This window comes from Citrus sinensis, chromosome 2 (genome assembly GCF_022201045.2).
Source record: "Citrus sinensis cultivar Valencia sweet orange chromosome 2, DVS_A1.0, whole genome shotgun sequence".
In the NCBI taxonomy this organism is placed as follows: Eukaryota; Viridiplantae; Streptophyta; class Magnoliopsida; order Sapindales; family Rutaceae; genus Citrus; species Citrus sinensis.
The window spans coordinates 6,591,517-6,714,251 of record NC_068557.1 but is presented as its reverse complement, the minus strand read 5'-3'; the positions used below and the strand labels follow the sequence as shown (position 1 = coordinate 6,714,251).

Sequence of the window (122,735 nt, the reverse complement as noted above, 5' to 3'; positions counted from 1 at the left end):
AGCCTATACTCAAATTTGTGGTTACTCCACTATAGTCCTTGTTGTAATGTTATTGGTCCTCTCTGTTTTATTAGTTTTATATTTTGTCCTACTAAGTTTATAATTTCTATATGATGGTCGAACAAAAATCCATGTTCCTTTAAAGCTCGTAAAAACATCCCTCAAGTGTCCAATTAAAATGTGGTATAAAGGCACGTCTTTCTGTCACTTTTAGGCCAAAAGTTTAATCTTCATTCTTTCAATCCATTCGGAAAATAATGATACGAGCTCAATTGTTTTTATAGGATTTCAGATAATTTTTAGAGCTCTAAGATATAGCTTATGAAGCATATATATCACCCGCCAATGTTAATATAATTAGTATATGCATTATGTTTTTATATTTTTTAAAAGTGAGGGTGTGGGGTGGGCAAAGTTCAAATCAATTTTTTTATGTTTCTACCTACTTCAAAATTTAAATTCAAGTGGCTAACTAAATAAAATTACTTGAAAACCACTCGATCAACCATGACAACATAATATATATACAAAAGTTTTTCAATCTGATATTAAGGTCTAGAATAAGTTTAACAATGTTGTAAAATAGTGAAAAAAACTGTTTATAATGTTGTAAACTCATCTCAAATTTAGGACAATTTCAGACCATTATCGTCCATCTTGATCCTAATTTTTCTTTACAATTAACTTAACCTAGGAGTAAATTTAAACATTAAATTTGAGCGGTAACAAACCAGTTAACCTAGGGGTAAATTTAAACATTAAATTCGAGCGGTAACAGAACAATATAAAAATTGATCCCTAATTCGATACTGGCCTCCTATTTATTCGAAATTCTCCTATTCTTTTTATATTCCAAAATTTACTAAAACCATTACCAAATCACAGTGAAAAGCAGTTGTGCATATTGTGTAATATGCAAGAGGGCCCCCCAAAAAAATGACAAAAACAATTAATTGACTTTTAAAATTTTGGGAACAGAATGGTATTTTATATCATATGTCATTTAAGATGATAATACGAAGGCCAATTGGGACTTACCCACAGGCAATATGCACACTTTCGATCTATTTTTTTCACTGTACACCAGATATACATGATTGCTGAATTGCTGCTGATACATGTCACCATTCCAATTAATGCAAGCCATATTATGCTACTCATCGTCGACATTCTCTCTCCTTCTTGCGTTAAAACCTCTTGGAAATTCAATAAATATATCAGAAGCTCAGAGGCACTTTTCAGATTTTCAAAACTTCAAAAAATAGCCATCCACAAACATAAAAAACAAAAAAAAAAAAAAAAGAGAGAAAAAGCCATGCCCTAACAAACAAAAACATGGAAACAAACAAAACCCCAGAGATTTCAACACAAGTTGTGGTTCAGATCCAGTTTCTTCCACACTCCACTTTCAATTAAATTTGCATACAAACAAAAGCACAGCCAAGCCATTAACACCGACTGTCCCCTCTCTCTTCATCTCCGTTCAATATCATCACCGGAAACCAAAAAAAAAAAAGAGTAACCCCACTTCGCGCTATTATCGTTTGATCAGTATTTAGCCTATTTTTTCATGCATAGGTATTAGTATTGCACCACGTAACTAAACCCTATAGAATATTTGTATAGCAGGTGCGTCTATACAGCGTGCAGGTTTTAAGTTTTACGTTTCAAGGTAATTAATTTGTAGGTGAAACAACTTTAAATTAATGCTAGCTGTGTCACCTTTGCCGAACACAAGCAAAGATGAGAACCAAGGAGAGATGGCGAGTACTTTTGCCATCGACACACACGAGTTTCCTGATTTTTCAGATACAAATCTGCTTGATAGTATCGATTTCGATGATCTTTTTGCGGGAATCAATGATAGTGATGTGTTGCCGGATTTGGAGATGGACCCTGAAATCCTTGCGGAGTTCTCCGCAGGAGGTGGCGATCAGGAATCGGAGATGAAAGCATCGGCTTCCGTTGAAAAAGTTGAAGAAAATAATTTTAAGAAAGAGGAAGAAGACAAGGTGTCTAGCTGTGGCTCTGGCGCAGCTTCAGGTTCAGCTTCAGGTTCAAACTTTAGTAAAGAAGAAGAGATTGTGAGTAAGAGAGAAGAGCCTGTAAGTGCAAGCTTGAAAACGTTGGCTAAAGATGGAGATAAGGGAAGATCAAAATCTTCAACTCAAACGAAGAATAATAACAACAATAATAATCAAGGAAAGCGAAAGATGAAGGTAATTAACCTTTCTTTCTCCCTCTCAACCATGGAGAGATCAGATAATCAACAAGAGAGTCCTGGGGAGTTTTGGTTTTATTGTTAAATTATTGTTTTTATAGGACGAGCTAACGAAGAAGAGATAAGTTTTAATTTCTTGAAGTGTGTGTTTGTGTTTGTATAAAGGTGGATTGGACGCCAGAACTGCACAGGAGATTCGTGCAAGCAGTGGAGCAGCTGGGAGTGGATAAGGCAGTGCCTTCGAGGATTTTAGAGCTCATGGGAATTGATTGTCTCACTCGCCATAATATCGCTAGCCATCTTCAAGTACTAATTCTCTCTTTAATTTCCTGCTTAATTACTATTAATTAATTAATTTCCTCTACTTCTCCGTTTCTCAACTGCGTACGTTCAATACCTAGCTAATTAGGTATTAGTTCTACCTTCTTGATTATTATTTATCATTCATGAGTAAGCATTTTAATCCTTGCTTTCTTATTCATGAAAATTATTAAACTTCTTTCACTTAATTGGATGATAATGCAGTAATAAAAATTCAAAATCTTCACATTACAACTAGGAATAGAGAATAAAATGTAATGTTCCAACCTTTAAGAAGTATTATTTCTGCTCACATTTTTGTCTAATGCGCCTATCCAAGTTCTTAGTAGGTACACATATGTGAAATCTCTTTGTTCAGACAAAATTGCCAAATAATTTTGATTTTCTAAGTTCAGTGTGATATATACATGAGACACACAAGTACTAAAGAAGGAGAATTATTGCGTGCAGAAATATCGATCACATCGGAAGCATCTGCTTGCTAGAGAAGCGGAAGCGGCAAGCTGGAGTCACAGACGGCAAATGTACGGAGGTGCCACTGTACCCAGTGGCGGAAAGAGAGACATGAACCCTTGGATAGCACCCACCATGGGTTTCCCTCCAATGACACCGCCCATGCATCCTCCTCACTTTAGACCTCTACATGTATGGGGTCACCCTTCCATGGACCAGTCTCTAATGCACATGTGGCCTAAACCCGTAGCCCACTCGCCACCGCCGCTGCCGCAGACAGCCACAGTACAGCCTTCGTGGGCTCAACCACGGCCTCCTCACTGGCACCACCAACAGGTGAACCCTCTTTAATTATTTTCTCTTGCATTCACGTGTACAGCCCTAGAGATATGTTATATCTGTCTTTTAGTTGCATTTGGTGAATAATTAAAGTGTCTTATGGCTTATTCCTTTGTTGGTGTAGGTTCCAAATGGGCTGACTCCAGGGACTCCATGCCTCCTACAGCCACTAGCAACGACGGTAACTTGTCAATCCTTACATTTTTGGAGGCTTTTATGGTGTCTGTATCTTAGTGTTTTTGGAGCCATCTGCTCTTCACTCCTGACTCCTCCTCCGTATATGTATTGTATTATTTATTATGTGACTTAAAAGATGCTTTTGTGAAAAGAGGCTTTTACGAAACGTATTTTTTATGCTTAATGATTGAATGAATGCATGCATGCAGAGATTTCCTGCACCGCCAGTCCCGGGAATCCCATCCCATCATCATGCTATGTACAAAGTAGAACCACCCGGCATTGGTGTTCCGACAGGACAGTCTGGTCCACATCCTCTCATTGACTTTCATCCGGTAAGCACCTCTCTCACTCCCTTTTCTCTTTATTCCTTTCAATAATTTCATGCTTTTATATAGCAAGTTCAATTGTATGCTGATGTGGCATGTGAGATGTATGGCATGATTATTATAGGATTAAGGTCCTTCCTTCATTTGAATTTCTTTTGACTGAAAATTTACGTGTTAATTAAAATATAAAGAAGTTAAATTCTATCTCTAAACTATTATTACATGACACATGATATAAAATTGTTAAAAATTGAGAAGTAGTTAGATCGAGAGAGGATCCTAATTCAATTATTAAAATTGATGTGTGGCAAATAGAACAACATTATGGTAAATTTAATGTATTACTAGGCTATTTATTTGAATTTTGGAAGAGATGGGAGTTAAAAAATTAATTCAGATTTATCTATCCCTTTATCTTTTTCAAATAAATAAAACAAAAATATAATACTCTCTTTTTTGTTGTCCCTTCAATTAGAAAGAAGAAAAGTGATTATTACCAACTTTAAGCTTCTGAAATATGTTGAAATTTTTTGAATTAGGGTTAAAGTTCTCCATTGATAGCGCAAAACACTAATAACTACCTAAAATAAAAGATACTCTCGGTGCATAGATCCTCATCCACTGAATTTGTCACATGTACCTCTTAAACAATCATCTAAGATTAATATGAATAAATTATAATAGAGATTTGCATTGCTTGTTAATCTAATGAAGCAGTACAGATAAAATATTTTGATTATATATCTTAGTCATTTAGTTTCTTATATCAGACGGTTTAAGTACTACTTTCACGTAGATGTAATCAACTATTGATCATGGGAAAGTATTAATGGTATATGTATGTGCTGTAAACATATGTATGTAACAGTCAATAGAGAGCATAGACGCAGCTATCGGAGATGTTTTATCAAAGCCATGGCAGCCGCTCCCTCTAGGCCTGAAACCTCCATCTCTTGATAGTGTGATGGGGGAGTTGCAAAGACAAGGTGTCCCAAACATACCGCCGTCTTGTGCTTGATGAGCTACATAGCCCAATCGGATCATCCTCATAAGAAAGAAGATTGTTCTTCAATATCGGCGATTTTGATCGACACCCCCCCCCCCTCAAAAAGAAAAAATTCGACGACATGTCCTGCAGCTGATGTACATTACACATCTAATCTGCTAGTTCTAATTTTAATTTCTTCTGTTTATTTAGCTCTTTGATCATTGCTAAATGCTAGTGCTGCTTCGATTAATTGGTGATCTTGCTTTCTGTAGCAAAGCTTACCCGATGTGCCATAAGAATGTATGATGCTAGCTAACAGTTTAATTTTATAACGGTATGTTATGAATCCATAACTAACAACAACCTGAGGACTTAATTTCATGCATATTTTTCCTTCTATTTTCTTGTCAACGTGATCGTTGCCATTGAGAATTTCTTATTCATAATTATGATCACTCTCTTTTCAAGTGCACAAAGAAACACATCTTTTATTACTTAATGTGAAAACTGTATGTCGTCCACTTTGAGCGAGTCTACAATTGTTTATTGCTTGCGGATGTTATATGTGATGTGGTCTTTTTGTCGATTTAAATTAAAAAAACAAAAAACTAAAAACTAATTGCTTTATATACAAGTAATCAATCGTAAGAGCTAACCAAAAATTAAAGGAATATCTTAAATGGAGCACTAGGTGTATACTGTTGATCGAGATATTCTCTCTAAGTCTTTTTTTTCTTATACATCAATCGAGTTTTTTCTCTAATTATCAATAAGATTATTTATTAAATGGACCATTTGAATGTGGATCTTGATAAGCATACTATAGGCGCTCTAATTTGTTGAATTCATAGTTTCCACTGTTTCTTATGTTGATAAGATATAAAAAGATTTAAACTCAATAAGGAAAAAATGAATTTTCATGTGTTTATGAGATTTTATATCACGAGTAAAACTAACAAGAACCATTGGGACATCTTTTACATAATGAATGTCCCACGGTTTCATAAAAATGAAAAACAGATGGGACATTCATTGGAATTTCTCCATTTGGAAGAGTGACGACGGTCCCCTCGGAGTATCCCGTATGGCGACAAAGAGAGTCTACGACACGAATCTGAAGCATCCACGTGTGGACCAGATACACGTTATGTGTCAGCACTTAGATGTCCGATTTGGATTGGGTGCGTGCAGGCCAACGTTATTAAAATAGAAGGTCAATAATATCACGAGTCATGAGGATTTTTTCTTCTCTATTCGGAAAGATTTTCGGAAACTCAAAACCACAGCTAAAAAAGGGAAAATTTTAGAATAAATTGAAGGCACTATATAAACCATGCAATAAGTGATTGGGGTTATGATATATGTGTATTTATTTTAATGAGTTGGAATGTAATTATAGATTATATAAAATTTAATATATGTCATACAGGTATTAATTAATTACATTATCTCTAATATATTATATTAATTATCGTATGGGTGGTGAAGGGTTTAGTGGTGCATGGATGCAGAATAAAATCTAATGATTGAGGTCATTGTAGTCATAGATGATTTGGTTGACCCATTCATTTGATTTATGGGGAAAGTTCTACCAACTCAGCATCCAACGGCGCTCTGCCATGTGGTCAAACAATGAATCCTGTTAGGGAATCTACTGATGTTTTAATGTTCAATTTAGTGGGTCTCATTACTAATCACACAACGAAACCCACTACTCTACCATATGGTAGAACAACATTGGATTGTCCTACCAGCTCGGCACAAATCCTTATCGAGAAGTTGGAAAAAGTCTCGAGTACTCACACTGTAAATATATATACATAGTAGTAAGATCTAAATAAACCATCACAAAATTCTGCTCCTAAATTAGCATCAAAAGTCCATAATTCATGCCCCGCTGCAAATCTGCTTAATTTTCGGGAAAATTTTATATGCCAGGATTATTATTGACTTTTCGGTGAATTGTGTTTTAAAGTTCCAATGAGTCATCCACTCTGAAGTATATGGCAGATCAATATGCAAAAGCATCAGTTCCTAAAGATTCAGATTTGTTGATAGACACTCAAAATTTAAAGGGTCAATAAAAAGCAAGCTCAGCACATTACTGAATTTAAAAATTCTTGCTTTTGTGTGAGTGGTGGTTGATTTTATTATCTGCATTATTAATTTGTTAATTTTATAGTATAAAGAATCACTCGTTAACTTGGCCTTCTAGGCTCTATTTCAATTTAACTCATAAAAAAAAGGGACAGAATTTCTTAGACGAGCTAAAATTAGGAGAGTCCTCATTTTCGGGGAAAAAGAAAATTCGATATTAGTTAGGTTGCCATAAATTAAGATTCTCTTACTATCTACTAAGCTTTTCAAAAATTTTAAATATTTCATGTTACGTGCCCATTAAAAATATTATATAATTATTTATTTTTATATTTTTATTTAATAACAACAAAAACCAATCACATGAAACATTATTATACTTTGGAGCTTAGGCCACAGTCCACACTGACGAGGAGAAATCCGTGCCCCCTAGTCCTGCTAGATGACACGATGGTCCATAACCTAACCTTCAAAATTTTTATAAAACCACCTTTTAATTAAAATTTCACTTAAAAATAACTATAGACAAATCATTTATTATATTTTGAATTTGAAATTAATCAAATAATTAAAAAATTATTTTTAAAAAACTTTTTACTCCAATCCCTTTTCATCTTTTATATTTATATTTATATTTTAATTTTAACAAGAAATTGTTTTTTCAAAGAATTATAAGAGTTTAGATTTATGGGGTTAGAAACTAAACATAAGAAAATAATTTAAGAGTTTAGGATTTTTATGTATTTTATAAATAAAATTTTTAAGGTGAAATCTCATGGAAAGGTGTTTAATTTAAGAAAATTTACAAAATTGACCACAAAACATTTGTATTTTTCACAATTAGCTTCTGGAGTTTATTTCTATTAACAATAGCCAAAAAACACATCAAGTGACGAAAATATTCCTCTCATTCTCACCAAGCTTCCTCTCTCTAACCGAACAACCTCTCTTAGCCTCTCACCCAAAACAACCAATCACCGTTGGCGGCTTCCCACAATACGTCGGAGTCCATTCTCGGCAGCCAACATCACCAAAATCACGGCCAAAATATAAAATCAATGGTTAGTTAAAAAAGCATAGGTTTTATTGCATGTTCTATTGTGTGTTCTTGTTTTATGTTGTTTTTATTGTGTTTGTGCTGGTGATGGTGATGGAGGATTGAAGTGTTTGTGATGTTGGTGATGTGCGGGAGAGGTTGTTGGTGTGGGTGACAAGATGCCCATCTCACGAATTTGGTGTGATCTTCACGAAATTTGTGCGATGGGCTGCCGACCATGGCACTCATCGCATGCAAATCAGGTGCGACGAGCACCATGTCGCACCAGCCTATCGCTCCAAAAAATGATTGCACTAAAACTGTCTCTTGGTGCGACAAGCACCATGTCACAAAAAATTGGTACGATAGGCACCAGGTCGCACAATTTTGTCTGTCGCACCAAGACATTGTGGTACCGAAACTATCTCATCAGACTAAATCGACCATAAACACACCCCCTTACCAACTCAACAAACGCCTCTTAACACTTGGTTATACAAAAGCAAAAGATAAATAATCTAAGAAACATTTCATCAAACACCTAATGTGCAATAGTTCTACAAAATCAAGTTCCTTTCAATTAGATTACAAAGGTTTTGGGCACTAATTCAATTTGTTAGAATCGTGTTGGATTGGTACTGGATACGGGTTCGAGTGTATTTGGTTGGAATTCACTTTTTCCGTTACTATCGCCGTTTGCCGTCCCTGCCGATGATGATTCAAGAGAGAAAAACTGCTTACAATTTGATGAAGAGGGAAAGGGGTTTGGATTGAAATAAGGAGAGTAATTTGGGAAAAAAACTTATATTTAGCTACTTATGATAGAAAAATTAAATTTAAAAAATCAAAACGTTTTTAGGTCAGTTTTGTAAAATTTCCTTTAATTTAATACATGAATTTGTATTTTATAAATTTAACTGAAATAAAATTCAAAGTGGTGTTTCACTGTTTTGAGGATTTTAAAGGGGGTGTTAAGAGCTCCACACCTTCTCTAATGGTCTGTAGCCCAAAGTCTTGAGCCCGTTTCCGCTTACGCTTTGAGTTCATACTCAGATTTAGGCCAGCCCAATGGTTTTTAGTGAATTGAGAACCCAGCCCATAACGATGATTCAAAACGTGAAAAATGGTCCCACGGGCCACATTCTTTCACGCTTGGTTGCTTTCACCGTTTTCTTCGTATGCGTTATTTTTTACAGTACTGCTAAATGTACAAACTACTAAAATTAACATATTTTATTAAAATTAATTTATAATGGGTGATGGATTATCACCCTTTAAAGGTTGTTTTTTTTTTTTTGTTTGAGTTTTGAATTTTAATTATTTTCAGACATTTAAAGTTTTAAAATAAATAAAATATCAGAATAGCAAAACATTTTATTATAATTTTAATATTTTTTTCCATTAATACCTGTTAAATACATTTGTTTTCTATTATATAAATTATCCTTTTATTATTATTTTTATTTATCCATTTTGTTTGTTCTAAACCCATGTTTGGTTGGAAGAAATGATGGGCGGAGAGGAATGGAAAAGAAAGATGGGGAGATAAAATGAATAAAAAAGAGGGTTAATATCATTTTCATTGTTTGGTTAGACAAAGAGGTGGCAAAATTCAGATTTGGATTCAAATTCGGATGTAGGTGCATCCGGATATGGATTCAAATTGATCTGTAAAAAAATATACAAATTCATATGTGGGTAATATTTGCATGGATTGCGGGCTAATATTCGGACCTGTATGGTTGTATCAATTAAAATTTAATAATTTAAAATATAATTTCAAAATTAACAATTTACCTAATAATTTTAAATAAAATCCAATAATAGTTTAACAATTGACAATTCAATACCTAGAATAACATACAACATCATAAAGTTACAAATAAAAATACCACAACATAAATCAAACATTAAGAGTAATATAAATCAAAGTCTAGTACCATCACAAATCCACATAAACTAATGCGGATCCCGATATATTTCTTAATTTAATTTAATTTTTATATGTTTTAATTAATCATATTATGTTTTTCATTTAACTATATTTTTTAATTTAATTAAAAAATAATGTGAATTAAGATGTAGTTTTTCGGATGCATTTGCATCCAGATCCAGATTCGAATCTCTACGGATTTTAAGTTTTAGGATTTGGATTAAAATTTCTTCGAATCCAAATCTTCCGAATCTTTGCGGATCCAACCTAGATTCAGATATTTTTGCCATCTCTAGTTAGACAAGGAATTCATTTTTCTCCCCTTATTTTTTTTCCCCTCCTCCTTTCTTCTCCTCTCCTCTCTTTATATTTCTTCAAACAAAACATGCAGATATGGTTTAGACATAATAGGACTATAGGAGAGTGTGTTTTATAATAGGTCTATCTCTTTGTAGCTATTTTTTTAATAGATTTTGAATTTTATTTAATAAATTATTTTCAATTCAAATGATTTAATAATTCTTGGTTGGTTGATAGACTTTTTGCTAGTAAAACTTTTATAAAAAAATTTTTAGTTGTTTGATTGTCAATGAGAGTTTTTGTTAAAAATTATAAAATTATTTTAATAGGAAATTTTTTTAAGCCATGTTATGAAAAGAATAGAATAAGAATATTAAATAAGTAGAGGATACTTCAAATATTTTAACATTAAAAAAATCTTAATTTCTAATCCCAAAAGATCAAAATTTGAGGTTTTGTAGTAGAGGCAAAATAACTTATTTAATTTTTAAAGGCTCTACTAAAAAAACCTAATAATTAAAAAAAATTGATAAGAGCTTATGAGATTAAATAAACATTTATGACTATTTGATAAGATATACCGAATAGGCACTTATGTTGTTAACAAGAAATATCAATATGATATACTACAAATAATATTATGAGTATCAGAGTATCATAGATTAATGTAAAAATAATAATATTTTAAATATATATCTTATTTTTCATGATTTATTAAGGTACACATTGTCATATTTTGTTTAATAATCAAATAATTTATTATAACTTGTCACTTGTTTAATAAATAAAGAAAAAATTAATATTTATGAGGTTATATAAGCCAAAATATCATATTTCAGATATTTTCTTTTTAGAAATTAAATAACTTAACACTTATATTCATATATTAAAAAAAATGTCACTAAAATATATGCATTTAAATTTATTCATAATTCAGTCAAATTCAAATTCTTAAATTTCAAACAAAAAAATAAAATAAAATAAACGCTATCTAAATTTACAACTTGTCCCCTGATTGTAATCAGTGCGGGCGACAATCTATCATTTTTTTTAATTAAAAGAAGTAAAAGATTAAAAAAAAAGGGTTATAATTGATATTTTCAGAAAGGACGTTTTGTTATGATTTTCCGGAGAAGAGGGGATTAGCAATCCGAAGTCAAATGAGTTTACCCACCCTAACAAAAGTTATGTTCATATCTTCTATTAACATAATGCTTGCCGATCATCACGCTCACTGACACCAAAAATTCCTTCAACATTACTTAAAGAAATCCAAGATTGCATCAATCAATAGCCATGCCTGCTGCCTGCTGCCTGCTGGTTTAATTATTCATCATGGTACCTGATTCCTCATTATGTCCGTTAAATCACTATCTAAACTAAAAGCTTCTGTACGTTTGTTTGATGGAAGATGATTCAGTGGGTCACTGGGTATTGGTGTCGACTATATGCTGTGGTATATAACAGAATTTTGTGACTTAAAAACCGTAGATTATCAGTATAAGATGAGCACTATCGCTATTTGATTATTACTTTATTTAATAATAAAAAAATTTAATTTTAACCATCTTTTTTTCTTAGAGAAAATTCGAACCTCTTAATCTGGAGTTTGACAGCTCTGTATTGTCCTATTAAACCATTAATAATCTAAAGAAAGAGAAAGGGAACGTGACTGTGATCCAAGAAACTAAAACGACTAACATGTGGGTTGTCTTTTTTGTTCAAATAAATAAAAATTTAAGCGACTATTTATCTTTTCATCTTAAATGGGTGGGGTGGTGAAGATTGAGGCATTGTTCATTTTTTCACAGTAAATTCCAGGCATTGTTCATTCCTGATGAAGTTTCCTTGTGTATTGATGAATTTAAAGAGACATGCTTCTTGTTAAATCCTCTCTTCACTTAAGGATTCTTTCAGTGCTTCGAGGAAAGTAAAATTGGATTCTGCAAAAAAGCCATAATTAACTGGTACTGGTAAAGATCATTTGGTGAAGTGAAGGCAGCAAAGCAAAGCGATAATGGAGGGTGGCCAGTGGGCCGGCCTCCTGCTTTTCTCTATTTCACCTTTTGCATAACTAACTCAACTGCTAAGGAGTCTCAATTTAATTGCACATTGCCCTTTCTGAAAGCAAAAGTCTAAAAGAGATGCATGTCTCCCCCTCCTGTTTTCAATTGCTATAAAATAAAATGGAACCTTTTTGACCGAGAGACTGACTATCTAGGCTTGTTCTAAATTTAGACTAAAAGAAATAAAGATTATTAGGTGCCTCCTTATTAGACATTCTCAAAGATAGCACATGGAGCATGCAACACATTTTCATTATTTGCTACCCCACATCACTCTCCCTTTCCTTAATCTGCGGCACAATTTGCCCTGCCATCAAAAGAATGCGAGTGATAGTAGTGCTCTCTTTATAAGAACAACTTGAGAACAATAACATTTCAGCGCACACTGACACACAGCACCACTTCACACAAATTTTAATTCGTAATGGCTTTCTCGGCAAAAACCCTCTCTTTTTTCTTCCTCACTGCGCTCATTTCTTCTCTCCAAGTCCAAATTCAAGCTAGAGAGAGCAAGTTCTTTTACAAGTTCACCCACATTAGCACCAAGAATAAGGTCATTCCTGAGTCCACAATTTCTCTAGCACCGACACCTGCCCTAGCACCCGCGCCAACGCCAGAGGCAGTGCCAACAATAGCAGCAGAGCCAGCACCTGCACCTGCACCAGCAGAGGCGCCGGCGTCATTTTATGCCGAGAGTGGAAGTGGATATGGTCTTTATGGTCGTGGCTCTGACCAATTTCCTCCTACAAAGGAGTCTGTGACCGCTGCGGCTGTTGAAAATGTTCTCTTTAATGAAGAACTCAGCTCAGAAAATTATGAGACAGGCTACCAAAACAACAACCACAACAACTATGGCTACACTAGCAAGTACAATAACAATGGCTACACCAGCGGTTACAAAAGCAATGGCTACGTGACCGAGAAGCAAGGGATGAGTGACACAAGATTTATGCAGAACTATCAAAATACCAACAACAACAACAACAACAACAACTACAACAACTACAACAACGCTTATGCCAGCAATTACAAGAACAATGCCTATACAAGCAGCAGAGGCTACACAGGCAACAGCTACTACAATACCAATGGCTATGAGAATGAGAAGCAAGGGATGAGTGACACAAGATTTTTGGAGAATGGTAAGTACTACTATGATGTCCAGAATGAGAACAATAATTTTCCTGCCGGGTTTGAATCTGAGAAGGGAACTACTACAAGTAGAGGTTACTATGGAAATACACAGAATGTAAATGAGTTCAGCACCATGGAACAATTTGAGAACCAGCAGGAGTACCAAGGGAGCCCTGAGGAGTACGTGCCTTGAACATTAGTCATGATTGTAAAACAGAGAAAAAAGAATGAAAGTGGAAAAATTTGGGAGTGTCACTAGAAAGAAGATTAAATTATGTGAATGTTTATTCACATCATAGTTTTTTTTTTTCCTTTTCTTGTATTTGCACCTCTTCTTTATCCTCTGCAAATCAGAAGGGATTTTACTTTTGCATTTTGGCCGAAAACTCATTTGTTGCCTAGCACTTGATCACCAAATTGCTTGTAATTTTCAGAGCCATAGTCATGGAAGTCTTGAATCAGAGGTACTGATTATATAATTAAAGTAATGTCAATTGGGAATATATAAAATCATTGGTCAAGTTAAATAATCAGTATTCTAGCTTGGTTCGCTCGGCTCTCTTCAGCTTGTCAAACGCCATTTGACAATCAGGAGACCAAAACCTTTTCTGTTTCTGGTCTTTCTTCATTCAAAAAGTCTGTTAACACTACTACTTTCTTCGAATAACCAATAAAAAGCCGATAATAGTTTGCCAAACCCAAGAAAGATCTCAATTCAGTGACCTTAGTGGGCGTAGGCCACTCAAGAATAGCCTTTACTTTTTTTTCTGGCAACCCCCAATACGATAAAAACTTAATCTCTGTCTGAGCGAAGCTGCATTTTTCCTGCTTTGCTTCAAATACAATTCATGCTCACGGCCAGGACTAATCTTAAATGTGGAACATGCTCTTCAAGGGTCCGGCTGTATACCACGATATCATCGAGGTAAACAACAAGAAAAGGGAAGGGGTCAATGTAGAGCGCAAGTGAAATTTAAAATTCAAACAAGTTTAATTGAAGAATGTAATTGATCATTTGATTTCAAGCTCTCAATCCTTCAGTGAGGAATGCAATACTAATTTCCATTGTGACGACTGGATAATCTTTCAAATGCTAGGGATCACTGTAAGAGTATAATTGGATTTCAGTTTATATCCCATTTATATATGTTTCTTATCTACATAATTTCATAACTAATAAAATTACTATTAATCATCTAATAGATAAATATTACATCAATCGGAATCCAAATGACGCAATCATAGAATTATTTGAAATCTTTTGAATGACAATTAATTAATCAAGGGTATTATGTTTTATAACAGGGGATAAGATTTGATTGTAAAAACTTTTTTTTTCCCAATAACCATCAGTCCCAAACAACACATAATTCAAATAATTTTTTACGATATTTTAAATGTAATAACAAGAAAAACACCAAAGAAAAAATTAATTAATATCACAAACATCAAATAACTTAATAATTTTGCTGTTAAGATGGATCGTTTATATATATAAATAATGCAATTAATTTTGATTGGATTTAGATTTTTACTAAAAGCAATGTACATATTGCTAACGGAAGCCCAAAAAGATGTCAAAAAGAATAAATAATTTGGGCCAATTTTACATTCCCAACTGGGCCTCAGGCCCATATCAATTTTCGGGTTTTCTTGACGGAGGGGTCAACACTTGTATTCTGAAAAAACCGACCACAACACAACCTTTTCACTGCTATCAGCAGCTCAATTAGAACCTTGCTTCTTCTGGAGGAAATTGGAAAATCGGAAATCGAGCTTACTTATTGTTCATTATTTCAAAACAAATTCCTCGGCCGTTAATCCAATCTCTCTACCTCCAATTCCGCTATTCGACAATCCTATCCCTGCCTCCAAGCTAGGGTTTTTGTCACTTGAGATTTTTGTTCCGCCCTAGGGTTTTCTCTTATTCACTGCTAAGCATGGCTCCGGATCCAAACAGCGCCAGTGGCAGCGGAACCAAAGATGAGGCCTCCGTCAAGGTTCCGGCCAAGGATCCCAAGAAGAAGGACGATAAGAAGGATGAGGATCTGGTGGGCTTCTTCTTGTTTTGCTCCTTGTTTGGTCACGTAGAATGTAGAAGAAAGTCATTTTTTCGTGTTATGTTAATGTTATGTTTGGTTGCTGAGAAAATAGATGGACAGTATTTAAGAAAAGGATGAATTCCATAATCTAGTTGAAACACTTTATTTGTATAGATATTTTTTATTTCTACTTTTTAATATCAGAGTTTGGGTTGGTTCTAAATTTAATATTGGATTGTTTTAGTGTTGATTTATCGTAGGAGAAATATTTTGCTAATGATATTGGACAAAATTTTACTTGCAGTCAGAGGAGGATTTGGCGTTGAAGCAGCAATTGGAGCTGTATGTGGAAAGGGTGCAGGATCCTGATCCCGGATTGCAGAAGGTTGCTCTTGAGAGTATGAGGTAATTTAGTAACTTCTGAGTTCATTATTTGTTGTGGTGAATTAAGTAGGCCATGAACTCCAAATAAGATATAGATGTTTATAACTCGAAATTTACTTATATGTTTTCTTTTCTTCCTTTCACTCTCTTAAAATTTGACACTTTGTTTTAAAATTTTGCTAATTATGGTTCTTATAAGTAGCATCATTGCGTTGGTCAGAAGTTGAATTTGCTTCTAGTGTGGTCTGACATTACTCGAAATGTTTTCTAATAGGACGGAAATTCGAACCTCAACAAGCTCCATGACTTCAGTTCCAAAGCCATTAAAGTTTCTTCGACCTCATTATGGAACTTTAAAAGCATATTATGAAACAATGCTAGATTCAGATTTGAAGGTATTATCTGCCGGTTAATTGAGTGTCTTCTTTTATGATTCCCATCTGTCATGGTTAATGTGAGTTATTTCCTTTTAAATGCAGAAATACATGGCAGATATCCTTTCTGTTTTGGCACTGACCATGTCAGCTGAGGGAGAACGGGTAAGGCTCCTTAGGTTAATATTTAAGAAATATTTTTTCTTTTAAATCATTTGTATTTTGTTCGGGACGTTCATTAAAGTATCATCTTCACTATAATCCCACTGTTTGGTGGTTTTTAACGTATGTGGTGGGTGCTTATATACTCCACATGCATATTGTTGGAGTAGGATGTTCACTAGGCGTGCCATTGCATTTGTTTTGCTGTAACTCTTGCATGTGAATATTCTCTCTTCACACAGGAGTTAACAATATATCAATCTCATTTGATAACTTTTTCAGGAGAGCTTGAAGTACAGATTGTTGGGCTCGGAAGGTGATATTGGTTCATGGGGTCATGAATATGTCAGGTGAATATCATCCAATTAAGATGTATTCAGTGTCGACTGTTGTTCTAGAGTAGCATGCTGGTATCAGTTTTTCATGTTATGTCTGGTCAAGCTTAGTTGATGTTTTACAATCTGACCATTGTCATCATGATTAGGGACTTGCATTAATTGTGTATCCACCTGAGATTTTTTATCTTTTGGGAGTTTCAATATGGTGATTTTCGTATTGGAAACTAATAAGATATAGTTCTATAACAAGGATATCTAGTTTTACTCTTTGGACTGATAGTCGATGGATGACAGGACTTATTTTAGGGAAAAGTTGTGTTTTAGGGTACATTCATTGATTCTTGTCATATAGAATTTATCTTTGGTAAGCAATGTATGTTATTGAGACGTTATGTAATTATCTTTTGCAATACTTGTTTGTTTTACCCTTATGTGTTTGGACTTTGTCAGGCAGCGCACTGTACTCTTGTCATGGTTAAATGATCTAGTGTGATGCATAAAGAATGCTGGTTTTGCACGTGTCCTCATTCTTTATCCATCATCTTATGTGTCATTTCTTCTTCTTGTGTCTCTTACCAGTGTCTCTTAGGGTTAGGGCCTAGTTTGTTGTTAGTACATACCAAACAGCATTTAGAAGATACATATGAATCATTCCTACACTCACTTCTGTTTTATTTGTTTGAATTAGGAATTTGGCTGGAGAAATTGCACAAGAGTATGCAAAGCGACAGGTTGGAACTCTACTTCTCTTTTGGTATAATATTTAGTGTCTTCAGGTTCAGGCATCTGATACTTTGTTTCAAGTTTGTTATATTCTGAATGTCATTATGTTATCCAGTAAGTATGTTAACTTAATTTTGTTCATGTTTAATCAGTATGAAGTAATTGGCTGTTAATAGTTAATCAATTAATATATGCATTCTCTCTCTCTGATTTTAAATATTTTCATTGGGTGATGTGCTTACTATGATGGACTATTCGTTCAAGAGTTTGTTCGCTTAGATTGTAGTAACTTCTAATTATATGGTTCTTTCACTTGGAGTTGTAGTAACTTCTAATTATATTAAATTCTGATGTCTAATCGTGTCTATCTTTTTTCCCCATGTGCCATTGCAGACTGATGAGGCCTCAATTGACGACTTAATGGAACTTGTTCAAGAAATTGTTGCTTTCCACATGAAGGTTTGATTGAATTCAAGATTTTGTTAGGTCTAACATTGATATACCAAAAGTAGAAATTTTATTTTATTCTGTTACCTTGGTGAGAGCCACTGGAAACCATATTGCAAAAATAGAAAAACATGCTACAATATAGGAATTAGCGACATCTATGAAAGAAGCTGGTTGATCGATTGTAATTGTCTTGTATTGCACTGCAGCACAATGCTGAACCTGAAGCTGTTGATTTGTTGATGGAGGTACCGTGCTGTTTTTAGTTATCTTTATTCCCCCTTGCAGTGCATTTAATCATTTATGATGTATCAGAACATGTGATGTTTTGCTAATACCAGGTCGAAGACCTTGATCTGTTGGTTGAACATGTGGATGCTACAAATTTTAAGCGGACTTGTCTATACCTCACCAGTGCAGCAAAGTAAGATTTTGGGTGTATATATTCTCCGTGTATCATCACCTATAACAGACGTGAAATCAGTTTCAGAAAGTTATCCAAAATAGCTTCTCTTTTCGTGGATTTAATTCTTTTTTTATGTTAAATTTTTTTTCATGAATATTCTTATAATATTTTATCATCCCCATTAGAGACCTCAAATCTGTAAAATTGTGATCCAATCAAATTTTAAAAAAGAGTTTCAGAAGTGTCATGCTGACATTCACGTTTCAATCTATTGCAGATACCTGCCTGGACCAGACGACATGTTAGTTCTTGATATTGCATACATGATCTATCTCAAATTTGAAGAATTTCCAAATGCACTTCAGATTGCATTATTCCTTGATAACATGCAGGTTTGTACTTTACGAACTTGGAGAAACTTATTTTTTCTGAAATTATCTTTTTATATTTGAACTTTGAAAAATTCTTTTGACCTGGATGTGGTGATAGGTGTTTCAGCATTCATCTCTACTTGATGAAATAGGTTAAAGGTGTGGTCTTTCTAACTTTCTTTTGATTTTGTATGCAGTATGTGAAGCAAATCTTTACATCTTGCGATGATCTGTTGCGGAAGAAGCAATTCTGTTACATACTTGCTCGACATGTAAGTCTTATAATCATGCCTGTGCATCACAGGCACACACTCTATCTTCTATCGCACATTCCCCCCTGTCCCCCAACACTGTTGTTTCCCCTGGGAATGAGTGAAGTACTTGCAGTTGAATTACTTTCAGTATGGAAATAGATTGCTGAGCTTGAAAATTCATTCGCTTAAGGAAAATTGAGTGAGGCCCGTGGCAATTTAGACTAGGAAGTTGATGATCCTTTGTTCTAATTTGCTTTCTGCCACTTTTTCCATACAGGGTATCACGCTGGAGCTTGATGATGATATGGTTCCTGATGATGATGACAGATATGCGCTGCAGGATATCGTCAACAACGTGAAACTAAGTGAAGGTTACCTTACCCTTGCTCGTGATATAGAGGTCATGGAACCAAAATCTCCTGAAGATATTTACAAGGTTTGTCAGAGTTGGATGTGATATATATATATATATATTTTTTTCCTTTTGTTGCTAAAGTTATAACTTAAAAGCATCTGATATGTTTCTTACTGTGGGCGGATCTATGTCTTGATATTAAGTTTCCATTTATGATACTTTGGTTTCTAGCAATATGGTGGTTTTCCATAGCATGAGAGGGTCATTATTGCTGGTTCGTTTGGTACTTGTTGTCATCATTGTGTTTGTTGACAAAGTGTTCATGCTAACTTGTTGGCATTTTCTTCTAAAATGCTAAATAGTGGCGTAGTTCTGTGCATGCAGCAGAGTTATAAGCTAGCTCCTGCTATGTGCAATTTGTGATTAAATTAATGTGTTTCGTTTTGTCTGATTTTCCTGTCTGATTTCATCATTCGCTTGTTTGGATTTTGTTAGGCGCACTTGTTAGATGGGCGGGCTAGTGCTGGTGCAAGTGTTGATTCAGCCAGGCAGAACTTGGCTGCTACATTTGTGAATGCATTTGTAAATGCTGGTTTTGGTCAGGTAATATTTTTTCAAGTTTAATAATTGGGCATGCTGTGAGGATGTGGCTTATGTTGATAACTGTTGTTATTCCTTTGGCAGGATAAGTTAATGACTGTTCCATCAGATGCTTCAAGCGGTGGTTCTTCAGGGAACTGGCTTTTTAAGAATAAAGAACACGGGAAGATGAGTGCAGCAGCAAGCCTGGTATGCAGACCTTTTAATACTGTGTTTGTTTGTTATGATATCAACTACCATGTCAGATTCTCATTGACATTCATTGTGCCAGGGTATGATTTTACTATGGGATGTTGATTCTGGGCTTGCCCAAATTGACAAGTATTTCCATAGCACTGATAATCACGTGATTGCTGGAGCGCTATTAGGAGTTGGGATCGTCAACTGTGGGATTAGGAATGATTGTGATCCTGTGAGTGAACTTTTCTCTTCTTTTAGTTTACATTTTGTTGATGTGGTGCAGACGTGGGTTTTGAATTGTTTATCTTACTCAATTTCTTGCCTCAGGCATTGGCACTTCTAAGTGAGTATGTCGGCAGAGAAGATGCATGTATCCGAATTGGTGCTATAATGGGCCTGGGAATTTCATACGCCGGTACTCAGAATGACCAGGTGAGACATCTTGCATTCTGTTTCTAATAAATCTGAGAGTCTGCGGCTTCTATTTTCTTCATGAGAACATGGACTCCCCCTTTTACAATGCTTGACTGAACGATGATGGTTTAAATTTTAACATCAGTCCTCATTTTTCACTTGTCTCTGAAATTTGATTTACTTAAATCATTTGGGGTTTTGATGGCAGTGCAGTTTGATGCGTGATATATTTCCAGCTCCTACAATTATTTGACAAATACATTGTAAACTGTTTGCAGTTCTGAAGTGTGATATATGGTACTTCCCGAAAACTAACTTACCTACTATGATTTGACAGATACGACATAAATTGTCTACCATACTTAATGATGCAAAAAGCCCCCTTGACGTGATTGCTTTCAGTGCTATCTCATTGGGTTTGATATATGTGGGTTCCTGCAACGAAGAGGTCGCACAGGCGATCATATTTGCTTTGATGGACCGAAGTGAGTCAGAATTGGGGGAGCCGCTCACCCGACTTATACCTCTTGGTCTTGGTCTTCTTTACCTTGGAAAGCAGGTAAACCTAAACCACCGGTGCTGGTTTGCTTTTGAGGTATCCATTACAATGTTCTTGCTTTACCCCGAATCACACTCCCTACACTATTCTGTATGAAAATGTTTGTTATAGTCTGCTTGGCTTTTGGGTAAGGATATGGTCCACTGTATGAGTATGAGGCTCTTATATTTCTTTAATTGTGAATGTTTTGCAATCTTGTTTTTGGTGGCCAACAGGAAAGCGTGGAGGCCACAGCAGAAGTCTCGAAGACATTCAATGAAAAGATCAGGAAATATTGTGATATGACACTGCTTTCCTGTGCATATGCTGGAACTGGGAATGTCCTCAAGGTTCTAATTAAGGCAATTTAATTGATTTTTGATGTATCTGTTAGAAATTAGTAACTGACTCTTTGTCCTTGCAGGTTCAAAACCTTTTGGGTCATTGTGCACAACATCATGAGAAAGGTGAAGCCTACCAAGGACCTGCTGTGCTTGGAATTGCTATGGTAGCTATGGCTGAAGAATTGGGTCTTGAGATGGCAATTCGATCATTAGAGCACCTTTTGCAGTATGGAGAGCAGAACATTCGTCGTGCAGTTCCGTTGGCTCTTGGTCTCCTATGTATATCAAACCCAAAGGTAACAAAATTTCATTAGTAGTAAGGAGCTGCCTGGTTGAGTTGGTTGGTTGGTTGGTTGTATTATAATCCTCTAGTACATGCTTCTCTTTGCCAAGAGATGAAATTTGCAAATCTAAACGGACTTGATATAATAGTTGTGGAATGCATGCATTGGGGTTGGATTAGGAGCTCAGTTACTCATGCAATCGACTTATGTTTGAGAGAACTCTTCAAAACATAACAGAATTAAAGTGCCTCTTGAATTTTGATGTTAATTGCCGTCCCGCTTTAGTTACACCCCTGAAATGTCAGGAAACCATTTCAGAATTGACAGAGCACTTTGTGAAGATTTGAAGTGAGAGTTCTTTAGCCTATTGGATTTTCTTTTTCTAAGTTTCCTGTCTCACTGATTTGTTTGTTGGGTACCTTTTCCAGGTTAATGTTATGGACACATTAAGCCGGCTAAGCCATGATACTGATTCAGAAGTAGCTATGGTAGGATGTCAAAATCAATTTTATACATTAAAATTTGTAGTTATTTCATCTGCTAAAATATATGTGCTTAATTAATTGTTTAAATGTGCCAGGCTGCAGTTATATCATTGGGTTTGATAGGGTCGGGAACCAACAATGCTAGAATAGCTGGCATGCTTCGCAATCTCTCAAGCTACTACTACAAAGATGCCAATCTTCTGTTTTGTGTAATCTTCAGTTGATTTTTGTCTTAATCTTATTTTCCTTGGGTATTTGTTGGAGATTGATTAATGGCTATCTGGCGTTTTCCAGGTCCGAATTGCTCAAGGATTAGTGCACATGGGAAAGGGTCTCTTGACCCTTAACCCATACCATTCTGATCGCTTCTTGCTATCACCGTGAGTATATCTTCTTCCTGTTAAAATTTATACCATCCGAAATAGTTGCCATTTTAACTGAATGAGTGGTTAAGATGCCACTAATGCGTATTCCCTGTTTTTTGTTTTCTGTCAGTGAAAGTAATATGATTATTTTCTTTCCAATACAGGACTGCTCTTGCTGGTATAGTTACCACTCTCTTTGCATGTCTAGACATGAAGGCAGTCATCGTGGGGAAATATCATTATGTTCTATACTTCCTTGTCTTGGCAATGCAGGTTAGTTTGTCATAAGTCTCTATACCATGTTGCATGTTTAATTGTACTGGCTATCTATTCTTTTTGGGGTTCTCATTTTTATTTATTTTCCTCTATGGCAGCCAAGAATGTTACTGACTGTAGATGAGAATCTCAAACCCCTGTCTGTTCCTGTTCGGGTGGGTCAGGCAGTTGATGTTGTTGGCCAGGCAGGTCGGCCCAAGACCATCACTGGTTTCCAGACACACTCAACCCCAGTTCTTCTGGCTGCTGGTGATAGAGCAGAGTTGGCTACTGAGAAGTCAGATATTCTACTTTAAACTTTCTTAATATTTAACCAATGTTCTACTAGTCTCTAACTCTTTTTTGTTTCCTTGCAGATATATCCCTCTTTCGCCGATTCTTGAAGGCTTTGTCATCTTGAAAGAGAACCCAGACTATAGAGAGGATCACTAGTTTTGTCACCCCAGGGCAAAGGGAGTTCATTTATTGAAGTGTTTGTCATCATCATACCAGCTTTATTATGGGTTTCAAGTTTAATGAGAGCAACTTAGGACCCATAACAAATATTTAGTTTGTCTGCGAAGCTGGCAGGTTGAGATCAACTTAGCCGATCACAGTAAATTGAGAATGATTAAAGGCCACTTCTGGACTACACGAAGAGAGCAAATTTGCCAAGACTACTGTTCTACATGCTTTCTTGAGTTGTTTTTTGGGTATGCACTTGGAAATATTCATCTTAATTTCAATGTGTAAATTAGATATGCTCAACTTTATTCCTCTTTGGTTTTAATAGAAAATAGTGAGATCGTCAGATTACATTGAGTGTTCTTGTAGCTTCCCCCATCTTAAAAGCCATGCTTGACGAAGATTTTTCACTTACCGGTTGCCACCCTAATTTCAACTTGCATTGCTGTATAAATTTTCTTTTGGGATATGTCAATGTTCGCCCTGGGCGAACAGCATTATCAAATTTTTACACAGCCGGTAATGTTTTGTTTTATGGCGTGATAAGTTTTGATAAAAGTAGTGTTTAGTAAATTATTTAAAAATTAGTTATTTTATTTTTTTTTTCATTTCGATAGTCACTTTTACCCAAAAACATATTACTTTCAATATGTAGCTTATTAAATAAGTTATTGTATATATATATATATATATTTGTAATTACTATTATAGTCTTAAAATTTTTGTTAAAAGATAATTATTTTTTCATAAATTTTAATATTTAAGTGAGAGATTATTTAGGCTTATGTCTTTATTGGTCATTATAGAATGAAACGTCATTGGTTAGTGTTCTAATTGAATTTTTGCTAAGATGTGATTCGAACCAATAAGCGATGCTTTTTATCGGATCAAGGTCAAATCCAATCAAAACAAATAAATTTATTATTGTTAGGGGGAGATTAGGCTAGCAAAGATTAGGGTTTGTGTCTATTTTTGATGATTAGAGTGACAGGAATAGTTGAGGTGATCTGAGAGGTGAATTGAGGTGATTTGGGAGGTGAGCTGAAGTAATTTGAGAGGTGAACTGATGTGTCTTGGGAGGTGAATTGAGGTGTTCTAAGTTTAAAATAATATGGAGAGTTCTGTGGGATTAGTTTATGGAGTTGATATGGGGAGCTCAAAAGAGCTCCGGCCTCCGTGCATAGCTTTGGTGATCTTGAGGATGACTTCAGAGAGCTTATTTGAGGCTCGTGGATTAACTCAAGCAAACTCATAAAGGAAATGCAATTTTGGGCAACAAAACCATTATAGTAAGGAGAAAATAAGCTTAATCATAAAGAACACATAAGATTTTACGTGTTTCGGTCTTTTGACCTACATCTATGGATGGGAGCAATTCATCTTCACTCCATTATATAAATGAAATATTACATAATTTACTTTACAATATCAACAAAACCTTATTAAAGGTTGTTTATAGTGGATAATAACAAGAGAAATATGTAGTCTTATGGATATTTGAGAGTTTTCTAAGAGAATAATAATGGAAGAACTTATTTGAGAGATGAGGTAGTCAAGATCTTCTATAGAGGTGTAGAAATAAAGAAAGAAACCCTAAAAATGAAGGAAAAAGTAGATGAAGAAGCCTCTTAAAAAATCAAATCTAGAAAAGAAGGCCTGGACTTGGATAGAGCAAAGGAGAGAGTTATCCTCCTCTCAAGTAAGATTTTGAACAATAAAATAATAGTCTCAAGGTTAAACGAGCTTTGAAGGTTTAACAATGGCGTTTTTGCTTTAGGAAGAAGAAGATGAGGCTCCTTTTTTTGAGTGAGGAAGAAATTTTTATTTTTTGAAGGAAATCTTGAGATTTATCAGAGTGTGCTTGAACGTATTTTGGTAATATCGGACACGCGGCTATTGTTGATTGGCTGCCCTTCTTTATGTGGGGCATTTTGGAGATTATATTTGTGGTCCCAAGATTGGTGATATGTATATGCAAAGGAGGCAACAAAACCATCATTCCCCCTTTGCCCCTTGCCTCTTACACGTGGCATTTTCTCCAGCTAGTGGTTATGTTGAATTTAGACCACTGCAGGAATCTTTTCTTTTATTGGTCGCTTGTATTGAGCAAAAGTAAGATAATTTTTTTATTTCTCCTATGGTGGCATGCTCATTTCACGTGTGGCCTCAATCACAAGAAATGTGGGTTCCATTTTTGCCCCTACATTTCATACTTTTTGTACAAAACAACCCTTTCCTCCAGGAGTTCATCTCTCGACTTGTCCGAGCTATTCTGCCACTCTCCGTCAAGCAATCCTGGCTTCAAGTTTGACTCTTTTGCCACTTGTCATCATACCATTAGACCATATTTGCACTATAACTTCTCCCCAAATAGTCAATATAAAATAAAATACTACTTCTATAATAATATTTATTAGATTTATATACTCTGCTTTCAGACTTAGCGATTGTAAAAATAAAGTTTGTCAAACACTAAAATTATTATTTTTAATTATATCTATCCAGTAAAATTAAATTATTTGATCAACTATTACAATCCTAAATTCGCCCCAAGTCAAGTTGAAGAGCAAGAGCCATATATCAAATTTGTTTTCTCATTTTGTGCTTTATGAGATTGCATGCCTCAAAATCCATGTATTATTGGATTAAGATATTCAATATAAGGATGTAAAGGTTGCCCAAGAATTTTAATGCACATTACTCTTGACTCTCTATGATAAACAATCTAAAAATACTATAAAAGACTTAAAATAATACAGTAGAAATATTGTAAGAAACCTAAAATAATATTATATTCTCTTAATTTGAGCTCTCTTGTATTTTTAAAAATTTTGTACTATTAGTAAGTTATTATTAATGTGTGATTAAGATTTAACTTCTAAGAATAATATTAAAGTATCTCTAAAAAGTTCTGTTAATTTTACTCTTCTAATATCTATTTGCTTACTTATGTGATAAAAAAGAAAGTGAAAAAATATGTTATTCTCCAAAAAGCTATTCAAATAGAAATAAATTAATATTATTTTAATCAAATAAATATTTTTTTCAAAGGAAAAATAAATGGTAATTAAAACACTTATCTCTCTCTTCAATAAAAAGTAATAAAATATAAATTGAAGAGGGAGAAAGCAACTCTACAAATTTGAAAAGAGAGAATCATTTTTTATTTGAAAAATCTTAATTGAAGTGTATTTTAAAGTCTTAAATAATGACGTGGCTCTTCAAATAAGTAATAAAATATTCTTTAAAGAGCTTTTGGAGATGTTCTTAATGATCCCAATATTTGAGTTCCAACTAATGTGATATCATCTATTGGTTGATAGAATAACAATTTATAAAATATAAAAATTACTGACAAATAAATTAGTGACACTTTAAATTGAGACTCAAATGTTGGTAACTCAGCATTACTCTTATTCCAATGAGGATGTGATATTTTACATAGCTGTGCACAAATGGACACAGTTTCCCCTCTTCTTGTAAATCACAACTAAGAAACAATCTCACCGGCCAGCTTCGAGAGCTTTATCTCAACATGTCTAGTTGCACAAGGGAATAGAGATTCTGCCCGGTTTAATTTTTCTTAGTTTGTGATCCAATCATTTTGATAGAAGTGTGCCTATTCAACTTTGCATTATGGCAGATGTTCAACTTTCGGACTTCTCTCAGAAAAAAACATCCCAGGGGCTGTGCGCAATTGTTTCAACAAGTCCAATGCAATCATCACATATTATTTCGTTTTGCTATAATTAGTGAGTTTAGTGCCGGTACTGGATATTATCAAGACCGTGCATTGTTGGTTCGGAAAGGAATTGATTCTCAGTACGAAAGTACCTTGGGGCTTGTAAAGACCGATTATTTAGGAATATTTAGGTGAGTTTAGTAAGCCTACTTTTTTTTTTTTTTAATTTTATACTTTTATTTTAATAATAATGAAATAAATAGGGAAGAGGCCGATTCCTTCAGCACAAAGTGCAAAATGACATGCACTTATGGCGGGGTGGTTAACCAACTTGACTCTCTATCTCTCTCACAAGGGATGCAAAAAAATTGGGAGGACTTCTCCATGATGAAGATTAGTCATTCTTGAAATGAGGGGGAACTAAAAAAGAAAAAGAAAAAAACCTTTTCCTAATCCATATTCTGATCACGGGCACAAAAGGGGAAAAATTTCATCCTCTGTAAAAATCTCAAGGGGAATTAATAAAGAGGGAGGTTCAAATCTCTCCTTCTCAATTTTTCTTTTTTTATTACCTCTTCCTGAGATTATTTCTTCAAAAGAAACTAAAAGTTATTTATTTTATTTTTCCTGTAAACCCATAAACTAACTTGAGCATTAGAGGGTTAACGTCGGAAAAACTTTCGACGTCTCTTACTATCTTTTATGATTTCAGGTATTTGCATGTTATCTACTAGTGGTTGTCCTTAATGATTGGTAAGCCATTTTCCCTACAAATAAATTTAATGTTGACACAAAAGTCTAATATTTAGCCACTAACCAATTTGACCAAATTTCAACATCAACGTTTCGCACCTGTTTGGTGCAAGAAGCCAACTCGTTGTCTCTATCAATCTTTCATCTGGCCGAAGCAATTAAAGACGAAATATTACCATGTATCAATGCATAAACTCGCTCAAACAAAGAGGCCAGTCAAGACCAGATGGAATGCCGCCCGTGAAGGTTTTGAATTATTTATCTCTCTAGTCTTTTAAGTAAATTTTCATTAAAACTTAAGTTGCTATTGCCATGATGATTAGTTTATTGAAAGTGAGATGCTTGGAAATTCTTCAGTAACATGCATGATATCCTTGATGAAAGAATTGAATGTTATCTTTTGGAATTCGTTGAAAATATTTTCTTATGAAATCAGCTTGCCAGAATGGGCTTCATTCATAATTGTTTGAGTAAGATAGCATTCTATTGCACTTACAAATGAATTTATTTTATATTTGCCCACAACATGCTTCGCATAATGTCTTAAACAAGTAACAGTAAGCTTTGTTTTGGCTACTTAGATTTGTAATGCTGTTACCATCATTTTTTTTTGTTGGTGACATATTTACGTTCCTTGATTGTTTATTCTCGTTTCATTGGACTCTAGACCTAAAGTCTGTTCAAAAGAATAATTGATTTGCGGCATTATCAATGTTCAAGTTCTTAAATACAGGTTACTCATACATCTAAACCTATTTGGGGATAAGAATAAAAAATCCATAAATCTTTGGTTTCTTCAAGATATTTTTTGCTGGTCTTACACCTTATAACTCAACCATGTAGCTCGTTTTCGTGTATAGAATATGCAGGGAAAGCATTCAGAAAAATTCTAGTATGAAATTCAGTTCACTACAGAATTCTTAAAATTCAGATTAGGTGCACTTCTTCTTTAACCTCAATTTTATATTTACCCTTTATATCTGTTTATTGACTTAAGATATCTACTAGATCGGGTTTTGACTCGTCATCGTTAGCCATTTTCTAGTACAACAATTATATGTTATAGCATATATAGTTTAGCTCTATATTATCACAGCACCATATACCTTTGATATAATGATATGATTTTGTTTAATGGTTTAAACTACCATCTCTTTTCTGATTTCGTATTCTAAAATGCTATGCTTTATTTTATAGTTAAATTTCGATATTCATAGCAACAATAAATGATACTATGGATCTTTAGCAGAGGACCTTTATCATACTGATAAATCAATATATTATTGATAATAATGGAGTACAAGCAATATGCTTATCCATCAAATGGCCCATGGATATATATAAATGGCTAACACACCAGATATAAATGCTGAGCTATTTTTTGGACAATTTATAAGTTACAGGTCAAAAAACAAATTTTTGATGATCAATTACAGCTAGTTAGTTGCAGGACAAATCCATATTTAAGATTTAAAGCAAAACCCTCAAATGAGAACATACTGAAAGCACACATTTGCAGGAATCAGAATATGTCAAAAATTATATTTTAATTTACATATATGTAATTTTCCATGAAAATTTAAAATATTTCTCTAATTCCTACCACGCAAAATGAGGATAACTTATTAAATGATTGAACTCTTATAAGGGCTAATGATATAACTTAATCAACTTGATTATTTAAAACTTGCCCAATGTGAGAACGGTTTATGAAAGGAGAGCTAGGGTAACATTGAGATGCCAAGTAAAATTTTCAAATGAAATTTATTAATATTTTATAAGACACGGGAAAAAGCAAAGAAGTCAGTAAAAAAGTTAAAAGTCTTAAAACCTGTTCCTGGGAAGGCATAAAACCTAAAATTGATAAGAGTTGTTTAAGATTGCTTAAGTCAATAAGAGGTTAAAAGCCTTAGGCCATGTTTGGATGTTAGGATTACGTATGGGAGTAGGCTAATTTTGTAATTAAATATTTATCCCATGTTTGACGAGCTTAGTTGGGTTGGATTAAAGGGGACTAAATTTGAATTTAATCCTAAAATCATGGGATTAATAATTCTAATTTACACATGGGTTTAGTTAGGATAAAAAAGTTTTTCATTTTTGAGATTTTTATTTATACCTAGTATTAATTAATTAATTAATTAATTATTGTGATTTACTTAAAACTTAATTTTATGTATTATCTATGTTCTAATTTAATTGATACTTTTACTTTTGCTAACTTTTGAGATTAAATTTTCGTTACTTGTATATTTAATAATTTATTGATAAAATTAAATGTTTAATTATTTATTGCATTAATTTAATAATCACTAATATAATATTGAAAATAATCATCAAAATTAATAATACCGTTAATTAATTGATTTTATATAATATTTTTAAGTATTTGATAAAAATTAGTTAAACATTTAATTTGTTTTATCTATTTTTATTTGTTTATTATATTATGACTACCCAATAATTATTTACAATATATGTAATTTTCCTAGTAATTTTTATATAAAATTTTTAAGTATTTGATAAAAATTATAAATATTTAATTTTTATTTGTTTATTATATTATGACTACCCAATAATTATTTACAATATATTTAATTTTCCTAGTAATCGCTTTTTAAATTTATTTTAATCATGATTATAAAATTTCATAAATAATTGATATTTATATTAAAATATCAACTTAAATGCTATTTAATATTATTTAAATATAATTTAACATAGTCTCATCTAGTATTGTACCAAACATAAGACTATATAATATAATCCAACTTAATCCAATCCAATATAATTCAGTCCAATCCTAATAATTAGTCCAATCCAATCATGTGTGTCAAACGTAACCTTAAAGCCTATTCGAGATAAGGTATAAAATCTTAAACTGACAAGAGTTGCTTAAATTTGCTTAAGTCAGTAAAAGATTAAAAGTCTTAAAACTTGCTCTAGGCAAGACATAAAAATCTTAAATTAACAAAAGTTGCTTAAAATTGCTCAAGTTAGCAAAATGTTATAAGCTTAAAAACTTTGGAAGGTAAGGTATAAACTTGAAACTTGCTCAAATTTCTCGCCCATAGTGAGGTTAATTTCAACAACCCTCAACCAACTCATGAAAGTCACCTCGATATTTCTTTAAACTTTATAGTTTCCAGTATTAATTCGTTCACTCTTAAAACTAGAAATTAGGAGAGTGGTCTTTGGGTGAGCTTAGTAAGCCCACTTTCTTTTTATTTAGTCCTTTGGTGTTTGGGTGAGTTTAGTAAGCCCACTTTCTTTTTGTTTTATCCTTTTATTTTAATAATAATAAAATAAATTGGAAAGAGACAAAAGAAGTGGAACGGGTCAGCCTAGGCCGATTTGTTTGGTACAAAGTGGAGAAGACATGCACTTATGGCGGGGTGGTCAACCAACCTAGCTCTCTATCTCTGTCTTAGGGATGGAAAAAAAGAGGACTTTTCCATGATGAAGATCAGTCTTTCTTTGGATAAAAAAAGAAAAAAGAAAAACCCTTCCAATAATTCCATCTTTTGATCACAAACACATTGGGGGCAAAATTTCACCATTTGTAAAAATTCCTAGGGGAATTAATAAAGACAGAGGTTCAACTCTATTACATCTTTTTGAGATTATTTCTTCATAAAAAACCAAAAGTTATTTATATTATTTTTCTTATAAATTGTTGTAAACTCATAAACTTACTTGAGCATCAGAGGGTTAATGCTAGAAAAACTTCCGTGCCTCTAATCGTTCTCTGCGATTTCAAGTGTTTACGAGTTATCCGCTAGTGGTCGCAGGGCATCCTTGATGATTGGTAAGCTGCTTTCCCAACAAATATATTTAATACCGACTCAGAAGTCCGATATTTAACTGCTAACCGACTTAATCGGATTTCAACGTCAATAAGGAAGATCTTAATCTCCTTGAACTTATTCAAAAACGGTTTAATTGGACTAATCCCTCCAAGATTTTATCAATTAACTTTGTTGAACTCACTTGACTTGTCATAGAACATACCTACATGTGAAATTTTTAAAAAGTTTTTCTTAGTTGCACCTCCTTGGGGTTTTGAACTTAATCCAGTAATAACTTGTTTGGAAAAGTTCCCTTTGTCATTCAACTACAGAGTTTCGATGCCTCATCATTTATGAGAAATCTGAGGCTTTGCAGTTCACCTCTTTCAAACAAATGCCCAAAGAAGGCACACTTAAAGATCCAGGCATTCTTGCACCTGATAATAGTGAAGATGGATTCATAACTCAAGACTTTTACATCAGTGTAGTACTTGGATTCGTCATAGCCTTCTGGGGAGTTTATGGTATCTTACTATTGAAGAGGTCATAGAGATTCACATATTTTCGGTATTTAAACAATATGAAAGATAAGCTCTACGTCTTCATAGCGGTAAATATGACCAAGTTGAATCGGCAACGCAGAAGCTAATGGTAAGATAACTCTCTTAATTTTTCAATTTGCTGTCATGTTAGGAAATTGATGGGTGAAGTAGGGTCACAAATAAAATGAAATTGAAAGAAAAATAAAGAACAAGCACAAAGAGGGCACCAAGAAATTACATGGTTTGACTTTTAGCCTACTTCTACGGGCGAAAATAGAAGGAAAATATTTTACTAGTGAAAAAGAATTACAAGTATTGTGGTATTTTAGCTCACTACCTAAAATCCTAATACACCCAAACTCTCAAATCACTAATCACTCAAGAGTTTGTTAAAACTCTTAAAATACTCTCACTTTCTCTTTAAAGAAGAAGAAATAAAACTGAAAAATTAGATGCACTAAGCTGACGGGGAACTCCCCTTTTTATAGCCAAAATTAGCTATTAAAATAATAATTTTTTTCCTTGGGCGGCACCCTTTCTTCTTCTTCTATCTTCTTCTTTTTTCTTTTTCTTCATTCCAAATTTACTATTTCCAAATTCTTCTTTTTTTCTTCAATAATTTCGGCATTCAAAATGGGCTGCATCTAGAACGGTTGGCTTCTAGATTTGCAATATCCATTTTTGACATTCTCCCACTTGGAGATTTGATTGAGAATCGATCAATCTCCACACTATCATTTTTGCTTCGCCATTGTTATACTGCTTACGTCTCTGCTAGGCCACAATAGGACCTACTCCATACAAACTTGTCAGTATTAATTGACTTGATCATAATATCTGCTAGGTTCTCTTTGGTATGAATTTTCTGAAAATATACATTTCTATCTTCCACTACTTCTCGAACAAAGTGATACTCAACTCCTATGTGCTTTGTCCTAGAATGAAAGACTGGATTCCTTACAATGTGCAAGGCACTCTGACTGTCACAAAATACATGAATTTTCTCTTGTTTGTGTTTGAGCTCCTCTAATAACCTTTGTATCCAAATAACTTCCTTGCAAGCTTGTGTAACCTTCTGTTGTAGATAAAGCCACAACAGTTTGCAGTTTCGAAACCCAACTTACAACTCCTCCCGCAAATGTAAATACATAGCCATTAGTGGATTTCTTTTTATTAAGGTCTCTTGCAAAATCTGAATCCACATAGCCCCTGATAGTAAATTCTGATTCTCCATAACATAATGCAACATCAGAGGTTCCTCTAATGTATCTCAGAATCCTCTTCACAACTTTCCAATGCTCTCCACTAGGATTCATCATGTATCGATTGACTACTCTCTCTGCTTGTGCAATGTTTGGTCTTGTACAAATCATAGCGAATATCAAATTTCTCATTGCTGATGCATACGGTACTCGAGACATCTCCTTCCTCTCTGCTTCGTTGGTAGGACACATACTTGAGGATAACTTGAAATTAACAGGAAGTGGGGTAGAAATTGGCTTACAATCTTGCATATTGAAGCGCCGCAAGATTTTCTTCAAGTAGTTCTTCTGAGAAAGCCAAATCCTCTTATTATTTCTGTCTCGGTGAATTTGCATCCCTAGAATCTTATTTGTTGGTCCCAAGTCCTTCATTTCAAACTCCCTATCCAACCGTGCCTTTAATTCTTTGACTCGATCTTTGTTGGGGTCTGCAACCAACATGTCATCCACATACAATAGCAAAATGATAATCATTATTTTCAAACCTCTTATAATATGTACAATGGTCTGAACTGAGTCTGTTGTATCCAAAGCTCATGATGAAGGAATCAAATCTCTTATACCCACACCTCGGCGCCTATTTGAGACCGTATAAATATTTGTTCAACTTACAAACCAAGTTCTCCTTTTACTTTCAGCAAAACCTTCTGGTTGGAGTATATAAATTTCTTCTTTAAATTCTTCATGAAGAAATGCAGTTTTTATATATAACTGCTCTAGATGTAGGTCAAATATAGCACACATTGCCTAGACTATTTTGACTGTTGTAAGTCGAACCACTGGAGAAAATATCTCGTTAAAGTCAATACTTTCTTTCTGAGCATATATTTTCACCACCAATCTTGCACGATACCGCTCCACTTGGTCATTGCCATTACGTTTGATCTTGTAGACCCATTTATTTCCAATGGCTTTTTTTTTCCCGTGTAGTAGTGGTACAAGTTCCCATGTCTTATTCTTATGTAGAGCTTCAATTTATTCCAGCATTGCTATCTTTCACAAAACAACATCTAAGCTGTTTAAAGCTTCATGAAAAGTTGATGACTCTCTATCCTCTGTTATAAGACAGTATGCAATATTGATCTTTGTGACATACTCCGAGTGCCACGCTGGCGGTCGTCTTTTATGAGTTGACCGATGAACTTCTGGAGCCTCGAACTCGACTGGTTCTTTTTCCTCGTGATCTGTTGCTGCTTCAGAAGAATCTAAATATTTTTTTTCCAGATTATTTTTCAAATATACTGGTACAGTCTCTGACTTTTCTTTTACAATGCTATCATCCTCATCTCTCCTTTACAGTTGATCTTCTACAAAGATAACATCTTTGCTGATGATAATCTTGTGGGCAGTGGGGTCCCACAGACAATACCCCTTTACTCCATCAGTATACCCTAAAAAGATACACCTCATAGATTTTGGATCTAACTTTGTTCTTTCTTGGGCATTTTACCTCACGTATACATGACATCTAAATTCATGTAGGTATGAGTAATCAGCTGGCTTTCCATTCCATATCTCTATCGCTGTCTTCAACCCAATTACTGTGGATGGCGACCGATTTACTATATAACATGCAGTTTTGGCTGCTTCTGCCCAGAATGAATTGGGTAGACCAACAGTCCTCAATATAGCTCTTATTCATTCTGTAAGAGTCCTGTTCATCCGCTCTGCCACTCTATTTTGTTGAGGAGTATATGCCACTGTGAACTGACTCTGAATACCTTTTTGCTTATAGAAAGTAAGAAACTCGTCGTCTATATACTCTCTATTGTTATCTGTCCTCAAGCACTTGATCATTTTTTCGAATTCAAGTTCTACCAGCGCTTTGTATTCTTTAAACACTAGAAATATATCTGACTTTTTCTTAATTGGATACACCCAACATATCAAGGAATAATCATCAATGAAAGTCACCATGTACTTTGCACCTTTCATGGATATGTCTAATGATTCCCAAACATCAGAATGAACCAAATCTAGAATGCATTTAATTCTAGTAATAGATCTACTGAACTTTAATCTATACTGCTTACTTGTAACACAATACTCGCCAAATGGTAAGCTTACTTGTAACACAAGCTTATCGAAACTCGTCGTCTGTATACTCTCCACCGTTATCTGTCCTCAAGCACTTGATCATTTTGCTGGATTCAAGTTCTACCCGCGCTTTGTATTCTTTAAACACTAAAAATATATCTGACTTTTTCTTAATTGGATACACCCAACATATCATGGAATAATCATCAATGAAAGTCATCATGTACTTTGCACCTCCCATGGATATGTCTGGTGATTCCTAAATATCAGAATGAACCAAATCTAGAATGCATTTACTTCTAGTAATAGATCTACTGAATTTTAATCTATGCTGCTTACTTGTAACACAATGCTCGTAAAATGGTAAGCTTACCGATTTGAGCCCTGGAAGCAATTTTCGCTCAGACAGAATCTTCAAACTTTATTCCGACATGTGGCCGAGTTTGAGATGCCATATCATCGTTGACTCTTTTCTCTTTGATGCGACACACGCATCAGCCTCCTGTAGTGTTTCTCCTTTAAGTATGAATAGATTAGCACCGATCTTTTCTGCCTTCATCAATACAAGCGTACCTTTAACAATCTTAATAATTTCATTCTCCACATGAGTTTTGCATCTATGATTATCTATTTGTCCCAGAGACAATAAATTATTCTTCAAGCCTTTTACATGCCGTACTTCCTCAATTGTGCGAATTGTACAATCAAATATTTTAATTTTGATAGTACCAATGCTAGCGATTTCCAAGGCATGATCATCACCCATATATGCAGATCCTCCTGAGATAGGTTCATATGTGTGGAACCATTCTCTCCAAGAGGTCATGTGCCAGGTCGCTCCTGAATCTATAAGCCAGACGTCAGATAACTGTTTTCTGCCTTCTGAAACAGTTGTTGCTTCGCTGTAGATAATTTCGCCATCATCCAAGGTGCTTGCTATACACCCATGAGTATTTGATGACTCAGGTTCTTTACCCTCTTTTCTCTTCTGGTTACTCCAACACTCTTTCTTGACGTGCCCTTTCTTGCCACAATTGTAGCATTTGACATTCTTTTTACTTTTTGATTTTGACCTACAATGATTGAGACTCCCACTGGGGCCACGTTCCGTTGATCTCTCTCTCGTCACCAATAATGTTTCTGCTTGCTGTGAACTTGCTTGTCTATCTTCCTTATTTTTCCGCCTGCTCTCCTCATTTAATACGGAGGCCGCAACATCATCGAAAATTAGATTATCTGCTTGGTTGTTGTTCGTTAAATTGATGATGAGTTGATCATACGAATCTGGTAGACTTTGAAGTAGAAGCTCCGCACGTTCATTTTCCTCTATATTATGACCCAACGTTGTGAGTTGTGAGTTGTGAAAATAGAGTCTTCAAGGTGTTGATATGGTCAGTCACCGTTGTAGATTCCACCATTCAAAGAGTATAAAGTTTCCTCTTCAAGAAAATTTTGTTGTGTAATGACTTGGCCTCGTACAATTTTGTGAGAGTATCCCATATTTCCTTTGCTGTCTTTTTCTCTGCCACACTGGATAACACTCCATCCGTAAGTGCCAAGTGTAGATCAGAAATGGCGTTGCCGTCTATCTCATTCCACTTGTCATCAGTTATCTCCATGAGCCTTTCTCCAATTGTTGCCAAGCAATTATTTTTCCTCAATACAGCTTTCATCTTCATTTTTCACAATAAAAAATTATTTCCGTTGAACTTCTCAATTTTGTATTTTGCCGCCATCGCTTTTCACCACGAACTAACTTTGCTAGGATCGGCTTCCACCGTTTCACGTGAACAGTAACCGTATATGTGAATAGTACCATATATGTGAATAATACTTTTACGTGAATAGTACCCTCGACTCCAAAAAATACAACCATTAGCTCTGATACCACTGTTAGAAAATTGATGGGTGAAGCAGGGCCACAACTAAAATGAAATTGGAAGAAAAATAAAGAACAAGCACAAAGAGGACACCAAGAAATTACGTGGTTTGGCTTTTAGCCTACGTCCACGGGTGAAGACAGTAGGAAAATATTTTACTAGTGAAAAGGAATTACAAGTATTGTGGTATTTTAGCTCACTACCCAAAATCTCAATACACCCAAACTCTCAAATCACTAATCACTCAAGAGTTTGTTAAAAATCTTAAAATACTCTCACTTTCTCTGTAAAGAAGAAGAAATAAAACTGAAAAATTGGATGCACTAAGCCGATGGGGAACTTCCCTTTTTATAGCCAAAATTGGCTATTAAAATAATAATTTTTTTCCTTGGACGGCACCCTTTCTTCTTCTTCCATCTTCTTCTTTCTACTTTTTCTTCATTCCAAATTTACTATTGCCAAATTCTTCTTTTTTTCGTCAACAATTTCGGCATTTAAAATGGGCTACATCTAGAACGGTTGGCTTCTAGATTTGTAATAACCATTTTTGACATTCTCCCACTTGGAGATTTGATTGAGAATCGATCAATCTTCACACCATCATTTCTGCTTCGCCATTATTATACTGCTTACGTCTCTGCTAGGCCACAAGAGGATCTACTCCATATAAACTTGTCAGTATTAATTGACTTGATCATAACATCTGCTAGGTTCTCTTTGGTATGAATTTTCTGCAAATCTACATTTCCATCTTCCACTACTTCTCGAATGAAGTGGTACTGAACTCCTATGTGCTTTGTCCTAGAATGAAAGGCTGGATGTGTGTTGTTTTTAACTTATTGTACACAGTGGCATCTGTTTTTAACTTATTGTACACAGTGGCATCTGCAACGCATCCTATGTATCATCTGTCTTCAAATTATGGACACCGTTGGTAGCTTCGTAAAGAATGTGCCTGTGTGCCAGAAAGCATCCGGAGTTCTCTCCAGTGACAAATTTTGTAATAAAATTTGTTTCGAAAATGCACTGCTTGTAGCATAAGTTAGCCCTGTGAGCCAGAGTAGAACATTGCAATTTCAATTAAGTAGTTTCTATGCAATTTCTTCGATATTGACTTGTAAGTATAATAGTCACACCTGTATTGACACGCAAATATACAATGCTGTGTTTGATCCGTTGATTCTTTTTTAACATTCCTATCATCTCTTGATCGGTTTGGCACTCAAATGGTCTTAATAAATATATATTTCTCAGCTGGGAAATATGTCCGTATTTTATTCAGTTTAATGAACTTGAGTTCAAACGTAGTATGTAAATTTAGATATGTTCTCTTATCTGTCAATGTCATCTGTATCAAATTTTCAAAACAGGAAATATTTTTTTTACCTCCTCAGATGGGCGACTTCCAAGTGTCAAAATTCAAATACGTATAACGAAACCTAAAACTGATAAGCCTGTTGAAACTTGCATCTTTTTATTTATCAATTTTTTTTCGTAAAATAGATGAAGGTACCTAAATGCCATTATCTTTATCTATATAAATTAGTCCGTCAATAACCTTTTGGCCCTAAGGCCTGAATAAAGAAGATTATGCAATTTACACTCTTCACAATTTTTATTTTGATGGTCATTATGGTAATCGGTGGTGGCAGATGCAGGTCTCTTCAACTGCTCTTCGTCTTCATTTTGCTTTCGCTGTGCATGAAACCTGCGGTTGGATTAAGCACAGGAGAAGGAGATGCTGACATAAAGTGCATAGAAAGGGAAAGGCAAGCTCTTCTAATGTTCAAACAAGGCCTTATTGATGAATATGGTCATCTCTCTTCATGGGGAAACGAAGATGACAAAAAAGATTGCTGCAAATGGAGAGGTGTCAGCTGTAGCAATCAAACTGGGCACGTTACCATGCTCAATCTTCAGTTCAGATCTTACATGCCCTTGAGAGGTAACATCAGTTCTTCCTTGATTGGACTGCAGCACTTGAATTATTTGAACATGAAATACAATGATTTTGGAGGAAAGCAAATCCCAGCATTCATTGGCTCCCTTAAAAATATAAGGCATCTTGATCTCTCCAATGCCGGTTTCACTGGGAGAGTTCCGTATCAACTTGGGAATCTAACAAGCTTGCAGTATCTTGATCTCAGCTTTAACTTTGACATGCTTTCTAAGAAGCTTGAGTGGCTTTCTCAGCTCTCCTTCTTGGAACACGTTCGTCTAAATCAAGTTAATCTTGGAGAAGCAACAGATTGGCTGCAAGTAGTTAGCCAACTTCCTTCTTTAACGGAGTTGCAATTAAGAGGGTGCAATCTTCCATCAGTCATAGCTTCTTCTTCTGTTTCCTTCAGTAATTCTTCCAGATCTCTTGCTCATCTTGATCTCTCTCTGAATGATGTGTCTAATTCAGTGTACTACTGGCTGTTCAACTCTAGTAGCAGTCTTGTTTATCTTGATCTCTCTTCTAACAAGTTACAAGGCTCCATTCCTGATTCTGCTTTTCCGAACCCAACTTCTCTGTCATATCTTGATCTTAGTAATAACCAACTAGTCAGTGTTCCAAAATCCTTTAGGAACTTGTGCAGATTGAGGGCTTTATATCAAGATAGCAACAATCTCACTGATCTCTTACCCAATCTATTTCTCAAACTGTCCAATTGTAGCAGAGACACATTAGAGATTTTGCAATTAAACAGCAACATGCTACGTGGTTCATTACCTGATATTACTTTGTTTTCATCTTTGAAAGAATTGCATCTTTATGACAATATGCTTGATGGTTCTTTTCCAAGAAGTTTTGGACAACAATCAAATCTTAGCATACTGGAGCTCGATAGCAATCAACTTGGGGGCTCATTACCTGATTTCAGTGTCTTTTTGTCCATGAAAGTACTATATCTTAACAACAACAGGTTCACTGGAACCTTGACCAAGAGTATAGGACAGCTGTCCCAGCTCGAGCTCTTGGATGTTGCTTCAAATTCTTTGGAAGGTATGGTCACCGAAGCCCATCTATCAAATCTCTCGAGATTAACATATTTGGACTTATCTCATAATTCACTGATTTTAAACTTCGGCTCTGGTTGGGTTCCTTCCTTTGAGCTCAATATCATTAGATTGGGTGCTTGCAAACAGGGGCCTCAGTTTCCAAAATGGCTCCAAACTCAAAATAAGTTTTCAGAGCTTGATGTCTCTGCTGCTGAAATTTCAGACACTGTCCCCAATTGGTTCTGGGATCTCTCTCCAAATCTTTATTATTTAAATCTCTCACATAACCACTTCACAGGCATGTTACCAGATTTATCACAGAAGTTTACAGCATATCCTCCTGAAATCGATCTCAGTGCAAATAGTTTCGAGGGTAAAATACCACCAATTCCTCTTACTGTAACATCTTTAATTCTCTTCAAAAATATGTTTTCTGGATCACTTTCTTTCTTATGTCAGATTAGTGATTAGCATTTTAGGTATTTAGACCTCTCAGATAACCTATTATCTGGAGAGCTTCCTAATTGTTCAAAGAATTTTCAAAAACTAACAGTTTTGAATTTGGCAAACAATAAGTTTTCTGGCAAAATTCCAGACTCAATGGACTTCAATTGTATGATGCTATCATTGCATTTACGCAACAACAGTTTCATTGGAGAGTTACCTTCATCTGTGAAGAGTTTCACACAGTTGACAGTTCTTGATCTAGGACACAACAAAATTTCTGGAATAATACCAGCATGGATTGGTGATAGTCTACCCGATTTGGTTGTTCTCAGTTTGCGATCCAATAACTTCCATGGAAGAGTGCCTGTACAAGTTTGTCATTTGCAAAGGATTCAAGTTTTGGACTTATCTCAAAACAATATCTCAGGAACTGTACCACAATGCCTCAACAATTTAACAGCAATGACAGCAAACAAGAGTTCAAATGCAATGATTAGATATCCTCTTCGTACAGACTATTACAATGACCATGCATTTCTGGTGTGGAAATGAAAAGATTCGGAATATCGAAACACACTTGGACTAGTAAAAAGCATAGATCTTTCGAGCAACAGATTATACGGGGAAATTCCTGAAGTAACGAGCCTTGTGGGATTGATCTCCTTGAACCTATCCAAAAACAGTTTAACCGGACCAATTCCCTCAAAAATTGGTGGGCTGACTCTGTTGAATTCACTTGACTTGTCGAAGAACATGCTTATGCGTGCAACCTGAAGGCCTTTCTCAGTTGAGTCTTCTTGGTGTCTTGGATCTGTCGAATAACAACTTGACAGGAAAAATACCATCAAGTACTCAACTACAGAGTTTTGATGCCTCCACATATAGTGGAAATCCCGAGCTTTGTGGTCTCCCCCTTCCCAATAAATGTCCAGGAGAAGAACAAGCTCAAGATCCGGCCATTACCGACAGCGAGGACGGAATCATAACCACAGGATTTTATGTTAGCATAGTTCTTGGATTCATTGCAGGCTTCTGGGGAGTTTGTGGCACCATACTTCTGAACAGTTCATGGAGATATGAATATTTTCGGATATGAAGAACAAGTCTATTTCTTCACAGTAGTGAGTACGTTCAATTCGCTGCAGCAGATTGGAAGATAATTGGTAAGTAACTCTGTCAATGTTTAACTTGTTCTACGTCTAATTGATGTACCCTGTAGCTGCTAATGTGCTCTATCATATTCTTTTTCCTTAGTTGCTGCAATGCCAAAAGATGCCTAGCTATCTTCTGAAGACGAAGGCAGTGGGAAGCTTTGTGTATGAACATAATATAGGATTGTAAGCATAGCGTGTAATTGGTGCAGTGGAATTACAAGGACCCTGAATGCTCTGCAGCCACGGATTTGTATAGAGTTGTTTACACACAGCAGGGATTTTGCCTAAATAAACTGATAGTAGCATAAGTGGTTCTGTAGTCTGCTTGTAATGCCATTCAATTACTTTAGTATAGTTTTGTGGTTATCTGTCTCTGTACTGGCCATGCAAGCAATAATTTAAGGAAACAAAGGTAGCAAAATGCTTCTGATTTTCACGATACAGCTAAACATGGGTTAACCTTTTAGCAACGCTCCAAAGTTTCCAATTGTTAAAATTTAGATTCATCTGACTTGCAAAAATAAAAGAATGACAGTATTTTTTTTTTTTTTTAAATGGGATTTCTAACTCTCATTAGTCAGCGCACCGATGACATCTGCCTCTGTTGTGTCTTGGATTCGAAGTTTAGCAGTAGAAAGAAAAAAAATGAAATCGATCGAAACAATTACAAAGAGAGATTAGCAGGAGTTCTTATATTTCTGTAAGTGGCATCCAATTGGGAAAAAAGAAAAAGCAACGAAAAGCTATGTAAATTTTAAGGGCTCTTAGTCAGCCTTCAGAAAATCAACATTTCAAACACTTTGAGAACAAGAAGGCATGAAAAGATTAAAATTTACTACCTCAGGAAGGCCTTCAGTAATTAAGAACAAGTTACCATAACAAAGAGATACGGAGCGAGACAAAGAGTTACAATTCAGCCGTTGGCCTATTAGTTCATCTCTGTCGTTTAGCTGCATTGGGTACCGTGTTAGTGCAGAGCCTTTCCTTTGTATGGTCTAAAAACTGCCAGTAAGCACGTCTCCATGACCTGTTCAACAGTAGAGAGCTGACAAATCCCCAGAATCCTACAATGAAGCCTAGAGCCACACTGACATAAAAACCCGTACTTACGATCCCATCCTCACTGTGCTGCATAGTGATGGCCGGGGATTGAGCTGGTTCATCCTCCGGACACTTTACTGGAAGAGGAGAACCACAAAGTTCAAGATTTCCTGCATATGCAGAGGCATCAAATCCCTGTAGTTTGTTGCTTGAAGGAATTTTTCCTGACAAGTTGTTGTTTGATAAGTCCAATACACCGAGGTAGTTCAGCAGCGACAAGCTTTCAGGTATTTCACCAGTAAGCTGATTGTTTGACAAGTCAAGAGAATCTAGCAAATTTAACTGACCAATTTTTGATGCGATCGGTCCAGTTAAAGCATTTCTTGACAAGTTCAAGGATATTAATCCTCCAAGACTGGTGATTTCCTCAGGAATTTCTCCATGTAACTTGTTGCTTGAAAGATCAATGCTCTTTACAAGTCCCAGGGTCTTCTTGTACTGTTGATCAGTTCCTTTCCATACTATTACTGCTACGTCATCGTACTTGGATACAAAACCATCCAGGGTGGCACTGCGGTAATAAACATATATATGCGTAATGGTAGAATTGGAACTCGCTTTTTCAACCATTTCAGTTAGATTGTTGATGCACTTCGGTATGGCTCCTGAAATACTGTTCAAAGAGAAGTCCAGTAATTGGATCTTTGATAGCTGACAAAGGTTTCGAGGTATGCTTCCATGAAACTGATTCGACCGCAGGCTAAGAATTGCCAATTTTGGTAGGGTATCTCCTATCCACGCCGGTATTGTCCCAGAAAATTTGTTATCTCCAGCATCAATAATCTTCAGCTCGTTGCACTTCTTCAAGGAAGGAGGAATTTCTCCAACAAAGCTGTTATTGCGCACATTGAATGATTCCAATGGGCATGCAGAACCCACAAAGTTCAGAAAATTTCCAGAAAAATTATTGTTTGCCAAATTCAGAACAGCTAAAGCTTGCCACCGCAGCAAACAATCAGGGAGCTCTCCTGACAGCAGGTTATCCGAGACATCAAGATAGCTAAAATACTCTCCAGAAATTGAACACAAGGAAGAAATTGGCCCTGAAAACTTATTGTTAGAAAGATTTAATGATGTTACATTGCCAGGAACTGGTGGTACTGGACCTTCAAAATCATTGGAACTGAGATCAATACCGGGATACCCAGCATAATTCAATGATAAATCCAGCACTGTGCCTTCCAAGTGGTTATGAGAGAGATTTAAATAATATAGATTGGGAGAAAGGTCCCAAAACCAACTGGGAACAGCATCTGAGATTTCAGTATCTGAGATATCAAGAAAGTAGTAATTCTTTTGACTTTGGAGCCATTTTGGAAAATGAGGTCCCAATTTGCAATTCAGCAAACCGATGTACTCAAGCTGGAAAGGAGGAAACCAACCGAAACTGAAATTCAGAGCTAGAGAGTTGAAAGAAAAGTCCATATACTTCAATTTCGAGAGATTTGACACGTGAGATTCAGTGATCATACCTTCCAAGGAATTTCCAAAAAGATCCAAAAATTCCAGCTTGGAAAGCCGTCCAAGACCTTCACTTACTGTTCCATTTAATCGGCTGTCACTGACATCTAAACGTGTCAGGAACGGAAAGACTGAAAGATCAGGTAATGATCCCCAAAGCTGATTTCCATCCAAGTTCAATATGACGAGCGGTGAAGGTTTCATAAATTTCTCTGGAAAAGAACCATCCAATTTGTTGTCGAAAAGATGCAATTCTTGCAAGGACGAAAACTCCGTGATATCAGGCAATGACCCTGTAAGCTTGTTCCCTCCCAACTTTAAAATCTCCAATGAATTTTTGGAGCAACCAGACAAGTTGAGAAATAGCTCTGGAAGTTGTCCAGTAAGGTTGTTGTAAAATAAATGTAATGTTTTCAAACCACACATATTTCCGAAGGACTTTGAAATTGCAGAAATTTGATTCAAAGAGAGGTTAAGGTGCTGAAGAGCAGTCATGTTTGAGAAAGCATAATCGGGAATGGGACCAGCCAACTGGTTGCTATTGAGATCAAGAGCAAGAAGGTTGCTGCTGATTTTGAACAGCCAATGGTAAGCTGAATTAGAGAGACCACAGGAAGAAAGATCAAGAAGGGCAAGAGATGTAGAAGAATTCATTGAGGAGAGAGATGGACGATTGATACTCGGAAGAGTAGACGATGCTAAGTACAAGTCCCTGAGTGACGCAAGACTAGTGATTACTTGCAACCAATCAGAGGCTTCGCTAAGGTCGACAAAATCCAGATCAAGTTGTGTCAGTTTATTGAGATGAGAAAGCCACCCAAATTTGCTGACATATAAACTATTGTATCCTAAGTTCAAAGATTGCAAGTTTGTGAGGTTTCCAAGCTGATAAGGGATTCTACCACTAAAATTTGCAAGGGAGAGATCAAGGAACCTTAATTTGGTAAAGAAGCCAATGAACTCTGGAATTGGATTTCCAAGAAAATCATTGACACTCAGGTCTAAATAATTTAAGTGTTGCAATTCAAGCAATGAAGAATTGATGTTACCTCTCAAGGGCCGGTTTGGACATACAGGGTCAACTTTGTATTTAAGATTGAGCATGATTACGTGACCGGTTCGATTGCTACATTGAACACCGCTCCACTTGCAGCAATCTTTTCTGCCCTCATCACTCCCCCAGGAAGAGAGATAACCGCAGTCATCTACAAGACCTTGTTTGAACATAAGCAGAGCTTGCCTTTCCTTCTCTATGCATTTCATGCCTGCTTCTGCAACTCCTGAATTGAATCCGAAGGCTAAAAGCAACATAAGGGCGTAGAAGAAAATCTGAACAGTACTTTCACTCATGATTGTGCTCATGTCTGTATCAATCAAGATGAATAGAAAAGCTTGCAAAATTGTTTTGATAGCCTTTTGACCTTTCTTAAGCTCAGCATAATCACTTCATACCTTTCAGTTCACTTAAAACATTCCTCCAGGGAAAAAAAAAAAAAATTAAAATTTAAGTCACTGACAGAGGAAGTCTTCGTTTTCTCCATTTTAAAAACCCGGAATGCAAAATTTTCAACACGTCGCAGCAACTTCTGTTTAACTGAATAGAATAGTGTCATTACCTTGAAATTTCAATAAAGTTTCTCTTGAGTGAGATCAAATAATCCTGTTTCTTTTTGGATCGTTCGTGGAATCATTGACCACGAAGTGATAAAATGTGCTTCCTTTGTCAACACCTGAGCTTTTAAAACACATATTCTATTACTTTCACATGAAGCTAAAGATAATCATCTGCTGGAGAAATTTCCTTGCAGAGATTATATATTATTTCTTTGAATAGAATAAGTCTGAAATCAGAATAGAATCATTCAACCCTATAACTATGGAATTAATTACTTTTCCTTAGGGTTTACACTTTACAAGATTAACCGACATTTAATTCAACTAAACGGATTGGGGGTTAGATTTCAGATTATTACAGAATATGGGTAAGAGAAATGACGAATAATAGAATCATGCAACGTATCAAATCTGGAGAAAGTTCAATCACTTTGAAATTAATTGCATAAGACTACAAAATGGCTAGAAACAGCCAATTCTATTACGATCACATTGTTAAACGAAAATGTTTAGGTTCTTGAACAATTTTATCACAAACTCTTGCTAAAGATTATTCCTGGTGCATTCCACTGAAATTCATTATTAAAAAAAAAAAAAAAGGGTTTGTGGAACCAAGTAGACAATCAAATTTGTTTGTGGAACCAAGAAAACAGGGTTTCACATTGAAAAGAGAAACAGAAACTGTGAACTAGGAAATGATAAACTAAGGATCTTTCACTTTTAAATTTGAAAAAAAACATTGGAAAAAGCAAAAGAATGAAAGAAGTGAAATACCATCTATCTTTTACTTCAGATAAAGCTAAAGGCTAAATTGAGAAAGAAATGTTACGACTTAGCTCCAAAACTGCCGCTGTAATTTGGCCACATTCACAGCTGCCAAGATGTTGATCTCATCTCCTATATCGTTCAAGAAAAGGAAATAGGCATATCCCCTAAGCCTGTTACAACGCGAAGATAGCATAAAATTCCCCGAAGCATATAATGAATCCAAGAAGCATGCTCACGTAAAAACCTCGAGTAATGAATCCTTCCTCACTCAGTGTGCACAGTTGTGGTAGGAACCTGAACTGGTTCTTCTCCTGGACAAATTTTTGGCAAAGGGGATCAACAAATTTCTGGATTTCCCATGTATGAAGAGGCATCGAAACGCTGTAGTTCTGTGTTAGATGGCACTTTACCTGACAAGTTCTTATTCGTCAAGTCCAAGACGCCAAGAGAATTTAACTGAGAAAAACTTTCAGGAATTCCACCTGTAAGCAGGTTCTTCAACAAGTCGAGTGAATTCAGCAAACTTAACTTACCAATCTATGCAGGGATTGGTCCAGTCAGATAATTTCCTAATAAATTCAAGGAGGTCAATCCTATAACACTCATAAATTCTTCCGGAAGTTACCCAGATAATTTGTTGTTCGAAAGATCTATGCTCTTTACAAGTCCCAAGGCATTCTTGTACCTGGAATCTATTCCTTTCCATATCAATGATACTTCATCTTGATAGTTGGCCGCATCACCACCCATATCACTGGTTAAGGAAATAGGAAATGAATATGTGATGATAGCTTTTGAACACTCATTTTGAGTCATTGCAGATAAATTCTAGAAACACCTGGGTTTGGTGCCAGAGACATGGTTCTGAGATAAGTCGAGCACTTGAAGCTTTCGCAGATTAAAAAGTTGTCTGGGCATGTTTCCTTGGAAATGGTTGGATCGAACACTAAACTTTTAAATATGACAGGTTATCACCTATCTATACCAGAATTTTCCCAGAAAATTTATTATTTCGTAGACTAAGAACAAGCAATTGCTTGCAGTTCTTCAGAAATGAAAGCCACTCTCCAGAAAAATTGTCGTTGTATAAACACAGCGAACGAACTGTGCAGTCGGAGTCCATATTGTTAAGTAAATAAGAGCACCAGCTCAGTCATGCCATCATCCCCACCTTGGGGTGGACCACCTCAGCCGAATGGTATGAGCAGAACATTGATAATGAGCCTTCTACAAACGTGGGCCGACCAGAGACGAGCATCAGCCAGAGGAATATACCGACCAGAGACATATACTGAGCAGATACCCATTCCCCAAAGAGCGGGAACACGATCTCACAAAATCACGACAGTTGCGCTTTTCCCAGAACCGTTGAGGGAGACACGGTGTCCTACGTTTGCCCACAATGTAGCAGTTGGAGTCCCATGAGGGGCTGCCACTACCCGAAAAAGGGGGGATGAAGGGTGAACAGAAACGTGGGACAACGGCTATAAAAGAGGAAGAAATCAATGAAGAAATGGATAGAAAAACAGAGAGAAGGGAAAGCTCTGCCAAATTGAAACCAAATCATTTTCTATACGAACTTTTGAGCAGATTACAAACAATCATAGAATCTAAATTGCACCGTTTTTCCGTAAACACCTTGTGCTGACTTAGGCATCGGAGGGTTTACGCCGGTAAAACCACCGGCATCTCTGATCCATCTTTTTGTGAACGCAGGTTTAGTAAGAGAAGGAAGGGTGATTCCAACTCTAGTGGCTTAAGCAATAGTCAGAACAAGAAGAAAGTAACATCTTCTCTACTAACTATGTAAACGTTGGTGGAAAGATCTGGTCGGGCAAAGGGCGAGCAGATTTCAGCATCAACATTTTGGCGCCGTATCTGGGGAGCTGGATAAAAAGCTACCACCAAATTAGTAGTCATCGGAGAAGCAGCGAACAATCGATTATGGATATATCAAGGAAGGATCCTCTAGGTGGCGACAATGAAACTGGTGAAACAATCACTCTTCGAGAGATAGCAAATGAAGCTAGAGAGAGGATGATGCAAGATCGAATGGAACGGATGGAGAAACAAATGAAAACTCTCACGGCCATATTGCATGAGCTGAGGGATGAGCGGAGAAGGGACTATGAAACCCCCGTGGGGAGAGATGAAGTTGAGGCAGAACCCAGCTTCCGGAGGCGTAGAGTTGAGGAAATTCCTCCACCGGTAGACCAACCCTATGGGGTGTATTCCCATAGAAATACTGGTCGGGTTCTAGGGGAGCGCGTGGATGAAGGAAGAGACCAACCTCGCTCCAGACGAGTACTGAAAGTTGATGGCCGAGAAGCCAATGTTGATAAAGGAGAGCTCAGACAGCGGCTGCAGAATGCCTAGCAGGAGCGAGATCAGGTAGCTGCGCCCGATCCTGACCGTACTGTAGAATTGGAGGGGGAGGTGCGCAGATTGGCGCAGGTGATGGAGGAGATTCAGGGCAAGAGAAAGCCCCCGAGTTGGAGGATAATGCTAGATGAAGAGTCTCTATTATCAGCCGAGATCATGGGTACTGTAATCCCAAGAGATTTTCGCTTCCCCGACCTCAAATACTCCGAGCGAAATGACCCGCTGGTGCATATTGAACGCTTCAACAACATGACGGGTGTGCAGGGGCTAACACCAACTCAGAGGTGCATGGTGTTCCCATTGACACTAGAGGGACGAGCCCGAGAATGGTACCGCAAGCTGCCACGAGGAAGCATAAAAGGATACGAGCAGATGAGCCAAGAGTTGGCCGAGCAGTTCCAAGGAGCAGTAGCCCCATAGGATGATATGATGGAACTGATAGGGATGAAGCAAGAGGAACATGAATTCCTTCGGGAATTTGTAAAACGATACCACCGGGCCATGCTTGATCTGAGAGCTTTCAATCACCCGCAGGCGTTGAGGGGATTAAAAGAGGGCGTGAGGATAGGCCGATTGTGGTACAACTTGAGAAACCCCCTAGTGCAAAATTATTCGGCGGGGTATGAGCAGGCGAGGAGAGATATAGAAAATGAAGAGGAGAAATCGGCGAGGATAAAAAGTGAACAGCTGGAAGAGCTGAGACGAAAAGAAAGGAGAACCTCGAACGGGAGCAGGTAGGGAAAGCGAGCTGAGGAATCCTCAGTAATGGGTGAAATATCAGCTCGGTCCCGCCCTTACCCCATAGCTCAGAGACCACAACAGTTCCAACACAGCCGGGCTCAACCTCCTCGCCCTCCATTCCCGGAGCGGCAACAAGAATTCCGGCAGTTGGCTGCCCACCCTTATCACAACGCTCTCAGGGCACTACATGCAATCAACTCCAGAGCTGGACGACCCAGTCAGCTACCTTCAATGCCAGCTCGGGACGATATCTAGGATAGCCGAGCAGTCCAACTGATTGACCAGAGCTCGACGTATAGACAATACACCCCATTAAAAGTCTCTATGGAGGAGTTATATAAGAGGATCGAGGGGTGAGGCCTGCTATACCCTCCTGCCCCCGTAACAAAACCTGCTCACAAACGTGATAAGAGCAGATTCTGTAAATTCCATAATACTCATGGTCACACAATAAACCAGTGTCGTGACCTGAAAACTCAAGTGGAGGATTTGGTGAGGAACCGATACTTGGATGAATATATAGATGGAGTCTCACCCGTCATTAAATCACAGTATACGCGGGGATGAGGGAGTTGAGAGAAGCCTAGAGTGTGAACAGCCTACTATCTGTGTGATAGCAGGAGGGCTAACATTGGTTGGAGATTCGAACAGGGCACGGAAGAATTATGGGAGATATGTCATGACCAGTAAAGAGGTGCTTTTCAATTTGCCAGCAGCCAAGAGGGCGAAAATGAGGCGAGTTCCCATTATGTGGACAGAGGACGACAAAGAGGGCGTTTCATACCCTCATGAGGATGCACTGGTGATTAAAACAATGGTGGCCGGTACAGAATTATAGCGAATACTGGTGAACACGGGTAGCTCTGTTGACATACTGTTTAAGTCGGCCCTAGACGATATGAGAATTTCAGACTTAAAATTGGAGCAGACAAATACATCCTTGAAGGGATTTGGAGGAGGACGGTTAACTCCTATGGGGATCATCGAACTTCCAATTACTGTGGGGTCAAAGCCGTTTGAAAGAACAATGATGCTGGACTTTGTTGTGGTAGAAGAAAGAAGCCCTTACCAGATGATATTGGGACGACCTTTCATGAGGATAAGCCAATGCGTTGTATCTACACATTACCTGGCACTGAAGTACAGAGTAAATGGAGTTGTTGGCGTAGTAAAAGGTGACCAGAGAATGGCGAGGAGCTGTAACGCTACAGCAGCCAAGGAGACACTACAGGTTACCTCTCTAGATAACCGAGGAGGTTCAAAAAAAGTTCGCCAGGAACCCGTTGAGAAATTGAAGGAGGTTGTGGTGAGCAAGAATAACCCGAGCAGAGTGATTAAGATCGGGTCAGGATTTACCGGGGCAGTAAAAGACGAGCTGGTAAAGTGCCTACAGTCTCATGCAGATATATTTGCCTGGTCTCACGAGGACATACCAGGAATTGATCGCGGGGTAGCTTGCCACAAGTTGGCAATCAAGAAGGGGGCAAGGTCGATGAGGCAGAAAATGAGGTGCTTTAACCAAGAAAGGTACGAGGCCATAAATGCCGAGGTGGAAAAGCTATTGAAAGCAGGATTTATAAGGGAGGCTAAGTACCCGGAGTGGATTTCCAATGTAGTATTGGTAAAGAAGGCCAATGGGAAATGGAGAATGTGTATGGATTTCACAGACCTTAATAAGGCATGCCCAAAGAACGGTTTTCCTCTACCAAAAATAGATCAATTGGTGGACTCAACAGCGGGTCACAGTCTGCTCAGCTTCATGGATGCCTTTTCGGGATACAATCAGATACCCATGGACAAGCAGGATGAGGAAAGCATCACCTTTATAACTAACATGAGTTTGTTTTGCTACAGGGTAATACCTTTTGGCCTGAAAAATACAGGCGCTACTTATCAAAGATTGGTGAACAAGATCTTCAAGCCATTGATCGGTCACACTATGGAGGTATTTGTGGACGATATGATCACAAAGTCTAAATAACCGAGGGATCATGTGAAGCACTTGGAAGAGACTTTTAAATTGCTGAGGAAGTATGAAATGAAGCTAAACCCGGAGAAATGTGCATTTAGGGTCAGCTCGGCCAAATTTTTGGGATTCCTGGTAAGCCACCGAGGGATCAAGGCCAACCCGAAAAAGATACGGGCGGTAACAGAAATGAGGTCCCCACGAACAGTGAAGGAAGTGCAGAGCCTTACACGGAAATTGGCAGCATTGAATCGATTCATCTCGCGGGCCACAAATAAATGCCACAATTTCTTCCAAACCATAAAGAAAATGGAGAAAGATGGAGTGGACATCAGAATGTGAAGAGGCATTCGGGTAGCTGAAGGAATATCTGGCCCATGCCCTGTTACTATCAATTCCGAGAGAAGGTGACCGGCTGTTTTTGTACTTGGCAATCTCAAAATAGGCTACCAGCTCGGTATTAATTAGAGAAGAAGAAGGAAAGCAACACCCTATATACTACACTAGTAAGGCCCTGGTAGACGCAAACTCCGACCATATTTTCAGGCCAACCCGATAGTTGTGATGACTGACCAGCCTCTTCGACAAATGCTCCAAAAACCAGATGCATCAGGTCGGTTAGTAAAGTGGTCCGTGGAGCTGAGCGAATTCGACATATCCTATACGCCCCGAGGAGCAATCAAAGCCCAAGCTCTGGCTGATTTTATGGTTGACCGTGTCGAATAAAGGGAAGAAGTTCAGGAGGAGCAACTAGTGGAATAGGAGAATCCAAAAGGGGTGTGGATGGTAATGGTTGATGGGTCACGTAGTGAACAAGGATCCGGAGCAGGAATTGTAATACGAAGTCCAGAAGGGATCGAGATATCCTATGTAGTGAAGTTTGAATTTCAGCTCACGAACAACTAAGCTGAGTACGAAGCCTTCATCACTGGGCTCGGGATCGCACATACACAACGAGCAGAAAAGGTGGAAATATGAGCAAATTCCCAATTAGTATGTAATCAGCTCAGTGATCAATTCCAAGCAAAGGAAGAAAAGATGAGACTTTATTTGAAGAAGGCAAAGCAGATGATCGGGCTTTTCCAAGAAGTAGAGATAAAACAGATATCCCGGAACGAGAATTATCGACCAGACATGTTGGCCAGAATGGCCGCAGTTGCGGATCCAAAGTTACCTAAGTCAGTTCCACTGAAAGTGAGGACCTCGCCAAGCATAGGGGAGGAGGCAGAAGTAATGCGGGTGAGCATCGAGGATCCTGGATAGACCCTATTTTCTTCTACATCCGCGATGGTATTTTACCGGAGGGCAGGAAGAAAACAAGGAAGTTGAAATGCCGAGCAGCAAGGTATACGCTAATCGATGGGGTACTCTACCGCCGAGAATTCACCTTGCCCCTTTTGAGATGTTTGGAGGACGAGGAAGCAGATTATGTATTGAGGAAAATTCATGAAGGAATATGTGGCAACCACTCGGGGGCGAGAACTCTAGCCTTCAAGGCACTTCGACAAGGATACTTCTGGCCGACTATGCACCAGGATGCGAAAAGGATGGCAAAGAACTGTACAATCTGCCAGAGCTTCTCGAAGGTTCCTGCTCAGCCCCCAGAAATGCTAACCACTATGTCATCCCTATGGCCTTTTGCCCAGTGGGGAATTGACCTGATTGGCCGATTACCTAAGGGCCGAGGAGCGGCAACACATGCAATTGTGGCTATAGACTACTTCAGCAAGTGGGTAGAAGTGGGAGTCCTCAGTCAAATCACTGAGAGAAAGACGACGGATTTTATTTGGAAGAATATCATATGCAGATACGAGATCCCCTATACCATCATTACAGACAATGAGAGGCAGTTTGACAACAACAACTTCAGAGAATTTTGCCAAAACTTGGGGGTGGACCTAAAGTTCTGCACCCCAGCACACCCCCAGGCAAACGGACAGCTGGAAGCAGCCAACAAAGTAATAAAGAAACTCCTAAAAACTAGGCTGGGAGAGAAGAAGGGAGCTTGGGTCGACGAGCTACCAGGAGTGTTATAGGCTTACTGGACAACCCACAAAACTGCCACGGGGGAAACCCCGTTTGCTTTAGCTTTTGGTCATGAGGCGGTAATCCCAGCAGAAATTGGGGTGGGGACACATCGGACAGAATTCTTCAATGAGGAGCAAAACGACGAAGGAGAAAATGGAAGGGGCCTCGCAGAAAGTGGCCCAATGTCAGCAAAGAATCATGCGTTATTACAACAAGAACGTACGCGTGAGGCAGTTCCGAGCAGGAGATTGGGTACTTAGGAAGGTGAACCAAAACACTAGGGACCTTAACCATGGCGCTCTTGACCCGAAATGGGAAGGCCCGTACAGGGTAATACGAGCGATTGGACCAAGAGCTTACAAGCTAGCTTACCCAGATGGACGAGAAGTGAAGAGGTCATGGAATGCTGAACACTGGAAGAAGTACTTCCAGTAAAGCAAAGTGCTTTACCAAGTCTTTATTTCGATAAGTTATTTCTGTTAAATGCATGATGACTTGTGGCACATGCATATATTTCACATTTCTGTAACCCATGTAAGTTTCAATAAAGATGAATTCAGCATGAAATTCCCCTGCTAGCAGAATCCATTAAATTTTACTAAGGCAAGCAAGTGCCTATTCCTGCTCGGTCGCCTAAGGACCAGCAGGCATTTTCACGAAATTTTACTAAAGCAAGCAAGCAAGCGCCTATTCCTGCTCGGTCGCCTAAAGACCAGCATGCAATTTCACGAAGTTCTACAAAGGCAAGCAAATGTGTAATCCTGCTCGGTCGCCTAAAGGACCAGCATGTAGATCTACTAATTTTATTAAGGCAAGCAAGTACCTAATCCTGCTCGGTCGCCTAAAGGACCAGCAGGCAAATCTATAAATTTGGTTGTGGCAAACAAGTACCCATTCCTGCTCGGTCGATCAAAGGACCAGCAGGCAAAGCCAACTAAATATGTTAAGGTAATTTGCAGAAACGATCCATAAGCAAAACCACAATAAAAAAGGCAACAGAAAACATCCAAAATTTATACTAAAATGTTTACAAAACAGATGAAAGTTTGAAATTTATACAAAGATAAGCCTAATGGTTATGAGGTTCAGCCGCCTCAGTGGTCGAAGGATCAGCAATCTCAGAAAGAAGAGGATCAGCAACATCGGGAGGAGTAGGCACTGACCTCTAACCTACTTCAATAGCACGATCCCCTGCTTCCCCCTCCTGCACCCCATCTAAAGGAGCCTTTACCTGATCCTGGTCATTCTGCTCCTTATCCCCCTGGTCGGCCTCGGTCATATACCTCTGCACTCCAGCCTCAAGCTTGCTTATGTTAAGCTCCAGATATTTTTCCTTAAGCACAAATATGATGCACTTGTAGCAAAAAGTGAGACCAGAGTTATACTCTGCATCCAGCCGATCGTCTACATTGGCAGATTTACCTTTTTGCTCGGCCAACTGTTCATCCAGAAACTTGATTTCCTCCTCAAGGGCCGTTTTCAAGGTATCTCGCTCGCTTTGAGTAGTCTGAAGGTCATATTTCAAATCACCCAACTCGCCCTCAAGCTTGGTAGAGTTGGATTCAGCTAGGGCCACATTTTCTTCCAAATCCATGATCTTCTTGTGCAGATCAAGCAACTTCTCCTTTGAGCGGTCGGCAGACTTAGCTCTTTTCTTCAAGTCCTGATTATCAGCTTGAAGCTTCCTCTCATGGCGCATGGCCCTGTTCTTCTAACAAGAAACCAGAGTAGCCAGCTTGAAGGAGACCCTCTAGACAAAACCAGCCAATTCACTGAGATTCATGCTCTCAATATCCTTGACTATTTTCAGTCCCACTGACTTTCCATAGTCCCTCTGATACGGGGTCAGATAGTCACCCTGATCCCGAGGCGGAAGACAAGAGGATCGATCCCCAGAGTGAATGCTGACCTCAGGACTCTTGTTGATAGTTTTTTTCCCACCATTCTTACGAGGTGAAGGAAGGGGCGGAGCAGGGACAGAAGTCTTAGAATGACCAACATTGGCTTTCTTCGGAGGAGGAGAAGGATTGCTGGAGCTGCTTGGAGCCCGACAACGCTTTCTGGTCATAGCACTGAGGATCTTGTTATCCATTCCGGCAGCTACGTCCACTAAACGCGAACCGACCAGGTTTGTTGATGACAAGAGATCTTGGCAGGTAGCGCGTTCACCAAAGCACTCTCCACCTGGAGCAAGGGTCTGTCGTCAAGCTCCTTGATCAAACCCCACGACTCTAAAAGAGCAAATAAGGTTAAAGAACTCAATAAGTGACGATTGGAGAAAGAAAATAGGCAATAAATAAACGACATGGGGTGACAAAGTGCGTTAGAATGTGAATATCACCACCAAGCGAACGGGCTGCTGGACACTAATTTCCTCCAGCAAAGAAGAATTTGTTCTTCTAATTTTTACATGAGGAAGGAAATCCGGTGATCGGCTTCCTCTTTACAGAGCTTGACATGAAGTAGTACTAGCCTGCTTCCTTTGGGCTACTCCACAGCTGGTACAAATGCTTTACCTTAACAAGGGAGGGTTCCTCTAATCTGCACCTCTCACATAACACATACATAGCTGAGAGAACTCTCCACCCATTTGGATGTAGCTGACCTGAAACCAGGTGCATACTATCCAATATCTTGGTAAAATAACGCTGAAGGGGGCAACCGAGCTCCTAATTTGAAACTCTCCAGATGCATCGTCACATACCCCCTTGGAGGTCGGCTAGGAACGTCATCTTTCCCGGGATTACAAGGAGAACCTCTTCAGGTATGTTATAAAGGGTTCTAAGCTTGAGCAGGTCAGTTGGGGTGGTGGCACAAGCTATATAGTCGATAGGGTAAGAATCCGCCTCCACCCTATGGCCAAGGTTTCTCTTCTTAGGGGGTTTGCTCGGCTCAGAACTGCTCCCCTCACCATTACCCACTTCTTTAGGGACCTCAGCCCCACTAGAACTATGGTTCTTACCAGAGCCCGATGCGGGTCCACCTCGGTTTCCTACAAGCTCTAATTCAGGGGAAGAAGAAGTGGCCATAGGACGAGGGTATTCAGGGGCATCCCTGTGATAGAAGGGACCTACACTGCGAGAAGAGTATAGAGGATCACTGGGTCCAAACAGATGGGGATACGAATCCTCTATCTCTTCATCACTCTCATCTACAATTATTTTTCCCTTCCAGTTTGACATATTGAAGTTTAAAAAAAGAAAGCACAAAACATCCAAATGTCTGGGTACAAAAAGGGACAAATACAGAACCCACAATACAAAACCCAATCAATAACAACCAGAGAGGGGGTTAAAGGCTATTCCTGGAATAAGCTGGCACGGATAGCGCTGCCGTGACAGAGAAAAAACCCAGCAAGTGGAAGCTCCAGACGCGGGAAGTGTGAGCAAAGTTTAAAGAAGGAGTTGGCTTACGGCAGAGAGACGAATAACAAAACGATGATAGGGATTTGAAACGAAAAAGAGGAAATAGAAGCGTTTAAGTGATGGGGATGCCAGCTCACTCACCGTATATCGAGGATGGATAGCCCGTCATTTTAAATTTCAAATACGAAGAGTCGGGAAACGCCACGTCACTAACCGTTATAAGGGGCCTGACGAGACGTAAGCCCAAGTATATACTAGACATATTCATGAAGGCCCATACTCGGGCCAAAATCTCCTTAGACGAGAGATGGAACCTCAGATCCACCACAATAACGCAAGGACCAGATGGGTAGTTCCCAGGATCGGTAAGATTCAATTATCAGTTTCTACTCTCAACTCATTTCACTCGCAAGACCAGAAACTGAGGGACTGGTGTTAAGTAAATAAGAGCACCAGCTCAACCATGCCATCATCCCCACCTCGGGGTGGATCACCTCAGCCGAATGGTACGAGCAGAACACTGATAATGAGCCTTCTACAAATGTAGGCTGACCAGAGACGAGCATCAGCCAGAGGAATACACCGACCAGAGACATATACTGAGCAGATACCCATTCCCCAAAGAGCGGGAACACGATCTCACAAAATCACGATAGTTGCGCTTTTCCCAAAACCGTTGAGGGAGACACGGTGTCCCACGTTTGCCCACAATGTAGCAGTTGGAGTCCCATGAGGGGCTGCCATTACCCGAAAAAGGGGGGATGAAGGGTGAACAGAAATGTGGGACAACAACTATAAAGATGAAGAACTCAATGAAGAAAGGGATAGAAAAACGGAGAGAAGAGAAAGCTCTGCCAAATTGAAACCAAATCATTTTCTATACGAACTTTTGAGCAGATTACAAACAATCACAGAATCTAAATTGCACCGTTTTCCTAAAAACCTTGTGCTGACTTAGGCATCGGAGGGTTTACGCCGGTAAAACCACCGGCGTCTCTGATCCATCTTTTTGTGAACGCAGGTTTAGTAAGAGAAGGAATGGTGATTCCAACTCTAGTGGCTTAAGCAATAGTCAGAACAAGAAGAAGGTAACATCTTCTCTACTAACCACGTAAACGTTGGTGGAAATATTTGGTCGGGCAAAGGACGAGCAGATTTCAGCATCAACACATATTGCTTGGTAATTTTACAGAAAAGTTATTGTTTACCAAATTTAAAATGATCAATTTTTGCCAGTACATTGTACAGTTAGGAAGCTGCCCTGATAACCGGTCATTAGACAGGTCCAGATAGCTAAGACATAGACCAATGATCTCACACACAAAAGGAATTGTCTCTGAAAACATGTTTTTGGAAAGAAGTAAAGAGGTCACATTGGGAGGAATTAATGGTATTGGACTGATAGGCCACTAATTAGGTACACATATGCGCGACGCAAGAAAGAAAGTACCTAGCTGTTACTTACCTTGATTTACAGGCAGTTTGGGAACAATGTTCGTGTAACAACCCAATCCGAAATCTAAGGGCAAATATGTCCACAACTCACAGACGAATTTAAATAACTCTTTACAACCGATAAAATTCGAGCCTCAAATACAAAAGCCAGCGGAATAACTTAAAAACTTAACCAAACCATCTACTATCCTCAATTCAAATCCATCTTCTCACTCATCATGAATCAATCTTGACTTCTGGAAACTGAATCACAATAAACTATAATGAGTACAAAACTCAGTAAGCAAACTAGTTTTTCTTATATGGAAAATACATACATACTTATACATAATGCAATGGTTGATATGCCATGATCTTTTGAAAATACTGTAAAATAAATTCATAAAAATCTCTTTCTGTCGCTTTCAAACTTTCTCATTTTCTTTCGATGAAATACGTATCCTGCAATGTGGCACTTTGTGCTGTGCGTGGCACTTTGCACCATGTGTGGCACTTTACGGCGCTCTGGCCCTCAAGAGGTGGCCCCCGCATAGTCTCAAGAGGTGGCCCCCACACAACTTCAAGAGGTGACCCCCAATGCAAAATCTCATAAAACAAAAATCTTATTTGTTAAAATCCACTTTCTCATTTGTATAAAACTCAATGCATTTTCGTGCTCATACCAATGAACCATCACACATACATATGCCCATGTACATAATCATGCTCAACACATAACAACACATCACATAAACATATGGGCAAAGACATATAGATCCATATTCGTACATATCAAAATAGGCTTTTCACACAAGTCAAACATATATACTGTTTATTGTGATTTGTTTTGAAGTCTAGTTTACTTATCTCTTGGCATCCTCATATAACAAATGCGTACTGATACCATGAACCTAAAATCATCAATAACGCCTCATAAGATATAATCAAATCTCAATCATAAACTCTAATGTCCTCAAATATCTCAATTTAAACAACTCCTAAGCTCAACCTCAAATGTTCTCAATAATCGGCCCTCAAAACATAACAGTCCATATTTCTCCGATTTTTAATAAATTATTCTCTTATTGGAAGAATCTCAAATTTTACAAACCATATACTGACACATTGAAAGTTCATTGATAAAAATTTCATAACATCATTCCTTCAAAAACTATTGAAAATAATTCATGTTTCAGACATCATCAATACTGTCAAACAGTTTTCTGTTTTGAACACACTTGCTTTAAAAATACAAAACAATTTATTGCTTTATCATAAAATCATGACAATTTTCAGATTCATACTAGACATATATAAAAATCATTGGTCCAAATTGCATAATTTTTAAAGAAGTCTAACTATGGTAAAAATAATTTCGTAATTCACATTATTCACTAAAATCATAAATTTCCAGGTTTTCAGACTTGAATTTGAAAAATCATAATTAATTGAAATCTTATCCGATTAACTTGAAACAAGTTGCAAAACATTCTAGACGATGTCTAGTTTAACATACCCAAAAATCAGAATCAAAATCAATTTGTACAAATTACTATGATTTCCTTAATAATTCATTATCAGCATATTTCTACAAAATCCTAGATTTCTACTTCTATTGCAATCGTGCTTCTCCACAACAATTTAATAGAAACCAATAATTAAAACTTACCTCCAAAACTTCTCCCAACAATAAGAACTTGATCCCATGTGTTGCCTATGGCAGAACTAAGAAGAAGAAGCAGAGTTTCTTCTTCTCTTTTTCTTTTCTTTTCTCTCTTGTCTCTCCATCTCTCTCTTTTTTTTTCTACCATTTTTTTCTTTTTTTTTTACAACCGATCTCTCTTTTCCTCTCTCTCTTATAATGAAAAAGACATCTTGTTCTATTTATACTAGGTTAAAAAGGATTATTAAAAACTAAAAAGACTTAAATACCCTTAGGAGATTTGGGATATTACAGTTTGGGTATGGATATGGTAACCAATAAATGTCATAATAGCCATGGAATCTGGGTAATTATGGGTAGGCGTTATTTATGATAATATGTAGGCAATAAAAGGGGCACAAGGGAAAGTGTATGGATATCGAGAATTATTTGTATTGAGCCTTGGCTCTAGGAGAGAACCAGGTCTCTCGAACTACCTGGCTGTTAGCTTGTTCCTTTTAATTTCAATAAAACACATATCCCTTTCCTGTTAAATTATCTACTTCCTTTATAACAAAATCGAGGGTCTATCATTTGGTATCAGAGCAAGCTCTGGGAATATGGTCACGAGGATGGAATCACGGGTGGAGTTCGTGGAAGAGGTGTGACGTTGGTATAAGCGGAGTTAAGTGCAATCAAACAAGAATTGCAGAAAATCCCTAACATGGAGCAAGGAATCGCTGCCTTAATAGAGAAGCTCGATCAGGTTGTTTAGACACAAGAGGAGGCGAAGCGAGAGAATGGCTGATTTCAAGCATCGACGGCGGGCAAGACTCCGAAGCAGATTGATGAAGCAATAGATGGGAACCTTGGCAGAGAGATGACGCTCAATGCTCGGTGGGATCTCCGGCTTAGGCGAATTGAACTTTCCTCCTTTGATGGAGAGAACCCCGACGGCTGGATATTAAAGGCAGAGAGATATTTTGCCTTGCATCGGATGACTAACACAGAGAAATTGGAGACAACCATTATCAGTTTTGAAAGGGAAACACTGATCTGATTTGGATGGGAGAACAAGAGGAGACCATTCCTGAGTTGGGAGGAACTCAAATCTCAACTCCTTTTAAGGTTTCGATCTCTACCCAATGGCTCCATGTGTGAGGAATTTTTGGCTCTTAGACAAAGTAGATTCGTGAGGGAGTATCGAAGATGATTTGAGCAAATGGCTTCTACGTTAGAAGATATCTCTGAACAAGTTTTGGAGTCTACCTTCATAAATGGGCTGAGGAGTGACATACGAGCTGAATTAAAGGTATTGGGTCCAAATGGGCTTGAAAATGCTATAGAATTAACAATGAAAATTGAAGCTAAAAATTAAGAGTCTAAAAGTTACACACGTGGGCTTGGTATTCTAATTACTTACCCACTAGAACCCAGATGGGGTGAGGCACTACAGTAATGGAGACTATAATTCCAACAAAAGCTCACGAAGGCGGAGGATTTCAAAAATTAACAGAGGCAGAACTGCAATCCAAGAGAGAACATGGCATGTGTTATAAGTGTGACGAAAAATTTTCACCAGGACATCATTACAGGAAACGAGAACTACAAGTGGTACTACTTCAAGAATATGAAGCAGAGGCATATGCGATGGAAGATGTAGGTGGAGAAAGTGAATTGGAGTCCAAGCCGACAGAAGGGGCTGAAAATCAAGTGGTAGAGGTGTCATTAAATTTGGTGGTAGGGCTCACTTCACCTAAAATGCTAAAATTGGCGGGCGAGGTTAATAATCAGAAGGTGGTCGTACTTATCGACAGCAACGTATCACATAATTTTATCTCGAATGAGCTTGTGTCAGTCTTGAAGCTTCCCATCACTAATACGAAGCCTTAAGGAGTAGTTTTGGGAACTGGTTCAGCCACCAAAGCTCAAGGAATCTGCCCACGTATAGGGTTAATTTTACAAGAAGTGGAGATAGTCGCAGATTTTTTACCTCTAGATCTGGGTAGTACTGGCATTATCCTTAGAATTCAGTGGTTGGAGATGTTGAGAGTGACTCACATTAATTGGAAGACTCACTTTATGAAGTTTAATGCGGGAAATACACCGGTGAATTTACAAGGGGATCCCTCATTACACAAAATATTGATATTACTTAAAGCCATGTGTCATACAATTAGACATGAAGGATATGGGCATGTAATGGAGCTTAGTGCAGTAAGAGTTGCCACAGAAGAAACATTTGTTATTTCCCATGAGATTGAGACAATGTTAAACAATTCTAAGGAAGTGTTTGAGGTATCTATGGACTTACCACATTTTCGTGGAAAAGAGCATGCCATAATCTTAAAGGAAGGAACTTCACTTATCAGCGTCCGTCCTTATTGATATCCCCAAGTACAAAAAGATGAGATTGAGCAGTTAGTAAAGGAGATGTTGGCGGCCAAGATCATACAGCCTAGTGTGAGCCCTTTTTCAAGTCCAGTATTACTAATAAAAAAAAAAAGGAGTTGGAGATTATGTGTGGACTATCGTGCCTTGAACAGAGAGACGGTGGCAGATAAATTTCTCATCCCAATGATCGATAAGTTGCTGGATGAGTTACATGGAGCAACTGTATTCTCTAAGCTTGACCTGAAGTCTGGATACCATCAGATTCGAGTACGGCCTGAAGATGTTCCCAAGACAGCTTTTCGAACCCATGAGGGTCATTACGAATTCTTAGTCATGCCGTTTGGGCTAACTAATGCACCGGCAACATTTTAAGCACTAATGAATCAGGTTTTTCAACCACACCTTTGTCATTTTGTGTTAGTATTTTTTTATGACATCTTAGTGTACAGTCGCAGTATGACAAAACATGCACAACATCTGGCAGTGGTATTACAGCTTCTCATAAAGCATCGGTTATACGCAAGCCGCAAGAAGTGCTCTTTCGCTTGTACCCGTTTGGAATATTTGGGGCATATCATCTCCGGAGATGGCGTGGAAGTGGACCACTCTAAAATACAAGCCATGCTTGAATGGCCAGTACCACAATCAATTCGAGAATTGCGAGGCTTTCTAGGACTTACAGGGTATTATCGCAAGTTTGTCAAGAGATTGCATGGCCTCTTACAGAAAGATCGTTTCAGGCGGAATAATGAGGCTATAGAGGCATTTGAGGCTCTTAAAAAAGCTATGACCACGGTGCTTGTTTTAGCTCTTCTAGACTTCACCAAACCATTCGCATTGAAATCGATGCATCGGGATATGGCTTGGGTGTTGTCTTGATGCAAGAAGAACGACCCGTGGCTTATTACAGCCAATGGATAGGGCAACGAGCAAAGCTGCGTTTGATTTATGAAAAAGAATTGATGGCTATTGCTTTTTCCATTCAAAAATGGCGGCCATACCTGTTTAGGAGGAAATTCCTAGTTCGAACTGATCAACAAAGCCTAAAACACTTATTGGAGCAGCGAATTGTGGCACATGATTATCAAAAATAGATGGCCAAGTTACTTGGGTATGACTTTGAAATTCAATATAAACCAGGTGCAAGCAGTAAGGTGGCTAATGCATTATCGAGAGTACTACTTCCTGCAGAGTTACACCAGCTAGTGGGCATACAGTGGTTAGATTGGGAGGCTTTGCAGCGGGAAATTGATAACGATGAATTTTTAACAAAACTGAAGGTGGAGCTGCAGTAAGGAAGAATGCGAGCTACCAGATTTTCCTTGGAAAACGATCGAGTTTTCTATAAAGGGCGCCTGATGTTGCCCAAGCATTCCACCCTACTACCTTCTATTTTGAATGAATACTACTCATCTCCTATGGGTGGACATTCTGGAGAGGAACGTACTGATAAAAGAATAGCTGTTGATTTTTTCTAGGTTGGCATGCGTGGGGCCATTTCCAAATGGGTGTAGCAGTGTGATGTATGTCATAAAAGGAAATCTATGTCCATGATGCCGGCAGGGTTGTTACAGCCCCTTGCTTTACCTAAACAAGTTCGGGAGGACTTAACAATGGATTTTATAGAAGGGCTGCCCAAATTAGAAGGTATGGATACGATACTAGTGGTGGTTGATCGGTTGGCCAAATATGCCCACTTCTTGCCTCTGAAACACCTATGTACAGCTCAAATAGAAGCGGAGTTATTCTTACGAGAAATCGTTCGCTTGTATGGGGTACCTAGCACTATCATCTCTGCTCGCAACAAAATCTTTCTCAGTCACTTTTGGTGGGAATTGTTTCGCCTCCAAGGATCGGAGTTGTGTCGTAGTACAGTCTATCATCCTCAAATGGACGGGCAATCGGAAGTGGTGAATCATTGCTTAAAGACATATTTGCTATGCTACGTCTCGAAGAAACCGCAGGTTTGGTGCAAATGGTTAGCCTGGGCAGAATACTAGTATAATACCATATACCATAACACCATTAATTGTACTCCTTTCAAAGCACTCTATAGGCGGGATCCACCACCCCTCATCAGTTACAAATCAAGGAGTATTCTAGTCTCGTCAGTGGAGCAGCTCTTAGAGGAGCGAGGTGCACAGATTAATGAGATCAAACTACATCTCTTCCATGCTCAATAAAAGATGAAGTCCAGGGCTGATGCTAAGCGACAAGATGAAGAGTTTGAGGTGGGAGAAAAGGTTTTTGTAAAATTCAGACCTTATCGCCAGAAATCTTTGGCAAACCAACGCAATGAGAAACTCGCTCCACGTTTCTATGGCCCTTTTGAAATTGTGGCTCGTGTAGGTATAGTGGCATATAAGTTGTCCTTACCCCCTAGCTCATCTATTTACTCTGTCTTTCATGTTTCCCAGCTTCCCCGAGCTCATGGGTGAAATTCTAGTTATGCAACCCAAGAGGGGGGTGAATTGAGATTTTAAAAATTAAACTAAGCAAATCACACAATAATTTAATCTAATGCTTTAATGGAATAAAAAACAATAAATTCAATAAAGCACAATAATAAAGGAGTAAGGGAAGAGAGAGCAAACACAATAATTTTTACGTAGTTCGGCAATCCCCGCCTATGTCCACGCCTCCAAGCTCACCAGGCTTGAGGATTTCACTAAGCAAGTCTCCAAGGCTTCAAATGCTTACAATTCACTTCTATAGTGTCAATGGACCTTCACAATAAGAGATTATTCACAATCTCTTAACCCAAGTGTATCACAATACTTACAATTTTTTAACTGGATTTTACAAAAAAGATTACAAATGAATTTATCTCACACAATGTATTTGATCACAAATGAAAGCTCAATGTATAAATGAATGAGATGAATACAAGGATTTAAAACTCAATGAAAGTTGTATTCTCAATATTTTGCTCAATGATGATCGTTGGAATTCTTTTTGTTTGAATTGGATTGAACTTATTTATAGTTGGAACTGAAAACTAGCCGTTATTGACTTTCTGCTCACTGTTGAATTACCGTTAACTAGATGTTGGATCGTTGTTTGACTGGTCAATATGACCGTTGGGCTGAATTATTAAATTGTCAGATCGTTGTTTTATAGATGTCGGATCGCCGTTAGTGTCCAGAGGCTAATCTTCAATTCTGTTAGATGTCGGCGAGCCATTATCAAGATGTCGGATCACCGTTTTCTACAGTAACTGCTACAATGAACTATTTTATAAAATAACAGTTTGACCCCAAAACTTTATATAACTGGACTATGGCCCAAAACGTTATACATTTAGCAAATAAGTCCAATTTCAAAATTTCTAAATAATGCTTACTATTCCCAAAACTTTTTGAAATTATGATATAGCACAAAATGCTATGAATATTTTTCAAATAAATCCTTCTCCAAAATTTCAAAGTTTTCAAAACTCTTTCAATTAAACCATAGACTTGAAAAATAAATAATTTTATAAAATTATTTTTCCATTAAATATAAAACCTTTAAAATGTGAAAATAATGATTTATTTAAAATGTAAAAAAATAATTTGAGCTTTTAAAAACTGAATCATTCTTAATTTTGTTTGTTATCATCAAAATCAACATTATGAATATATAAATGTTAACAATGGAGTGACTAACTCTTCTCCCCTCTTGCTGCCACAATTGTCACCTGACTTGGAATTGTTCGTAGAGCCTGCTGAAGTTCTTGGAGTGTGCTATCTTAACAATGTCCGACCTACTCTTGTTGAAGTTTTGATTCAATGGAAAGACTTACCTTCGTTTGAGGCCACTTGGGAGCAGTTCGACACCATTCAACACCAATTTTCTCTGTTTCCCCTTGAGGACAAGGTGAAAGCTTGGGCGGTGGGTAATGATAGGCCACCAATTATGTACACATATGCGCGACGCAAGAAATGAAGTAAAGAACATAAGTTGTCTGTTGTGTAAATTTTATTGTAATGATAGGGTTCCCTCTTTTGCTCCTTCGGATCATAGGGTTATGGGATTTGCAGATAAAACTCAATCCTTAAATTTTTAAATGAGGTGGAAAGATAGTTTTAACTATTTTGCTCCAGTTTCAATTGCCTTCTTGCCTACTCCTTTTCACCAGATTTCCTTTGGGCCGTTTTAAATGGCAAGGTGAGCAAAATCAAGCTTTAAGAAAAGCTTGACTCAGGTTACTTTATTTTAACACCCAAACTCAAACACTATACATGTCAAGATGGTTCCATTTAACTAATTATTGCCTGTGTCAAGCCTTTTTTAAGACTTCAACTAAAACTAGCATGGAAGAGATCGAGATACTTGAATTTATGAAGGAAGCCAATGAATTTTGGTTCTGCTGGCATTCAAAATTACTATAACTCACGTCTAACCAAATAAGTCAACTACTCCAATTGAAGTAAGAAAGAACTAAGGTTACCTATCAAAGATATGTCTTGTTGAATATTGAGACTAACCACATGGCATGTCCAGTTGCTACAGTGGAGCCTCTCCACATGTAACAATCTCTCTTGTTGTTATGTTGATCATCCCCCCTTGAAAAGAGACGTGATCTATCTTTATCAATGAGGTTATGTTTGATCATTAGAAGAGTATGTCTTCCCCTTCTATGCACTTCATTTTGGCATCTCCTCGTCCTGATTGGAATGCAAAAGCTGCTTTTATGCATAATGAAACAAATATAAGCCTTAAAACGAGTTGAAAAGACACGATTGGTTATTAAAATAAGTCAAAGAGACATGATTGATTATCAGAATCAAACACTTTGATAATTGAGAATAAGAGAAACACCACACAAACACAAACACACACACACACACACACACACACACACACACACACACACACATATATATATACCAAATGCATGTATAGCATGCATATTTAATGAAAAAAGAAAATTTTTGCACCATTTTAACCAGTCTATTCCTCAAGACAATTACATCAAAATATATTGCATGTTTGGTATCAAGAAATATAAGGAGAAAAGAGGAAAGGGAAAAAAGGGGAGCAAAAATGAATTTCATATCCAGCCAAACAATAAAAATAAAATTAACCCTCTTTTTCACTCATTTTCTCTCTCCCTCTTTGGTTTCCATTCCTATCCTCTCTTACCATTTCCTCCAACAAAACATGTGCTTAATGATGTATTTACTTATTAAAACATGAAGGAATTAGAATGGATTTTGAGTGGGGCCTATAAATTTAGGAATAAGGAATAGTAATCTCATTCCCTATAAAAAGATATGGAAATGGACAGATTGTAGAGTATCTCGATTATATTATACCCACTTAACACATGTATGATATGTGTGCATCTGTTTTGAAAAGTTATTATATAATTAGTAGTTATATTTAATTCATACAAATATGTCGTGTGATTAGTATTAAAAATTGTTTGATTATCAAGCGATAAAAAATATTATTTTGTGCTTATATTATAATTTATATTTGTGTTTATGCAATATATTAGGGATTATTAATTATATCTTAACTATATTTAATTTTGTGTATTTTTATGTGTTTATTAGGTAAAATATTAAATTCATATAATTTGAGACTCCAAACAGATAAACGGATGTCAAATTTGGATTCCGAAAATTCGAAAATCTTAAGATAAGTCAAGACCGGCTTAAAATTGAGCTTGTGCAAAAAGTTAACTTTTTTTTTTTTGACCGAGCACTAATTGAATGATAAAATAAGCTTACAATAGATATGAGTGCATTGGATAGCTGTTAGTTTTGACTAAATCTCAACTATTCATGATTCTATATCCACGATCGTGCCACGTGGTAATAGTTGGTGAAGCAAGTTGTAAAATCCAAACCTTTGTATTTGGGTCAATCTGATCCAACCATTAACCCGCCAAATCTCAATTGTTCTTTGACCAAATCGGACGCTTTACATAATGCCACGTGTAATGTTAGACATTTGAAGTTTGACCAGTCATTAGATCTTGATCTAATGGATGTGAGGAGCGCATGCATATAGCTTATGATGGACCGCAAAACACTGGATTATGAATATATTTTTCTATAAATAAAGCCTCATTTTTATGTTTTGAGCATCTCTCTTCTTCTCAATTTCTCTCAATTTCTCTATAATCTTGTTTTTCAGGTGTGTTTTAATATTTTATATAATTATTTTTAAAAATAAATTTAGTTTTATTTTTAATTTTAATTGTTTTTATTCCTTTTAATTATGAGTAATTTAATTTTAATAATTATTTTTATTTCAATTATGCTTAGCTAAATAATAATAGTTAGGGTAAGGTGAAACTCTTAGGCAATAAATATGATTTAATCAAATTCTATTTTTAATTATATGAATTAAATTATTTTTTATTTAATTTTATAGATATTTCTATTTTGAAATTTTGATTTATTGTAGACAAATTAAATTTTGGCACAATAAATATTTAATCCATAATAAAATTAAGGGAAAAATAATAACAATTTATATAATTAATCTTTTGGGCATTAAATCTAAAAAAATGACAAAAAGAATTTATTAAATTTTATTTACTACTAAGAGTGGATCCATAACCCTAACTAATTCAATTTCATATTTTCATTTAAATTAGGTCGCATAAGTTTTATTTTCATTTTTAGATAAAGTAAAATAAACAACTTAAATCTTTTCTTTGTGGATAAACTTCGGACTCCCCAAGCTATAATATAACAAGACACTCTTATATTTGCGAGTTAGAAATTACTTTTAAATTGTGTCATCGTGCATACATTAAATTAATTTAGTACAACATGGGTACTATAGAATCTCTCGTGGGGATGAGAATGGTGAGACTTATTCGTTGTAAATGTTTGGATAGGCTTCATAAAAAAAGGATTTCTAATGACATTTATTCTCATGATGATTCTTATTCACTTAAAAGAAATGGCATGTATATACATCTATTGTCATATGCAAATCTTGAAGTATCATTAAAAGGCTCGTCAAATTTTACTCTTTAAATGTCTGTTTGCTTACTTATGTGCCCAATAGAAGAGTGAAAAAATAAACTTTCCTCCAAAAGATTCGTTAAATAAGACACGTTAATATTATTTTAATAAAATCTTTCCCTTCACCAAATTCAATTACCTTCCATTTTATCACTCCAACTAATTTAGTCAAATCTTTGTTGCTAAGTAATTTTGTGTTGATTTCAAATGTTGTTGTTGTTATGATGTTTTAAATATGTTTATCTTTTAATAATTTTGTTGATGTAATCTTAATAAGTTAATATGTTTTTCCCATTATGTTTAGCCATTTTTAATTGTTTGTCATTTTTTAATTAATGCATGCTAATCAAAAGCAACTAGCAATTAATAAATTAAACATATAATATTAACTATAAAGATACTTGAAAATATACAACAATTTGAAAAAAAAATTGCCATGAGATGTACATGAGTTTAACAATATTTAATAGGGTAAAAAGTATTATTATTTAGCTAGCTATATTTCTTTTAAAAGAAAAACAAATAATAATTACAACTATTTTCTCTCTCCAATGGAAAATTGTAAAATACTAATAGGAAAAGAAAAACTCACTCAGCAATATAGAAGAGTAAGAAGCTTATCTTATCGAAAAATCATAATTGAAATGTCTTTTAAAACGTCTAATGCTAATGTATCTTTTCAAATAATAAATAAGATCTTATTTGAAACGTTTTTAGTCGTGCTCTTGTGTATCTAGTTACATATTAATAAATGTATGATTTTTATTTGTGCGTGTTCGTAAGATATAACTTGCATATTTATACTATCGACATAGCATATGTTCATACGTTATTAATTTTTATGTAGTAAGTAGGTTTTATATGAACGATAAGACTTAATTTTTATGTTGGATATAAGTTAGAGATAATGTAATTTACCCACACATTTTGCTATATTGTACTATTTAACAAAATTTTATTGAATTATTAATTTAGCAAGTTGGTTGATCCCAAGTTAGAAGCAACCAAAAAAAAAAAAACCAAAATAAATAAATAAATCAAGAAGCTAATATTTGCTAAGAATTGAATCTGTTATTCCTGATTGTGCTCATCAATCAAGATTGTTATCAGTTTGTACCTTTTTGTTCACGTAAACATTTTCTCAGAAATTATTTTTAAAAAAAATCATACTGACAGAGAAGTCTTCATATCTCCATTTTAGAAATCTCTGGATGCAAAATTTTCAACATGTCGCACCAAACATGTGGGTTCAAATAAATCTTGATTCCTTTTCAATTGTTTTCCGAATTATTTACCTAGAAGAAAATTCATACACATGCTTCATATTCAACATCTGAGCTTTTAAATACATATTCTTTTTCATCATTATATTATACTCAAGTACGTCAGCTGTCGGAGAAATTTCTTTGATAGGGATTAATATATTAGTCAATTATTGAAGAGCATTGAACACACACAATCAATAGTATAATGACAAAATGTAGAGGCAAACTTTAGTTTGAAATTTCTAACCAGACACATTGGATCGCCTAATCTTATCTTATACTACTATTAGAATGTATCTTAAATTAAAAAGACTGAGATAATTTTCTCACATGAGTTCTTCTGAATTTTTAAAGATTTTTTGTCATATGCTCAGTAAATAATATATAAGAAAAAAATACACCGATTTAAGATTACAAAAGGTTTCACAATGCTGTAAAAGTTTTTCCATATTTTATAAAATATTAGATTCTCATACTAGAAGCACTCTCTCTCTCTCTCTCTCTCTCTCTCTCTCTCTCTCTCTCTCTCTATATATATATATATATACTAGAAAATAGAACCTCGCTTCACACGATTTTGAAAAAAAAATTTAATATTACCATTTTTTCTTACTTTACACTTGATGAAACTGATAAAAAATATGAATTGATTTTTTTTAAAGATGAGGCAGCCTTCTAAAAAATAAAAAAAAAACTATTAGCCAGCAATACAAATAAAGAAGCAACGCAAGATAAAGAATAAAATGAGAGAATATATTATAGAGTGATTTTATTCATTCCAATTGTGTGTGTACAAAACAAAAAGATGAGCTCTCCTTTTATAGTTACATAATCACTCCATGAAATTAATGAAAATTTATGGATCATAATTCTTTGTGAGATAGTGGGAGTTATAGGGAAGCTAAAGGTTGCTAATGGGAGATAGTGGGGAGACTAAGAGATATATGTTATGAACATCTACATTTATTTTAATAAATTCATAACACTCCCCCTTGGATGTTCATTACAAAGAATATACCTCATTAAAACTTTTACATAATTGTTATTGTATAATAACAATCAAATTAATTATGAGAAGATGAAAAGCCAAATCTGAAAGAAAATTTCTCTATTTATTAGATAATAGAGAATATAAAAAGATGAGAAATAATGATGCCACATCACCTCCTCAAATCACAACTTTATATATATATATATATATATATATATATATATATATATATATAGATAGATGGATATAGATATAGATAGTTCCCAAGGCTGGCTGAATGATTATTTCTTTTAAAAAAAGTAACTTTATTTAATTAGACACCCGAATTTAATTATTCAAAGAAATAAAGAGTTAAACAATTGATTGGTATTTGTACGCCCCTCTACCTTTTAAATAAATATATTAGAAAAAACACCTCAATACATATAGCAATTAAAAGAATAAGACTAGATAGCTGCTGCAGAGCTTCACCCTATTAAAACAGACGAAAGAATACAAATCTCAACATCACAGCTAAATCATCACGACTAGAGATATAGTCTCCACAGATCCAAACATAGTCAAAATGTTAAGATATTAGAATTACAATATTTTATCGCGTTCAACTCCATAATGTAATCATATGGTCTTCTTTCATTTCTATTGTAACTCTTTTCAACATGCAATTGCTACAATTTTGTACTTGGTAAAAGAAAAAAAAAGATAAATTTTATATCACCACCTGGTGAAATGATATAATCTTTAAAATATTTCTAAATTATTTTAAACTTTAACTTATCCCTATTTTTATTTAAAAGATGAAGAAAAAATGAGGTGAGTTGATTTTTTTTTTCCCTTACAAAAATAGGAATAACTTAATGTTTATAATAATTTATACATTTTTTTTTAGGATTGTCATTTTTAGAGCGAAAATCCAAAATTAACCCGGAAGAAAATTCAAAGAATCTAATGGCTGACAAAGACAAGTACTATGTAAACCACAAAGTAATGACGATTGGAACTGTACAATTAATCATTATATTTGTGAATCGATACAAGTAGAGAAGAGGAAACAGATAAGACAGATCATTCCTAACCCAACTAATTCAAAAACACTAAAAATCAAAAAAGCCGGCCAAATTTGTTATTACTAGGAACATAAATCATAATCAACGACTCGAAGTCTCCCAAAGCACAACAATCCAAGCAACTAAATTTTGCTTTTTACTCTGGTCATTATTTATACACCGTGCTGACACATTGCATAGCCAAGTTAAGCAGGCAAAATTAAAAATGAAGAAAATTATAGCACTATTTTCATGGCTACTAATCTCTACTTGCTTTTTGACATTACTTACAGAATTCGCTGAATCAAATCATCAGGCTGATAATCTTTACAGATTGATCAAGTCCAAGAGGTTGAAAAATCGTTCTCAGGCTGAATTGAAAGCTGATGATGAAGAGTATTATTATTCAGCTACTAAAACTTACATTAATCCTCAGCAATATGATTTAATGCTAGCCAACAAGATAAAATGGTTGCCTGGCCAGCCTGACGGTGTTGATTTCGACCAATATGCTGGCTATGTAACCGTTGATCCCAAGACCGGACGTTCGCTCTTCTACTACTTTGCTGAATCCCCACAGAATTCATCCACCAACCCTTTGTTGTTGTGGCTCAATGGAGGTGTATATATATATTATATATATGTGTCAACTTCTGTTTTTGTACATTCATTTTCTCTGTCATGTTTTATTATTATTATGATTTTTAATTCTTCTATATTTAAAAACTAACGCGGCATAGCAGTATTGGTTAGATGAGGTGGCTTCTTGACAAAATGCTTTGAATTATCATTGATAGGACCAGGATGTTCCTCACTGGGATATGGAGCCATGAGCGAATTAGGACCTTTCAGAGTCAATAAAGATGGCAAAACGCTTTTCAGGAACAATTACGCATGGAACAATGGTGATAAAACTTAATATATAAGATCTTTTTATGCATTAAATCAACATAGCTTTTCTCTTGCAGGCACCCCACGAGTTATAATTTGTCGATTTGCATTTTGGCGGCCATAATTTGATACCAGCCTAGAATTATAAATGTTCATGATGAAAATTCGCACGTTATAATTTACGGATGCCTATACCATAGAATTCTTTTTAAATTAGTTTTATATATGCATCCTCGTATGGTTTACAAACGATTTTCGTACGCAGTGGCAAACGTGGTATTCCTAGAATCTCCAGCTGGGGTGGGATTTTCGTACTCAAGTACAAAATCAGACTATGAGCTTAATGGTGATAAATTGACTGCACAAGATTCCTATACTTTTCTTGTCAACTGGCTTGAAAGGTTCCCGCAATACAAAACGAGGGATTTTTACATAGCCGGCGAGAGCTATGCCGGCCACTATGTGCCACAGCTTGCATATACAATTCTTCTCAACAACAAAAACACAAAAAATACTGTTATCAACCTCAAAGGAATTGCTGTGAGTTTATGTATTAAATTGTTAAATTATTAGCTTTTTAATTTAATTGGGTATTACTTTCATGGGATATAATATATGTATATATTTATGTTTCAGATAGGGAATGCATTGATTGATGGTCCTACAAGGTCTATGGGTGTATACGAAAACCTGTGGACTCATGCATTGAACTCGGACCATACCCACAAAGGAATTTTCACATACTGTGATTTTGCAAGAGAAGGCAATGATACTAAAGAATGCGAAACCTTCCTTGAAAAAGCCTCTGATGAGATCGGTGATATCGATATTTATAACATTTACGCTCCAATTTGCATTAACCCTGCTTTCCAAAATGGTTCTATTGGTTCTGTAAGTTTTCCTTAATTTGATTTTTTTTTTCGGTGTATTAATCCTTAATTTGATTATTAATTGCATGTGATTGTTCAGAACTTGTCTTATACACATGTATCTTTTACCTTTCTTTCAATCAGGTTTATAACTATGACCCTTGCACCGACTACTACGTGGAGGCATATTTAAATGCTCGAGAAGTACAAACAGTCCTTCATGTAAAGCCCACTAATTGGACCGCATGCAGGTACGTATACCGAATGCAATTCAAATATACATTAAAAACTTTTGTACCAATTTAATTCAATTTTGTCAAGAAAAAAGATGGCGGCACCGGTGTTGTTTAGCTAGAGACATGGTCCGAAGACTCCCTTTGCATAAAATACTCTCATAGAGTTTTTCTTGGAATACACATACTTCTTTTTATCACGTTAAAAAATAGTCACAAAGGCTCTTAAAGTTTGTCTAATAGAGAGTTTGTGAGTTCCAATTGAAAGAAATCTGTATTTGGTTCCAGTGATTATTTCACCAAGTAGTCAGGGAGGTGTACGTTGTCGTTTTCCCGTTTTCAATCAACATATATAAATTAATCTGTCGTTGAATTTACATACTGCAGCAATTTATTTAACTGGACGGACAGTCCCTCAACAGTCCTACCCACTATCAAGAATCTCATCGCAAGTGGTATCAGAGTTTGGATTTACAGGTAATTCAACTCAAGATGGGGTCATATTAATTTGTATAACATTTAAGAGAAATAGTCACCCAGCATAGATTAATTGACATACATATACATTTTTTTTTTTTTGGGGTACATATATATCAGCGGTGATGTAGATGGAATTGTACCTACTACAGCATCTAGATACTCAATTAACGCCCTCAATCTTCCCGTCGAGATTCCTTGGTATCCATGGTATACCAATGATGAGGTACTAAAGCAAGTCTTACGATATTTTACACGACTTCAAGCCTAAAATTTTAAGTTTTCATTTATAATTAGCTGACGGGTTGAGAACTCGATGAAATTTAATTTGATGGCAACAGGTTGGAGGGTACGTAGAGGCATACCAAGGATTGACATTAGTTACAGTGAGAGGAGCTGGACACCTTGTTCCAAGCGACCAACCGGAACGTGCACTCACTTTGATCTCTTCATTTCTTCATGGAATTCTCCCTCCCTCTAAACCATGAAAATGAGGAAGATCAATTAAAGTAACAGCTACAGCTAGCTTCGCTTCAATTTGCTCCCATGCTTTTTTCAATATTAAATGACGTTCTTGCTCCAATGTCTGGATCCTGTTGTTCTGTGAACTCATCTCTGTTAAGTAGAAGTTGATCATTTGTTGTTATCAATGTATTTTTATCGCAATCTTTTATTTGATCCAATCAGTCCAACCTCGAACGCATGAATGGAAGCAAATATTCCATGTGATTTGACAAACTTGAACGTACAAATATCTTTTTTTGGCGGATAAAATACCTACGTTCCCCCGATTATTTTATCAAAAGTAAAATTAATTGTACCCTTCTCATTTATTTATTAAATTTTCAATATTTAATAAGTAAAATGTATTAAAACGAAATTTAAAAAAAAAAAAAACAGCTAAAGTCACTGGCAATCTTCATTGGGAATTTGAAAGTTACAGGCAATCTTTGTGGGGAACATTGAAAGCTACCTGATGACTATACTTTTGACATTAATGTTGGGGCAAAGCTTATCTTACATTAGCTGAATGTTACAGTTATAAATTTTTAAATTCTTAAAAAAAAAAATAATTATTAAAAAGGTTAATAAGTTTTAAAGTTTTACTTTACACTCCAAGCTGCAAGATTTCAATTTTTTTGAAGTTCTTCATTTATATTTATAGCAAAGTTAGTACCAAATTGCTCAACAATTTTTTCTATTTTATTTAATTGGATCTCTAATCTGTTTAATTTTATATTTATTGAGTTTTTATTCATTATATTAATAATCTCTTGGTTTAATATATTATGATCTTTAATGTTGAAGTCTTTTATAAATTGTTTAACTTTATTAAATTTTTTACTTAGTTGATCTCTTAACTTTTTAATTTTTTTATATTTTCTTCATTGAAATTATTAATTTCTAATATTTTGTTTACCCTTTCTATATCATTTATAGATAAAATTGGGTTTTCTAATTTATTTAATAAATATAGTGACATTCAATTTAATTGATTATTTCTCCACATGTTTGAATCATTGATAAGATCAAAGACTTGAAAATTTTTCATTAGAAGCTTTGGTAATTTATTCATTGTACCGTCTTTTTAATAATTCATTAGATTTATAAGATATTTATCACATATAATATCTCTTATTATTCATGATACTACATTTAGATTACAAAATTTATGTGACAACATTGATGATATGTATTTAGGATGGAAAATAGATTGAATGTGTGTGTGTGTGTGTGTGTTTTAGAAGAAAAATCTAGTTTATATCTCAAGAAAGAGAAGAAATTATAAATGCAAGTGCAAAAATATATTCAAAATTTGTGGATCTTTATGAATATAATAATAATTTAAATCTTTATAAAAATATGGTAAAAACTTTATAAAATTTTAAAAATAAATGTAGAAAAGATGGATGACAAAACCATTTAATTATAAAAAATCAATGAGGACTTATTTGAAAAAATAGGTAAACATATGATTAGAAACGAAATTTCTGTAAATATCTATCACACCTGCACTTTGTTTTATGTTAAAATTATTTTTATCCATTAGATTTAAGGAATATCAAAATCAATGGCCTATATTCATTGATTGTTAGTTACATTATTTCTAACATAAGCTTTACCGTTATGTTAGACTCCCACTCGTTTGTTTTCACAATCTATCCAAATGTGTCATTATCGGCGTCAAAGGAACTGGTCATAACTTCAGCATGACATTACAAAAAAGTCATAATGTATACATCGGACACTATGAAGGAAGCAACTCCTCCTTCTTCAACAGGTTGGAGGGTGTCCTTCTCCAAAATGGGAAAAGAGAACAAAGAATTGGATGCTGAGAAGCGAAATAACTTTACTTTTTCCCCACCTTTTTTTTTGTTCTTTGTTATAGTCAAAGAAAGAAGCAGCCCCTCATTCTTCAAAATGGGCGGGCCCACCTTCTAGAAGAGTGGTGTCTGCATACCATTTTTGTCACAAATTTAAAGAGAAGGCAGTCAAATTCTTAAGATTAAAGAGTAGATGTTTGGTTTTAGATTTTTTTTTAAAATGATAGATTTAATTTTGACCGATTTTTAATATTAACTTATTAAGTTGTAAATTTGCGCTAAGCCATATCGAATTTTAAATTAAATTTTAGGCCTCCTTTGATTTTAAAATCAATTCTAAACTTGAATTTGATGTATTTAATTAATCCAGTGGGTAAATTTATAATTTTCACTAATTAGATAAAATATTTTATCTGGAATTTTAAGATAACTGGGGGTGGCTGCCCAACATGTCCCTTATGGCTCCCCCACGTGCAATAGTTGACCAAAACGTCCACGGGTGACGAGAATTTTTTTTCTTTTTTTTGAATATGCATATATATATATATATATAAAGTTAAAACCTCACTCACATGGGTTGGGTGGGAATCGGATTACCGTGAGACTAAATCATAAAAAAATTATATAAAAAAGTAAATCTGGTTACAAGTACCACAATTTTTATCCATAATTACTATTCTTACCAAATATGTCCTACCAAATTTTACTTGACAGCAGTGTATGATTTCTTTTAATCCAAACAATATTTGTCTCTACAACACCTCAACAATAGTTGTTTGGGGGTAAATTTGGGTGCTGGTATAGGCCAATCTTTCAATGATACGTGCCAAGAAGAGTCAATTAAGGGAAGTCAATTTGTTTGATTGGGTGTCAGGATAGCTCACAGAGAGATAGGAGATAAGCTTCTTGAGAAAATGACAGTTTCGATAAAATACACAATATCAAAGGGTATTATTGGAAGCTAGATTTTGGTGGTTAGGGTAAGCACGTGAACAATGCACGCCACCATGAAAGAAAACAAAGTATCTTCCTTTGGCTAAGAATAATTGTAATGCCCACTTTTATTGTTTCCTCTTTTACCCTTATTGAGTGTTTGTGTGTGAGTAAAATTTATCAAATTATTTTAAATAAGTTACGTATGTTATTAATTTTTATAAAATAAAAAAAGAGAATTTTCTTAAAATTCACGTTTTCTTCTTTTTTATTTTTTAAAAAGTATTTATTAATTACCAAGTGTTTAAGAGGAAGCCATCTTTTTAAGTGGAAGTCGTCTTTCATTTTCTACGCTGTTACAAACCCTAGAAAAAATAAGAAAGAAACATAAGTCTTTGAAGAAGGAAAAGAAAGTTTTATAACTTCTTTTCTTGGTGTTTGCCTTAAGGTATTAAGTATTTCTTTGACTTGATTTATTTTTATTAATTATTTGCCTTTAATTACTTGTAGTATGATTTGGGTAATATATGTGTGTTTATAATGCTGTGATGAATGAACAGTCTGTATTCTTTGCTTGAAATAATTTTCTTTATTTAGAATCACGTGAAATCATGAAACTAGATATCCTAAGCTTTCCATTGATAGGTTTTGTGTTGAAATTCTTTGAGTATGCAAATTGTTATGGTTTTTCAAAGTTGGATTACTAGTGCTGCAAAATTCTGATTTTCAGCAGCGGTTCTCACTTCTAAAAATTTTTCCGTAAGGTTACACATCCTGAAAAAATTATGGCGATTTTTGTATCAAAAGATATATGTCTCGTATGAGTACATATTTAATTTTGTAATTTATTCATTATGTTTAAATTGTAAAAACAAATCATAACATGTAGATGCTACATATCTAGAAACTATTTTTCGGAATTGCAAAAAGCTAAAACATATCCCAGTTTGGGATTTTATAATGAAATTTCAATCTTTCATATGTCTTTAAAAACTGGAATTGCGATTTTTGGGCATGTAAAATAAAATATATGAATTTTTTGAAATTCTGTCTTCAAATTTGGAATTTTCTGGACAGGTTAGATGTTCTTGGAAATAAAACGCTTTTAAAATAGTTTCGGGCATCCAAAAATTATGAATTTTAATTATATGCTTTTTGAATGTACCTTCTTAGAAAAAAAAAAGAAACATATTATTTTGAGTACTAAAGAATGTAATATGAATTTCCTAAGTGGCAAAGGTCTGTTTTGGTCAATGTTGGGCAGTTTTGTTACTCTGGTGAAAGGTCAATATTCTGACTCGATTTTCACTTGTGCTGATTTTTGTGAAATATTGTATGCAATGCTATGCATGTTCATAGTTCCTCTGTAAATTTTCATGGTTTTCCGACATGTGTATAGGTTATTAAAAATCAGCATGTGCAGGATACTCATGTTTAAGTCTAGAGTACGTATAAGTTTTAAGCTAGTATAAGTGCCTATGATTTAAGGATGGGATTATGTTTAAGGTTAGAGATAATATTGATAAGGATATTTTTATAATGATTATAGGACGTGGGTGAGCTTGTTGGTTTGTTTTTGAAGTATTGAGTTGATTGCTACAGATCGAGGTAAGTAGATTCATGCATGATGTATAACAAATGCAATTTATATCATTAGAATTATGTCTAAATGAAAATTTGTTCAAAATTGATTTCTAAAATATTTAAATGAATTTTGTAAAATAAAAACACTTTTAAATGAATTTTTCTTAAGAAACTAGTTTTCTTAAACAAAATGTTTTCTTAAATAATTTTTTAAAACAATTAAATGATCAAAGAAATGTTATTAAATGTTTAGAAGACTTTAAATGCTATTTATGAAAGGATGTAAGTTGGATTCAAAAATGTTTTGGCTCATAGTCTGCAGTAATATATGTGATGTAAGTGTTATTATGTTAGGTAATATTATGGCCAGCTTGTTGGTATGATGATGATCTTGTGCACAAGAATGTTATGAACAATGCAGAGTATAGTACCCTGAACGAGAAACAATGCGGGGTATAATACTCTGAATGATAAATGATGATGACTACGAGACATGAGCTACCAAATGTTTATATTTTAGTGTTTTAATGAATGTTTTAATGCTTTTAATGCTTTTACATAAATACACCCCTTATGCTAAATGAAGATGTTATTGTAAGATGTTATAAAATATTTAAAGGTATAATGACAAAGGTTTTCAAATATTGTGCATGGATTTGCTTACCAAGTTGATGGCTCACCCATCTTCTCCAATATTTTGTAGATTGATTAGAGATGTGGCATGGGTTCTTAGATGGAGAATTTTTCTTAGTGGATCTTTGGAGTTACTTTAAAGATTAAATTTGGTTAGACTTTTTACTTTGAATTAGAGACTTTTCTTTGGAGATTTTATTTCAGATGTTTTATGTAAGGATTCGGTTGAAGTATGAATAATGATTATTTATCTTAAGGTTTATTAATAAGAATAAACGATGTGAGGTTTCATTTCAATTTTACCCTTGTGTTTTTATGGATAAATTTTTGGGGTGTTACAATAATGGGCTGATAAGAATGAAGATTCTTTAGTTAATTAATGAGAGAAAGCCATGTCAACTGTCTGTTGCTACCCCTTGAAAAGTAGCAGGACCACAAGATTGAGAGGTTGCCACGCCCCCAACTGTGGAGGCAAAAAGGTGGCTAGAGGTTTCCTTACCTCCTAAGCTCATAGTTGTCACCATCAAAGGAAAAAAATACTAAAATACTAAAATAACCTCATTTATAAACGACAAATCAATGAAAAATTTTCAGCTGTCTAAAATTACCAAAAGATCTCAGGAACACTACTATATAAGGCCTATATTTTTAATTTTGAGAGGATAATAAGCTTTATCTCTCTCCTTTGCTCCATCCAACACTAAGCACTTTTTTTCAGATCTAATTTCTTGAGAGGCTACTTCATTTTGTTCTCCCTTCATTTTTATTTCTCCATGGAAGATCTTGGTCACCTCGTCTCTCAAATAAGCTCCTTCATTGTTCTTCTCTTAGAAAACTCTCTAATCTCCATATTACTAACATCTCCCTCATGTTATTATCTACTATAAACAACTTTTAATAAAATTTTATTGATATTGTAAAGCAAATCATATTGGAGATGATTACTCTCATGGATGTAGGCCCAAAGGCCGCACCACATAAAATATCGTACGTTCTATATTGTGTATGATTATCTTCTACTTATTACGATGGTTCTTGATATCTAGATTGTATTTCTTATATGAGTTCAACTGAGTTATACCATGAGCCTCATATAAGTTCTCGAGAGATATCCTCAAATTCACTAAACCTATTCCTTGAGCTCTCTTAAGTTTCTCAAGTCAACTCTCGAAATTAATTCTCAATAGCTCTGCTGAGCACTCCATATCAGTTCACCTCCCAAATTATCACCTCAATTATACCTCTTGCCCAAAATACATCTAGACCCTCAACCAAATCTCCCCTAAAATATAAATTTTATTTGTTTTAATTGGATTTGACCCTAATCCAATGACAAGAACCGCTGAATGGTTCAAATTGGATCTTACCAAAAATCCACTTAAAAGACTAGTTAGTTAGTATAGGTCTGGCCCGTATTTGATCATTGCCTATAACTTTGAGAAGATGAAAAATAGTACTTTAATTTGTACTAATTAAAGGACGAGAGATTAAATATGCTCCAATAGAAGTTATATAACTTCTACAGCATTGAAATCTTTAGAAAGAGATTAGATAACATGCCAAGAGTCAATTCAATCTTCTAGAAAATATATAGCAGAAGATACTATATATTTTTTTATAAAATTGACTGTCGAAAGTGATTTAGAAAGTAATGCTGCATGTATAAATCAAATACATAGTTTTTATACAAATAATGTATTATATGATTTGTCATTTATACATAAGTGGTAAAATTATCACATTAATCATGCAAAATAAAATCAACAACACTTCCACATAACAAATTTTAATTGACGACATATTGCTTGTGATAGAAACTACATATTTTCGATTGTGTAAGTATAGAATTAATAATAAGACAAATATATTATTGACACATGTGTTTTATAAAACTGGCTAGTATTTGATAATTTTAAGAAAATGTACAATCATATATGTGAATTGAAACAAGCAGAAGGGAGGGGGAAAAAACTATGGACAAATAACTGATATTTTTGGACAAATAAATGAATGTCACATGGACAATTACAAGGGTAAAATGGGCACAATACTTGGGGCAATATAAAGATGTTATTTAGAAGAATTTATGTTGGATGCTTCAAAATATTTATGAGAAAGAATAAACTTAGTACAAAAGGAATTAAGGTATTTTTAGAGGGATAAGACGCCAAAAAATAGTATGAGAATGAAAACATACTAAAAATTTTCTGAATTCAACAGAAAAACACCTTACTGACTTATGCATCAAAGTGGGATCACCAAAAACCACTCTTTCCATCCCTATTTCACTATTTTCTTTGTTTGTTACTGCGTGTTTAGGTACACATCCATCTGCTGCACTTGATTCAACCCAAACGGGAAAAAAATCAGGTATCAATAGGTCTCATCATCGTTTAATTAATTAGGCCACAACATTGGGAGAAATTTTTGAGATAAATTTTGGAACGTTTAACATTGATCAAAGTAAGAATGAAAATTCAAGCATGTACTTCTGAATGTTATAAAAACTGATAAACTTAATTAAGATTATGGGGACAACTTACATTCATTCCTAAGCAAGTGAATTCAAAATGGGATAATTGTATTACTAATGTCAGAAACTCGTGTGTAAATTATTTTATAAAAATCGATAGTAAATTATCTAACCATCGGATGTTTGCACGCAACAACTAGTGTTGCTTGACATTAATTCGTATACATAATTTATGGTTCTAGTATTATTGTTTAAAGACTTCGTTGACTAGACAATGTTTATTCTGGAATTAGATGAAAGAAGATTTTTCAACTTTCGATCGGAGAGAAATTTGATTTTCATTATTATAAGGTTGAAGGGGTTAAACATTAATTATTATATGGGCAAGTAAAGACTGTGGCAAGAAATCCACATCGGATTCCAGGTGTTTGGGGTACTTTTAGCAACAAGAGTAGTTGAAATGTTGGATTAATGCTAATGAATAATTTGAAGACTCTGACTGAATTCCCCAACATTACACATGTTATTGGTAGTCAACTACTAGGAAGCTGGTAATCAACTTAATAGGAAGCTCAAGTGTTGTGCGTGGTGAAAGTTATTTTATTGTCTCGTTTCTTTTATCATATATGGGTCGTGCCTTGCTTAATTTGCTGATTGATTTTTTTTTCTTTTTCCCCCTTTTCTTCTCAGGAAGACGGAAATGTTTTTAGACTGCTTATTATTGAATGAATGAAGATTTTGTTAATGACGAGTTGTTTAAAATGGGTAATTCCAATTCTCTTAGGAGTGGAGCATTTAACACCCCTAAAAAAATCCTTATAACACTCCTGTTTAATTAAATTTTCATTCAAAAAATAATAATTTATTTTTAGTTACCCGGTAATTTCAATTAAAGAGTGGGATCTATAAAGAATTTAAAAGGGTGTCAAAAGGTATATTGTTTTCTTGGTTAATTGAATCCAATACCTAAAAGGCCCAAGAGACTAGAAAAAGCCCACATTTATACCAAAGCTTAAAACCTCACTATCATAGCCTAAATGGGTAAAATACTAAAATGGGTAAATTTCCCAAGCCTAAAACCTACTTTTACGAAGCCTTGAATCAAGATTTAAAAAAAAAAATGAAATTAAGGTCTGTCATAATGCAACGTCCTATAATTTTTATTGGATTGACTAGTATTCCACCGATTAGTAACCTAGGATTTCATACTTTTATTACATGAGAGAGGATCTACTAGAGCAAAAATACTACAAATACTATAGATGAAAGATATCTAAGGGGAATGGATGCGTTAACTTTTATCTTAAATAATGTGATATTCATTAATTGGATAATAGAATAACACAATTAATTCACTTATAAATTATTGAAAACTATTAACCACTTAAAAAAATGATACATTGCAAAGCACATCATTTGGCATATAATTAAAATTAAAATTTTAGGATATCTATCGTTACTCAAATAGTTAAAGTTCATCAGTGTAAGAAAAGGATATATATATTTAGTAGCATAATTTTTAAGCAAACTAGGAAATATAGTAATTTTCTAATTCTAATACAAAAGAATATAGGTTTTTCTAAGGATATATGCATATTTAGTCTCCACAATATTAGCTAATTAACTAGTTAGTCCTTATATTTAAAAAAAAATTATTTAACATATTCTTGTTGTATATATAATTTTGTTAAAATCTATTAGTTATCATTGAACTTACTATTTCTCTACTCAATTTCATTTCTTTACAGAATGTAGTATGTCATTAAAATTGGAAACAAACTTGTTGACGTAAATCGTGTCATATTTTCATGACCTGCATGTCAAAATCTAGACCCAGTTAAACCCGCATGTGGGGCTTGACATGTCATGGATAGGGTGGGTAAATCAAATTTCGTTTTAGATTATTCGAATTTCAGTTTGGGTTACAACCCGATCGGGCTGGAGAATTGAACCCAATCAGGTTGAAAATGCGACCCAAACCAAATGGAACCAAATTTCATAATTTGAATCATATCGGTTTGATAATTTGGGATAAAAATTTTAGTTCAGATTAAATTTGAGTAGAACAATTGAATAAAAAAATATTTGCCAGCAGCCACAAAAAATTCATCCTATCTCAAATCCAAGCATTTATAATAACAAATATCAACTACCAAGCGTCCTTAACAAATTTTCAAAAACTCATTACAAGAAACTCATAATTTTACAGTAGAAAATTGCTTTTTGTTTTTACAACAAACAACAATTTCATAATACCATAATATCCTAAATTGAAAAAACATCACAATCTAACACCTCAAAAGAACTTATTTATAATCCTAAACCCCTTATTACAAAAAAAAGAAAAGAAAAAAGAATTGTATACAATAATTATTATTATTAAGCAAGCTACTGAGTAGTGAGTACTGACCTTGATGAACCAAAGTAATAGTAGAGATAGAAAAAAAAAGATGGGGTTGGATCAAAAGTGAACAAGCATCAGTGGGATGAAACTGAAAGCATCGGGCGTCAGCAGAGTGTGGTTGTGAAAGATTTTGTAATATAGTGTGTTTGGTTAACAAGAAAGTTAACGAGAAAGAGAAAAAGAAACACTTAAGAAGAATCTTGAATTTTTTATAAACTTAACTCAATCATAATTATGATATGAGCTTTGTATTTATACAAAGGTAATTACACTCAAGTTTGTTACAACTAATACACACGCCTAACAAACACATTAACAGTAAGCTGAGTCAGATAAGTAACTATTACACATCAGCAGGGAAATCATTTTATGTTTGCAACCTCATTTTTTAACCATGCTCTGTAACATCCCCTCTCAGCTAAACTGTCCTGGGTGAACATTTAGCTTGCTTTGAAGGTAATGAAACTGATCAAAAGTTAGTGGCTTGGTAAGTATATCTGTAGTTTGATCTTCACTGGGAACAAATTGCGCAACAATCTTCTTAGCTGCTACTTTTTCCTTAATGAAATGAATGTCCAGTTCCACATGCTTGGTTTTAGCATGATACACTGGATTGTAAGCCAATGCTATAGCACCTTGATTATCACACCACATTATAGGTGTTGCAGTAAGTTTAATATTGAGTTCACCAAGCAACGTTTGAATCCATATAACTTCAGATGTGGCCTGACTAAGGCTCTATACTCAGCTTCAGTACTGGACCTTGAAACCACTGGTTGCTTCTTAGAACACCAGGAGACTAAGTTTGAGCCAATGTAAACAGCATATCCAGCAACAAACTTTCTATCATCTTTGTCGCACGCCCAATCTGAGTCACTAAAACAGTTCACTTGTAAAGTTCCATACTGATAAAAATATAGACCAAAATGAATAAAGCCCTTTAAATATCTCATAAGTCTCTTACAAGCTTCCCAATGTTCTGCAGTTGGTAAAGACATATATTGACTGAGTTTATTAACAGAGAATGCTATCTCAGGCCTTGTTAGTGTCACATACTACAATACTCCAATTATACTTCTATATTGAGATGCATTTGAAATAGTTGAACCTGATCCTTTCTTGAGATGATGTCATGTGGACATGGGAGTGGGAACTGGGCTACAATCTGCCATATTATGCTTTGCTAAGAGATCAGCTATATACTTTGCTTAAGAAAGATAAAATCCATTTGTTGTTTTGGAGACTTCAATCCCAAAAAAGTAATTCAGCTCTCCCAAGTCTTTTAAAGCAAAGGTTTTCTGCATATTAAGAATCACTTGCTGCACCAGCTGATAGTTAGAACCAGTAATAATGATATCATCAACATATACTAAAACAAACAAAATGCGACCATTTTCCCACTTATAGAAGAGTGAACTATCAGACCTATAGTTGAGAAACTTCCATTAAGATACCATAACATATTTGAACCTGTCAAACCATGCTATAAGGGCCTGTTTTAATCCATAAATGGTCTTCTTGAGTTTGCAGACATGATTAGGTTTGGTAGAATCAGTAAACCCTTCAGGTTGTGCCATATATACATCTTCAACTAAAATGTCATTTAAGAAGACATTATTTACATCAACCTGTCTAAGAATCCATTTATTCATAACAGCTAAACTTAATATTATTCTGACTGTTGATACTTTCACAACTGGACTGAAAGTTTCGGTATAATCTTCTCCATGTGTTTGATGGAATCCTTAAACTATAAGTCTTGCTTTGTATCTAGAAATGGTACCATCTGAGTTGTGTTTGATTATGAAAACCCACTTACTTCCTATTACTTTAACATCTGTTGTAGGTAAAACTAAGTCCTAAGTATCTGTTGATAAATTTTATAATCAATTGCTACTAATGCCAATATGCAAGTATACACAACAAGTAATAAAGTGATGAATATTCAAGATCGCCTCCACATGGATTGATGTTACTAGAAATGCTACAGCAATCACAATAGTGCAAATCAACTTAAGGCCGAAGTTAACAATCGTAAATTGAGTTCTATCGTAATTGATGATTGTGAGAGAATAAAGTAAAACAATATCGTAATGAAATAAACTAAATTAAATGTGTCTAAGATTCAATTGAGATTATGGTAGTTGAATGATCAAACTTTTCTTATGGGCTTGCTGTTTTTCATCAAGTTAACTCCGGTTGTTACAGCAAGTGCTGCAGCACTGGGCAGAATTAATCTGCATCCTCAGCTGTCGCATATTCAAAATCTCATACCCTTAAATACACTAGCAATGACCAGTTATTAATCTACTCATGATATGACTTTACAACCCTTTTAATCTCTCCACCCTACAAGGTGAGCACCTATGTCTAGTGTGTCACAAATCTTATATGGGAATATGATGCATGCTGAAGGATTATAAGTTAAGAGTAAGTTTAACAAGAATGATGGAAAGAAAAAGAAACAAAAGCAAGATAAGTCTTAATCACAAAACAGAAAGTGCTTTCATTGTCACAAAGAAGGCCACTTCAAGAATGACTGTTAAGAACTGAAGAACAAGAACAAGGAAACAAATGGTGATGTAGCTACAATGGAGGAAGAAGGTTATGAATCTGCTGGTGTATGTGTGGCTACAGAGGATCTCCAGAGAGGTAACTGGATACTAGATTCTGGTTGCACCTTTCATATGTGCCCATTTAATATTTGCTTCTCTGATTACCATGATTTAAATGTGGAAAAAGTAATTATGGGTAACAATGCTGTATGTAAAGTCATAGGCATGGGAAATGTGAGTCTTAGGCTTCATGATGGGAAAATTTGGGAACTTAGAGAGGTCAGATATGTTCCTGATTTAAAGAGGAACTTAATCTCACTAGGTTTGATTGATCAGAATGGGTTTAATATTAAGCTTGAATCTGGTAGATTGTTGATCATGAAGGGCTCTAAGATAGTGATGAAAGGTTCAAAAAGGAATAGAGTATATGTCCTAGATGGTAAGGCAGTTACATGAATAACAGATGTGATTGTTGGCACTGGTGGGGAAAGCACTAGGCTGTGGCACCTAAGAGTTAAGGGGTTAAAAGAGCTTGAAAAACAAGGAGTTCTGGGGAAGGATAAGATAAAAGAGTTAGATTTTTGTGAAGATTGTGTCTTTGGGAAGTCCATGAGAAACAGTTTCAAGCACTCAACTAGCAAATCTATTGGCATCCTAGACTACATACACTCTGATCTCTGGGGACCAGCACAGACCAGCTCATTAGGTGGTAATAGTTATTTTTTGTCAATAATTGATGATTATTCAAAAAGGGTTTGGGTTTATGTACTGAAACACAAAGATCAAGTCTTTAGCAAATTTAAAGAATGGAAAACCTTAGTTGAAAATCAAACTGGAAAAAAGGTTAAGAAACTGATAACAGATAATGAACTTGAGTTTTGCAATCAGCAATTTAACAGCTACTGTGCAAATGAGGGGATAGCAAGGCACCAAAACAGTGAGGTTAATACCTCAGCAAAATGGATTGGCAGAAAGGATTAACAGGACCCTGATGGATAAGGTGGGGTGTATGTTGGTGCAAGCACAGCTACCAAAAAGTCTCTGGGCAGAAACCTTATTAACAGCTAGCTATCTAGTGAATTTGAGTCCCTCTGCTGCTCTAGACTTTAAGACTCCATTTGAAATGTGGCATGGAAAACCAGCAAGCTATGTCAATCTCAAAGTGTTTAGATGCTCTGTTTATGCACATGTCAATCAAGAGAAGTTAGCACCTAGGGCTCTTAAAGGTCAGTTCATAGGCTATCTTAATGGAGTTAAAGGATACAAACTATGGTGTACTGATCTAAAACCTCCAAGGTGCATAATAAGCAGAGATGTGGCATTTAATGAGAATGTTGTTTTGGAAGTCAGAAAGGATGCTGGGTTGAAAACTCAGAAACCTCAAGTGCAAGAAAACATTCAAATTGAGGTGGAGCATCCTGATTCAAAGAAATTTGAGAGGGGTGAGAATTCAGATCAAGATAGTGAAGATCATGATGAATGCAGTGGCCCTCAACCACAATCTCAAAGGCAGACTTAAGTACAAGGTTATTAGCTGACAAAAGATAGAGAAAAAAGACAAATCAGACCACCACAAAGATATGGATATGTTGATTTAATAGCATATGTCACTAGTTGCTTCACATGATATTGATGTAGATGAGCCCAAGAGTTATGCTGAAACTGTTCAAAGCTCACACAAATCAGAATGGCAGAAAGCTATGAATGATGAGATAACCTCTCTTAAGAAGAATCACACTTGGATATTGGTTGAGAAGCCTGGAAACAAAAGGACCGTGGGTTGCAAGTGGGTTTTCAGAGTCAAAAAAGGCCTCATAGCAAGTGAACCTAGGAGGTAAAAAGCCAGGCTTGTGGCTAAGGGGTATACTTAAAGGGAAGAAGTTGATTTTAAAGAGGTATTCTCCCCTGTGGTCAGACATGCCTCCATAAGGGTACTGTTAGCACTGACTGCAGTCTATAACTTAGAGCTTGATCTACTCGATGTCAAGACTGCATTCCTACATGAAGAAATTCTTATGACTCAACTTGAGGGCTATGTGGATTCTGAGAAACCAAACCATGTTTGATTGCTAAAAAGATCATTGTATGGGCTCAAGCAATCACCAAGGCAATGGTATCTCAGGTTTGATGAATTCATGTTGTCATATGGATACCTGAGATGCAGTTTTGATTGCTATGTATATTACAAGCTAATAAGTTCAAGTTTCTACATATACTTGTTACTATATGTAGATGACATGTTGGTAGCCTGTAAGTCAAGAGAAGAAATTGAAGCTTTGAAGAATTTGCTGAACTTTGAATTTGACATGAAAGATTTAGGGTCAACAAAGAAGATACTGGGCATGGAGATCAAGAGGGACAAAAGCAAAGGCATTATGTTCCTTTCTCAAGACAAATATCTGAGGAGGGTATTGGAAACCTTTGGGATGACCTCATGTAAACATGTGATGACTCCAATGGCAACACATTTTAAGCTCTCCAGTTTGCAGTGTCCAAAGACAGAAGAAGAAAAGTTAGAGATGGCTAAGATCCCCTCTGTTAATGTAGTTGGCAGCATGATGTATGCTATGGTTCTAACTAGGCCTGATATCTCTTATGCTCTAAGTGTAGTTAGCAGATATATGGTATCTCCTGGAAAAGAACATTGGAGCGCTGTAAAATAGTTGATGAGATACCAAAGTGGAACCCTGAACCATGGGTTAGTTTATGGAAGGTTAGAGAGCAAGTCTGAGGGGATATGTGAATTTGTTGATTCTGACTTTGCAGGAGACTTAAATAGAAGAAGGTCTCTCAAATGGTATTTGTACATGTTGGATGGCTGCTTGATTAACTGGAAGGCAAGCGTTCAACATGTTGTTGCGTTATCAACAACAAAAGCTGAGTATACAGCAGCCACTGAAGCAGTAAAGGAAGCCTTATGGTTGAAAGGTTTGATTTCAGAGCTAGGAGTAAGTCAGAAGACAGTTGATGTATTATGTGATGGCTCAAGTGCCATTTACTTGAGTAAAAACCCAGCTCACCATGAGAAAACAAAGCACATCGACATCAAGCTGCACTTCATCAGAAATGTAGTTTCCATGGGTGTGGTCAGAATGGTGAAGATACATACAGACAGAAACCCTGCTGACATGTTAATGAAAGTAGTCACTATAGCTAAGTTCAAAGTTCGCTTGGACATAGTTGGTCTTCGCTGCTATTAATTCATTCTGGAAATGGAGGGGAAAATCAGGGGTGATTTGTTTCAAGGTGGAGAATTGTTGTTTGTGAAAGCAAATCCAAAAAACCAAAACGGTAAAAGACTTTGCGTTTAGAGCTGAAATCACTTAAGCTCAACGACATAGAGCCTTACGTTTTGAAGAGTAAAAAAAATACTCTTCTAAACGACATGTGAGTTTGTCGTTTAAGTTTAAGTGAAGCACGCTTGTATCACATGCTTGTGTTCAGCTTGCAAGGTTCGTTAGAAGCTGTTATCGAGCAACTGATGTGGCAGCAACAGATTGGTGTGCAGAGAGGGCTGAAGAGAGAGAAGGGAACTGATTTATATATAGTCAGTTCTGATCTTTCTTAGCGAAAATAAGCATTACTTTGTAATTTGATTTGGGAAATCAATAAAGCTGTGTTTTGCCCTCCCGTAGATGTAAGCTAGAGAAATCTAGCTGAACCACGTTAAGCTTCTTTGTTCTTTGGTTGATCTACTTCTGTTGATTCTTAAATCCAATTGGTTAATTGTCAAGTTCCATAGGTTCATCTTAGTCGTAGCTTTTCAGTCATTAATCTTGCAGCATCTTGATTAGTTGGTTGGTGATCTTAGGGCAGAATCTAAGGTTGTTTAGTCTGTTCATAGCACATTAGTTTCTCCACTATCATTATTGAATTTAGAAGAAAAAAATCAGCAAATGTATAAGGTAATCATTATTATAATGAGGTTTCATCTTACATTTTTAAGTTTTTTTTTTCAATAATTCTTATATTAATTTACATGTTTTACCTTTCATTTACAATTCCTATATTTTATTTATATAATTTATTTTTTATTTTACACTTAATGTTGATTCATAAGTTTTATGTTATATTTATAAGTTTTTGTTTTGTTTACCAATAATACTCTAATTTACCACTTATATATCAACTTATTTGTTTTACATTTCATTTACAAGTCTTACATTTTATTTACTTAATTGATGTTTTATTTTAAACTTATTGTTGATCTACAGGTTTCTATGTTATATTCATAAGTTTTTGCTTTGTTTACCATTAATACACTAATTTACCACTCATATATTAATTTTCTTATTTCACCTTCCATTTATAAGTCTTATGTTCTATTTACAGAATCTATATTTTATTTTAAATTAATTTTGATTTTTTTATTTAAATTTACATTTCTTACGTTCATTTACATAATTTAATGTTTAAATACGGTATCGATGCTGTGATTTCAATCACGGCATTATAAAAAGACCTAATTAGCTAAAATTTTCGATATAGATACTTGTAGTACATTCTAAAGGTCTACTAAATATCAAGTTTGAAAATTTACTCCATTAATACGTGGGGAGAAATCTACTATTATTTAAATAGAATAAATTTTATAAGACTCAAACTCATTCTTTCATAAGCACTATTGAGTTATAAGCCTACAAACCAAAATTTGATTTATTATTCAACTTTGTTATGAAAATTCACAATAAAAGTAGAGAATATTTTTTATTTAGAATACTTTTACCTTTTTAGAGTATAATTATGTAAAATGAGTTAGTAGGGGGCTGCTATTGGTAGTACGTAGAGTTGGCACAACGGGTCATCGGGTCATGTTCGTGTCGTATCAACTTCGTGTCGTGTCAAATTTAGGTCGACCCAAACCCGACCCATTTAATAATCGTGTCAAAATATTAAGACACAAACCCGACATGGAAAAATAATCGGGTTACCCAATAGTCTACTTAATACCTATATATTAAATAAAATTTACATCAAATATTTACACACTGTCATACATACATAAATACATACATAATTTATCGATATTCTAAAATGTACATATTTACCAAAATATTACACATTTACACTATTGAAGTTTTAATTATATGTATATAAATAATATTATATATCACTATTATAAAATATACACATCTAACAATATTTTACACATTTACATTATTGAAGCTCTAAATGTATATAAAATTTTATAAATAAAATACTATGTTTACATTCATCTTTTCAAAAAATAAAAACAAAAGAGAGAATCATCTCTAATAATTGAGTTTTGATAATAAGAACCTACAAATTATTTTAAAATAGAAAATATAATCGAGTCATTGATTGGGTAAATAGGTCAAGAACTTTAACCCTAACCCGACATGGAAAAAAACCGTGTCCACCTGGATTTAACTCATTTAATAATCATGTTAAATTAGATGACCTATACCCATTTATTCGTGTCGGGTAATCGGAGACGACCTATACCCATTTATTCGTGTCGGGTAATCGGGTCGTGTCAAATTTTGCTAGCTCTAGTAGTATGAAAGGAATTGAAAAAAAAATTCAAAAAAAGGAAATTCGAAGTCGCAGGTAGGTCACGTGGTTCAGTTGTGCTAAGTACTCAGTGGTGATGACTGATGATATCATTAACTAGTTTTTAACAAAAGAAATCGAGCCCATAATGATTCGATAACACTTTCTTGACACGTCGAGCTCCCAAAAGAAATAACCTTTAAATTGACGAACCGCAGACGGCCAGTTGGGTTCTGTTTCATATACGTGGCAGAATCCTAAGTAATTGCTTGGAATAATTAACATATAGATTTCTGCACGGGCAGTTAAACAGCAAGTTGTTGACTTGGTTGTTTATATTCAAAGGTGGAAAAATCGATGAGTTATTTATTTAATAATTACGTCAAAATGTTAAATACGAAGTTAAAATAAAAAATAAATGAGTGACACGATATCATTCATTAACTAATTGGATAATCGTGTCATAATACCTAATAACTTGTTTAGTACTTAACCCAATATATGTCAAAGATTTCACACTTATTTGACAAAATTCAACCTTTATATATTGATATTATGAAAATATATAAGTCTACTAAAATGTTACACATTTATACCACTCATGTTCTAATTCCATCTAGAATTTCATAAAATAAAATATTATGTAAATGTTTATCCTTCACAAATCATTATCTAATTAACCGAATAAATTGGTCAAGAATTTAAACCTAACCCCATAGAGAAAAAAATTGTGTTGACATATTTAATAATTGTGTTAAATTTAATTATTCGAACCTATTTTTTTGTAATGTGTTTATGTCTGTCAAGTGTATTGCATCAAATTTTGTCAATTCAATTTATAATATATTAGATATTTAAATAAGATTTACTTCTGAAAAAGGAATTTTAAAGTTCAGGTGTTTGTTTCATATGCATTCATGTAAAGCCCCAACCGATGCAACGTAGCTAGACTCGTCATGCAAATATATACCACCAAATCTTTGTTTTTCCTTTATGATACAAAGCATTGCTTTCGTTAATTCAACGAGTGAATACAGATGTGCTCGATTTTATTTTTTTTTACAAAAGAAATATAATTTCATTCCAACATAAAATAATAATACAATGGCTAATCCCTAACAAACTTGAAGATCAACCTATAGATAATCTGTTACAATAAATAATTGAGACTTGAAGATCAATCTATAGATAGTCTGTTACAGTAAATAATGGAACAACCCATTTATATTCACAGTTCATGCTGACAAAGAGGGAGAACACAATTCACCTCAAACACAATTAAAAAACATATCCACAATATATCATGCATCTAACATGATTGAGCTCTACCCAAAACATCCCTAATACTATGTTTAGATTAGGTTGTATGCATACTCTCAAGTTTATGTCTAGAAAATATACACATTCTGTTTTCTTTCGTTTAATTTATCCCTAGATCTAGATCTGCGGATTTTTTTATTCCACCCTATATGGTGGCTGTGTTCCCACACTCTGTGGTGGCTCGTGTTTATTTGTTTGTGTTTGAGTTGCTTTGTTGGTTGTCCTTCAGATTTCACGTCTACAAGGATTATATTTGACAAATGAGAGACCATAAATCATTTTCTATAGTTGATATGTTACATTGCTGGTAGTATTTTGAACCTAAATTTAATGTATTTAATTAGTCTTATGGGAGAAAATTTATAATTTAACTAGCAAGAATAAAAATCTCCTACCGGCATTTGAAATGGTCGTGTACACATTAAAAGAATGTGTGTATCATTACATGATTCTTTAGTATACCAATACTTTTCGCAACACATCAGAATAAGAAATCAATGAATGTTTTTCTATTAACTATAATGGGTTATCTGCACATTAATCCAAATATTTGTATAATTGTCTGTGATAGACTCACTATTATTTTCTTATACGTTGAATGAATTAAAAGTGAAGGTTTTGTGTGTGTGTGTTCACATTTTAACAATAAAGGTTCTTTCTCTGTTGGTGTAATTGGATGGATGGTTTTGCTTCAGTACTCTGTCTCTCTCTCTTTCGTTTACAGTTTTCACCAATTAATTAAGAGAAACGAATATTGTTTCCTAAATGGTTTAGTAAATCAACTATATAGAATTGGGATATGTTAAGTTACTTGGGTATTAATGGCTGATAATGTTTTTTAATTACTTTTGCTTAGTAATAACTTTTAACAAAAAATATAATTGCATTGATAATCTGAGTAAATGTCATATATTTTCTTTACATTCAAAAGTGAAAAACTGGTTTAACATTGTTGGACCAAAAATATTATTGGCCCAACTAAAATTCAGATAAATATGATGTAAACAAAGCCTAATATGTAATTCAAAATAAATATCTTAGATTCGTAGAATAGTTAGGAATCGTCAAACCATTCAGGATAAATCTCTTACATTCCTAAGATCCTAGGATAAGCCTCTAAAGTTTTAGGATTCTCGAATTCTAAAAAAAATCACCCAAGATAAACTTCTTAGATTTTCAGGATTCGATCCTAGGGAAAATCATCCATGAAAAAAGTCATAGATTCATATGATGAAGAATCCTAAGACAAATCTTCTAAATTTTTAATCCTAGGACAAACCACTTAAAAAAGGCCTTTTACGTTTCAGGAGACAGACTATCTAGGAACCCATGATCATAGGACAATTCACCTAGAAAAAACCTCTTAGGACAAATTTCCTAAAGATAAACCTCCTTGGACAAACTTCTTAGGTTAAAACTGTGATAAAACTATCTCTTCCTTCGAATTAAGCATAATGATACTATATCCTCTGCCAAACAAAGAGGATGGAGACACTTCCTCCTTTGATCTGATGACAAAGTTGCATGTCCAATTGTTACTTTGTATGGTTATAAGAAGACAAATGTTGCTAGATTACAAAGACAATGACACTTGTCTTCAATATAATGACTCAAGTTAAATAAAAGTCACTTAAAAATATAAGCCCCCCATCCTTTTTCAAAGATAAGCGAAAAATCACTCAAGAAGGAAAATAATGACTTTCTCTCTCTAGGCTTTATCTCTCTAAATTTTCTCACTCTAAACTTTTATCTCTTTGAAAATTTTATGGCTGACTTGATCGTCGAAGGGTTTACGCCACTAAAGGCGGCCCTTTGACTGTTTTTCTTATGTTTATAGCACATTATCTAATTAAAGTCATCCTTGTCACCTAAGGAAGTAGATACCTCTTAGGAGAAAATTCAAATGAGTGCAATTGGACTCAGAAAATAAAAGGCACAACATGAGAAGCCCACATCAAGAGTTCAACAAAGTTCATGAATTTACCATTTAATAAATTAGGACAAAATTTTTACTAGCAAATTGGCGTCGTTTATGAGGACTTCTATCTAAAAGTCTTGGAACTCCACTTAGAGCATAGATGTGAGCTATGAGCATTATGACCTTATGTTTGAATATGGTGAGTTATAGGGTTGACGAAGTCGTTTTCAAGGAAGAAAACCATTTATGAATTCATCATTTGAAGCCATGGTACTTGTTCATCCTTCTCTTAATCCACATCATGGTGGCCAACTACATGGGCAACCTTGATTCCAAAGTAAAATGGATTGATTAGTTTAGAACTTTCATAGAATGTTTTATCAATTCCAAGCTTAAGTTAAGGAAAAGGAGAACTCAAGCGATCTTAGTGATGATGAACTTGATTCGGGCTCCTCTAGAGCAAGGTATAGGGAAGGCTTGGAAGAAATTGACCTTAGACACAAAGATCTTGGAGGAGAGGGGCTAGAGAAGTCTTTCTCTCTCTAGGCTTTATCTCTCTAAATTTTATTTTTTTTAAAGTCTGGTGATTGACGTGATCGTTAGAGTGTATACACCATTAAAACTAACCCTTTGATTGTTTTTTTTTTTTTTATGTTTGTAGGCATTATCTTATCAAGATCATTCTCATCACTAAAGAAGTGGACAACTCTTAGAAGAAATTTCAGAGCAGCATGATTGAACCTAAAAATGAAAGTTACAACATGAGAAGTCCACATCGGAAGTTCATCCAATAAAGAGAAAGTACAAACCCAATTTTAAGAGGCCATCCTAAGTTGAAATCACCATATGATAAGTTGGGATAAAATTTATACCAACAAACATTATTTTTTTCAATTAGCTATTAAGTAGTTGAAAGTTTTATTTTAATTTTAAGTTGGTGTCAGACGTATACTAAAGACATCTTAAAACAAAAAAAAATTATCAACATAATTTTAGCCTAAGAATATTTTAAAAAATTGTAAAAAAAAATATTATCATTTTATCCCCATCCATGAAAATAAAGAATCCACGGAATGCATTTAACAATGAAATTTTTATATTTAATTTCTTCCAAAATTGCAAAATTATTTGTTTACCAACTCTTTTTTTTAATTAAGATTTGCTTAAATTTATATAAATTTAAGACATAAAGATCACCTTTAAAGAGGGGAAAAGAAGGAAAGAAAGAAAATACGTTGAGCAAGAAACCATTTATGAATAGTATGTTTATTTTATGAAAAGGAAGCAATTTTTTTTTAGCGATTTCTTACAGATATATCTTTTGATAAAGCCAAACACAAGGAAGAATAATCTCAACACAATTAAATGACAGCGGGAAGGCCTAAAAAAGGAGCTAACATTACCCTTATTAGTTCTGATGGTTGCAAATTTGCAACATCTGATAAGGAGTAGCCTTCTTTAAACTTAAGTCTCGAGTTTGAGCCTTGCTAAAAAGATGGAGTATATCTTCTTCAGTGACGATTTCTTTACCCATGATTTTGTTTTTCACTGAAATACCTTCTAATGACCAAAATGCAAAGAAGAAATAGCTCTAACCCAATTAAACAAGTAATAATGGCAAGGCCTAAAGAAGGTGCTGACATTGCATGTGTGCCCATAACGAATGCAATCACCATTGCTCCCATGGAAATGATGGCGAACCAAATGGAAGCAGCGAACAAATCATCATCAAAATTTTTGATTACTTCAAGTTCAAGAGACACTATGAAGTGAATAAAGACGACAACAAGAGAAAGGATCACGACAATGGTATCTGTTACCATAAATGCCTGAAAAGTTGTATTTCCCTTCAAGATTGCAGTGTCATTTTCGCTTTTTTAACCACCAGTAATAATGAAAGTTGTTGTGAAGGCCTGTTGCTATGAGTGCAGCCACTACCAAATGTGATGCTCTGGTATCCTTGAAATCATCTTTAGGATAAACAGGCTCTTGCAATACATGTGGTTCTCTTATGGATACGACACCATCTGAGTATTGTCCTCTGCCAAAATCTTTGGATAATTTTTGAATTTCTTCTTGCAATTTACATTTGAATATTAATTAATAAATTAATATACAATTTGAAACCAAATAATAATGTTTAGGGGAAAAACAGAAAAGGTAGCAAAACGCCACGTGTCGAACAGAATAACTCCAGTATAATCTGAGGTACCCGGCATAATTCGAGGTACCTCTCATAACTTGAGAGTAACTCAATGTACCCCGCTTAATTCGAGAGTAACTCAAGGTACCCTGCATAATTCGAGGTACCCCACATAACTTGAGAGTAACTCAAGTTACCCGGAATAACTCCAGCATAATTCCAGGTACCTGAAATAACTCCAGCATAATTCGAGGTACCCGGAATAACTCCAGTATAATTCGAGGTACCAAGAATAACTTGAGGTACCATGCATAACTCCAGAGTAACTCGAGGTACCCCACATAAATCGGGGTACCCCACATAAATCGGGGTACCCCACATAAATCGGGGTACCCCGTATAACTCGAGGTACCCAACAGATCGAATGCAGAAGAATCCTCTGAAAAAGTCTGCCACAAGAAATGTCTCCACTTCTTAAAGGATAATATTCGATTTTTTCAAAATTAGATATCAAAATGTCGTACTAGAAAGTGGCGACAGCCGCCTGCTACCTCTACCAAAAGTGAAGGACAATGTCCCAAGGACAGTGGTCCTCGACCGCCTACCTGACAACCACTGCAGAAGTATCCTGGACCACCCTCCAACGCGCGCCACGTTGTAAAAGGATAAAATACGCCGCAAACACCTTCTTGATTCCCAAACATGCACATAACGGCCCAAAAATCATAAAAATATAAAAAGACGTGAAAGGCCTGAAAAAGGATAGCCCATAGCCAAAAAGGATACGCCACGTGGTAGCTGAGGTACTCCATAAATAAAGGTGTCTAGGTCTTGTTCTCCAAAAAGTTCTCATTCACTCACACTCCATAAAATAAGCTTTCTTCAACCTTAAACCTTGATTTACAGAGGGTTAGCAAGCTCTCTTTACTATTAAAAAGCTTGAGTTTGCTAACTTGAGCGTCGGAGTGTGAATGACTAGGTACCCCGGCTTCACTTCTAACCTTTATTTCACTGTTTTACAGGCGTGAATCTCGTTTCGAAGACCATTTTTCTTGGTTCAAACCTTTCATCGTTGTTACCACTTCCCTCTTCTCTTCTTACCTCCTCTGAATTCAGAAGCACTACACACAACAAACTAGCAAAGTACCATATTTCCCCTAAAAATACAAATTCATTGTTCTAGATAGATTTATCTTTTTCTACCCCCAAAATCTGTCGAAAACAAATAATAATAATAATAATTGCCTTGAACTTAGGATAACCATGGTCCAACATTTTGCAACGCTAACATTTTTCTTGTTGATGGCCTCATAGTTGCCTTTACTCTTCCAGATAAATCGTCAAAGATTTCTTTTCAATGGACAACAGCATAAAAATGGACAGTAGTGTTCCTCTTGGCATCCCCCTCATCCATAAGACTACTTGCTAACATATTATCTACCAGATTTCTTAATTCTTCAACTTCAAACCTAAACCCAACATAATGAAGAAAATTTCATCCCCAGTTATCGACCAGTTCATAACATTCTGGATTTCTGGAAATAATTGCTTCAACTACTCTGGCATCTCTTCGGCCCGTGTACCAAATGAACAGCTGTCATCTTTCGATCTTTGTCAGCAATCTTTGCTGCAGTTCGATCAATCTTTAATATTAGCTTAAGTATCAAGTAATTTCTATGATATGCAGCGTAATGAATTGGAGTCCACCAACACTGGTCTATTCCTTTGATCATACTCTTCTTTCCTTCAAATAATTGTTGAACCACACGATCATTCTTTTTTTAGAGTATTAAGACAAAAGATGAATAAATTATAACTCAAATTAAATTTTTAACATCCAACCTCAAATTTAAACTCCAGTGTCCAACTAGATATAATTCCCATGTGCCAACAGCAAACTTAATTAAAACAACACTCCAAGATTACTGGAAACAGAATTAGCAAAGTTCTTGCAGAAAAAAGATATCAATATTGAAATTCCTACTGAAAGGGTATGATTAAACTTACATAAATCAATGTGCATTGTTGCAGCATGTAAAGCTTGTCTTTCCATTGGGGCCTTTATATATATATGGGACACGGATGTGCATCTTTTCAAAATGGCAACCACCATATGAGAAGAGTGCTCATACTCGGCAGCCATGCAATGTGGTATTTTACTGTACTTATTTGCAGAATATGGATAATTAGGGTCGTCTCATGTCAATATTTTCACCACAGCGACATTTTAATGAAATACTGCCTCGTGAAGAGTTGTATGCTTCTTTTTATTCGTCATCCCAATCATCTACCTGGAGGCTCCTACCCCACTTTTGAGCTCTTCATCTTCGTGTTGAACTAATTTTGCTCTTTCAATAAGAACACTCACTATATCACAATGGTCGAATTTTGCCGCAATGTGACGTGATCGAGTATCGCCTTTGGCAGTAACTTGCAGTAGCAGCCATGGGCATATCTAAACTATTTCTCCTACAAACTTCGTTGACACAATTTCTTTCTTCTGCAATTTGATGTTGATATGCAGGATTGTGTTCTTGATCTTGCTGTTAACAGGCTCTCAATTACCTCTCTTGCCATATCTTTGAAGGGCTCTGAATTGCCCGCAATTGCAGCTTTGAACAAATTTGGGTCTATTTGTGGCTGACTAGTCTCACCATTGTTGTCCAATAATGAAGCTTCCTCAATCTCAATGGAAACAGAATTCATGCCGGCGAAGTTGATCTATTAGGCAAGGGTGAATAATATCTCGGATGCACACAACACTTAATTTTAAAGTGAAGAAAAAGAGAAGCAATAATTCTATAAATGGGACAAGTAGTATAATTTTGCTTTGGACCTTTCTTTTTTTTCTTTTAAAGATAGGGGATTTACAACCACTCCTTTGGAATTTTCTGATGAACAAAAGATCAATAGACTAACAATGGAGTGATATTTTATTAATAATTATGATATTTATGATTTTAACAAATTGATCATTTAAAATATGAATGAGAATACAAAATTGTATAAAGGTTTTAAAAAAATCTCATTAATTGATCAAATTTACTAAGTTCATCTATTAGTCAAAATTAGAATGATAAAAAATCATTATATAATAAAGATTCTTAATTTATCTGCTATTGTTTATAGCAGTTGTCGTACATATATTAATTAAAATTTATTATGACTGTAATTTGCAATATTTCACAAATCCCCCTCTCTATTTCTTTTCTTTTATTGTGCGTTTTGGTTATTTTTTAGGGAGATAGGCCCCTGATGCAACTTACAGTTACATTTGACATGCCTAGTAACGAGAGAATCTTGCTCACAATCAGTAGAGACTAGAGTGTCTATGGTCAAAATTCTTTTTTAAAAAAAAGAGTAATTTGATTTTTCAGCCACTTTCCTTTTTTGTGGTCAACTAGTCATAACTCACAAGGCTGACAGTCACTAAATTCAGGATGCGTTTAGGATTGAGGTTGGACAACTATAGGTAAAGTAGTAAAGTGTTTGGTAAACACTAACTGATGTAGCTTAAAAGGTATGTTAATATGATTTTTCACTTATATAATGGAGAATCTATTATATCTTTAATAATTTTGTCAAAATTATTATTTAAATTTATATTTACTACATATTATTAATTTTTGTTTCATAGTTATAATTTTTTTCACAACAGTTATACCTTAAAAGTTACAATATCTCAATCCAAAACACACCCCAAAGTGGCTTCTTCACAGCTGGCAACTATCCACTTACCATTGGTTGACTGCGGGAGTGGAGTCGTGTCTTTTGAAGTGAAAATAAAGTTAGAAGGAAACAAATTCTCTGATGTGGGTCCTTAGATCAATTTTAGGACAACCACATGATTTTACTAATGGAATGAATGTCATTAATGTGCTTATTTTTGGGATTTAAAATAATTTGTTTATTTTTGGGATTTAAAAAAAATGAGGAATGAGCATTATTAATAATATTTAATTGCTAAAAATACAAAGAAATATAAATAAATTTTGATTGAGTCTCATAAATTTAGGAATGAGAAAGAATTTCATTTAATTAGATGGAAGAGGCGGGAATAAGAATGGAGAAATGAGAATAAAGAGTAAAAATCGTTTATCTTTATTAAAAATTAAAACTTTCTTTTTACTCCATTTTGGTAACTTACAATCATCTATTCTAATTTTAAAAACAAAGTAAACACATCAAGTTTGGAATACTATTGATTTCGATCTCATTCTTGCAGTTGAAGGAGACAATTTATTATTCTACATTTTGATTCCAATTCATTATAATTCTTGTCAATTAATATTCATTGTTAATAAACACACTATTAATATATTGTCAAAGAAACTATATTTTTTAGTTTCATTCTAATTCATCTCAAATCTCTCTCATATTGAATACTTTGTTGAAATTTATTAAAGATATTTCAAAAAGAATTTATCGACAAATCTAGCTGCCATCTATATAAATATATTAGTTTTTTTTTCTAATTAGTGCTTCTTAAAAAGAATCTACCTCAGCCAACCCAAATCAATTTTTTTCTCCCTCAACCTCCCATAGGATTTGAATTCGGGTAATTAATAAAGTAAAATTATTTAAAAATCACTCGCCTAAGTCTTTGAGGTAGTTTAATCTTAAATAAACATTAAGTACTTAGTTATCAATTATCCTATTAAAATTAGTATGTATAAGCATATGGCTAAGGTAAGCCAAATCAAGTACAGTTGACGTTATATGTGATAGATTAAATTATTTATAGAAGTGATTAAATGGTTTATAGAAGTGAGTCCTCTGTGATATATATCATACAACCTAATTCATTTGGATTTGTGAATATTGAATTTGAAAGCATATATTTGGTAGTCTATTTTAGAGTAATTAATTTTAATTAAAAATAACTGTTGTAGTATTATCTCAAAACGTCACCTAAATTGTAAATTTAATTGATAAAATCTCACGACTAAGGCCAAGAGATTTAGAGACTTTACCTAAAAGTATAATGGTAAGTATTGGCATTTTGCCTTGCCCGCTTTATCATGGTCAAAAATCGCCTTTTGGGCCATGGGGTGGCTCATGTGCTTGTTTTGCACAATCTTTAGGAATCCAAAGTCGATTTTGTTTTTGGTTCACATATATTTCCATGGAATTCAGCAGAGAACAGATTATTAGGCTAATTCGGAGTTGGGATTCCTTTCTGTTCAGTGGTGGGACCAAAAAGGGAGGGAGAATGGGCTGAGCTTGGACAAGCCCAGGCTCAAGTCTGAGCTCATAAAGCCCTTCCACGTTTGGAGGGGCTGAACAGAACCTGGCCCATCATGTGCCTGAGCTTCCAAAGCCTCAACCATTTCATTTATTAGTTTTCGATGGTTGTTGCAATAATTCCTTCAAAGCAACGTCCCTCCCTTTTGGTCTTTCTCGGTCTTAATTCAACTCATTTGGTGATACAGGATTTGACTTTAAAATGATATGTCATTATCTCTATTGAATGGTAAAATTTTTATTTACTTATACAAGTAATTATGTTCTTAGCTCATTAGTACAACTTTTGAATCCCAATTATTATTGGACTCGATTTCTCTTCCAATTAAGTTGGATAAGAGTAGATTTCTCCTCCATTAATATGAGTAGAGCAAATATCACTCTGGTACTTTGTGATAATAGAAATTCAAAATGTGTCATACTAGACTTATCAAGAATAGTTTCTATAAATTTTTTATTGTAAATATTACAAAAACTTTGATGGCAATATGTTAACCTATTAAAAAAACCAAAAAAATAAAAAATCCTATACCACCCTTAAACATGCATCATGGATTTTCTTTACTCATATCTAATTGAAGATTTATCATGACGCACTATATAAAGAGAGAATTTTTTTTCATTTTTTTTGTTGACAAAGTAATCAAGATTTTATTCCATCAATATAAGAAAGTACGAACAATTTAAAATATTAAATTTGATTTTGATTTATCTCACCAATTCAATCTAATCATTGACAGCAAAATAGACCGGCCTGCATCTCAAATTTTATTTTTATTAAAACATCAATGATTAATGTACAATTAAAATAATTATTGATTATTAGCAAAGATTGAGTAAATTGATTAATGTTTATGTTAAATGAAAATCAATCATTTTACTGATAAACAAAGATAGTGACTTACTACAATCCCATGGTCCAAATCACAAGTAAGAAGAAGCTCAAGCCAATTAAACAAGTGATAATAGCAAGGCCTAAAGAAGGTACTAACATTGCATACGTTCCCGTAACGAATGCAATCACCATTGCTCCCATGGAAAAAAAGGTGAACCAAAGGGAAGCACCAAACAGAGCCCCATCGAAATCTTTAGTTGCTTCAATTTTAAGAGACAAAAAGAAGTGAGTAAAGACGGCAGAAAGAGAAAAGACCATGGCAATGGAATCTGCTACTATAAATGCTTGAAAAGCTTTATTTCTCCTCAGGATTGCAGTTCCATTTTCGCTTCTATAACCGCCAGGAATGGCGAAAGCTGCTGCGAAGGCTACCGTTGCTATGAGTGCAGCCACTACCAAATGTGATTCTCTTGTATCCTTGTAATCATCTTTGGTATCATCATTGTATTCTAGTTCCGATTTGCATATAACACCATTTGAATATTGTCCTCTGCCAAAATCTTTGGATAATTTTTGGATTTCTTCCTGTAATTAATTTACATTTGAATATCAACTAATTGCGTAAAAAAATTAAATTTAATAATTTAGTTGAAAGAACAAATTAAATAATTACCTTGAGCTTAGGATAGCCATAACTAAAAATGTGTCTTACACTAACATTTCGTTTGTTGACAGCGTCATAGTTGGCTTGAGTCTTCTTAATCATAACGGCATGGAATTCCTTTGGACGGACAGCAGCAAGCACATGGAGAGGAGTGTTTTCCATGGCATCCCCCTCATTTATAAGACTCCTCGCTAACGGATTATTTTCAAGAAGATTTGTTAGTTGTTCAACACGAAAACTAACCATAGCATAATGGAGAAAATTCCATCCCTTGTTATCGACCAGCTCATAACAATCTGGACTAAGGGAAAGAATTGTTTCAACTGTTCGGGCATGCCCTCGGCCCGCTGCCAGATGAAGAGCTGTCATCTTTCGATCTTTGTTAGCAATGTTCGAAGCAGATTGATCAATTTCTAATAGCAAATTTACCATCCCGTAATTTCCATAATATGCAGCGTAATGAATTGGAGTCCACCCATATTGGTCTGTTTCTTTGATCATTTTCTTCTTTTCCTCAACTAGTTTTCGTAATGCAGCATCAGCTGAGAATACAGAAGATAAATCAAATAATAACGAAAATTTTTAATAAAAGTAAATATCCAGAAATGGCCTAAATTTAGGGGCTATTTATGTTGGAAATATGAGAAAAAAAATAGCTTTTTAAATTCTAAATCAGCCAGAAGTCTAGAGCAACAACACCAACACCAATCACACAATGAGTGATGAATAATGGCTTAAGTACTTAGAGTCATTAATTGGATTAAGTGAATTAAGTGAGAGAGAGAATGTGAGCGATCCGGTCAGAAGAGAAAGAAAACGGGTCAGGTCAATCCGTTCACGAAACCTAAATCGTTGTTTCTGATTCCGGCCACATCTCCGGTGATGGAGTGTGTCAAACGAACCCCCCGACAACGTTGATCACTCCCCCGTAGAGGTGGCAGAAAAGCCCGCCTTGACCGGACCCGGCGTATGTGGTTCAAGTAAAACTCAGACCGGATGCATGGAAAAAGCATATCTGGCATTGATTTTCAATGCCCGGCTGCTTCCGGGCACGGGTCCGGTCACAGCACCAACCACCCAGAACCCGGACCTGTGCCTGATTTTTTATTAAGTAAAAAAAAAGACGAAAATATAAAACTGAAAATACATTTGCTTTGCCCAATTGCCCGCAAACCGAACCCTAAATTGCAAACGCAACACACACACTGAAATCTCGCAAACGCAACACCTCTCTCCGTCTTTCCACCAGTGGCCACCATCCACCAGCACCGATGCAGTGTTGACCGCGCCTCTCCCTCCACGAACCTCTTACCTTCCTTAGTCAACTCTTTTCATTTATCGCAAAGCACAGCCATCACAGAGCTCTTTACCGTTTGGTCATCTTCTCAGCGACAACCACCGTGCAACGGCTTCAGCCATCATAGCTGGTCTCACTCCATTGTTTTGTCACCTTATCAGCTGCAACTCCGCCATTACAGCCACGACCCACAAGGTTGCCTATAGGCCTTCTTTGCTTATTTTGGATTTTATAAAAGTAAACACTTAGAAACAATTGTTTTGGTTTTGGACTGTTACTGGTTTGTTAGTTGGAACTTGGAAGTAAACCATTGTTTTAAAGCATGGCTGCATTTTTATTTCCAAACTTCCAGTGCTTTCAGCTTTGAAAATGCGAGTAGAGAAAACCCAAAAAAAAGCTTGTGCCCGGATAGTGTCGGGCATATACCCGGTCCGCATAGAAAAAATTCGGGCACGGCCCGGATCCGAGTAACTATGTGTGACATGCGGGTTGGTCTCGGACAGCCACAAACCCGGACTCGACCCGAACTTTTGCCAACCCTACTCCCCCGTCATCATTGTTGTCGGAAAACAGCCTATGAACACCCCCACGAACCCGTGTTAAGTCATGGAGGGCGACAACTCAAATCGGCAAGTTTTGCCCGGATTTCGGTCATGTCGTCACCTGAGATTTGTCCTTTATGGTAATCAAATCAATTTTTGACCATTAAATAGTAGTCGATTTGTCGCCGATCAATCGTTGAAGTTTCACGATTGTCGAAGCTCAATCCGGCACCATGGTTGAGCGTCGAAGCTCACCATTGCCACCGTTGGATTCAGAGCGAGCTAAAGTTCTAGTTTTGACTTTTTCGATCATTACCACTTGAATTTCGGTCACCATTGACCAGCGAGGGCATTTTGGTAATTTACGATTTCAAGGGTAATTTAGTAATTTAAAATTTTGGGATATTTTAGTAACATATGAATTAGGACATGATGATATCTTTTGAGGTTTTGTTATTAGTTTTAGACCAATGATATCAATACACTTTTGTTACTTGAGGATATCCTGAATAAATAAAATATACTTCTAAATGAATCACAATAAAAAATATGTATATATTTGACGTGTTTGAAAAACTTATTTTGATATGTACCCATATGAATTTATATGGTTTGCCCATATATTTATGTGATGTGTTGTTATGTGATAAGTATGATTTATACATGGACATATGTATGTGTGAAAGTTCATTAGCATAAACATGAATATGCATTATTTTTTAAAAAAACAAGAAAGTAGATTTTAGCAAATTGATTTTGAAGAAAGAAAGTAAGTTTATTTTGTTTTGCTTAGTTTCTTGAATTCATTACTCACTTAGTGGACACTGTAGATGTAATGTTTAAGAGATAAGTGGGTGAAGGACGTTTACATGAAGACCAAAGTTATGAATGTTAAGTGAAAGTCCTACTGAGGAGTAATTGAATTAAGATAATTGAAGTGATTTGCAAAGAAATGTGAAGTTTGAATGTGGCAAAAGAAATTGTCATGAATTTGTTTTACAATATTTTTAAAAGACCATGGCATGTTATTCGTTTGCCTTATATATAAGTATGTATTTTCATATATGATAAACAAGTTTTTTTTCTGAGTTCATTATAATTTATTGTGATTTCCAGAAATCATGATTGATTTATGATGAGTGAGGGGAAAAATTGGAATTGAGGATAGTAAATGGTTTTGTAAAATTTTAAATTTCTTTCAATGTAGTTTAATAATTCTCTTTGAGGGTTGAGTTGTTATCGATTGTAAAGAGATATCTAAGTCTATATGTGAGTTGTAGTTAAATTCACCCTTGGAATTCAGGGCAGGTCATTACATGCATTCAAGGACAACAATTTAGAATAATAAAAGAAAATAAATTGGTGAAGAGAGATGAGATATCAATAGAGAACATTATTTAAAACAATCAATCTATTTAACTCACCGTAACGACTTCACATGTATCAAAGCCATATAAACTTTTTCTTAATTCAAATATGAACTCATCATCTACTTTCCTTATTTAATTTAAATTAGTCATTATGAGGCTTACAATTTAATTCAATCACATATAGAATTGAATTATTCACTTCTAATTTGTAAGCAAATTCAAACCAAATTCAACTGCTCTTACTTCTCCTCAATGTGGGATATTATAGTATTTTAAAATACTAATTTATATCCAACAATTTATCCTGATTAAATTTATGGCAATTAATAATTTATTAATCAATTAAAAGGGTTTATTTACTTGAACATTATGGAAAGAATCTATTAATAGAAAGATGTCAATATTGAAATTCCAACTGAAAGGGTATAACTGGACTTACCGAAACGAAATTCCATTGCTGCAGCATGTAAAGCCGTCTTTCCGTTGGGGCCTTCATGAGACACTGGTGTGCTCTTTTCCAATAAGGCAAGCACCATATCAGAAGACGAAGACTCAGCAGCCATGTAGAGTGGCGTTTTGCCGTAATTATTTGCAGAATATGGATAATCAGGGTCTTCTTTCGTCAGTATTTTCACCACATCAACGTTTTCGCAGCACGCTGCCTCGTGGAGTGCTGTGTTCTTCTCATTATTTGCCATCCTAATCATCTGCCAGGCAGCTCCTACCCCGCTCTCTAACTCTTCATTTTCATGTTGAGGTAATTTTGCTCTTTCGACAAGAAACCTCACTATATCAGAATGGCCGAATTTTGCGGCAACGTGAAGTGGAGTTTCGCCTTTGGCATTAACTTGTAGTAGCAGCGATGGGCATTTCTCAAGTATTTCTTCTATGAACTTCGTTGACAAGTTTTCTCTTTCTTAAGATATGATGTTGATATGCAGGATTGTGGTTTTGGTCTTTGCTGTTAGCAAGCTCTCAATCACCTCTCTTGCCATATCTTTGAACGGTTCCGAATTGCCCACAGCTGCAGCTTTGAAAAAATGTGGGTCCATTTGCGACTGCTTAATTTCACCATTGCTGTCCAATAACGGAGCTTCCACATGTATGTATATATGACTTGAAAAGTGTAGTATTTTTCACACTTATTAAATTCTTGCTTTTTTTACAAGGTAAGAATCGACATTAATTCTTACTCTTTTGACAAGCCAAGAATCAACATTTTTAACCTTGATTTCTTCCTCATGCTCTTTTAGTTAAATAAATAAACAAATCGAGATTAGTCATTCTCTTTGGCAAGCTATTCAATTTCTCAATTGTGGGTGCTTTATGTTTAATTAATAATTAACTAAACTGTGGCGCAATATTTTTAAGAACTCAGACACAAAAATATATACCAATTAATAATTAATCATAATAAGTGCAAATGTCAAAAGATAAATTATTTTTTCAAAAGATTTTTGACAATCATCAGTCCATTCAAATGGTGCATCTTTTAATAAGAGGTTACAAAGTGGTTTAGATATGACACTAAAGTTTTGATAAATCTCCTATAAAATCCTGCATGTCCTAAAAAGGATCGCACATCTCTAACTATTTTTTATTGTGGCAATTTAGATATGACTTCAATTTTTACTTTGTCAACTTTAATTCCTTTAATAGATACAACATGACCCAAAACAATTCAAGAAGTAACCATGTAACGGCATTTTTCCAATTTAAAACTAGTTTTTTTTTTCAACACATCCTTTTAAAACTTTTTCCAAATTATCACGGCAATCATCAAAAGAAATCTCAAACACAGTCAAATCATCCATAAATACCTCTAAACAGTGTTCAACCATATCAATGAAAATACTTAGCATGCATCTTTGAAATTTTGCAGGAGCATTACAAAGTCCAAATGGCATTCCTTTAAATGCAAATGTTCCAAAGGGACATATAAATGTGGTTTTTTTCTTGGTCTTCAAGTGCTATAGGAATTTAATAATAACCTAAATATTCATCTAAAAAGCAGAATTAGGGATGTACAACTGCTCTTTCTAAGATTTGGTCAAGAAATGGTAATGGAAAATGGTCTTTTCTAGTGGCTTCATTTAATTTCCTATAATCAATGCACATGCGCCAACTAGATGTAATTCGTGTTGGAATTAATTCGTCTTTTTCATTTTTAACAACTGTGATTCCAGATTTTTTAGGCACTACTTGTGTAAGACTTGCCCACTTACTATTAGAGATAGGGTAGATAATTCTCGCATCAAGTAATTTAAGAACTTCTGTTTTTACTACTTCTTTCATGTGTGGGTTTAATATTCTTTGAGGTTGTTGACATGTTTTAGCATTTTCTTCTAAATTGATTCTATGTGTGCAAATTAAAGGATTAATACCTTTAATGTCATTTAAAGTCCATCCAATTGCATTTTTATGTTTTTTAAGAACAGAGAGTAACTTACCTTCTTGGTCGCTTGATAAGGTCGAATAAATCACAACATGATAAGTTTTTCTTCTCAAGATAAGCATACTTCAATCCCTATTGCAAAGGTTTCAATTCCAGTTTAGGTGCTTCTTGTTATTCAGTCTTTTCAATGATTCCAAACTCATCAAATTTTGGTTTCCCATCATCATTTTGCAAAGTCTGACAAGAATCAAACAATACATTTATATTAGAAGTATCATGTTCAAGTTGTTTATTTGATTTAATCGAATTAACCAAACAAATATCACTAAGTTCAGAAAAACTCCCTTTTTGAATATTCTCCTCTATACAAGATTCAAGCAATTCCTTTTGTTCATCAATTTCATCTTCAATCTCATTTTCTTCATTAGGTTGCCTACACATGTTGAAAACATTTAATTCCATAGTCATATTTTCAAATGACAAATTCATTAAATTATTCCTATAATTAATCAAAGTATTAACAGTTGCTAAAAATGGTCGACCCAAAATTACAGGAATTGGTTTATAATTATTCACAACAGGTTCAATTTCTAAGACAATAAAATTCATAGTGTATATGAATTTATCAACTTATACAAAAACATCTTCCATTATTCATTTTGGTACTTTAACTGATCTATCGGCAAGTAAAAGTGTAGTTAAAGTTTATTTTAACTCACCAAGATTAAGTTAAAGATAAAATGAATATGGAAGCAAATTAACACTAGCACCAAGGTCTAACAAAGCATGCTCAATTTTGTGATCTCCAATAATACAAGAAATAGTAGGACAACCAGGATCTTTATATTTCAACTTATTATTAGTAGCCAAAATGGTACTTACCTATTCAGCCATGAGAGCATTCTTTTTTACCTTCAATTTCCTCTTAACAGTGTATAAATCCTTTAAAAATTTGGCATATGAAGGTACCTGCTTGATTGCATCTAATAAAGGAATGTTAACTTTTACTTGCTTAAAGATTTCATAAATTTCAGAAGAGTGGTTTGATTTTCTTAGTTTATTCAATGCATGCAAACATGGTGGTTCAGATGGAACAATAGTTATTTCTTCACTAGGTGTAAGTTTATTTAGGTCTTCTTTACCCTTTGAATTTTCATTATTTTCACAAGGTTCAAGAATAGGCAGATCAATAACCTTACCATTACGAAGAGTTATAACTGATTTGACTTGGTCTATGGGTGAATTTTATTGAATCATAGGATTTGGTTGTGGTTGATCTGAAAATTTTCCTTTTTCTTGAATTATGAGTGCATAAGCAATTTTAGCAAAAGTATCTTTTAAATCAAAAAAGGTTTGTGCATTTTTATTATTACTAGCATTTTGCTTCCTAATGAATGAATGCATTGTATCTTCCAAATTTTTTCATGGTGCATAAGGCTGAGTATTTTGAAAAAATTATGGAGGTGGTGCTTATGAAGATTGTGCATTATTATTATTCCTCCAACTAAAATTTGGATGATTTCTCCAACTAGGATTATAAGTCGGTGAAAATAGGTTTGGCTTGTTAAAAGTGTTAATGGCATTAGCTTGATCATACAAATATTCTTTGAGTGCAGGCAGAGTGGGACAATCTTGAGTGAAATGATCATTAGAACTACAAACATCACATGCAATTTCTTGAGCAGATTTTACTTGATCACTTTTTTTCTTTTCCAAAGCTTTAACATTCTTAACTAGGGATGCAAATTTTGCTTGTAAATCATTATCTTCCTTAAGGTTATAGATTCCTCCACTATATGGAGATGATTGTGGTTTATTAGTCAATTCAAATGTTCCAATAGTATCTCAATGTTGTGCATTTTCAGCTAATTAGTCAAGGTAATCTAGTGCATCTTTAGGATTTTTATCTCTAAATTCACCATTTCTACAACTTGTCTACTTTATGGTGTTAAGCCCTCGTAAAAATAAGTGACCAGTCGCTAAGTTTCAAAACCATAGTCTGGAAATATGTTAAGCAATTTTTTAAATCTATCCCAACATTGGTACAATGTTTCTCCATTTTTTGAGTGAAAGAAATTATTTGCCTTTTAAAAGAATTAGTTCTATGAGGTGGAAAGAATTTTTTGAAAAAATATTCTTACGTGTTATTTCAAGTTCTTATTGATCCAGATTTAAGGTTTTGTAGCCAAGTTTTAGCTTTATCTTTTAATGAAGAAAGAAAAAGCTTTAATCTAATTATGCTCATGCTACAATTTTGGTCTGTGTATGTATTACAAACTTCCTCAAAATCTCTTAAATGCAAATATGGATTTTCAAATTCTAAACCATGAAATGTTGTTAAAAGTTGGATAATACCTGGTTTGAAGTTGAATTGAGATACTTCTGGAGGAAATACTATACACGACGGTGCTCCAGTTCTCATTGGATTCATGTAGTCTCTCAAAGTTCTCAGTTGATTCTGATCACGTTGAGATTGGTTGTCTCCCTATCAACTGGAGGATTAAGTTGACCCAAAATATTTTCGTCTTGGATCTCGTCCATAATTGGTGGTGGTGATTGAGATCTACGAATTAACCAGCCACTTAAAGTTCGAGACCAACGTCTCATACAATGATGATGTGTGAGTGTAAAAATTATGTTGTAAAGCTGATACACAAACAAATGAATAACAAAAAAAATGAAAAATTACACAAATTAAAGACAAAATGAAAATTAAATAAACAAGATTAATGTACAAAAAAAAGACAAAAATTAATTAACTAAAAATTAATTAACTAAAATTAAAATAACTAAATAGGCAATAAACCAACCATATAAACAAAGTAAAAGCCAAAAATAAAATAAATGTGAAAATTAAATTACAGAAATAAATAACATAAATAATTAAAGTGTAGGCTCTTTTTTTTTCAAATTTTAAAAATTACCAACCAATTAAGTGATTTATTCAAATCAATGGGCCTTGTACTTTTTAAAGTCAATATTCTTTTTATTGAGTCCGAATCAATTCCAAAGAAGTCCAATTATGGTCCAAAAAAGTTTAAGTTGTAGCCTTGTAGGTTCGAATTTAAGATTTATGGGAAATATTGGCTGGGAACCTATTTGAAAGTTTTCTATGATTTTATAGTCAAACTGTAATTATGAGAAGAATGTGCCAAAAACGAGAACTTTTGTGGTGAAACAGAATTTAAGAAAAGAAAAAGGGGTAATTGAAAATTTACACAAAAAGTAAAAATAAAAGAAAAAATAAAACAAAATAAATATCTATCCCCGTCAACAACGTCAAAAACTTAACATGACTTAAAAGTAATTTCCAACTCCAAAATATAAAAGTGTCTTATTATATTATCTCTCGGTGAGTCTGAGGTCAATCCACATAGAAAAGATTTAATTTGTTTATTTTATTTTATCTAACAATTGAAAATAAAACTTAAATATAAAGAACTTAATTTAAATAAAACTATAAAATTAAATTAGTTAGGGTTATGAATCCACTTTTAGTAATAAATAAAACTTAATAAATTCTTTTTGCCCTTTTTTTAAGATTTATTGCTCAAAAGATTAATTATATAAATTATTATTATTTTCCCTTTAATTTTATAATGAATTAAGTATTTATTATAACAAAATTTAATTTATCTACAATAACATCATGTTACCGTACCTTATATTAAATTAACTAACACTCAACAACACTCCCTGAGTAATTCAGTAACAAAAATGGCTTCATCATCTTCTTCTTCTTCCCGCTTTACGGCTAAAAGCAAATATGAGGTTTTTCTCAACAATACTCTCTGTTTACTACCCATTTAGCTGCAGCTTTACATCGGAAATAAATACAATTCTTCGTTGAAATGAAGAACTTAAGAAAGGAGATGAGATTTCGCCCACCATTTTAAAGGCAATCGAAACATCAGATATTTCGATAATTATCTTCGCAAAAGACGATGCTTCTTCCAAAGGGTGGCTCAATGAACTTATCAAGATTCTTGATTGCAAGAAATGAATGGCCAGATTGTCATACCGGTTTTCTTTCAAGCAGATCCATCTGATGTCCGAAAACAGGGGGGAGTTTCAGAGCAGCTTTTGTTCGCCGCGATATATCAATTCTTAAAACAGAGAAAAGGACCCATGAAACTATAGCACATGCTGCCGTTTGTGTCGTCGTTCTCTCGTCCTTTTGGCCATTTAGTAGCACTCATATTGTGAAGGCAAATCGAGTTCTGTTCTTGGTCAATCACCACTTCGACTGTGTCCATCCTATTGTCTTTCGTCATCTTATTATCGGGAACGTTCACCTAGATCTCGTCGAAAATATTGTACAGACCTTGTGTTGGAGAATATAATTAATTACCTTGATGCACTGCAGATTTTCCTCTTAATTACCGGATATTCTGTACTCTAATTTTATTTACTTTCCTACCTTTATTTCTTTAATTTAGGGATTGTACAGCTTTGCATTTAGTTACTTTCCTTTATTAATCTTTAGAAGTCAACTAGAATTTTGTATATAATCCCTTGTATTTTATGATGCAAAAGTAATAAGATGTGATAGCATTTTCCAGAACTTTCATTTTCATCATGGTATCAGAGCAGTAATTCTTATTACTATTCATTTCCCCTTCTTTTCAAACTTTGGATACTAGTCATCATGACTGAAAATGCTGCCTTTACTTTACATCCTTCAGATAATCCTGAAACCATTTTGGTTTCCTTTCCATTAAATGGAGAAAATTACACCATGTGGAGTAGGGCCATGATCAAAGCACTAAGTGCCAAAAACAAATATGGTTTTATCAATGGTGTAATTAAAAAGCCTTCCACTTCAGATTCAAACTTCGACTTGTGGAAACAATGTGACGACATGGTAGCCTCTTGGATCGTGAATGCTATTACTCCAGAGCTTGCAGGAGATACTATTTATGCAGAGACAGCTCATGATTTATGGGTAGATCTTCAAGAAAGGTTTTCTCAAATTAACGGGCCGCGTATTTTTGAACTACAAAAAAGAATCAGTTCTATATCCCAAGGTTTGGACTCTATTACAGCCTATTACTCTAAGCTGAAAGGTTTATGGGATGAATTAAATATATATTCTCCCATGCCCACTTGTACATGTGATTCTAACAAAACCTTTGAAGCATATAGAGACAGAGATCGTACCATGCAGTTTCTTATGGGCTTAAATGAAACATACACAGTCGTGAGAGGCCAACTTTTACTGATGAATCAAATTCCACCCGTTGGGAAAGTCTTCTCTTTGGTTCTCCAAGAGGAGCGATAGCGCGGCATCATTAGTACGCAACCTGCGCAGACACAAGAATCTGCTGCTTTGGTTGCCAAAGGAAATAATGTTTCAGGTAAATTTCCAAGGCAGAATACATCTAATTATAATAAACCAACTTGTGATTTTTGTGGAAGGGTGGGACATGTGAAAGAAAAATGCTACAAATTACATGGATATCCTCCTGGCCATAAGTTGTATAAGGGCCAAAATCAGCATGCTGCCAATCAAACTTCTATGAATCCTCCAGCATTGCAAGCTTCTCCTTTCACGCCAGAACAATATCAGCAGATCTTAGCCTTAATCAACATTCAATCAAGATCAAATCTAGTGAGTAACAATGTTCCCCAAAGTAATTTGACAGGTATTGCCCTCAATGTTGTTCATTTACCACACTCTACTTCTTGGATTATTGATTCTGGAGCTACTGATCATATGGTCAGTTCTCTCTCAATTTTTTCACATATCACGTCTCACTGTTCAAGGACAGTTAAACTGCCAAATGGGGTAAATGCCCCAATTACTCATACTGGTACAATTCAATTGACACCAAATATTGTTTTGAATAACGTTCTTTGTGTTCACAGTTTCCAATTTAATTTAATTTCAGTTGGAAAACTCACTCATGATGCAAACTGCATTGTAACTTTCTTACCCAATTCTTGTCTTATACAGGACCAGTCCTCAAGGAAGGTGATTGGAGCGGGTAAATTACATGATGGCCTTTTTTTATTTCAATTACCAGTCACTCATCCAAAATGTCTACAATCTACGTCTTCTTCTAATTTGTGGCACCAACGATTGGGACATCCAAGCCATCAACGTCTTCAGTTACTTTCTAATTATATTTCTGATTTAAATGTTTCTAATCTAAATCAAGTTTGTGAAGTCTGCCCATTAGCTAAACAAACTCGTCTTCCTTTTGCTTTAAGTAATAAAAATTCTCTGGAGCCTTTTGATTTAATCCATTGTGACATATGAGGAAAATATCATGTTGCTTCTTTATCTGGTGCTCATTACTTTCTTACTATTGTTGATGATCATACAAGATGTACTTGGATTTTTCTCATGAAGTGTAAGAGTGAGACTTGCTTACTCATACAATCCTTTTATTCTTACGTTGAAACCCAATTTAACAAGAAAATTAAAGTTCTGATAATGGGTTGGAATTTAACATGATAGATTTTTATCGTATTAAGGGAATCATTCATGAAAAGAGTTGTGTTAACACACCCCAACAAAATGGGATTGTGGAAAGAAAACATGGTCATCTATTGAATGTAGCCCGTGCCTTGCGATTTCAAGCAGCACTTCCTTTACAGTTTTGGGGAGAATGTGTTTTGACTGCTGCTTATCTTATAAATCAGACGCCAACCCCTCTTCTTAATGGTAAAACACCCTATGAAATGCTTTTTGAAGCAATTCCTTCTTATTCACATTTAAAAGTCTTTGGGTGTTTGTGTTATTCTACCAATACAAATACTTCAAAGACAAAATTTAATGCTAGAGCCACCCATTGTATTTTCCTTGGCTATCCATATGCTCAAAAAGGTTATAAATTATATTAGGGGTGGGCATTTTACCCGATCCGACCCGACCCGACCCGATCCAACCCGATAAATTTCGGGTTCGGGTCGGATCGGGTCGGGATTGAAACCCGATCGGATTGAAAGTTACAAACCCGATCGGGTTGTGATCGGTTCGGGTCAAATCCGACCCGATCCGAATACCCGATCGGGTTTCCAAAAAAAAAAAAAAAAACCCTAAGCTAACACTGCAAACAGCACACAGCCACACACACATACGCTACTGCACACACAGTCACACAAACACAACACAAATCACAGATTCATTCACAGCACAAACACACAAACACAAGGCTGCTGTTGCGCACAAAACACATCCACGGACCGCACCCAATGGCCAACAGCAAGTCGCCAACGGAGTCCACACCTCAAGAAGCGTCCGCCTGTGTGCTCACTGCTGCTCGGTGTTGCTGCGAGTTTGCTGGTCCGCGATTGCTGCTGCCTGCTGCGCACCCAATCGATTCCCGATCTGCTGTTGCGTGAGTGTGCGTCATCCCGTCTGCTGCTGCACGTCCGTGGCCACTGTCCACTGATTTGCATCCAAGTGCCAAGTGCCACCGCCCGAATCTGAATTTTATTGCTCCAAGACCCGAATCCGATCTGCATTTTGCTGCTCCAAGACCCGATCTGCATTTTGCTGCTGCTCCAAAACCCGATCTGTATTTTGCTGCTCCAAAATTCGACCCAAACTGCATTCTACTGTTCTAAGACTCGAACTCAACCCGATTTTTTGAACCGATCCGAACATATATCGGATCGGGTCGGGTCGGGTTGGGTTGTAAGTTAGGGTTGTATTCGGATCAATATTTGCCCAACCCGAACAACCCGAAACCCGATCGGGTTGACCCGAACCTGACCCGAACCCGATTTTGCCCACCCCTAAATTGTATGATTTAAATAACAAAAAAAATTTCATATCCAGAGATGTACAATTTCATGAAAATATTTTTCCTTTCCTTCAAAAGTTGTCCCCACCTTCTAATAAAATTGTCGTGCCCTATTCTATTGTTGAACAAAATCATGATAACCCTAGTCCACCACTTGTTGAACAAAATCATGATGACCTTAGTCCAACTCCTATTGATGAACCAATGTGTCAGGAAAATAACCAGCCAGTTGATGACCCACCAACAATGATTCGACGATCCACTCGAGACACTCATCCTCCTTCTTACCTCAACGATTATCATTGCAAGCTGGCCTTATGTGATTTATCATCTCCAACATCTTCTTCATGTCTTGTAAGTAAATCTTTACATTATCCTATACATCATTATCTTTCCTATGACAAATTTTCTCCTTCTTATTGTTCCTTTTTAGCATCAATTTCATCCACCACAAAACCAAAAAGCTTTAAACAGGCAATGCTTGATGACAATTGGAGGAATGCAATGTCCGAAGAAATCAAAGCTTTGGAGGATAATCAGACTTGGAACCTTACATCTCTACCACCAAATAAAAAGGCTATTGGTTGTAAATGGGTGTATAAAATCAAGTATAAAGCAGATGGGACTATTGAACGCTATAAAGCTCGCTTAGTGGCCAAAGGATATGATCAACAAGAGGGACTTGACTACCAAGAAACTTTTGCTCCAGTGGCAAAGCTCACTACCATGCGTTGTTTATTGGCTATTGCAGCTGTGAAAAATTGGAGTCTCCACCAACTTGATATTAGTAATGCTTTTTTACATGGAGACCTAAATGAAGAAGTCTATATGCAACTCCCTCCTAGTTACAAAGAATCAGAAAATCGAGCTGTAGTCTGCAGGCTTCAAAAATCCTTGTATGGTCTCAAACAAGCCTCTTGCCAATGGTTTGCAAAACTTTCCAATAAGTTGCTAGATGCTGGATATCGACAGTCAAAGGCGGACTATTCTTTGTTTACTAAGGTAGTCAATAATTCCTTCACTGTGATTCTTGTGTATGTACACGATATCATCATTGCAGGTGATGATACTATCGAAATACAAAAACTCAAAGAGAGGCTACAGAGCAATTTCAAAGTAAGGGATCTTGGCAACTTAAAGTTCTTCCTTGGCATTGAAGTTGCTCGTACTAAGAGTGGGATTTATTTAAGTCAACAAAAATATGTTCTAGAATTACTTGAGGATTTTGGTCTTCTTGGCTCTTGTCCATCCAAAACTCCCATGGAACAAAATTTAAAGTTGACTAATTCAGATGGTGAACTTATCTCAAATGTATCCTCTTATCGGCGATTAATTGGACGATTACTCTACCTTACCGTCACTAGACCAGACATAGCCTATTGTGTTCAAACTCTCAGTCAATTCCTTAATGAACCACGTCAACCCCATTACCTTGCTGCAATCAGGATATTACATTATTTAAAAAGGAGTCCAGGACAAGGAATACTTCTCTCATCCTCTAGTGCACTACATTTGCAAGCATATTGTGACTCAGATTGGGCAAGTTGCCCAAATACCAGGCGTTCTGTCACTGGTTATTGTGTTTTTATTGGTCATTCTCCGGTATCATGGAAATCTAAGAAGCAATCAACAGTATCTCGCTCCTCTGCTGAGGCGTAATACAGAGCAATGGGAACAACTTGCTGTGAGATCAGTTGGCTACTATATTTACTTAAAGACCTTGGAGTTAATCATCCTCAACCTGCACTTCTTTATTGTGACAATAAAGCTGCCTTACACATTGCTGCTAATCCCACTTTCCATGAACGAACTAAGCATATCGAAATTGATTGCCACTTAATTCGAGAAAAAAATTCAGAGAGGAATTGTTCGCACAACCTTCATTCATTCACAACAACAAATAGCAGACATATTTAGTAAACCTCTTGGAGCTGATTCATTCCTTCGAATGCTTTCCAAGATGGGCGTTCAAGACCTTCACCTGCCATCTTGAAGGGGGAGTGTTGGAGAATATAATTAATTACCTTAATGCACTGCAGATTTTCCTCTTAATTACTGGATATTCTTTACTCTAATTTTATTTACTTTCCTACCTTTATTTCTTTAATTTAGAGATTGTACAGCTTTGCATTTAGTTACTTTATTAATCTTTAGAAGTCAACTAGAATTTTGTATATAATCCCTTGTATTTTATGATGCAAAAGTAATAAGATGTGATAGCATTTTCCAGAACTTTCATTTTCATCACCTTGCACGTGCGTCTGATTATCGTCGTGGACTTATCGTCGTAAAACCACAAAAATGGTCCAAGTTCCTTTATTGACCTGATGCACCTTTCGGGGCGGGCCAGCATTTTCCATAGGCTGCTTCCACGTCTTGCTCTTCGTGTATAATTTAAACATTTCTTCTATCGTCTTCTTCTTCGAATCCCCCGCAGTTGCTGGTCCGATTTTGCACTGTTTTTAACCCTATTGTTTGGTGAGGATTATATTAGGGTTTTTGTTGATAATATTGAGAGTTAGGTTAAATTCATATAACTTTACTAACCCCTGATATATTTTACACACACGCATGCGAAGAAAAAACCTTTTTTCAATTGGATTAATTTCTGAGGCCTTTAATTTGTTAGATAGGAAACCTTTGATACGGTAGAGTGGCCTTTCCTTGTTTCTTTCAATGTATTGGAAAACTTTGACAATTATAGCTCTTAACTGTTCTGAATTACAGGCCCCTCAAACTAAAGTTTTGATTCCACCATTGATGAATATGATGAATATGGCATATGCGATTTCTCTGGAATCTCCAGCTGGGATGGGGCTTTCGTACTCAAATACAAAATCATACTATAACCCTAATGCTGATAAATCCACTGCACAAGATTCTTATACTTTTCCTATCAGCTGGCTTGAAAGGCTCCCACAATATAAGACGAGGTATGAGGCTATGCCGGTCACTATGTGCCACAGCTTGCATATACCATTCTTCTCAAAAATACCAATATCAACCTAAAATTAAGGAATGCTGTGAGTTCACTTAAATTGTATTAATATTATTAATCAGCTTTTTTAATACTTTGGGTGTTACACATTCATATTTTCGAAGGGGGAATGCATTATGCATGGGTCGGTGATGCTACAGGTGGAACGGATCTATTCGAACACTGGTGGACAACTGGACTCATGCATTCAACTCGGACCAAACCCACAAAGGTCTTTTCACAAACTGTGACTGTGTGAAAGTGTGAATATTCAGAGTGATGGTGCTAAGTAGAAAGAAAGCTGAGAGAACACTGAAAGAAATAATAAAGAAAAAGATAAAGAGAAAGTGGATGGATAGAGAGAAAATGAGCTAATTTCTCTCAGCGTTCTCTTAGCTTTCTCTCTAAAGAATGCAACAACCTCATTGACAAAGCCTTTCGGAAAATGGTGCTATTGATATTTTTTTAACATTTACACTCCAACTTGCCAAATTTCAAAGATGGTTC

General features: G+C 35.3%; 8 protein-coding genes, 1 long non-coding RNA gene and 1 pseudogene across 9 annotated transcripts; 7 read left to right on the top strand and 3 right to left on the bottom strand.

Annotated features, from left to right (window-relative positions):
- Nucleotides 1–1,147: 1,147 nt before the first annotated feature.
- Nucleotides 1,148–5,227, top strand: LOC102618104 (transcription activator GLK1). Its single transcript, XM_006470096.4, has 6 exons — nt 1,148–2,219; nt 2,387–2,527; nt 2,993–3,331; nt 3,459–3,515; nt 3,721–3,846; nt 4,709–5,227. The coding sequence occupies exons 1-6, from the start codon at nt 1,707–1,709 to the stop codon at nt 4,856–4,858; spliced, it is 1,326 nt and encodes a 441-aa protein (XP_006470159.2). The 5' UTR covers nt 1,148–1,706; the 3' UTR covers nt 4,859–5,227.
- Nucleotides 5,228–12,615: 7,388 nt separating this feature from the next.
- Nucleotides 12,616–13,784, top strand: LOC107175912 (protein E6-like). Its single transcript, XM_015527805.3, has one exon. It carries the CDS (start codon nt 12,685–12,687, stop codon nt 13,585–13,587), a length of 903 nt encoding a protein of 300 aa, XP_015383291.2. The 5' UTR covers nt 12,616–12,684; the 3' UTR covers nt 13,588–13,784.
- Nucleotides 13,785–15,072: 1,288 nt separating this feature from the next.
- Nucleotides 15,073–23,531, top strand: LOC102617825 (26S proteasome non-ATPase regulatory subunit 2 homolog A). The gene is made up of 25 exons (XM_006470095.4): nt 15,073–15,445; nt 15,741–15,841; nt 16,095–16,215; nt 16,300–16,359; nt 16,639–16,706; nt 17,383–17,425; nt 17,811–17,876; nt 18,074–18,112; nt 18,206–18,288; nt 18,548–18,662; nt 18,839–18,913; nt 19,173–19,331; nt 19,746–19,853; nt 19,935–20,039; nt 20,122–20,262; nt 20,358–20,462; nt 20,782–21,003; nt 21,219–21,332; nt 21,407–21,622; nt 22,039–22,098; nt 22,191–22,304; nt 22,390–22,475; nt 22,625–22,733; nt 22,835–23,013; nt 23,093–23,531. Exons 1-25 carry the CDS (start codon nt 15,335–15,337, stop codon nt 23,166–23,168), a joined length of 2,676 nt encoding a protein of 891 aa, XP_006470158.2. The 5' UTR covers nt 15,073–15,334; the 3' UTR covers nt 23,169–23,531.
- Nucleotides 23,532–38,756: 15,225 nt separating this feature from the next.
- On the top strand, nt 38,757–40,772 carry LOC107175888 (receptor-like protein EIX1). Its single transcript, XM_015527691.2, has one exon. The coding sequence runs from the start codon at nt 38,757–38,759 to the stop codon at nt 40,578–40,580; it is 1,824 nt and encodes a 607-aa protein (XP_015383177.2). The 3' UTR covers nt 40,581–40,772.
- LOC127900262 (receptor-like protein EIX2) lies at nt 40,710–41,652 on the top strand. The gene is made up of 2 exons (XM_052434865.1): nt 40,710–41,096; nt 41,344–41,652. The coding sequence occupies exons 1-2, from the start codon at nt 40,710–40,712 to the stop codon at nt 41,650–41,652; spliced, it is 696 nt and encodes a 231-aa protein (XP_052290825.1).
- Nucleotides 41,653–42,643: 991 nt separating this feature from the next.
- LOC102606618 (receptor-like protein EIX2) lies at nt 42,644–45,634 on the bottom strand. Its single transcript, XM_006470401.2, has one exon. It carries the CDS (start codon nt 45,632–45,634, stop codon nt 42,644–42,646), a length of 2,991 nt encoding a protein of 996 aa, XP_006470464.2.
- Nucleotides 45,635–54,936: 9,302 nt separating this feature from the next.
- On the bottom strand, nt 54,937–56,953 carry LOC127900261 (uncharacterized; annotated as a pseudogene).
- Nucleotides 56,954–73,072: 16,119 nt separating this feature from the next.
- LOC102617348 (serine carboxypeptidase 1) lies at nt 73,073–76,056 on the top strand. Its single transcript, XM_006470093.4, has 8 exons — nt 73,073–73,499; nt 73,677–73,784; nt 74,036–74,310; nt 74,407–74,661; nt 74,784–74,890; nt 75,260–75,349; nt 75,470–75,575; nt 75,691–76,056. Exons 1-8 carry the CDS (start codon nt 73,106–73,108, stop codon nt 75,835–75,837), a joined length of 1,482 nt encoding a protein of 493 aa, XP_006470156.2. The 5' UTR covers nt 73,073–73,105; the 3' UTR covers nt 75,838–76,056.
- Nucleotides 76,057–78,959: 2,903 nt separating this feature from the next.
- On the top strand, nt 78,960–81,149 carry LOC127899755 (uncharacterized). The gene is made up of 3 exons (XR_008051766.1): nt 78,960–79,054; nt 80,156–80,214; nt 80,894–81,149. It is a non-coding gene; the product is annotated as an uncharacterized LOC127899755 (long non-coding RNA).
- Nucleotides 81,150–105,298: 24,149 nt separating this feature from the next.
- On the bottom strand, nt 105,299–110,165 carry LOC127900260 (ankyrin repeat-containing protein NPR4-like). The gene is made up of 3 exons (XM_052434864.1): nt 109,542–110,165; nt 105,903–106,435; nt 105,299–105,814 (listed from the first exon to the last, which is right to left on the bottom strand). The coding sequence occupies exons 1-3, from the start codon at nt 109,807–109,809 to the stop codon at nt 105,299–105,301; spliced, it is 1,317 nt and encodes a 438-aa protein (XP_052290824.1). The 5' UTR covers nt 109,810–110,165.
- Nucleotides 110,166–122,735: the final 12,570 nt, after the last annotated feature.

Excerpts from the sequence above, each read along its gene's own strand:
- LOC102606618 (XM_006470401.2), bottom strand. The coding sequence starts at position 45,634 with ATGAGCACAATCATGAGTGAAAGTACTGTTCAGATTTTCTTCTACGCC.
- LOC102617348 (XM_006470093.4), top strand. The coding sequence starts at position 73,106 with ATGAAGAAAATTATAGCACTATTTTCATGGCTACTAATCTCTACTTGC. Across the intron at positions 73,500-73,676 it reads GTTGTTGTGGCTCAATGGAG|GACCAGGATGTTCCTCACTG; the intron begins GTGTATATATAT and ends TATCATTGATAG. Across the intron at positions 75,350-75,469 it reads ATCAGAGTTTGGATTTACAG|CGGTGATGTAGATGGAATTG; the intron begins GTAATTCAACTC and ends CATATATATCAG.
- LOC102617825 (XM_006470095.4), top strand. The coding sequence starts at position 15,335 with ATGGCTCCGGATCCAAACAGCGCCAGTGGCAGCGGAACCAAAGATGAG. Across the intron at positions 22,099-22,190 it reads CTGATTCAGAAGTAGCTATG|GCTGCAGTTATATCATTGGG; the intron begins GTAGGATGTCAA and ends TAAATGTGCCAG. Across the intron at positions 22,476-22,624 it reads GATCGCTTCTTGCTATCACC|GACTGCTCTTGCTGGTATAG; the intron begins GTGAGTATATCT and ends TTTCCAATACAG.
- LOC102618104 (XM_006470096.4), top strand. The coding sequence starts at position 1,707 with ATGCTAGCTGTGTCACCTTTGCCGAACACAAGCAAAGATGAGAACCAA. Across the intron at positions 2,220-2,386 it reads AAGGAAAGCGAAAGATGAAG|GTGGATTGGACGCCAGAACT; the intron begins GTAATTAACCTT and ends GTTTGTATAAAG. Across the intron at positions 2,528-2,992 it reads ATATCGCTAGCCATCTTCAA|AAATATCGATCACATCGGAA; the intron begins GTACTAATTCTC and ends TATTGCGTGCAG.
- LOC107175888 (XM_015527691.2), top strand. The coding sequence starts at position 38,757 with ATGGTAATCGGTGGTGGCAGATGCAGGTCTCTTCAACTGCTCTTCGTC.
- LOC107175912 (XM_015527805.3), top strand. The coding sequence starts at position 12,685 with ATGGCTTTCTCGGCAAAAACCCTCTCTTTTTTCTTCCTCACTGCGCTC.
- LOC127900262 (XM_052434865.1), top strand. The coding sequence starts at position 40,710 with ATGGACTTCAATTGTATGATGCTATCATTGCATTTACGCAACAACAGT. Across the intron at positions 41,097-41,343 it reads ACAATGACCATGCATTTCTG|TTGAGTCTTCTTGGTGTCTT; the intron begins GTGTGGAAATGA and ends GGCCTTTCTCAG.
- LOC127900260 (XM_052434864.1), bottom strand. The coding sequence starts at position 109,809 with ATGATTAGGATGGCAAATAATGAGAAGAACACAGCACTCCACGAGGCA. Across the intron at positions 106,436-109,541 it reads AGCAATGGAATTTCGTTTCG|CTGATGCTGCATTACGAAAA; the intron begins GTAAGTCCAGTT and ends CTGTATTCTCAG. Across the intron at positions 105,815-105,902 it reads ATGGCTATCCTAAGCTCAAG|GAAGAAATCCAAAAATTATC; the intron begins GTAATTATTTAA and ends AATTAATTACAG.